The 121,896-nt window shown below is 54.1% G+C and overlaps 1 protein-coding gene across 2 annotated transcripts; it reads left to right on the top strand.

Annotated features, from left to right (window-relative positions):
* The first annotated feature begins 31,699 nt into the window (after positions 1-31,699).
* Positions 31,700-119,164, top strand: SHISAL1 (shisa like 1). 2 transcript variants are annotated; one of them, XM_015150543.3, is made up of 6 exons: positions 51,315-51,414; positions 54,251-54,360; positions 61,341-61,439; positions 65,415-65,628; positions 76,975-77,292; positions 113,068-119,164. In XM_015150543.3, coding segments are annotated over exons 3-6 (600 nt in total). In that variant the 5' UTR covers positions 51,315-51,414; positions 54,251-54,360; positions 61,341-61,372; the 3' UTR covers positions 113,069-119,164. The 2 variants fall into 2 exon arrangements, with proteins under 2 accessions (XP_015006028.1, XP_015006029.1); XM_015150542.3 differs by lacking the exons at positions 51,315-51,414; positions 54,251-54,360 and adding an exon at positions 31,700-32,085.
* The last annotated feature ends 2,732 nt before the right edge of the window (positions 119,165-121,896 follow it).

Here is a 121,896-nt window from a genome sequence, read left to right on the forward strand (position 1 = left end):
GAGCCAAAAGGGTATCGTTGCATTTCTAAAGGGATAAGTAGGAAGTAGGGAATAAGGGGAATCAGAGAAAGAGAAAGATAATAAAAAATCACAACTCATTCTATTTTTCTTAGAAAAATGGGGATACTTGGTTAGACTGTTATTACTCATACCCAGGCCTCCCTCTCCCAGCTCCATGATTTTTCCTTGGCCCTGTGTGACAGGTCTCTGTCTTTGGAACGTGGAGGGGTTTTCTCGGAAAATCTCTCCCACATCTTTCTTGGGATTCTGAAGTTTCAGTGTTCAAGACAAATTCCTTTGAGATCAAAGTTGTCTCCATCTGCAAATGGGGATTCCACCCAATGAATGTCAGGCCTGCAAAGTACTGCGGGGCTCCTAGCAAGCACTCCATCCATGCCTGCGGACTCCTAGCAAGCGCTCCATCCATGCCTGCGGGCTCCTAGCCAGCGCTCCATCCATGCCTGCGGGCTCCTAGCCAGCGCTCCATCCATGCCTGCGGGCTCCTAGCAAGCGCTCCATCCATGCCTGCGGGCTCCTAGCAAGCGCTCCATCCATGCCTGCGGGCTCCTAGCAAGCGCTCCATCCATGCCTGCGGGCTCCTAGCCAGCACTCCATCCATGCCTGTGGGCTCCTAGCAAGCACTCCATCCATGCCGCTGGCATTAGCATCATGGTGGGGTTGGGGGAATCAACAGACATGCAAGTGTGTCTGCCAGGAAGCAGCACCACAGGCCAGGAAGGGGACCCTCTGGGACCAGCCTGCCCCATCCAATTCCAGCTCTGCTGTGTGCCTGCTGTGTGACCCTGGGGCATCCTTTAGTCTCTCTGTGCCTCAGTGGCTACTTCTGGAAAGCGAGCATGATAACAGGCTCCACTCAAAGGGTGCCTGTGACGATTAAACAAGTTTAATATCCATACAGCACTTTATTCATTCTTTCTCAATTCCCTACTTCACTCCTGCCTGGCAGACTCACTCTGCCCCCTTGCAAGGAACTGCAGCTATTTCACGTCATTTTCCAGGCACTTTGGGTAATGCAAAGTGCAGGTGAGTCTTATATTAAATTTGAGACTGTTAGAATTTGGAGCTCCCTCCTCCGCCAGCTCAGCTCAGCTCAGCTCCGTGTAGTCCAGGAGTCAGGGGAGGGGTGCATCCAGTTTCTCCTCTGTCCCCTCCCTCTTGCTGGGTGTTGCTCTTGCCCCTCCAGGGCTGGGCCTGCCGGGGGAAGCAAGGAAGGTTTTATTTTGGCAGGGGAGGTGAGGCGCCGGGTCTCCCTGGATAGACACGGCTGTGAGCTGAGGTTGGGCCTCTTGGGTGGTCCTGGAGACCCTCCCCCATGGGTTCCTGATTGGCGATGCCGCCTCTGCTCCAGCTTCCAGGATCCACCCTTTCTTCTGGGTCCAATTTGGCTGAAAGAACAAGTCCTTTTGTCCCACAGTTCCTAGAATAACCCAGAGCTTGTTCCCAGACCTTAGCATAAACCCCAAGATGTCCCCAGGGGATACTTGTCAAGCTCTTGGTTGGCTTGCTGACACCCCTCATCCTTCTCCTTAAGCAGCAACCAGCTCATGTTGCACCCTTGTACCAATTACAGTCACGCGCCTTCCTCCGGGCTGACCTCCTGGCTTGGCTTGGGGGGACGGCTCCGTCCTCCCCCCATTCACACCCCAGCCAAGGCTCCACTGACAACCCCAGGGGCCGCTGCCTGTGGACGCTTCTGCTTGAACCCCAGCAGCCATGGGCCCTGGGCTGGCTTCTCCAGCTGACTCAGCAGCCTATCCCCAGTGCCTCCATCCCTGTGCTCCGTCCTCCCACTGTGCTCCCCTCATTTCGGCATTTACCACTCTGACCTGGAGGTCACTCTTCCCATGCGTGTCTTCAAAGGCAGAAACCATGTCCTGGGCAGGCTCTGGCACAGAGTGGCGGCTCCATAAATAACCAGATGAAGCCTCTGTCCCCCGGGGATGGGGGTGTGTGACCTGGGACATGGCAGTCCCAGGGCCTCTTCCCTGCGCCTGAGGCCCAGCCCCTCCTTCCTCAGGCCAGGGTGAGCCCCCCCATGGGGAGGTGGGGTCCGGATGATCCCACCACTGCCATCATAAACACCGCAGGATGGGGTGAGCAGGCGCTGAGGGGAGCCGCTCTGATGATTGACAGGGAGTATCCAGGGTGGACAGGATGCCCTGCCTCTGGACCTCGGTGTCCTCATCTGTGAAACGGGGGCAGTGAGCCAGGCCGGTTTAAGTCAGGGGACTCTGGGCTCCCTCACACATCCAGCGCTCCTGTGACGAAGCGCGGCCTGTCTCTTGGCCAGCCCGGAGCGGGCGTCTGGCTCGAGTGCTGACTCAAAGTGCATCAGACAAGGATCCAGAGCGGGATTCCCGGAACGCCCTGGAATAATGCTGGGTACCGTCCAGGCGCCGCCGCCGCCAACCATGTGGAGTCTCTCTCATTCCACAGGGAACCCTTATTACCCTCCGGACTGGTGTTCCTGATCCAGCTGGGCTGGCTCTTCCAGAGGGCTGGGAGCCATCAGGGCTGAGGCTGTGGTGAGGAGAGGGACGTGCCCGGTGGTCATCGTGGCCTCACGTCCTGGCTGTGAGTCTGGGCTGGTCCGAGAGTACCCGGGGCTCGCTCACGCAGGCTGCTGAGCTGGGGGCTCCTCAGCCAGCGACACAGGGCCACAGAGGAAGGAAGGAGCCAGGGTGAGTCACCGTGCCCTGAGGGCCCCAAGTCCTAGGGTCAGGTCCTCCATCAGACACTTGTAGCCAGGCACCAGGGGCTGCACATGGCCCCATGGTCCCCGCCCTCCCTGTCCCCACAAAGCCGGCAGTCCACACAGCTGGAAGCCGAGTCTCTGGAATCAGGTCACATCTCTCTCACAGCAACACAAGGCAGCTCCTGGTGGGGAGGGGAGAAGCCCATTTTACAGATGAGGACACTGGGGCTTAGCAGGTCTAGGGGACTTACTGCAGACCCCTCAGCCGGGAAGTAGCAGGGCCACTCGCTCATTCAGTCCTTCAACTGAATAGCAGGATAGCCAGCGGCTGCACACTTGAGCTAGGAACCCAGCAGTGCCAGGGGTGATTCCTGGCATCCGCACGTTCTAGGCGTTTACTTGGACAAGTCACAGCCCCTCTGGGCTTCAGATTCTTTATCTGTGAAATGGGTCTGACACAGTATTTGCCACGGGCATTGAGCATGGTATAAGCCAGCCCATGTCAAGGATTCAGGGTGTGGCCAGCACACAGCCAGCAGGTGCCCATGTTTACTGCTACGGTCAACTGGATGGAGGCTTATGCTGGGTGCTGGGTGCTGGGAAAGGAAGTGAGGGAGACGCAAGTCCCTGCCTTCGAGATGTTCTTTCACCTTGTGTGTAAAATAGGGACAAAAATATGTAGCTTCTTTAGGAAGAAAAATAAACCAGATCACTTACAGAAAGCATTTCTTGGAGCCAGGCGCTGCTTGGAGGGCCGTTCAATAGGCATCAGTCGCCTTCTGCATTTCCCTGGGTGTAGCTTTCAGACCAACTGGGTGTAAGCTACTTTGGACTCCACTGAATGGACCCACCAGGGCTCACTCAACTGCTTGTTCCTCTAAATGGTTTTTCAACCAGGATGGTAGGGCTGAAAGCATCTTCGGAGCTAGAGTGTCCCTAGGAACGGTCCCTGGAGGCAGATGCTGGGCCCTGGCTGTAACTAACCTCTGGCTGTAACTAACCCCCGGCTTAACTAACCCCCGGCTGTAAATAACCTCCGGCTGTAACTAACCCCCGGCTGTAAATAACCTCCAGCTGTAAATAACCTCCGGCTCTAACTAACCCCCGGCTGTAAATAACCCCCGGCTGTAACTAACCCCCGGCTGTAACTAACCTCTGGCTGTAACTAACCCCCGGCTGTAACTAACCCCCGGCTGTAAATAACCTCCGGCTGTAACTAACCCCAGGCTGTAACTACCCCCCCGGCTGTAACTAACCACCGGCTGTAACTAACCCCCGGCTGTGCTCCATCAGGGATGGTGGGAGGCATTTTCTTTGAGAGAAATGTTTGGGATCCTCTGGGTGGAGAATCGTCTTTGATAGGCTTGGGGCTGGGAGCCCTGCCTCCTCTAGAACTGAACCCCAGCAGAAGTGCCAGCCAGGGGCCCACGGCGGGTACAGTGCAGGGGGACTCCAGCCTGAGAGGGTCTGCAGTGCAGCTTGTGTTTTGCTCGAGTTGCCATATGCCAAGGCAGCACCGACGGGGCGGCTTCAACAACATAGTCATCTTCTCACCGCTCAGGAGGCCAAGGTCCCAGCCGGCTGCTTTCTCCTGAGGCCTCTCTTCCTTGGTGCGTAGATGCCAGCTTCTCCCAGTGTCTTTGGCCACCTGATTGTCCCTCTGTGGGTGTCTGTGTCCTAATCTCCTCTTCTTGTAAGGACACCAGTCCTACTGGATTAGGGCCCGCCCCAGTGACCACGTTCTAACTTGATCACCTCTTTAAAGACCCTGTCTCCAGGTCCAGCCACATGTGGAGGTATGGGAGTTAGGAATTCAACACATGAATGTTGGGGGTCATAACTGAGCCCATAGCATGGGTGATTCATCACAGTTCTAGGATTTAAAGAGCCCGAGTTATTTGAGACTCCAGGATCACTACCCCAGTAACCGCTGTGACAGCACCCTTAGCCCTGCCCTCCTCGGGGGAAGCCAGGTCTGGGGGAGACAGTGACTTGTCCAGGCTCTCGCAGTCAGGGCTGAGGCAGGACTGAACCCAGGCCTGGCTCATTCCAGAGCCTGCTGGTGCCAGCCAGGAGCCCAGTGCTGGAAGGAGCTGGGAGGAGACGGAACTTGAGAGCTATTTACCTTGGCAGCCACAGTGCCCGCTTGGGCTTGGCACACAGCTGCTGTTCGGAAGTTGTTGGATGAATTCGACAATGACACATTTTGGCACAGTCCTTGCCCTGGGGGCACGCACACCCGTGATGAGAAGGCAGGCTCGCCAGCACACACCCGAACACCAAGGTCACCGAGGCCAGAGCCAGGCCACTTTTCCTTTCTGGTTTGGGCCCTGCCAGCCTCCACACTAGACCAGTGTGGAGCTGACCTTTCCACGTCTGCTCTGCAAAGCCAAAGCCAATTCCTAAGCCCTAGGCTGTCCCAGAACTGAGTCATGACGGAAGCTGGTGGGATTCCTCGGGGGACAGATCTGGCCCCCACATGTCCTTGCGTGCCTCCATCCATGCCATCCGGCTCCAGCCCATACCACACCATCCAGAACAATGTAGCCAGCACACGTTTCCACTGGAATGAAGCACTGCCCTGGCCCCGACTCCGAATTCCTCACCACTCACGGTCTCCAGCCGGCCGCCAACTGTAACAGCCTGAGATGGCCCGCAGGGCAGGGAGCTGCAGTAGCAAAGAACGTTTGTCTTTATCCGGTTGGAATTTTCTCTCCAAATTACACAGGCTGCAGTGGGCCTACTGTGCGAAGCTCCATTTACAGAAACCCCAGGCCACAGTCTGGGCATGACCTGCTCTCCCCCGGGGATACCTCTCCCAACTCGGCACTGTGCTGCCCAACATTCACGCGCCCTGGGTTTCCAGGCCCCTTCCTGCCTCTGAGCCTTTGCCTAAGCTGTTCTCAGTCTCAAATCCCTTCCCAGCCCACCCTGCTGCAGTCCCGGCTAGGGCAGGGCAAGGCCCACACGTGAGTCTCCATTGTACTCCTTGCCGGCTGCAAGGCTTAGGTGGGCTGCTGTACCTCTCTGAGCCTCACTTTCTTGGTTTCTTCATCTGTAGAATAGGAATAGGCTTGGGGGAAGCCTGTGTTCTGCGGGCAGTAAGGGGATTGGTAGGAGCCAAGGTGAGAGAGCTTTTGCAAAGCAGGATAGCTTTTTAAATTTTTTATTGTTTTGAGATGGAGTCTCGTTCTGTCGCCAGGCTGGAGTGCAGTGGCACGATCTCGGCTCACTGCAACCTCTGCCTCCTGGATTCAAGAGATTCTCCTGCCTCAGCTTCCCGAGTAGCTGGGACTACAGGCTTGCACCACCACACCCAGCTAATTTTTATATTTTTAGTAGAGACGGGGTTTCACCATGTTGGCCAGGATGGTCTCGATCTCTTGACCTTGTGATCCGCCCACCTCAGCCTCCCAAAGTTCTGGGATTACAGGTGTGAGCCACTGCACCCAGCCAGCAGGATAGCTTTGCAGGTTGCCTCAGCCAGCCTGCCCCTGGCCCTTTGCACACACGCCCTTGCAGCCCCATGGGGAGGATGGCTCCTCTCCGGCCAGCCCTGCAGCATGCCATGGCCAATCCCATGGGATAGAGGTGGGGTCCTAACTCCTCACCATCATCATCATCCTCGCTAACCCCATGGGCTGGGCTTGGGCCCATGAAACCCTCATGACTCTCCCCAGGGAGTAAGTGTCCTCATTACCTGTTTTCAGGATTAGGAAGCTGAGGTGAGCGAGGGCTGAATTCACCCCGCCAGGAAGCAGCTGAACTGGGACTCAGCTCTGCAGCTGGAGACTCCCAAGCACCAACCTCACCAAAGTCTGCTGGATCACAGGTGGGGGCCCAGGCAGCACGCATGTCCCCACATGTGTGGTCTACCCCTCATCCAGGGTGCTCATCTTGGGGTCCCTCTGGGCCCAGGCACATTGCTGCCTAATGAAATCTGTGTTCTGTTGGCAAGAAATTGGAGAGATGGCTCCCATTAAGGTGCACACAGTTACAGCGGAGGGTTGCCACTGTCCCTGATGGACGCCCAGAGGATGCCCTCTGGATACCAAGGGGGCCTGAGCCACCCACCCAGCAACACCCAGCCCTGAGCCCTTTGCTGCCCTCACCCTGCCAACCTAATTCAGCATCTCTTATCTCCCCTACTGACCCCAAACTTCGGCTGAGAAACTCAGGTCTGTCACACACACTGGGGTCCCCAGACCTCTGGGTTCAGTACCTGCTGGATCCTCAGCATGCTCCCGTCACCTCCCCCTGGCTCTGGGCGTTTGTCCCGGCCCCTCACCACCTCCTGGGATACCTCGAAGCTCTGCCACATCCCTGGGGAGACTTGGACATTCACACCATGACCCACAACCTCCTGCTCCTAAGTGTCTCCCCCTCCATGTGACAGAGCGCCCTCCTTGACCAAACTTTAGCCAGGTGCCTCTGAGCCCTCTCTGGCACAGGCCTTGACCTTGGCTGGCAAAGAATCCCACTAAGTCAGTTCAGGGAGAGAATCCCTCACCCTTGATCTCAGACCAAGTTCCTCTCTCCCACTTTTGATAGTTAAGTCTTTGTCCCTTTAGCAAGAATCCCATTGGGCCCATGGAGCAGGAAGTCCTCTACCCTTGATGTCTAATCCAGTTCTTCTGAGTAATTTTCCATCTACTGACCCCCTCACTCTGCTCCTTGGCCATAAATCTCCAGCTGTCCTTCCTGTCTTCAAGGTTGAGTTCAAACTCTGTCCCCTGTTACAAACATCTTTAGTAAAGTCTTCTTTGCCAGTTTTAAACACAGGTCAGGTGCAATTTTTCTCTTTAACACACACCCCTTAGCCCTCCACCAGCTTAACCATCCCCCCGAAACCACTCAGCCCTGAAATCTCAGTCTATGTCCTGGTTTAGAGCAAGCTTGACATTCAAAGTGATAATTTCACCTCCCCAAGGGGGCTCTCTCAGCTCCCTGTCTCTTCGTTTCTTATCCGTAAAATAGGTACAGAGGATTGAAAGGATGTCAGGCGTCGCACAGAGCCTGGCTCAGAACAGGCACACAGCAAAAGTGTGTTTCTCCCTCCTTCTTTGGCTCTTTTTACAAGAGGCCTTAAACCTGCCAGCACAGAAGGATTGCACATTGCTGGGATATTCTGTCTTCCAACGGGGAAAACAAAATCCCAGGTGGTGAGCGAGCAGCAGCTCTCAGAAACGGTGACATCTGCCCAGCTCCAGCCTCCCCATTTATCCCTCGAGTTCAGTGCTCAAAAGGACAGGCAGGTGGCCAACCGCAGAGACTAAATTGAATGAAAAGAACCAGGACGCCATTGGATGGTCCAGGCTCGGCCGCGGCAGGGTGTGGGTCATCAGCGAGCCTGGCTCGGCGTTCTGTTTTCTCTCCAACTGGAACAGCGGGGCAGGGAGCCGTGAAATGTTTCAGATGTTTGTTGGAGTTTCTTTTCTTATCCTCACGCATGTAGCTTTGGGAGCTGGCTGGAATGGAAGCATGACCCGCCTGACTCCCTTGCAGGGGAACCAGTGTCTTTATTTCAGCTGGCTTTGACAGCACAGTCTGGGGACCCTGAGGCTCAACCGATGTGACAACTCTGAGCCTTTCCTGGGGGCAGGCCTCGGTGGCCGGTGAACTCTTACTCCTTGTTTTTCACTTCAGGAGGCTCAGAGAAAGCAAGGGGCTGGCCCGAGGTCACACAGCAAATAAGCTGGGAGCCCAGAAGCTTGGATTCTCTTCCTTTTATGTTTATTTCAAAAGCCACGTGCTCCAGGAAGCCTTCCTGCACGTGCCATCTTATCCCAGGCTGGGCCAGGTGCCCTCTGGACCCCCAAAGTCCCTGAGTTCAGAGCCCTGATCATGCAACATTGCAATTGCTTTAGATGTAGCTGCATCCTTGGGGCAGACATAGCACTGTGTGGGCACAGAGGCAGCAACAAGTGGTAAATGAATGAATGTCTGCACAAGGCATGCATATCTTTCCCTTATCCTCAAGGTGGCCTCCACCCCTGCACATGGTGGTGAGCAGAGCCCCTGACCACGAGGCTCTTTTATCTCCAGGATGGCCAGCTCAGACCTGGAAACTGACAGCTAATTAAAATAACATGATTCATAATAACAACAATAAAAATAACTATCACATTACTGCCACCACCAGTTATTGAGCATCGCTACAAACCAGGTGCATTTTCTGTCATATTTTATTGAAGGAGCGTGACAGCCGTGGGAGGTGGGTATTATTATCCTAATTTTTCAAGTGATCAATTAGAGACTCAGAAGCGACTCCTTATTTGAGGAATGAAGGCTCCACTGGCAAATGAGACAGGTCAGAACAGGGGAGGGCACAGGGTGAAGGCTGGAGACTGGCCAGTTTGAGCTTGGCAATGACATTAGGGCTGTCCTAACAAAGTATTGCAGACTGGGTGGCTTAAGTGATGTAAATGGGCCTGGCACGGTGGCTCACGCCTGGAATCCCAGCACTTTGGGAGGCTGAGGCAGGTGGATCACCTGAGGTCAGGAGCTCGAGACCAATCTGGTCAACATGGTGAAACCCCGTCTCTACTAAAAATACAAAAAAGTAGCCAGGTGTGGTGGTGCATGCCTGTAGTCCCAGCTACTTGGGAGGGTGAGGCAGGAGAATCACTTGAACCTGGGAGGTGGAGGTTGCCGTGAGTCGAGATCATGCCACTGCTGCACTCCAGCCTGGGTGGTGGAATGAGATTCCGTCTCAAAAACAAAAAACAAACAAACAAAAAATCAATGGAAATGTATTCCTTCACAGTTCTGGAGGCTGGAAGTCCAAGACCAAGGTGTCAGCAGGTTAGTTTTTCTGAGGACTCCAAGGGAAAGGTCTGTTCCAGGCCTCTCTCCTGGTTTCTGGGGTTTGGCTGGCAATCTTTGGCATTCTGTGGCTTGTAGATGCATCACCCCAATCTTTGCCTCCCCTTCTTCATGTGGTGTTTTTCTTGTCTTCAAGGTCTGCCCGCCCCACTCTCTTTTCTTTCCTTCCTTCCTTCCTTCCTTCCCTCCTTTCTTTCTTTTTTTTTTTTTTTTTGACAGGGTCTTGCTCTGTTGCCCCAGCTGGAGTGGAGTGCAGTGGCTGGATCAAGGCTCACTGAAGCCTCAACCACCTGGGCTCAAGTGATCCTCCCACCTCAGCCTCCCCAGTAGCTGGAACTACAGGCATGCACCACCATGCCCAGCTAATATTTTTACTCTGACTTTTGTAGAGACAAGGGTCTCACTATATTACCCAGGCTGGTCTCAAACTCCTGGACTCAAGTTATTCTCCTGCCTTGGCCTCACGAAATGCTGAAATTGCAGGCATGATCCATTGTGCCCGGACTCAAATGTCCCCTTTTTATAAGTCATACTGAATTAGGGCACACTCCAGTACGACCTTATCTTAACTAATTATGGCTGCAACAATCCTGTTTCCAAATAAAGTCACATTCTGAGGGACGGGGGTTTAGGACATCAACATATGAAGGGTGGGGGCACAATTCAGCCCCTAATAGTAAGTTCAGGGCAGTATCCAGGGGGCTACAAGTGAGCTGAACCAGCCACGGAGTCAGCGGGGCCCGGCCAAGCACTGCTTGGTACTGGCAATGGGTTCGCTGCTACAGAGGGCGCCAATGCGGGCCACTGTGGGCAGCAATGCAAGTGGGGAGACCAGAAGCTTCTCTGGGAAGTGTTGTCTCAGTGCCCCATTGGAGCAAATGGTTCCACCCCCAGCTAGATCCTCACATCAGAAACCCAGGATGTCCTTGCCCCTCTGCCTTCCTTGGCCCCCAGATTCGAGCCTCCCTCCCCATCTTCTAAAGAACAGAAGCCGTTCACTCCTTGCACATAAGCAAGCACGTGTATAATCTAGCCAATGGCAATGAATGCCTCGAGGAAGAGCCAGAAGGGGAGTGGGAAGTATCAGGAGGTGAGGGGTGCTTGGAAAACGACCTGTCAGCACAGGCATGGAGGAAGGCGAGGCAGCTCCGGGCATCTCTGGGGACAGCAGAACTCTCTGGGAGTGATAGCGGCCAGTGCAAAGGCCCTGAAGCAGGAGTGTGTTTGATGTGGCCCCAGAGCAGCAAGGAGGCCAGCGTCCCTCGGGGGAGGAAGAGGTGGATGGAAAACTCGGGAAAGGAGTTCAGAAGCAGGTGGGTCATCCTGTGCACCTCCTGACCCAGAACTTGGTCTCTGGTCCAGCTTATTTCTCATCACTTCCCCATCTGGTACCAGGAGAAGCCTCCATGTCCAAACTCCAATCCTAGATCACATCCAGGCCCCCAGGCTGGTCCTCCCTGTGCAGTGAGCCTGGCTCCCAAGCCAGCAAGAACAAACAGGCATGATCTTCATTATTGAAATCACTCTGTGTAATGCTATCATAAAACCCGCCTGTAATCCCAGCACTTTGGGAGGCCACGGCGGGTGGATTATTCAGGGGTTCGAGACCAGCCTGGCCAACATAGTGAAACCCTGTCTCTACTAAAAATACAAAAAACTTAGCCAGGCGTGGTGGCACGCACCTGTAATCCCAGCTGCTTGGGAGGCTGAGGAGAATTGCTTGAACCCAGGAGGCGGAAGTTGCAGTGAGCTGAGATCGCACCATTACACTCCAGCCTGGGTGATAGAGCAAGGCTCCGTCTCTCTCTCTCTCTTTCTCTCTCTCTCTCTCTCTCTCTCTCTCTCTCACACACACACACACACACACACACACACACACACGCAAGTACAGCCATGAAGAAAATCCCCAGAAATAATGAAATAAAAAACATAAGCTCACTACCAAAAGAAAGGCAATTCGCAAAAACTGCAAAGGGGAATCACAGTCTTTCTGAATTTTCCCCTGGCTTCGGCTGAATTGTCACAAAGTACTTCCTTCTTCCTTAGGCTTTAATGGGCCCATGCAGACCTGTCACTGCGCTTGGCACAGGCTTGGTTTCTGATGGATGAAACAAAGATATAGGCCACCTGCTCATTGGGAGCAGAACCCAACTCCCTGCCCGGGATCTGCCCAATGTTCCCACAGCGTCCTGGGCAGCTGCTGCTCCCGCAGGTGCTGCCCTAACAGCCCATTCATTCATTCATTCATTCATTCAGCAGATTGGTACTGAGGTTCTGGAGGTGCCCAGCCCTGGGACGTAGCAGAGGGTGAGGCAGATGCAGACCCAGCCCTCGTGTTGCTGAAGCTCCAGATCAAAGGGGCATCGGTGACAATGTGGTTGATAGTAAATTGCCCAGATGTTTGGGAGGTGAGGAGCCGTGGCGGGAACAAAACCAAAAAGACCAGGGAAAGGAGAATCAGGATAGGGAGAAAGTGGGGAGGGCACGTAGAGATCTTGAACAGTGAGGTGGCCAAGGCCTTACAGAAAATTGGCGCTTTAGGAAAGATGTGATGTGGCCGGGCACGGTGGCTCACACCTGTAATCCCAGCACTTTGGAAGTGGGTGGATCACCTGAGGTCAGGAGTTTGAGACCAGCCTGGCCAACATGGTGAAACCCCGTCTCTGCTAAAAATACAAACATTAGCCAGGCATGGTGGTGGGCACCTGTAGTCCCAGCTACTCAGGAGGCTGAGGCAGGAGAATCGCTTCAACCCAGGAGGTGGAGGTTGCAGTGAGCTGAGATCATGCCATTGCACTCCAGCCTGGGCCACAGAGCAAGACTCTGAATCAAAAAAACAAAAAATGTGACGGAAGCAAGCCCATTAGCCCAGTGGGTATCTCAGGGCAAGTGTGTTCCAGCAAAAGGGTGGTGAGTGACTTTGGTGAAGTGGGGACTCCAGAGGGGTTAAGCAGTGAGCAGGGTCGTGGTTTCCCCGCCTTCAGAGGGGTCCCTTGTGCTGCTTGCTAAGAAGAGAGAGGGGGCGGGGGGGTTTTACCCACAGCTCCTCCACACACGTCTTGGCTGTGTGCTTCTGCCATCACCTGATGACCTGAAAGCTTCCCCATGGTTAGGAAGACAGTGCTGGAATAAGGCTTGGAAAGTGTGGGTGCTCTCGCCAGCTCTGCTGCTGACCCACTGGGTGTCCTCGGCCAAGTCCCTCAGCCCTCTGAAGGCTTATACAAATTGTCGGCTGAAATCGCCACCTGGCCAGGCTGTTGTGGGGTCTAGGCGGGAGAGTGCACGGGTGCTTGCTGTAAAATCACAGGTGCTCCCTGAGGTCTAAGGAGCCTTGGGATGAGCCGGCTTGACTCAGAGCGAACTCTCAAAAGGGGACACATATGCACAGAGCACCTGCCACATGCCACCTGTCAGGAGGCGCAGAAAGTGGGGGCGATTGGGGGCCACCCGGGTTCTCCAAACATAGGAATTTACCTGCAAGCAATAGGTCCCTCGAGCAGCTCCTTCTTCGGGGTTCCTGGCTTGAATCCTTCTCCTCGCCCCCCATCCCCTCAATAGCACCCTGGGGCTGGGAAGAGACACTGCCTAGAAACCTCCACACTCAACTCATCCTGCCAGAGGCTGCTAGAACGCAGGGGTCTCCAGGTCCCTGAGCCTCAGAGCCCGGGGCAGGCAGGAGGAAGGCCGTGGGGCCCACACATCTCACCCCGGTGGACCCAGCAGCAAGCCCCACTGGCCTGGCAGAGACAGAGAAAACTGGGAGCCCTGAAGAGTCACAGGGCTGTGTTGTGTTTCTTCTTCTGCAAGAAAGGAGGGGGTGGGCCAGCTGACCATCAAGGGGAAACTGAGGAAGGGGATGAGGACAGTGAGGGGAGCTGTGTCAGTGCAGTGGATGTAGTGGCCAAAGCAGTCCTCTCTTCAGGCTCAAGTACCCAGGCACCCAGGCCACAGTGTGGGGCCATCGTGAGGGGGTGCCAGCCCTGGGCCTACTCCTGAAAACCCCAGGAGAGGGGCAGCGTGGACAGATGTCCCTGACACCTCCCTCACTGCCACCCCAGCCCGCCAGACCTGCTTCCTGAAGGAAACTATGGGAATGGTTCAACTGGAAGCAAATTGGCCACATTGTAAGTCAAGCCAGGCTGTCCAGGGCTTTTCCTGCTTGTAAAATGAACAAGACCTGCAGATCTTGGTCTCTGGGAATCACAAACCTCTCTGAGCTTTGAAAGAACCTAGAATCCCCTCTGCCAAGAGGCACACACACGTGAATGCATGCACATAGTCACACAGAGTGAGCCTTCCTGACCAGGGGGCCTCTGGGGCCCCTTCCGGCTGGGACTCAGTTTCCACTGAGGTTTGTCCTTACCCAATCAGAAACTGAGAACCACAGGGAGGTGAGGGTGAAGTTGAGCAGTCAGGAACACTTGTCACCAAACTTCCCAGAATTCACCCAAAATGCCATGTCAGCGGGTTCCTGTATGCAGGCAACTAACCCATCATTAAATTCCCCAAGTCTCCGTCAGCCACAGGCTCTCAATGGCCCTCAACCAATCCTTCAAATTCTTCCCCCGTGATGCAGGCAAAGCCACATTCGCACTGCGGCCCTGCCATCGGTTTCGCCATCCGGTTCCCCCATCAGGCAGCGACTGCTTCCACCCACCGTGTTCATTGCCTATTTAACGTCAGTGAGGTGACGGGGGGCTGGGGTGTCGACACTGTGCCTGAGACAAGGTTAAACTGATCACATACATTATGGCACCCCCCACCGCAAGATGAGTCATTGTTTCAGGGGGAGGTTCAGGGCATTTGTGGGACCTGGTGTTTTGTTTTTGAGATGGAGTCTCGCTCTTGTCACCCGGGCTGGAATGCAGTGGTGCAATCTCGGCTCACTGCAACCTCCGCCTCCCCGTTTCAAGCGATTCTCCTGTCTCAGCCTCCTGAGTAGCTGGGATTACAGGTGCCCGTCACCACACCTGGCTAATTTTTTTTTTTTTTTTTTTTGAGACGGAGTCTCGCTCTGTCGCCCAGGCTGGAGTGCAGTGGCATGATCTCAGCTCACTGCAAGCTCTGCCTCCCGGGTTCACACTATTCTCCCGCCTCAGCCTCCCGAGTAGCTGGGACTACAGGTGCCCGCCACCGCATCCAGCGTCCCTTGCCTACTGGGGCAATGGGAGCACAGAAGGGTCTGTGGCAGGAGCCTGGCAGGGTCAGACCTGATTTTCACCTAAAGTCTATATAGAGTATTTCTACTGACAAGGATCTAGATAAACAACAGCATCATGAAATCTCAGGGAAAATACTGACCCACGTATATGTGAATCACTGGAATGCAGAGGACCAGATTATATTTGATTACCCCTAGGAATGGGGAGCTCCCTACCTGAATTTAGACTGTTTCTCCCAGCTCCGAGAGTTGGGGCCCTTCCAATCCACCCCGAAGATCTCCCTGCTGGTCCCAGCCTTGACTCTCAGAGATGCAGAGAATGTGGCCATTTTCTCTCCTCCCCAGTTTGGCTCTGCAGAGGGAATCTATTGTACAAGTCACCACAGCAGCCCATCCCATGGGGAAGCATAACAGCAACATCAAACACTTCCTGTGTGCTTCAGAAGCTCTCACTGTGTGCCATTGACATGCATGTCTCACCCCACGGCACCGTGCCCCAAGGATGGGCCATCATCCCCATTTTACACAGGGGGAATCAGGCTGAGAGGCAAAGGACTCGACTGAGGTCATAGGCTGGGAGTGCTCGATGGCATTTGTCCTCAGGCTGGCAGACTTCAGAGCAGTGCTCTGAGCTCTCAGCCACTCCTGCCTCCTCATATGGAAACGGGGTGCCAGGGGGAGAGCATGTGCTTGGCAAAGCTGAAGATGAAGATAGGGGCCTGGGGCAAGGGCTGCCATCCTTGAGTCCCCTGGCGGGGGTCAGGATTAGAGTGAGAATTCTGAAGCAAGAGCCCTGACACTTTCCTCTCTGGGAAACAGAGAAGCAAGGACGAGCAGCTGGCTCAAAGTCACTTGCTAGTAACTGGCAGAGCCAGAGTTCACACGCCTTCCCCTACTCCAGGTGAGACCGCAAGGACGGCAGCCCAGAGTGCTGGCTCAGCACATTTGGAGATGAAAACGCTCCCCGCCTCTGGCTCCCCTACGCTCCCCAACAGCTGCCAGGGCTCAGCCATGTCCCCACAGATGCCACCAGCAGCTGGCTGCACTGTGGGGGGTGGGGTCCGTTCACTATTCTTAGCTCCTCGGGGCCCAGGTTCTGGGAGACACAAGGTCACCCTCCTGTCCCTGAGAGAGAAGTGGCTTAGACTCAGCTATGCAGATGGAGGACCTGGGCAGCCAGTCTGCCCTGCTCCGAAAAGTGAGGACCCCTCGAGGCCCAGGGAGCAGGCCAGCAGGCAGCTGGTGGGAACTCAGCCCCCAAGGTCCTTTGGCTTGTCCTGTTTGCTGTCATTTAGGCAGATACATGATGCCACCATTTGGTCACCACTCTTCTATGTCACCTGGGGCCGAGCCTGGGGGTCCTCTGTGCACTAGCGTGTCCCCGGCACCCAGGACACTGCCCTGCACGGACGAAGGGCCTCCATAAATATCTGTTGAAAGAAATGATTCATCCATGAAGAAGCCCCAGTCTTATCTTTGAGAAATTCACTGCCTGGTGGGGAAGGCAGACACTGTATTAATCACAATCATAGCCGGGTATTTGTGAAGCGCTCTCTACCTGTCAGCTGTGTTGTCAGCACTTTTCACACCTCATTGAGTCCTCACGACAAGACAACCGGGGGGATGAGAACAAGTCTCACCCTCATTTCACAGGTGAGGAGGCTGGGCCGGAGAAGCCAAGGTTTGAACACAGCAGCGGCTCCAGACCTCAGGCTGGAAACCTCCGCGCAGACTCCGGGATGGTGGAGACCTCCGCGCAGACTCCGGGATGCTGGAGACCTCCGCGCAGACTCTGGGATGGTGGCTGTGACAGGGGCTGCAGAGGAGATGAGGTTTCCCTCGACCCGAGGTGAATGGGCCGAGATGGGAGCTGGCATTTGGGAAGAGGCACCTCGTAGTCATGACCTGGAAGCCTGAAAGAACCTGTTGTTTGGGGGAAAACCAGGGCCTCAGGTGTGTCTGCAGCCGCTGGTCATGGGACACACGGCAGACTAGGGCTGGCTGTCCGTGGGGGTTGGGAGCCACAGAAGAGTTTGGGCAGGGAGGTGGCAGGATTAGGTTGCATTTTGGGGCCTGCCACGGTGACTCATGTCTGTAATCCCAGCACTTTGGGAAGCTGAGGCGGGCAGATCACAAGGTCAGGAGATTGAGACCATCCTGGCCAACATGGTGAAACCCTGTCTCTACTGAAAATACAAGAATTAGCCGGGCGTGGTGGTGCGTGCCTGTAGTCCTAGCTACTTGGAAGGCTGCGGCGGGAGAATCGCTTGAACCCGGGAGGCAGAGGTTGCAGTGAGCTCTGCCTGAGTGACAGAGCAAGACTCCATCCCAAAAAAAAAAAAAAAAAAAAAAAAAAAAGATTGCATTTTGGCCAGATCCCTCTGGCTTCCATGTGTTGGGGACAGGGGAGTGGGCTGGGGCAGCTGAGGGGGCCTATGAGGCAAAATCCAGCAGGAGTCAGTGGGATCTGGAATGGACGGTGTTAGATGGCTGGAGCCCTAAGGGGTGGTAGGATGAGGGACCGAGGCAGAGACGGCCATCAAAGGGGACACCAGCTTCCTGGTGTGGGTGTCCAGTGGATGGAAATGTCCCTCCCTGAGGTGCGGACAAATAAAACATACTCAGCTCTTACGTCAGCCTCTCACCTGCCCCTCAGGACCTCTCGTCATCCTGTTCCCCGCACACCTCCCCTCCCAGCCTGCCCAGCTCCCCATCTGTTTCATCAAGCATCTGCCCCCATCACAAAATGCACATCCAGCTGTCTGCCTGACTGCCTGCCCGTCCACAACACAGACGCCCAAGCTGCCCCCTCTCAATCTACCATGCATTCTCTCATGGAAGGGTTACAAGCATTAAATGGGCTAATTAATAATGCAAAAGGCTTGGAACAGTGCCTGGTACCTCAGTAAACATTAGCTAGAGATAAATTATTACTGCCGTTATTGTTATTGTCTATTGAAGACCCACCACCCATCGTTTACCCAGTAACCCCCCAAGCCACGCGCCCCTTGCCCATCCATCTCACACTCACCACCTTACCCATCTACCCATCAACCCAGCCCGTCCTTCAGTTCTCCACGTAGCCCTCCATCTACCCAACCACTCATTTGTGTAATCATCCTGCCATAAATTTGTTCACCCATCATCCACCTGCCCATCATCCACCCGCCTATCATCTACTCACCCATCCAGCAGCCCACCCATTTATTTATCCAACCCTCTATCTACCCATTATCTACCCATCTAGCCATCCCACCCATTGACTCACCCACCCACTCACCCATCCATCCATCCACCAATTACCTACCCATCCATCCATCCTTCCATCCATCCATCCATCCATCCATCCATCCATCCATTTATCCACCCATCCACCCATCTATCCATTCACCTATTCCCTACCCATCTATCCATCCATCCCCCGGCATCTACCGTCTGTTCACTTATGCTGCATCCATCTACCCATCCACACATACCCATCTACTGGATGCAAAGTCCTCTGCTCACCCCCTAGGATACAAAGACATGGAAACTTGAATCTGATGCAGGGACTCCTAGTGTTGTTGGGAAGGCCAAACCAACACCAAGCAATCACCTATTAAAACAGGGGCCTCTGCTCTAAAGGCCAGAGGGAAACAGAAAAGCGAGAGGCCAATCTGAGCAGACTAATCAGAGGAGGCTTCCTGAAGGAGGGAGAGCTTTCTGAAGCTGTGATTTCCCAGGGCCCTCCCCAACCTCAGTTCACTCCCCAGGCTTGCAGAAACCAGGTTCCAGTGTGGCTGCACTCCATTCACTGCTCCTCCACTGCCTCGGTCCTCTCTGCAAAAATTATCCCATTATATTTTCTAAGGACAAGCCGAACTGCTGAGGCAGTGAGCTCATGTGTGGCTTCGTAACAATAATAAACCAGCGCTCCATGCTGAAGCTCTGGAGTCCACCTGTTGGCCCAGGGGAGGGAGGGGGAGAACTGGAAGGGGCCTGGGAGGTGGGAAGAGACGATCCTAATTACACAGCGGAATTAATCACAACACCTTCACCGAAAGGACTTCGCACATCATTATCTGCTGTGGGAAGTGCAGCTTCATTGGGGTGTCGGGAGAATTAATTAAAGTTGGGGATGCGTTCAGAGGGTTGGGGATGAAAGGTGCAAGGCAAGTGCCAAATATGCTTATTAATCAACATCAGTGCCAACTTGCAGACGTGGCCAGACTGCCCCAGCTGTCCCGGGGGAGCGCAAGGGGCACCAGCCGCTGCCTGCCTCCCAGGCTGGCTCTCCACCCAGGCTTGTTGGAACCACGTATGCAACTTCAGGCATGGAGACCCCCTCTGGGCTGGACCCTGTGGTGGTTTACACTGGCAACATTGACCCAAGGCAGACCCAAACCTGACTCTCTGGGAGCTCCTGGCAGTGACAGAGGCACAGACAGACAGTGTCACTCCAGCGGGACCAGGGCTCTGATGGGCAGGAAGCACAAAGGAAGCAGGGACCCAGACTGGGGCTCAGAGAAGGCTTCCACAAAGAGGAGACAAATGTTCTTGGTCCTCAGAGAGAAAAAGGAGCAAGAGAGACGTCCAGGAAAAGAAAACAGAGAGTATAACGGTACCTTCAGAAAAGGTGAGAGGCTATGAAACCTAGGTTGGCCTTTGGCAGAGACGGGGTAAGATGGCAGGTGGAATCCAGACTTTATCCTGAAAGTAGTAAATAGGGAGCCATAGAAGGGTCTTGAGCAGGAGGGTGATGCTGTTGGATGTGGATTTCACACCGATCCTGTGGCTCCATGTGAAGGATGGCTCAGTGGGTCATAGAATGGAGTCAGAGAGATTGTTGGCTACTGCCTAAGCCCAGGCAGGAGACAGTGAGTCTTGGACCAGATGGCACCAGTGGGTACTGAGAGGGGGGTACTAGGAAGAATGACTGAGTATCTAGAGCTAGAGGGCCAAGGGACTCTGCCCAGTGAAGCCAGCTCACCTAGGGACCGTGAGCCCCCATTGTCAAGGGCAGAGTCCCATGCAGACCGGTCCCTATGTCTGTGGCACAGACCCATCCTGCTCTGACCACCATACTCCAGGGTCCAGGGCGGGGCCTTGGCCAAGACAGTTTGTGGGTCCTCAGCCCTGTCGACTCCACCCTGGGAGGCACCTGGCAGCCTGCAGCTTCCCATTTTTGCCCGTCTACACCCACCCCCCTAGCCCACCTTCCTCACTGCTCCCTCCCTCCTCTCCTGACAGGCCAGGCTCTGCCCCAGGGTCCCCATCTGGCTCAGGAGGACGGCACCTCAGCTCTACTGACCAAAGGTGCTAGCCTTTTGTCTTGGGCAAGTCACTTTCCAGCCGAAGTTTCTTTGTTTGTGAGATGGATGTGGTGATGATAGCGCCCACATTACAGCCATTGAGATGTTTCTGAAAGGCACACAATTGCGCCCAGCACGCGGCTCAAAACAGCGGCTGTGGTTACTGTCATGGATGATGACACCAAGTGCCTAGCAGAGTGCCTTGCACACAGCAGGTGCTTAAGATACAGCAGCAGTGATTGTGATAAGTGAAATATCAAACCATAGGTACTGACCGCTAGTGGGGGCAGGCGGTGAGGACTGCAAAGCAGAGGCCCTACTGTGTGCCAGGCTTTGTGGTAAGTCAGTCAGTTACCACTGACCAACCGTCCCAGGTCCCTAAAAGGGAGGAACTGTGGGCCCCATTTCAAAGATGAGGAAATTGAGACTTACAAAAGGAAAGCGTTTTGTCCAAGGGGACGCAGACAGGAGGCAGACCCGAGTCTGACTGCAAATCTGTAATTGTTGCATTGAAATGAAACATGAAGGTGGCAAGGAGGTTCACTGCACAGGGGCCTTGGGTAACTCACCGGACCCTTGGACCCTCCATTTTCTCATCAGTAACTGGGGCTCATGCTGCTGGTCCTAGAAGGTTGCCCTAGCAATCCAGGGTTCTGGGGTTCCATCTTTGCAAATGGTGCTCTCAGATATTCCCATGGTGCCCTGGGGCAGAAGGCAGCCCATCCTCTCTCTTGGCCTGGGCTCCAGTACCCGGCATCACATTCTGGGGGACCTAGAGCAGGATGTCAGCAAACCTGACCGCAGAGGGCCTGGTGCCTCATGGGGCCTGATCCAGGATGGAGAGGCTGAGAGAGGCAGCTCCTGGACACCAAGATGAAACCTTGCTTTCTCCAACTGAGAAACGTGTTGGCATAAATGATTCTGAACCTGGAAATCCAATCCAGCACAGGCAACATCTTCCACTGACCAGCTGTGTAGCCCTGGACGGGGTACTTAACCTCTCTGATCCTTCCTATCCTCAGCTGTAACAGTGCAAAAATAATCGTGCCTTGCTCATGGTGGGCTGGTGGCGCTCATGAGGAAATGTTTGTAAAGGCCCAGGCCTGGCAGGAGGTTTATGAATCCAGGCTCTGGAAGCTGGAGTTTCCTTTCCTTTCTCCTCTTCCAAAGGAATCAGGGTTTGGCTGGTCCCGATTTGCCTGGGAGCCCTTGGACAGGGTCTGTGGAGTGTCCCAGGCCTGTGACCATAGGAACATCTCCCCTGGCTTCCTCACCCCAGTCTCACCCTGTCTGGCCCTTGGGCATCTCTGTGGATGGTTCTGGTTCATCTCGGATGTTGACTAGTGACCAGACTGTGGCTGGCAGGTGCCCACACAGGCTTGGGCCACCTGGCCAGGGCCACGGCCCCCACCCTGCCGCTCAGCCCCAGGCTGGCCTCCCCACAGCTGGGAGCCTCACAAGAACAGAATTCAGACAGGCGCTGGAACCTGCCGCCAAAGCCTCTTCTTTCCCTGGGCTTTACGGAAACAATGAGATTTTGCAATAACAAAGGTTGCTCCGTGAGGCCAAGCCAAACAATTTACAAGATTGGGAGAGGCTGCTCGGCGAAATCAAAGAGGCCTGGAATTCCAGCCTGGGCCATGGGGGCCTGAGCTGTTGAATCCCAGATAACCTGCCTCTTGGCGCCTGGACTAAACCAGCCAGAAGCCAGTGCTGTACGGAGCCTACCAGAGCCTCCCACTGCGAGCTGGAGGGACCGGACCAGCAATGAGCACAGAGCAGGGGACGAACCAAGGCCTAGAGAGGCAGGCCCAGGATAAGCTCCCACCCCAGAGCTCTCGACTCTGTTCTTTGTTGCAATGAGGTCAAGAGTAGAGGCTTAGGGCAGGGGCTAGGGAGGAAGAGATCCAAGTTCAAATCTTGGCTGTGCCACTGCTAGCTGTGTGCCCCTGGGCAAGTCCCCTAACCTCTCTGGGCCTGTTTGATTTTGTAATCTGTTAATAGGAAATGCATAGAAGTGACTCCTAGGATGGTTGTGAAGATTCAGGCAAACCATCCGAGTGACAGTGTGAGGCACAGAACCCCTGGTAAGTGGGGGCCCTCGTTCGGCTTCAGTTAAACAGTGTTCTGCCAATACTCTGTGCCTAGCCCAGGAAGAGTGACGAGAGAAGGTGCACTCCCTGTCCTCAAGGAGCTGGTAACCTGGTCAGAGAAAAAAGGTAGCTCTTAATCTCAGAGGGGCCATGTGACTCGTGCAGGGCACACAGCTACAAAGTTGAGGCTCCTGTCCAGCCTGGGCCACCTTGCTCCACCTCGGGGATGTAAAATGACTGGTCTACAGAGCAGAGCCCTCACCCTAGTGTCCCAAGACACAGGCTCTGAGAAGGAGTTTCCCAGCAGTAGCACGAGCATCTGCATCAGCCTCCTCAGATTTCTGCCCAGCTCTACCTCTCGTGAGCTGTGTGACCTCCGGCCCATGACACAACCTCTCTGAGAAGAGGGTAGCACCTGCCTGTACTCCCTGCATGGATGCAAGGCATGAGCAGGTGTGGAGGGTGCTCGGGAACTCCCGCACACACCAAAGATCCTGCCTGTCGTCGTTGTTGTTATTACTGTATTATTCCGGGGCCTGCTGCAGGGTAGGTGGGGCTCTGTGCAAGTGAGGCTCATCGCTGGGTGCTCAGCTCCACCTGCCAATTGGCACCATCTAAATTCTCACCGTCCCAGGCTGGGTTTCAGATGCTTGGCGGTAGGATGCAGCGAGCTGTGACAGCCGCCAGCTGCACAGATGCCAAGCCCAGGTTAGACGCACAGCGCCGGGGAACAGGAGTGGATTCTGCCATTCCCCCTGATGAACCTGATGCCACAGAGCTGGGGGGCAGGGCTGAGCATCTGAGCTATGGTGGGGACCTCTCACTTCCCCCTGGACAGAACCTCTGCCTCCTGTGAGCCAGCCTGGGCTGAGGCCAGCCATCACTGTCCCCGATTTTCAGAGGAGGACACAGGGCGGCAGGAGGTAGCCAGTCCACCTGGTCCAGGTCCCCAGCTGCTATGTGGGGTGCCAGGAGGCAAGCCCAGGACACAGCCACAAAGCCAGAGCCAGGGCCCTCATTCACCGGCCCCTCCCTCTGCTCGAGAGCCACTGTTCTAGCCTCACCTCTATCCGCAGCTCCTTGCCTGGGAAACTGTTGACAGCACTGACAAATAGCACCTACCCCATCTTACGATGTAATGCGCATCACGCGCTGAGAACAGCCCGGTGCTACCCGAGCGGGGCTTATCATCAGTGATCGTCTACAGATAAGGAAACTGAGGCCAGGTACAGCCTGCATCCCTGGGGTCTCTTGTGTTTCAGCTTCAGGAAATGAAGTTGGTGCTCCCCAATCCCCCAGCCCTTCTGGCTCCGCGTCACCCCCTCGCAGCCAATGTCTTCCCGGTGTGCCTGGGCTGCCCGGTGTTCCCTGACCCAGGGGCATCTCCGTGCTCCCTGAGCCCTAGGACTCTGGGCGGCAGACAGGTCTGCCCAGCTGCCTCTGGAGTCCAGGCATTTCCCTGGGAGCTTGGTCCATTGTGAGACTCAGCTGCCCCCAGCACATAGCAGGGCCCCCGCAGCCAACCTTCTCCAAAATGATGGGGACGATGTCTTTTCTTTCCCACGTTGAATGCCAAACCACGGGGAGCCCAGACTTCATCCTGAAGGCTACCCATGGAGGGTCTGTAAGCAGAGGAGTGGCAATGTCAGGGGCTGCCCCCTGGGGGAACAGTGGAGGATGGGTTGTAAGACTGCACCCCGTTAAAAAGGCGTTAGCACAAGTGGTTGCTGAGGACGTGGGTTTTTCTATTGCTGCAAAACATAACAAACTGCCACAAACTTGGCCTCTTAAAACACCACCCACCTGCTGTTTCATAGTCCTGGAGGCCAGAAGTCTGCGCAGGCTCAGTGGGTTCTCCACTTAGGGTCTCACGAGGCTGACCTCAAGGTATCAGCCAGGCCGGGCCCTCACCTGGAGGCTCCTGGGCTCATCCGGAGGTGTCGGCAGAATCCAGCTCCTTGTGGCTGTAGGACTGAGGTCCTGTGTCCTTGCTGGTGTTGGCTGGGGGCTCTCAGCTCCTCACCGCCTTGTCCCGAGACCCCTGCACCCCACTGCCTCATGCCCACGCCTTTCACCCCAGGTCTCTTGGGCCCCAGCTGCTGTCACCAGTGAGAGAAAATGCTCTGCTTTTAAAGGACTCATGTGATGAGGTCAGCCGAGCCAGATCATCTCTTAAGGTCTGATTAGTCACCTTCATGACACCTGCAAAGTTCCTTTCTCAGTGCAGTGTAATCACAGGGGAACACTAGGGAGGAGGGTGTGGCTTAGAGCCGGGCCTGCTGCATGCACTTTGTTTGCAGACAGAAGCCCCCTCTTGCCTCCTGCCAGGCCTGGAAGAGAAACTTGTGTTTACACGTGTGACCAACAGGGAGGTGGGCAGGCCAGAGAGGAGGAGCTGGCAGACTGTTTAACCCCCAGGGATGAGATGATGGCCTTTGGCAAACCCCACTGCTGGCATCTGTATAGTGCATCTGACCTGCGAGCTTCCCAGACCCTGGCACCCAGCTCACCACTCCTTCCAAATCTGTGGGACCACAGTCAGCTATGGCAGTGATGCCTGCACACAGAGCAACTACTATGTGCTCAGCCCCAAGCAGTCAAGACTCACAATACAGCAGCCACCAAGATTCAGACTCAGCTCTCACCCCACAGCCAGCACCCTAACCAGTGGGCAGCCCTGCCTCCCTGTGACCTGTTCCTATAGCCACAGGGAAGCCATGGCTTTGCTGTGACACGAGGCTCCTGTGGTCATCCTGTGGTCAGTTAGGAGAGCAGGGAGCAGGGACAGGCAGCCAGCCAGCCCCACCCACTGGCAAAGGCACAAGGGCAGCAGTGACAGAGCCAGCCTCACATTTCAGAGGAGGCCAGGGCTGGGAGGCAGAGGCCTGGCTGTTGGCCAGCTCCTCTTTCCCTCCCAGGGTCCTGGGCCGAGTCTCCCCACCTCACGGCCTCCACCTCCTCCCAGGTAAACAGGTGGAGTGAACACAATGCCCTCCAGGACCCACCAAAGTGCTTCCTCCTGCCTGGAATTGATCGATAAATAAGGAAACAGAAGCTCAAAGAGGCAACAATTTGCCGCTGCCTTGTCTACCCTACCCAAGGATCAGAGCAACCACCCAGTCCAGGGCACTGCCCAGCCTGGCCACACCCTTGCTGGAGGACTTTGAGGGGGTAGGGTGCCTCTAAATCTCTCTGAGCCCTCGATTTTGAATTTAGGAAATGGGGGCTGGGGGACTGGAACCCCTTGGAGGAGGAAGGGGCTGGGGGTGGTCCTTGGGAGGGTGGGGGGCTGCTCCCCAAGGAAGTGGGGGAAGGTGAGGGAACATGTTGAGACCAGGGACCGGCTGGTTCTGCCACACCGGAGCCCCCTCCCCCTGCCCGCCGCAGGGTCTTGGCCTCCAAGCACCACCCTCTCAGAAAGGAAAGGGCGCGATGCCTCGTGTCCCCGACTCCCGATTAAATGGCTGCAATTTTGATGTGGCAGGTGATCTTCTCGGGAAGCCTGGCTTTAAATTTAGCTCCCTCCCCAGCCAGCCCTTTGAAAAGGCTGCTCTCCACCGAGGGAGAGAGCATGACTCATCGCCAGGCCGCCCGTGAGCAGTCGAGTTTGCGGGGGAGCAGGCCTCCCGAAGGCAGAGAAATAGTAAATAGGGATGGAGGATGAAGCCACGACAGATGTGGGGCGTCGGGCGCGGCCCGGCACGCAGTAGGTGCCCAGAAATGGGGCAGGGGAATGTCTCCCAGGGCAGTCTGCATAGTCACCTGCCCGTGCCTCCTCCAGTGCAGCCGGGCGCAGAGACGCAGCAGTATTTGTTGAATGGTCGCTGGATGACAGCTTACATGCTTACATGCTCCGTCTCACTGGACTCACACAATAGCCCCGAGCCTATGCCCTCACCTGCCTCGGCAGACGCCCAGAGGGCGGAAGGCTGAAGAGTGCTCCCCTGCCCCCAAAGATATCCGCATCCTAATCCCTGGAACCTGCCAGTGCTACCGTATAAACGGCAAGCAGGAAATAAAGGACTTTGCAGATGGGGTTGAGCGGAGGATTTTGAGATGAGGGGATTATCTGGGATGATCTGGGTGGGCCCTAATGCAATCACAGGCATCCTTATAAGAGGGAGGCAGAGGGAGCATCCGCCCCGAGGCTGTCGGAAGAGGAGTGCAGGGAGATCTGAAGATGCTGCCCTCCAAGACCAGGTGATATCGCCGCAAGCTGAGGGTGCCACCAGAGGCTGGAAGGGGCCAGGAGGGTCCTCCCCTGGAGCCTCCAGGAAGTGCGGCCCCGCCCACCCCAGGATTGTGGCCCAGGGATACCCATTTGGTTTCAGACTCTGGAAATGTAAAGTTGGTGGTCATCTGACGGGGGCAGCACAGGACACGAGAGAAATGGATAACATTAGTCATGGTCATACAGCTGGTGAGTGGCCAAGCAGAGATCCAAACCCAAATCCATTCAGTTCCAAAGTCCACACTTCCCTGCTCACCCCTCGGACTCCTGGAAAAGCAGAAGAGACGTTGATGAGACCAAGAACCCAAGAAGTGCCAAGCATTGATTGATTTTGGGTTAATCGACAGGACCATTGCCTGTTATGATCTTGTCTCTCGTCTAATCCTCACATTGACCCTTTGAGGTCATTCCCATTATGCAGATGAGGAAACTGAGGCTCAGGGAGGCAAAGTAGTTTTGTCCAAGGTAGGGGAGCCTGTGCTAGAGAGAGAAGGTGAAGGTGCAGGGCTCTGGAAGTACTGCGGAGGGCAGCCCAGCCCAGCACATAGTGGGCCTGTCGTGGGGTTTTGAGGAGGCCATGGAGTGACCACCCAGGACAGCCACCGTGGCTTGCAGGTTTCACATGGCTGGAGCTCCGGCACCTGACTGCAGAGGAGGCTGGGCAGGTGCGCTGGGCCACAGGCACAGGAAGAAGGGATGGAGTTTCATCCTGTAGGAGATGGAGTGATGGAGCCTTAACATTTGTGCTGTCACCAACCCGACTTTAAGCTTTAGGGCAGGGACCTTTTCTGGTCTCTGGGTGTCCAGCACTGACCTGGGACAGGCACAGAGCCCCGCCCACTGGCAGGTGAAGGGCGGTAGGGAGGGACAATGAGGGGGAGGGGCTCCACTAAATGGTGACGCTTTCCACATGCCCTGAACACACCACACACATACATACACAGACACACACAGCACACATACACCACACACAAACACTACACACACACCACACATATACACAGAAACATTACACACCACACAGACATACACCACACATACACACACACACCACACACATAGACACACACACCATACACACACACACCATACACACCACACATACACACACACCATGCATACACACAGAAACACACACCAAACATACCACACACAGATATACCACACATACACACAGATACACAGACACCACACTTACCATACATACACACACACCACAAATACACATATACACAATCACACACGCACACACACACCACCACCACACATACACGTGGAAAACATGCACGAACACACTCACCATATGGAGATTCCAGACATGCGCACCCAAAAAAGGGAGATGCCTCATTCCACCACCCCCGCATGCCAACAGCCATCGCACACCCCAGCACACACACCACTCATTCACACCATCCACTCACACACACACACACCATTCACTCACACCCTTACACACACACACCCTCACCACTCACATCTCACACACACCCTTACCACTCACATCACACACACCACTCACATCCTTACACATACATAGATACCACACAACCCATACACCACACACTACTCACCCCCCACACCACTCACACGCTTACACACCCACTCATATACACACCTACACACATGCCACATCCCCACACTGCTTACATCCTCACAGACACACCACAAACCCCACACACAGCACACACAGCCCTCACACCCTCACACACACCAACTCATACACACACACACCACATCCCCACACTGCTTACACCCTCACAGACACACCACAGACCCCACACACAGCACACACAGCACTCACACCCTCACACACACCAACTCATACACACACACACCACATCCCCACACTGCTTACACCCTCACAGACACACCACAGACCCCACACACAGCACTCACACCCTCACACACACCAACTCATATACACACACCACACCCCCACACTGCTTACACCCTCACACACCAACTCATATACACACACACCACATCTCCACACTGCTTACACCCTCACAGACACACCACAGACCCCACACACAGCACACACACAGCACTCACACCCTCACAAACACCAACTCATATATACACACACCACATCCCCACACTGCTTACACCCTCACAGACACACCACAGACCCCACACACAGCACACACACCCTCACACACCCTACACACACCACCACACACTATTTACTCGCACCTTCACACACACACCTCACACACACCACGAACCACCACAAACACCACTCACACCTTCACATACACAGACACCACACACACACACCACTCACATACACACACACCACACACACCCTGAGACACACACATTGATGCACATCACTCACATATATATATCATACTCACATATCTTCACACATACACACAACACACCCCACTCACACTCTCATACACATACACATACATACACATTCACAAACACACCACACACACCACAGACCACAGACTAACCATACCACATACACACAATGCACACATACAACACACACAACACAGTTTATACTCACATACCACATGACACACAACACATATAACACAACACTCATACACACACACACATAGAACACACACATAGCACACACTCTCAACAGTCCTATGTATACTCATAGACATACACATCTCACACATACCACACACACCACACACTATGAACACACATCACACACCTCATATACAGTACCACACAGACACACAACACACACAAGACACATACACCACTCATACACTCATATGCACACACATACACACAAAACACCACTCACACATATACACACAGCACACACACAAAACACCACTCAGATTCTCTCATACACACATACATACTCACACATGTACCATACACATACCCCACTCATTTAATATGCATTCACAGAGCACACATAGTACATGCACACACCAAACACCACGTACAAATCACACATACAACACACACACCACTCACACAACAAACACAACACACAACACACACATACACTACACACCACACACACAGACACCACACACACAACACACCCCATCCCAGCAACACAGGCGGCCTGCTGTGACGCCCTGACACCTCCTCCCCTCGCTCAGCCCGCATCCCTCAAAGCTGAGTGTCCCTGGCGTTGAGAGCCTAAGACACAGTCCCTGCTAGGGCACAGATGACAGGCACCTCTCCAGCATGACAGCCAAAATCAGATGGGACAGTCTGGTAGGCACCTCCCAGCCCCACCACCACCAGCACCCGGCACTTCCACCTGTTCCATGGCCTCTCTGGGCCTCAGTTTCCTCTGTCCCCCTCTTGGGATATTTGCCAGGTGCCAGGAGAAGTACCTCATGGGCCTAGTCTCATTTAGTCCTTGAGACACCCCGTGCAGGAGGTAGTGCTGGGATCTCTTCAGGAAAGAGAACTGGCGTTCAGGGAGCTTCTGTGCTATGCCTAAGGCCACCTGGCCAATTAGGGACAAAGTGCCGCCTTGCTACAAATCCCATGAGCCTTCCCACTGGGCAACAGTGCCTGCCCCTGTGGCCAAGCAGGTGCTGCCTCCCTGAGCCCTCGCTGTGGCCCTGACCTCGCCCTGCTGGGGCATTCATGGGGGCCCCCTGCCCCTCCCATGAGCAGGGCCCACATCAGCTCCCTTGGGGGAGATTCAGTGTCCTGCCTGGGCAGCTGCTCAAGCCAGGTCCACTGAGGAAAGGAAGGCATGGACACCTGTGAGACAGGTGGGGAAATCGAGGCACTCCAACAGTGCAGGCTTCCTAGCGTGGGCGCCCCGGCACCATTCCCACTGTCCTGCTGGGTGCCTCGGGCACGAGGCTGAGCCTCCCTCTTATCCTTGAAAGGGGCCCAGGATGTGGCATCAGAAATGCCATCGGGACTCCCAGCTCCATCAATGGGTCATGTACAAGCTGTTGCCAGGCACCTGCCGCTGTCTCTGGTTCCTCCTCAGTAAGGAGAGGGTGCAGTGCTTGCCTTCGGTGCCTTCTCTTGATGTTCACCCAGGTACCTGTGAGGGGCCAAGGCTGAGGGACTGGGCCTGCAGGGTCAGGCAGACCTGGGCTTGAGCCCCGATTCTGCCCCGAGCTGACTGTGTGGCTCAGAGCAGGTGTCCTAACCTCTCTGAGTCCCAGTGCCTCTGCTGTGAAGTGGGGAGGACGCTGCTCAGCACTGTGGCGAGGAACAAATAAAGAATAAAGAAGACACCAAGTATAAAGGGCTCAGCCCAGTTTCTGGTGCGGTTCCATCAATGTTTAGAAAAGTGAAATGAGGGCCACCATCTCAGGAGACCCAGGTGGGAGAATCTTGGGGCCAGTCCTCCAGAGGCTCCCTTCTTCCTCCTAAAATCAAGAATTGATAAAAGATCTTTGTCTCCATTCTCTCTTGGGGCCCTTGACGAGGCTGCAACCTTCTCCCCACAAGACCTCTTTACAACCGCAGGTTTCCGGCCAGGGACAGAGGAAGGTGGGGAAACGGGGGCTTACTGGCTTTGAGGCCACAGAAGGGCAAGTACAGCCTTGTCCCACAGGTGAGGGGTGAAATGGGGGGCAGACTGGAGCTGCGGGGCTGCTGGGTGGAGCGGGGAGCAGGAGCCGAGGAGGGGACCCCATGCAGTGGCCCAGGAGGGTCGGGAAGTGGGGCCTTTCCCACAGGAAACCCTGGCAGAGGAGCCTGTCTCAGGCGAAGGGTTCTTGGCCCAAGCTGACCGTGACCCTGATCCCCCTGGCCAGGGTGTGGCTGGCGGGAATAACGTGGCCCCAAGACAAAGCAGGTGTGTGTTAGAAGGAGATGGGAGGACTGAAGAGTAGGAAACTGGGGTGGGAAGAGGAGAGGAAAAGGGAGTGGGAAGGAAGGAGGGAAGGAGGAGGAAGGAACAAAGAGGAGAGGAAGAACGGAGAGGAAGGAAGGAAGGAGGAAGGGAGGTAGGGAGGGAGGAAGGAAACCGGGCAGGAAAGCGGGAAGAGGAAAGGGAAAAGTAGAAGGAAGGAAAAGGAGGAGGAAGGCGTGAAAGAACGACGGAAAGGAAGTAAAAAGAGAGAAAGTGAGAAGCCACCGCAAACAGCAGGAGGGGAGAAAGAAAGAGCCAGAGGGGGAGAAAAGAGACTGCGAAAGAAAAAAAATGAGAGGAGGACGCAGAGAGAGGGAGAGAGAGAGGGAGAGAGAGAGAGAGGAAGGGAGGAGAGAGGAAGGGAGAGAGAGGAGAGCGCAGGACGCGGCGGGTAGGGCGGCGGGAGCTCGGCGAGCCCGGGCGAGGGGGCAGCAGAGGGCGCGGCGCGGAGCGAGCGCCAAAGAGTGAAGTGGGCAGCGGCGGCGGCGGCGGCGAGCGCGGGGCCCGGCGAGCATGAGCGCGGCGGCGGCGGCGGCGGCGGGCGCGGCGCGGGGCTCGGGGCCGGCGGGCGGCCGGGCGGCGCGGGCCGCCGAGTAGCCGCGGGCGGCGACGGGGCATGCGGCCGGCCGCCGGACCCCGAGCCGTACGCGGAGCCGGAGCTCCAGCCCCGACACCAGCCCCGGCCCCGGCCCCGGCCCCAGCCCCAGCCCCAGCCCCGGCCCCAGCCCCAGCTCCGCGCCGCGCCCGGCGCGCCTAGAAGCGGGCGCCTTCCGAGCGCCGATCCAGGAGCCCGGAGTCCCCGCGTCCCCGCAGCCCCCAGAAGCCGGACAACTGTTGCGGCGGCGGCGGGGGCATCGCGGGGGCGTGGGCAGCCCCCGCACCCCAGCAGGCGGCTCCCGCGGGCGCCGGCTCCCGGCTACGGAGGGAGGAACGAGCGGGCGGCGGGCACGAGGTGAGCTGCGCCCCGGGGCGGGCAGGGCGGGGGCCGCGCGGGGGAGGGGCGCGCCCGGGCCGGGGTCCGAGCGCGGCGTGGAAAGGGGCCGGGGCGGAGCTCTTGGCGGAGGAGAGAGTCTGGGCGAGTGGGGGGCGGGGTCTGCGGCGCGGGGCTCCGGAGAAGGGGTGAAGGGTGGGCGCACTGGGAGAGGCGGGTAAGGGTCATATGACTGGGGTCCGGGGCTCTTTAGAAAGGGGCTGGGGAGGACCGGGGAAGGGTCTGGGGGCAGGAGCCCTGCGGGACAGCCGGTGTTCGGCACTGGGGTCCGCGCCGGCGCTCACCAAGGTCGGGGTCGCTGAACCTTGGAGAAGAAGGGGCCGGGTTGCGAAGAGCAGTCCGGGGCGCACCGTGCCGGGACGCGGCGGCCGGGACCAGAATCCGCGTCCGAGGTGGGGACTGGCTTCCGAGAACCGAGTCGGGGAGCGCAGTGAGCTGGGAGCCCCGTGCGGGCTGCACAGGGACTGAGGGCCACGCTGCGGACCCAGAGGGACCTGGGGGTCCCAGCTGGGCAGCTCAGGGGACGGGGAGAAGGACCCCTCCCAAGTGCCTGCTCCTCGGTCCTGGTCCGCCGCGTGGCCCCCGAGGAACCGCTGTTGCCTCCAGGGGCCGAATCAACATTGATCCCGCGCCCGGGTCTGGGGTGGCCCCGGGGCGGCCTCAGAAGCTCATTAGAGCCCGCGGTTGCCATGGCAACGAGACCCCAAGCGTCTCGAGGTTATATTTATTCTAATTATTATTATCATTATTAGTATTAGTATTTGTTACTCAGCCAGAGGGAAAAAGAAAGGAAAAAGCCAGCGCGTCCTGGCACCTACAACTGTTACCTCTTTGGAAAGAGTCAAGAGTATATGGGCGAACAAGGCCGGGTCCATTTCCCCACTGGGTGCCACCCACTCTTGCTAGCTGCCCCAGCCTCCCCCCTGGGGCCATCGGACAGGGAAGGGGAGTTATGTAATCTGCGGGGGAGCACCTCTGGGGATGCCTCTTTGCAGCTCCCCTACCTCTCTGGGCCTCCTGAGGCTGTTTTAAGTGACTGCACCTGTCACTTACAGGAATCCCAGCCTAGGATGGGAAGAACACAAAGTGCCCCACACAGGGACTCTCTGGGGGTGGCCTCCAGTCCCCTCTCCAGGGCTGTATGACCTTGACCAAGGCTCCTGATGCCTCCCAGCCCATTTCCTCATCTGGAAGACAGAATGGCAGCCATACCCACCACCAAAGGCTATTGTGAGCTCACTGTGAGAAACCCTTGTCGGTTCCCGCTGAGTGTTGGTGGCTGTGTGACCCCAGGCAGCTGTCCACATGTCTCTGGACCTCAGCTTCCTAGACTATAAAATGAGGGCCCTGCTGTAGGCATTGTCTAAGGTGTTTTCGGTCAGTAATGTCCTGTGCATCTCGCTGCTGGATGGCTGTGCCTGAAATACCATCAAGTTCAGCTCTGTTCAGACCCAGACTGATGAGAATTCCCTCCCTGCATCACCCTTTGTTTCCTCGCCTGAGTCTGATTGTCCAAATCTCTCTGGGAATCAGATGGTCCAGGGGTAATCGTTGGGACTTTTCACCTACCGGTATCCTTCAGCTTCAGTGAGAAATGTCATTCGAAAGCAGAATTCAAATAACCTTCAGGTCCCAGCATCAACCAGGACAATCCCCATGCCGGTCATGGTTGCCTAGAACTGGGGGGTCGCTCCCCATCCCCTCAATCTGTGACTGCTCAGCGCAGAACGCCTGTCTGCATTCACCCCGTCTCTACAGAGAGGCTGTCTGCTGTGCCTGTTCTGGCAAGAGATGACCAGGAAGTTCTGCAACCAGGCAGCCCTGGCCCCTCTTGTGGCTGAAGCTGAGAGCCCCAGGCAAGGGTTTCTGACAGTTTCTTTCTTTAATGTCATCTCCACGCTGCGTTCCTGGCTCTGTCTCAGGCATCTGGGAGGTATGGACTGATGAAGAGGAGTGAGGGGAGCAGTTTGGCTTGGAGCCGTGTGCACGCGCACACGTGCACGTGTGTGTGTGTGTGTCCCATTCTCGCTCTCCTGAGCCACCCAGCCTGGAGCTTATCAGGGCAGGTGGACCAGATGAGAAGGGTAGGGGGCAGGGCCAGTGCTGCTCAGTCAGACCTTTGTAAGTGACAACGAAAGCAAGTGGGACCTGCCCAGAGTGAGACCAGCTGATGGCCACTCCCAGTTACCAGTCATCCATCCATCCATCCCTTCCCTCCCCTTCTAAACCAGCTCCCCTAGCCCCCATGCCTGTGCTGAAGGGCCTCGGCTCACCCTTGGCAGCTCTCGAGGAAGCAGAGGAGGAAGTGACCCTGGACAAGCCAGCAGAGCTGGAGGCATGCCTAGGTCAGGTCATGAGGCAGTGGGGAGCTCCCGGGGATCGGGAAGTGCACGTGAGGGAGGCACTTGTCCTTTGGAACCTGGGAGGGGTTGGGGCCAGGGGAGCTTGGTCCAGAATGACAGGCATGAATCAGCCAGAGGAAGGGGGAGGAGATGTTCTGGGCAGGGACCCTCTGTGGGCAGAGCTGCAGACACAACAGGGTGGCTGAAGCCTTCTGGACCTGCGGGGCTGGGAGGTGGCTGCAGGCCTGGAGGGCTGGGGGATGGAGCTCCCCTGGAGCAGGGCCAGGGCAGGAGACACCACCACCCCCAGCTTGAGTGAGAGTTTGAATAGCAGAGTGGGGCAGGGAGGAGGGAGGGAGGCCAGGTTTGGAGCTTAGACAGCTTCTGGGTGGGCTGCCCATGGTTGAGTTGGGCAGAGGGAGAGGCAGTTTTGGCCAAGAAGGTGAATCTGATTTCCAGTTTCCTAGGACAATTGGCCAAGCCCTCTCCAGCCCCACCCCGAAGGCCACACTGCAGGAGGGTTGCCTCATGCCCAGGCCCTTGGCTTCTGGGGTGGGTGGGGGGCAGTGGCATGTGGACACCAGGTCTGGCCACTTCAGCTGTCTGTGTCCACAATACAGGACTTCACCGAACAGGCTCACAGTTGCACCCCGCACAGCACTAGGATTGCACTTGGCAGTGACAGCCCAAAGGCCTGCTCCACGCCAGGTACCATGCTGAGTGCACTCGGAACCCAGCTTCCCACTTAATCCTCATGCCAAACTTGTCAACGGCAACTGTAGATTCTGTTGTATGATGAGGAAACTGACCCAGAGAGGCTAATAATACATAACCCCACCAGGACCAGGCTCCCAACCACTACACTACATTGCCTAGTGCGGGGTGGGGATGTAGAGGCTCCTAAGACACAGCACCAGGAGCCATGACGGGGTTGGGGCCCCATAGTCTCACTTCCTACTCATTATCCTGTTTACTTTCCAGTATTACTGACCCAGAGCCTGGCCCGCCTTATGATTAGATGAAAGCTATCACCTCCCTTCTTAGGGATGCTCTGCCTCTATTAACCCAGTCTCGGCTGCTTTAGCTTCTCCCCAGTTGACTCATACAACAGATTCACAGGATCTTAGAGCGAACTGAGAGCCCCTTCCCCTGCTCCCCCAAGAGGGGCTTCTCTCAGCCCAGCTGCTCTTTCAGAAGTTACTGAAACAATCGTCAACACCTAAGAATAGTGGGACCTCATTTCCTAAACACTAAACAGGCAGAGTTCTGAACATCAGAGCCAGGATGAGTGAGGAGTGTGACCCGAGGCCCTGTCCATGCTGGTTATGCCCTCCTGGGGACAGTAGGGGACACCCACTCTGTAGACGCTGGTCTCACTCTGCACAGGGCCTGGCAGGGGGGTGGCCCCATCTTTTCCTCCCTCCCTTTTTGTACCCCTTCCCTCCTTCTTGCCTTCCTCCAGGGTACACATTCCTTGACCCCTAAGCATGAACCCCCTGGGGAGGTGGAGGAGACCCCAAGGTCGTTGAGACCCACCTCCGGGCAGCTTCCAGCCAACCTGTTTAATGAATGACTCTATGAATAAATCATTCTCTAGCCGGGGCTGTGGATGTCCTGCTGGTCCTACTGATGTGCCTTCTGTCCCCCCACTCCAGTTATCATGAGCCCCTCCCTCCTTTTCTTCTTAGCTGTGGCCAGGTCAGAAACATTCATCCTGACTTCCCCAGTCACTGGCCGTCCCCCCTCCCCACAAGCCCAGGATTTCTTGTTCAGCACCTCAGGACACAGTACCTCTGAAAGTGCCAGACCAGGCCCAGGCAGGGTCTCTGGCGTATGCGCGCGCGCGTGTGTGTGTGTGTGTGTGTGTGTGTGTGTGTGCGCGCGCGTACCCCACTCTCCACAGCCCTCAAGGGGGTGGGCAGGGCGGTAGACAAAGACAGTGCCAGCAGCAGGCCTGAGCCTCGTGTGCTGTGCTGTGATGGGGAGAGGCCCCAGGAGCTGCTGGTGGAGGGGGTTGAAGCCGATCTGCTTCCCCGTATTCAGATGGGGACACTGAGGCTGAGAGAGGGCTGGGACTGCATTCAAGGTCACACAGTGAACTGGAGGTTCTTGAGGGCCAAGGATGTTCAAGCCTGTATTATAGACACGGTGGACATTGTCCAGAGGCCTCGAGGAGCTTTGGGGAGTCGGGGCGGTGTGGGGTAGTACAAACATTTCCTAGATGATGAAATTTGCCCTGAAACCCCCCGAGGCACTCCTTTTAGGAAAACGCTTCAGAATCTCTCCCTGCCTGGCCATCCACAGAAGCAGAAGCTGAGATGAAATGTAAATGCCTCTAGTCCTGTATTTTCCGACGTCAACCTGCATGGGGCATTTATATCGACAGCCCATGCCCCCCAGCCTGCTCTCCCTCCCCTCGCATCTGGGACACATGCTCCAGTCACCACCCATCTGCCCGCACGCACACCTACCCCAACAGATGTGTGCAAACGCTCCTTCCAGAAATTAAGAAATAATGCATGAGTTTCCCAAATTACACCCATTTAACACTGAATTAAGTTCTGGAAGCTCTTAACAGAGCCCTGGGAGGGAAAAAATTTTTTGTTCACACTTCCCTGGAAAATGAGACAAACCGTGATCTTTGAAAACCCAGCTACATAATCTGATTATTCCTCCCTGGCAAGCCTCAGAGAGGTGCCCAGCAGAGGGAGGGGACGGCCGGCTCTGCCGCGGCGGAGAGATTTGCATTGGGAAATTGGGCTGGGAAAGTTTGTCTCCTGTGCCAGATCCCAAAGCTCCTCGTTGTTGCCTGATGGGCTCAAAATAAAGTGCCGTTTTCTTAGATATTGGCACAAATTAAAAATAAAGGCAAATTCCTTCCATAATCCAGCATGAGAATTTCCTCTGAGGCTCCCGGAGCTTGTCACGGAAACGATGGTGATTTGCTTTCACTTTGGGTTCCTTTCCTTTGTCGGGAGAATTGTACGTGAGCAGCTGGATTTACAGACCAAAAGAGATGCATTTAGCGTTCATTCATTCCACATTTCTGGAGCGCCTACCGAGTTCTGGACAGGGTGCCAGGCCCAGGGGGCGAGGAGGGGCGATTTGAAACAGGGTCCTTCCCTGGTGAGTTTTGCAGTGTGTCTGTCGCGGGGAGGGGCAGGAGAACTAAAGAAAAACGAGCCTCTGAGAGGGGTCAGGCAGGGCTTCCTGGTAGAAGTAACTTTCAGCTTGGGTCTTGAAAGGTGCGTAGGAGAAGGCAGAGGGGCATTTCAGGAGGAGGAGCGGCTTGAGGAAGGTCTCGGGGTGGGTCTCACACGGATGTGGCTTCTCGTTATGAAGGTTCCTTTGTGACAACCTGGCTGGACATGTGGCTTTTTACAAAGCCCTTTCATATCCATTATTTTCCACTGCCCTCGGGTAGCCCAAGGCAGGCCAAGTTTCCCTAAAGGAGAGAGCTGAGCCCAGAGACGGGAAGCAAGGTGGCCAGAGTCACAGCCAGGCGGGGCTCTGAAACCCAAGGCCCTGGATCTCATGGGCTGTGTGTGGGTGGAGAGCAAATAGAGTAAGTTATCCTATAGAAATTCTAAAACTTAAAGAAGCACATACATGAATTCCAAAGTCTAGAAAGGCCCCTTTCTCCCTCCACGGGAGCCGAACTCCCTGGCTGCAAGAGGGGCTGGGCTTCAGGACCTGGGTCCCGGCGATGCCCAGGCTGGGGCTGCCGGCTCTGAGCCTCGGTCTCTGCGTCCAGAAGATGTGCTGATGGAGCTTCTCTCTGCCCATTTGCAGGAAGTCTGGCATCGTCCCAAGCCCCAGAAGGCCCAGGTTCAGCCTTCAGCTCAGGGAGGGTCCAACAGGGTCTTCTTTTCTTTGGAAAACAGAAAAAGAAAACAGAAAAAAAAAAAGAGACAGAGTCTCTCCCTGTCACCCAGGCTGGAGTGCCGTTGCTCCATCTCGGCTCACTGCAACCTCCACCTCCTGGGTTCAAGTGTTTCTCTTGCTTCAGCCTCCCCAGTAGTAGCTGGGATTACAGCCTCGCACCACCACGCCCAGCTAATTTTTGTCTTTTTAGTAGAGATGGGGTTTCGCCATCTTGGCCAGGCTGATCTCGAACTCCTGACCTCAGATGACCCACCAACCTTGGCCTCCGAAATTGCTGGGATTACAGACATGAGCCACTGTGCCCAGCCCTCCAGCAGGGCCTTTGCTGTTTAAATTGTTTAGGCTTCTGGGAGCCAGGCTGGGGTGTGGCAGGGTAGCACCAGCTGGGTGCAACTGCTTGGAATCTGATCCCTAGGACAGAAAGTCCTTTGGGGAATGAGCCATGCAGCTGAGATGAGCCCCATCGTCAGGACAACGGGCCACAGGGAGGCTCCGGGTGCTGATCCCTGGCAGGCTGCCTGCTTCCCCAAGAGCAGCCTGGAATTCCCGAGGCTATGCTGGGGTTCTGCCCAGACAAGTCTCCTCGCTGCTTGCTCCTCACTTTGTGACCCTGGGCAAGTTATATAACCCCTGGAGCCTCAGTTCCTTTACCTGCAAAATGGGTTATTGTGAGACGAGAGAAGATAAATTCATACAAAAGGCTTAGTTAGCACAGTGTAGATTCAATACCTTGCCCGCCTCTGTATTCTCACTTTGATACTGTTACCAACTTTGTGTTAATGTGTTAACATTGTTGCAGCCCTTCCACTAAGCAGGCAGGCAGGAACCAAGTCTGCTCATCCCCAGACCCCTAGAGTAGGGACTGCCATGCCTGTGGTTGTTGAATGAATGAGGAAATGAATCAGGTGAGCAGTTAGACCAGTGGCGGTGTTTCCTACCCAGCACCATGGCAACCGCAGACCACGCAGGTGGGAGCCAGCTTTGGAGCCTGGGTTCCGATCTAGCCCCCATCCCTTACTAGTGACCAGTGGGGGCTGCATATTTCCCTCTGAGCCTCAGCATCCTCATTTTCAACATAGAGCTAATAATGATGATAATAACGTGAGTGACTTGAGAGGATTTGAGGCAGAGATTGTAACATTTGGGACAGCTGGGTTAGTTACAGCGATAACCGTTATGTTTTATCCCTAAACTCTGGAGGGACAGTAAGAGTTCAAATCCCAGCCTCCACTCCTCCTGTCTGTGTGGCCTTGGACAGATTACATCACCGCTCTGAGCCTGTTTTCTCATCTAAAAATTGAGATGATATCCACCTCTTCAGGATTTAAACGAGTTACTGCAAGGAATGTGTTTGGTGCAGATGGGCATATAGTAAGTGCTCAGTAAATATAACTGGTATTATTGTCACCACTGCTACATTTAAAAACAGAAACACCCAGGAGGCACAGAAGCGGTGAAGGGTCAGAGAACCTCTCTCTGGAAGGGTGGAGGCCGCCTTGTTCCTAGTTTAGCTTGATAGTATCAAGCCCAGGTTTGGCATGCTTTGGACAGGTTTTTGGGAGTGAAGTGATGATGGATGGATGGATGGATGGATGGATGGATGGATGGATGGATGGTGGGTAGATGAATGCATAGATGGATGAATGGGTGGATAGATGGATGAATGGGTGGGTGAGGTGGGTGGATGGATGGATGGATGGATGGTGGGTTGATGGATGCATGGATGAATGAATGGGTGGATGGATGGATGAATGGGTGGGTGAGGTGGGTGGGTGGTTGGATGGATGGATGGATGGATGAATGGGTGGGTGAGGTGGATGGATGGATGGGTGGATGGATGCATGGATGGGTAGATGGACGGATGGACAAATAAATGAATTAGTGAATGAATAAAACTAAGATCAGGGCAGCCAAGGAAGAGGCTGAAGTTTGGGGGCAGAGGCTTCCCTTTGAGGATGCGAGCAACAAAGTGGGACATGATCTCTCTCTCTTTGCTGCATGAATCTTTGTTGACTAGGGATGGTGGCCTGAGTCTGGGAGCCCAGGTTGCTTGGTATCCCTCACAATTTGGTTCTGAAGCTGGACAGAGCTGAGTTCAGGCTGTGACTCCCTCAGCTTCAGCACAGGCAAGCTCCTGCCGCTCTGAACCTCTGTTTCCCCCTCTATAATGCGGGGAGAGGACTGGCTTGCAAAGATAACACACTTGAAGGTGGTTTGCAACCTGTAAAGTCAAACTGAAAGTCAAGGGAGGTGTTGGCTCCACGCAGTGGGTGACAGGGAGCAGAGGGTGGATTTGGAGCTGGCGGAGCTCATGAAACATCAGCCTGGGCACTCTCTCGTCCCCTCCTGAGGAGACCTGAGGTACAGGGTCGGGGAAGGGGTAGAGGAGGCACTTGGGGCAGTGAGGCAGCACCTCCAACTCATGGACAGAAGCAGGCCCAGGGATGGGAGTGCTCTGCCCAAGGCCCTTGGAGCCCCAACCTGATGGAGAGACCCTAACCTGCTCACCACAACCCTATCCTGGGCACTTTGCCAACATCACCTTGTTTAATTCTCGTAACTTTCCGTGAGCAGGGACAGGTTGTTATACTCACTAGGGGCTCAGAAGGCAAAGTGAATTCCCCAAGGGCACAGAGCCACTACGTTGCAAAGCCAGGATTTGGACCTGGTGGCTTCTGTTCTTTCTACTGGGGAGGCTGAATTCACTTTGTGGTCAGGAGGGGTGCTGGTGTGGGAGCTCAGGGTCACCACACTCCGGTGCCCACCCCTCAATACAGTGTGGCTTTGCCCAGCCTCCTGCCTCCTGTCTGCCTTGGTTTCCTTCTCTGTAAAATGTGTTCACAGCAGGCCCTCCTGCAGGAGTCTGAACCCAGGAGGGACCGTGCAGAGTGCTCCGATGGGCCCACCCTCTCCACTCGTTGGCTGTTCTTTGACTCCTCTTTGGGGGGGAGAGACACCCCGGGAAGGTGTGGGGCCTGCAGGAGCCACAGAGGAGCCGCACTGGGGTTGTTCCTGCTTCCCTGCATCTTAACAACCAGGGGCTGGTTTCTGCTGCCTGCTGCCTCCTCAGAAGGGGGTGGGTGCAGGCAGGCATGGGCAGGCCACTTGTCCGGTGCATGTCATGGGTTTATTCACTCCTGAGATAGTACACAGGGCCTGTCCTCACAGGCTCACAGTCTGCAGGGACTCGTGGACATAGTCACCTGTTCTGGCTCCAGACTCAAGCCCTTTGTAAAATAATGCACAGGTGTGAGTGATGACAGAGGATGGGGAGCAATTCTGCTGGTAGGAAAGGGGCTGAGCATCAAGGGGGCCTTCCCAGAGGAGGCGGCATCCAAGGAGATGGAGTCTAAGATGACCAGGTTGACAAGCAAGGGGAACAGGGACATTTGAGGCAGAGGGAACCATGCATCTAGAGCCTAGGAAATGAGTCTGGGAGACTTCTGGGAGCTCTGAGTGGCTGTTCCGTGGCACTTGTGGAAAGCTGAGCAGAAGCCAAGGCTGGAGGACTCTGGTCGCACGGGGGTGGGTGGCTGGTGGACGGATGGATGCATGGATGGATGAATGGGTGGAGGGATGGATGAATGGGTGGGTGAGGTGTGTGGATGGATGGGTGGGTGGATGGATGGATGAATGGGTGGGTGGGTGGGTGGGTGGATGGATGGATGGATGGATGGATGGATGAATGGGTGGGTGAGGTGGGTGGGTGGATGGATGGGTGGATGGATGGATGGATGGATGGATGGATGAATGGGTGGGTGAGGTGGGTGGATGGATGAATGGGTGGATGGATGGATGGGTGGGTGGGTGGATGGATGGGTGGGTGGATGGATGGATGGATGGATGGATGGATGGATGGATGAATGGGTGGGTGAGGTGGGTGGATGGATGAATGGGTGGATGGATGGATGGATGAATGGGTGGGTGAGGTGTGTGGATGGATGAATGGGTGGATGGATGGGTGGGTGGGTGGGTAGATGGGTGGATGGATGGGTGGGTGGGTGGGTAGATGAATGGATGGATGGATGGATGGATGGGTGGGTGGGTGAGGTGGGTGGATGGATGAATGGGTGGATGGACGGGTGGATGGGTGGGTGGATGTATGGATGGGTGGATGGATGAATGGGTAGGTGAGGTGGATGGATGGATGAATGGGTGGATGGATAGGTGGGTGGATGAATGGGTAGATGGATGGATGAATGGGTGGGTGAGGTGGGTGGATGGGTGAATGGGTGGATGGATGGATGGATGGATGGATGGATGGATGGATGGATGGAGGAATGGGTGGGTGAGGTGGGTGGATGGATGAATGGGTGGATGGATGGGTGGATGGGTGAATGGGTGGATGGATGGGTGGATGGGTGGGTGGGTGGATGGATGGATGGATGGATGGATGGATGGATGGATGGATGAAAGGGTAGGTGAGGTGGGTGGATGGATGAATGGGTGGATGAATGGATGGATGAATGGGTGGATGAATGGGTGGGTGAGGTGGGTGGATGGATGAATGGGTGGATGGATGGGTGGATGGATGGATGGATGGCTGAATGAGTAGGTGAGGTGGGTGGATGGATGAATGGGTGGATGGATGGGTGGGTGAGGTGGGTGGATGGATGGATGGATGGATGGATGGCTGGGTGAGTGGGTAGGTGGCAGGGGCATTAGTTACTGGATTGCTGGCTAGTTACTGGGTTTGGACATTACCCTGTGGACCTGGATGGCAACTGTGTGGTTGGAGCACTGCCACTCTCACTGCTGTGCCTGGGGCAGACATTGCTACCATTAGACATTGCTAATCCACCATCGTGGCAGGACCCTGGATGCCTGCAGTCCCCCGGCAGCCCCGGGCCCATCAGTGCCCGAGACGACGCCTGTTTGTCTTGCTGCTGGGAATCAAGGGGACGATGATACCCCTTCCCAGTTGCTTGTGTCTTGACTAAGCCCCAAACCCAAAGCACTTTCCCTGTGGGAGAAGAGGGTGGGCTGTGGCCAGCCTCTGGTGGGACTCCACTGCCCCACAGTGCTGGCTAGTTCAGCTCTTCCTGCAAAAGCAAAGCCTTCCCCTCCAGGGACGAGCTCTACCAGGGCCTCCCTGGGCATGAGCACCACCCGGGAGTGCAGCCCTTCCTCCATCGCCTATAGGTCCACAGGCCAGGGGTCGAGCCCCAGACAGCCTGGACATCAGCTGGAGCCGGGCCAAAGAGGGGGTCACGGGGGGTTCGGGGTCCTGGCAGAATCTTAGGCAGGACTAGGAAAAGATCAGGAGACGTCTCTCCTGAAATTCAAACAATTGGACAATCTGTTCTGGATCGATTTAGAAGCACTGGAGTGGAAAAAAATTAGAAAATATAGTGTGAAAGCTATTTTCTCTCCCTCTAAGCTCACTTGGGCAGAGGAATGAGCTGGAGTTTATTTGTGGACTGTCCAAGGCCCTGACCAGGGCCTCGCACCTCCTCCCTGCCCCCTGCTCCACTGCCTGGCCCACTTATCCCCAATGCCTGCTGCCTCCTCCTCCATGCCCAGTTCTGGGCTGACAATAGGGGGTCTCAGAGGGGCAGCATCCCTGTTGGTTCCAGGAACCAACAGCATATAGGAACTCAGACATGGACATGGCTAAGATCGAATGTTTGTGTTCAACAGGCACCCTGAGGGAGGTCCTTCTGTCCCCCTCTCCCACACTGCCAGACAAGGCCTCTCTATGCCAAGGTTGAGGTGTCTCTGCCTAGTTCATTCCTATACCCCCAGAGTCCAGGCCATGGAATCAGGGCTGGTACATAGTAGGTGCTCAGTAAAAGTTTCTTGCCTAAATGATGGAAGGAAGGAAGGGAGGGGGGAAGGAAGGAAGAAAGGAAACTGAGGCTTTAAATGAAGTCACATAGTCTGTTAGAGATGGAGGTGGGATTGGAATCAGATCCATCACCCTCGAGACCTGATTTCCCCCCACCCCCGCCGCCCATCACTGGGGCCAGGAGCTAGGTCTGAGACATTTAGGGGCCTCCCACACCGACGACCCCTTTCTTTCCCCGGCACAGTGCATCTCACTCCTCCTAACACAACTCCTACATTTAATCTTTCACGACTTGAGCCAAATGCTGATTGTTTTAAAATAAGCATGTTCAGTGTGAGGCCAGACCGGAGTGGTGGGAAGGGCAGGAGAGCCGAAAGCCAGAGCCTTCCTTCCACATGGTCTGAATTGTCCCCGAAGGGAGCAGCTCCCTCTCCACTGTGGTGTGGGGAGTTTCTGAGGCTGGAGGAGTTCGCCCAGGGGTAGGGTCTGCCAGGACATTGTGAGTGTGGGGACATCTGGCACTGGTGGGAAATGGGACCAGTGGATCCCAGAATGATCTCTTCTGTTTTTCCCCTATCACTGGGAGAGGGGGCTGTTCCCAGTAATGAGGAAGTGGTTTCATTTTAGGGACTTGCAGCTCCCTCCTCTTTCCCCTTCATTCCCAAGGGCCAAGGCCAAGAGCCCGAGTCCTACAAAGAACTTGGGCTTGAAAACTCAACCAGCTCAGGTCCAAGTCCCAGAATCTTAGCAGCTGTGTGATCTTCAGCAGGTAACGCAACCCTCTGAGGCTTAGTTTTCTCATCTGCCGGCTTGGGCAGTAGCCCCTCCTTTTCTGAACATTGGAGGAGACGATACTTGTGAAACACCCAGGATAGTGCTGAACACATTGGAGGTGCTCAAGGAATGGCCTTTTCCTTCTGTCTCCACCTCATGGGAGGCCAGGGCTTATACACGGTTTCACTCTTACTTTGGTTCTGCCTCTGTGGCCTGGAGTCTTCATGGGCTACTGCCCTGGGCAGGTTCCCTGGCTGACAATGAGAGGTGAAGCCACAGTACGAGGGGACCCTTTCAGCCCCAAGTGTCTGAGCTTCCATCCTTAGCCACGCTGGGGACTTGTGGGTGGTGCCAGGTATGGCCAGCGCTGCAGCCTGGAGGGAGCCCCGTGTTGGGAAGTCAGAGATCTGGGTGCCAGTTCCAAGTCTGCCACCTATGAGCTGTGTGACCCTCTGTGTGTCCTCACCTGAGTCATGAACAGCCCTTACCTGCTTCTCAGGGTCACCGTGCTGCTCACCTAAAAGAACCTATGTGACAGCATTGAGCAGGCCCTGAGCCTGAGGAGAGGATGGGGGGAAAAGGGCAGCCCTGGTGACTGACCCCTCCTAACCACCTAGCGTGGGCTCCGAGTTTCACATATGTCATCTCATTTAATCCTCACATCACCCAAGTAAAGGGGGTTAGCACCCTACTTCACAGGTAAAGAGAGAGCCTGAGTCATATGTCCAGGATCACAGGGCCAGCTGGGTTCCCTCCCCGAGGCCAGCCTGCATGTTCTGTCTTCTCTCTGGCCATGGCTTTGGCCACCGTCCGCCAGGCCTGAGCCCAGCACCCGCCTGCCCCTGGAATTCTGCACTTGCCATCCCGGTCCTGATTGCTTTCCTGCTGACGAAGCGCTGTCATAAATACTTTTTGATGTTACCTCTCCATTCCCCAGAAATTTTTGAGCCAACACTCCCCCAAAGCAGCAGCACACTAATTAGACTTCCATGATACCGTTTACCCAGATGTCGACCGATGCTACGTAATGTAGCAGTTTTCTCCCCGTTATAAGGGACGTTCCTTTTTGGAAAGCAGGAGGCCTTCTCTTGAAGGCTGGGGCATGGCATCGGGCCTGCAGCGAGGACTTTTCCGGTAGAGGCTTGTCTGCCCTGGACTTCCCCGCCCCCCACGGTGAGCTCCTGGAAGGGCTGGCCTGGGTCAGGGGGCAGCCAGCCTGAGTGTGGGGCCTTCTCCTGGAGGGGCTTTGCTCTGCCCCTCAGTCCCTGCTACCTGTCAAGCCCCTTGGTGTCAGGAGGCTGCAGTGGCAGAGCCCAGCTAGGGGAGGTCAGAGGGCCCCGTGCTCAGCAGACAGGGCGGACACGTTCATTAGCCATCCTGTTGTTTCCAAAGTGCGAACTCAGTATCAGGACGGATCTCTAGTTTGGGGACGACTAAGCAGAGAAGGATTCAACTGAGGAAGTGGAGCCTGGTGCTTGCTCTGCTGTGGGGGGTGACGGAGAGGACTTGGGGAGTCTGTGTCTGAAGCGGGTACAGTTCTGGGTTCTAAGTCTGGTGTCTGGGGGTCTGCCCTCCTTGCCTCCCCCAGCAATGCACCATTCAGTGGTTTATTCTTCCTGGGGATTCGGCCCCCGTGGGAACAGCCCACAGAGCAGGACAGCAAACCTGAGACCAGAGACCACAGGGCCAGGGCAGCTGAGAAGTCCAACTGGCGGCACAGCAGGTTTGGGGTGTCAGGGGCCACAGGTGTGGAGGCAGATGAGGTGGGAGGAGACTGTTGTCTGTTCACATCTGGGCCTAGGAAAGCTGGAGGGGCCAGCAAGGGTTTGCAAAGGCTCGGCAAGGCGAATGAGAGCCGCTTCCTACCACCTTTGAAAGCACCTGTTTCCCTCGCTGTCCAGCCATTGCCACCAGGGAGTTCTCCTGGGTGTGGACTGCCCCGAGTAAGGACAGGCCTGGCTTGCTGTGGGTCGGTGTGGCTGACCGGGCCCTGCCTGTCAGTGTAGCAGCTGATCTATTCGAGAGGTACATCCTTCCATCCTGGCCCGGCTCTCGGAGCTGGATCGCACCCACCCAGCAGCTTCCATGCCAATTACACAGAGTGTGGGTGGGAGGCTCATTAACCTCCAGTAGTGGAACTGGTCCAGGGAGTGGTGAGGATGGACAGGGGCCCTCCAGCCGACGATGGGGGGGTTAAGTGTGCCAGGTCAGGGGTGGGGGAGCTGGCTCAGCACCATCCCTGTGGTCTCCGCTGCAGCTCTATTTGCATAATTTTGAAGTTGATTGGCCTAAAGGCAACTTTGCTTAATCACAGCTGACAAGTCTCTGGTTGAAACAGCAGCTGCTGCCAATTAGCCGCGTTGGTGCCTTGGTTTGTTATAACTCTCTAGGCAGCAACCCCCAGCTCCCCCTCCTGCCCGCCCCCTAGTCTGCTTCAGAAGGAACTGGCAGGACCAGGTAGCTGCCCAGAGAACCTGCTATAGGCTCCAGCCCAGGTCGTCTCAGACTTGCAGGTGCTGGGGAATGGGTTAGCACACAGCCTCTGATTCAGCCGGAAGGGTGGCGCGAGAGCCTGCATTTCCAACAGCTCCCAGGAGATGCCAGGGTTGCTGGTTTGTGGGCTGTGCTTGGGGTAGCAATGATCTCACCCAGAAGTTTGCAAACTGGGGCTGCCTGTTTGTGTGAATAAAGTTTTATTGGAACACACCATCACTGATTCATGTAGGATTCTCTACAGCTGTTTTTTGTCTACAACTGCAGAGTGGACAAAGACTGGGAGGCTTGCAAAGCTGGCCCAGCAGCTCTTCCTTCAGTGGGCATCAGAACGCCCTGGAAAGCTGGGACTGATGCAGATCCCTCGGCCCCCACCCTGGTTCTGATCCTACAGGTCTGTGCAGCCCTGGTGCAGCCACTTCCGGGGATCTCTTAGTTCATCTTGGCCTACCCTGGGTACCATCCCCATTAGATAGCTGGGGAAACTGAGGCTCAGAGTGGTCTCTCACTTCTCTGAGGTCCCAAGCTAGTAAGCTCTGGCCGAGTCCCACCGCATCCTGCGTCGTTGACCGAGGTCCCTCTCCCCAGGGTGCACCACGTCCCAGCTGGGTTCCCTGGCTTGGTCTGCTCCAAATCTGGATTCCACGCTGGGGCCTGCTGTTTGTAACCTTGGGCAAGTCACAGAACGACATGTCCTGTTGCAGGAGCATGATGTGTGGGAGACCAGGTCTGTCAAGGGCCCTGCAGAGAGCACTTGGCCCCTGGGGGTTATTATCGCCCTACTCCACATCGATATGGGTGGTTTATACTGTGTGATGTCTGTCCCTCCCTGCCCCAGACTGCGAATCCTTTGAGGGCCAAGATAGAGACCCATCCTGCCATTGTGGAATCACCTGAGGTCAGGGAACTGCTGCCTGTGAGCCTGTGAAGGAGGCAGCAATTCCCCAGCAGTGGCTCAGGCAGGGCCCTACGTGTTCTTCGTCTCAAGTCATCCTCCCCATGACCTGGAGGGGCCAGGATGGAGGCATGGCACCATCCACAAAGGAAGAAACCAAGCCTCCTCGAGGCAGGTGACCCGCCAGGCAGGTAATGACAGCATAAGAAGCAGCATTGTGATTCTGTGGCCCAGGTGATGTGGGGCCACCAGCTCAGTTCAAAACACGGAAATACAGGAGGATGTTATATGGCCCGGTATCCTCAGTTTACAGATGGGGAAACTGAAGCACAGAGCATGTATGATTGGTAGGGTCTCAAAGGGACAAGGTGTCTATGGGCTTAATAGGAGGAGGCTGGGAATTCATGCTGATTCCCTACTGGAATTAGACAATCCTGGCACCACGCCCAGCAACCTGGGACTGTGAACTGGAAAAAAACGCTGCTGTCTCAGGGACCCCCAGCCAGGACGAAGCAGCTTCTGCAGTCTCCACCCAGGCCCCCGTGTGAGTCTCAGCTGCCCAGAGAGGTGGGCCTGCGTGCAGTGGACGGGGCTGGGGGATACTGTAATCATTGTTTTCCTTTACATAGATTTTGAACCTTGATTTTCTATTTTATTTTCTGGACTCCGGGCCGTGGACTCAGGCTCATCTCTCTCCCTGCTTCCTGGTATTCTCCCTCAGTGGTCCTTGCCAAGACTTCTTTATTTACTTGTTTGTTTGTTAATAGTATAAGAAACATCCTTGACCCATCCCCCAGCATGAGGGCAGGAGTGTCAGCCTGTGCACCCCCCAGCAGGGCCCACTTCACCCCACATCCCCCTGTATGCCTCGCTATCGCCAGATGTGCCCTCAAAAAGTACATTTTATTTACAGTTCTTTTTAGCTTTCTAGAAAGGGTACTATGCTGAACTTCCTCTTTGGAGACTTTACTTTCTCTCTAGCCTCATAGCGCTGAGATGCCCTGTGACGTTCTGTGCGGCCGCAGTGCATTTGGGTAGCTGAAGAGTGTTCTGGTGTTTGGCCATAATATCATGCATTTTCCTATTCATCCACTGGGCCGTCTCCAGGGCTGTCTCCAGGGTTTTCCATAGCGCTGCTGTGAGCTTTCTAGAAGCTGGTCCCCTTGGCCGAGAGGGAATGTTGGTGCTGTTCCTCCCCCACAGTCGCTGAGGCAAGGACCCACCGTGCAAGAGGATGTGGTCACAGTGGCCTCCCTGAGCCTGCACTGGGATTACCCTCCCTCCAAGTGGCCCTCGGCCCAGTCTGCCAGGCAGGCTGGTCTTTGTGCTTCTAACCTCTGTCAAAGGTGAACTTTTAAAATTCCTGCCTCGTAGGGTGATTGCAAGGAGTAAGTGTCATTGGCGGACCCATACTTTGCTATGTCATAGGTGCTCCAGATCTGGTGCACAGGAGGTCTGCTTTGAACCATAACAAAATCCACAGGGAAGCCCAGGCTCAGAGAGACAGAGAAATGTGCCCAGGATCACACAGCTGAGAAGTGGCAAGGCCGGGACTTGAACCCATGTTCAGACCCCAAGCTCAGAGCCCTTTTGTTTCTCTGCTGCTGTGCTGAGCCCCAGACAAGAGGCAGGAGGGACTTTGTGTGCCTTGTCCCCTTCTGACAGGAACACTCCCCCCCCCACTCCCGCCCCGCTGCCCGACTCATCCTTCAGGTGTCCATGCCAGACCCCCTGGTCTGACTCCCTAGCCAGGCGGCCCAGGGCGAGTTACTGAAACTCTGCACCTCAGTTTCCGCATCTGTAAATTGGGGATAATCAGAGTACCTCCTAATCATGAAGATTAAATAAATACCACCCCCACCCCCAGCCCCCTACCCCATCAGGCTGCATCGGGCACTCTGGGCGCCCACAGACCCCTGGTTTCCCATCGTGGCACCCATCGCTCTGGGCTGCCATTGTCGGGACTGTGGCTAGATAAGGGACACCCAGACCAGTCTGAACTCGCTCTCTGTCCACCAAAAGGAATGGAAAAAGGAGGTTTATTTCTGGCCTGTCTCAGGATGGGCAGGCTTCCAGGGATGGGTGGGAGGCAGAGGAGGGCTGGCCTCCTTTATGGCTGTGTTTAAATGCCACCCAGAAGCCAGCCAAGGGCGCCGCTGAGGTACCACGATGCATGAAGGCCCGGGGGTGGGAGACGGCCATGGGCTAGGGGAGTGCCTGGCAGCCAGGAAATGTGGCTGCAGAGGCCAGCCAGGCCCCTGTGCTGAGTCCAGACGGTCATGGAAGCCACTGATGTGTTTCAAACAGTGGCAGGTGTGGGCACCCCCCGCCCCATTCCTGCCCCATTCCCACCCCATTCCTACTGGCAGGGAGGACCCTCTGCTGCTGGGTGGGGACAGGCCAGGGGTAGGGGGGGCAACAGCAGGAAGGTCAGCCCAGTTTGGAGTCAGGCGGGTGCCACACACCCTCTGTGGGCTGGGGTGGGGACCGTTTATTTTACCCACACCCCTCGCCGGGCAGTGCTGGCCAGAGGGGCTTGTGCAGTGGTGTCACTAACCTCCGTTGCCCAACAGAGACTGAGGGCCACGGGAAGGAACCCACATGTAGTGTGCCAAGCATCTGCCGAGGTGTGCACCTGGAGCCCCGTGGCCTCGGTGTGAGCCCCAGCTCTGCTGCTTCTAGCTGTGGGATCTCACAGGGAGTGTCTCCAGTTTACTCACCTGTAAAATGGGGCTCTTGCTGGTGCTCTGAGGATGCACAAGGCAGTGAGACCAGAGCCTGGAGTGCGTGGGGACTGCGGGAGCAGCCGCTGCCATCCTGGGCCTGGGAGGTGGCGGCCCTAGGCCAAGGCGGGAGCTGGACTCCTGCAGGGCTGACTCAGCGCCCTGACCCCACTCCCCGCCCCGAGGAGCACGCTGAATTCTTGTCAGCACACACAAGCCAGCCTGTGCTGGAAAACAGTCTTTTGCCTATACAAGGCCCGACCAAGTTGCTCTCCTTTTATTGGGGTTTAGGGTTGGTGGCAACCAGGAGCCAGGGAAGAGGCCAGCAGCTGCAGGGAGACCGCAGCCAGCGGGGAAGGCTTCTGGTCCCTCAGTCACAGGGCTCGGCAGGTAAGGAGCAGCCTGTGGAGGTTTCCAGGTCCTCACTGTGCAGGGGCACCTCTGTTCCTTCACGCTGGGCCTGGGGTCCCTGCCCTGGCTAAGCACTCCATGTAAGGGAGAAGCCAGGCAAGGCTGCTAAGTGACTCCCAGTCACTGAAGAATGGGCGGGGCCAGGGTGACAGCTGTGCCAGTGGGGTAAGAGGGGGAGCAGGCTCTGATCGAGAGGGGCGGGAGCCCTGCGGGGGTACACAGATGCTGGCGCTACTACCTACCTGCTGTGTGACTTTGAGCAAGTTGCTGGCCGACTCTGCACCTCGGTGTCCTTGTGTCAAGAGCCTTGCACAGAGAGGGGTTGGAGAGAAGGCCAAAGGCTCGGGGCAGGGTCCGGCATGGCTTGAGAGCTGCAGAAGGCCTAGGGAGTGCTCTCAGGACGCCCTAGTCATGGCCTGGAGGGTGTTTCGTTGGCTTCATGGGGGTGAGGTGGGTCTGTTCAGCCCACTTCAGAGTCTGCAGTCCCAGTCCAGCATCACACTGGTATGAAATAAGCGAATAGATGAATGAATGAATGAATGAATGAATGAATGAATGCACTGGCCCCTCCCAATACCCCTTCAAGGTGGGTATGTTGTCCCCATTTACAGATTGGGAAACTGAGGCTCAGGGCTTTGGCTTTTCTTCACTCCAGTGAGGAAGGGGTTCTAGGGACCAGGGAGGCGGAGGGAGCTGAAGAGAAACCCAGGGCCACCCCGCCCCCGCCCACCGAGGCAAGTGCCGTGCCTGTCTTTCCTCTTCCTGCCCCGACACTTTAAGTGATTCATTCTTCATGTGATATTTTTGTGTTTCTCCAGTGGGAAAAAAAATGCCTCTGGGATTTCCAGGGGTTGTTTTATCTCCATGGTGCAACCAAATAATTCAGGAGGACGGAGAGAAACAAAGGGTTGTTGAGTTGCAGAAGGCCCACGATTGTCTCAGCCAAGCTGTCCCCTTAATAGGGGAGGAAACTGAGTCTGGCCTGGAGCCCATTGCCCTGTGACCCAGTGTGGCCCCGAGGAGGACAGTGGGGCATCTAGGGCCTCCAGCAGGGTTGGGGTTTCCAGCTAAGCCCCTTTCAGCTGTGTGTTCTTGCTCAAGTCCCCTCTTCGCCAGGCCTCCGCTTCCCTATCTGTAAAATGGGATCACAGCAGTGCCTACTTCCAACATTCAAGAGAGTAGCACACCCAGAGAACTTGATGGGTGCAGAACTGGTCCAGGCCAGGGGCTCAAAAGGGGAAAACATTGGAACAGCTGAGTCTGTAACTTGGACCCAGAGCCCGGCTGGCTGGGGCATGGTGGAGTCAGCGGGGAAAGGTGTCAGTGAGGGACAAGAGCCTTATTGGGGATACACTGTAATGTTTATCCACTGACGGAGGGATCTGGGGAGATAGGAGAGGTTTCCAGGTTGGTGGTCACCTTTATGCCTTCCCGATTCCAGCACCCAGGCCAGCACCCTTCATGGCAGTGTGCTTCTCCTTGTGGCCCTGACCCTGAGAGTAGCCCCATGGAGCAAGTCGTTTACCCGCCTGGTAGGGGCACAGTGGGGGCCCGGGGGGTGTGAGCTGGCCCACCTCGGCTGCCTCGGACTCAGGGCAGCCTGTCCCACCAGAGCCCTGGAGTTGAGTTCTAGGCTAAAGTAAGGGGCTTCCACCCAGGGCTGATGGCCCACGGTCACTCCTGGTGGTGGCCATAAAAGTGGAGGCCCTGTCTCAGCTGAAGGAGATCTCCTGCCTGGATCTCTGCTGTTCCCATCTGGAAGTTTGCTCTTTGCAATAAAACAAATCAGGCCAATGAGTGCTAATGGAGTTCCTACTCTATGGCCAGCAGACATTTATTCAGCACTTACTGTGTGCAAAGCATGGTGGGGCAATGCAGAGGCACAAAATTTCCCACCCTTGAAGAACTCGTACCAGGCAGGGAAGCAGTAAACCAACAGATAAGGCAGAGGGAAATCAGGGCCAAGTAAAGGAACAGGCAAAGCATGGAAAGAGGAACTGGGGAAATCAGACGTAGACATGGAGTTCAAACACACTTTCATTTGCCAAGGGGCACAGGACACTCTCTGGTACCTAAACCATCAGCTTTGGGAATAGTGGAGTGGGTAACAGCAGGTAAGAACCCTTTATGGATCAACCGCTAATGTTCTGGGTGCCCTGCTAGCTTCTGGTCCTTTCTATCTTTGGTATACCTGCAAGGTGTGGAGCACGGCTCCCGTTTCACAGATGAGAAAACGGAAATCAGTGAAGTAACTTGCCCTAGATCACCCAGCTAGTTAGTGATAAAACTCTGACCCAAGGCCAGGGAGACTCGCTGCAAAGCCTATGTGGTCGCCCCCAGCACCCTGTTTGGAGTTGAGCAGACCTGGGTTCAGATTGCAACCCTGCCACCCTCCAGCTCTGCGCAATCACTTAGTTTCTCTGATCTGTGGTTTGTTTATCTCAGAAATGGAGATGATCATTGCCTATGTCCATTCAACTAATTAACATGTGTTTATAAAGGGCCTACTACGTGCCAGGCCTGTGCTGCCCACAGAGATGAGCAAAAACGAAATGGTCTCAGCAGGGCTGGGTTCGGGGATGTGACCGCTGCAGGGTTAGGCGTTGGGTCGGCAGGGTTCAGGTCACATTGGCCGTTACTGGGGTGTGAGGTGCTGGCCCTTCTCGCTCGCTGTCAGCTGTGGAGCCCAGCACCCCAGCTGCAGGTGAACGGCTGCCTGTCTGTCCTTCTCCAGCCATATACTCCGGCTGCCTCAGTCCTGGCCGGCACAGCGAGGAAAGATGTCCTAGTTCCCTCCTGCCGCTTCCTCCCGCAGGTACGAAGGGGTCACGAAGACGCGCTTTGATCTCACTTCATACACAGGCATGGAGCCTCGCGAAGTGTTTATTCCTGGACTTCGCGTTTCGGAGTGAGATTTCATAACCTGTAAGTGGATGTCCTGAAAACAGAAGTTCACAAAGTCAGGATCAGGTCTGCACTACCGAGGAAAGACCCTGGAGACTGGGAAACCTGCGGAGGTGAAACATCCCTGATGACACATGTGTGCACACGTGTGTGTGTGCTGTGTGTGCTGTGTGGAGAGAGGCATGCACACAAGTGCTGCCTGCGGGGTAAACACTCTTATGAGTCGTAGAGACAGGACACAGGAGCAGACCCCGGGGTTTGAGTCCCCTCTCTGAGGCCCGCATTCTCCATCTGTGTAACAGGGAGACTGAGGGTGCGGCATAGGGCTGGGTGGGAAGGGAACGGGTGAGGAACGGGGAGCATTGTGCGCCGTGCTCCGCCCGGGGCTTGGGTGCTCTGCAGCTGCTAGCCCCGTCTCCTTGTCTGTACTTGCTGCCCTTCTGCTAGGCCGCTGCCTACCCGCAGGACTGTTGGTGAGGCTCCAGAGAGCCGTGCCCTGTTGAATTGCTAATCCGTGCTAATGCTACCACTGCTAATCATCGTGCCTACGTAGAATTACGGATCATTACGTAATCTGTTGTCTGTGACCGCCTCCCCCCAGGCTGTAAGGCTCATGGCAGCAGGAATGCCCCATGCCCAACACTGCTGGTCCACAGTAGAGACTCGTTAGGTGATCCCTGAGTGGCGACCAGGAGAGAAACCGCTCCCTGAACAGTGGGGTCAGGAGGGCGGCTAACCGGGGCTGCTTGTGTACGAGGTGGCACTTGAGCCAGGTCCCGTGGGCAGGTTCAATTTGGACATACAACGTGGGGAAAGGGATGTCCAGGGGCAGGATCAGCTGGGCAAAGGCCTGGACTCCTGAGTGCCGCCACCAGCCGCTTCATGCCCAGAATGCTGGGCATGACCCATCCTCACCCCAAGGTCAGCCTCCCGCCCCGCACGACAGTAGAGTAGGTGGGACACGTTTAGGGAACAGGCCATGTGTCCTTTGTTCTCCATCCTGTGGGGTTCAGGCCCGAGCGTCATCCTTGTTTAAAGAGGGCCGATCCCGGGGCAGAGGTCCCGGTTCTGCCACCCTCAGCTGCCCATGCTCCGTTCTCCCAGCTCTCTCTCAAGTTAGGACACAAACCGGGCAGGCTTCACAGAGTGCTGCTGCCCATGCTGGCCCCGGGTGAACCCCACCCAGCCCCTGCCCTAGCCTCAAGACAGGCCGAGACCACCCTGGGGAGGGGGGAAGTCAGAGTGTCAGAAGCTCACCTGGGGAGTGGGAGAATCACAGCGGGAGAGCTGCCCTGAGAGACGACCACCCCAGATGAGCCTCCAGGCTGCGGATTTGGAGAGGGAAGGGTGGTCCTAGCATAGCGGAATGGCATGAGTAAAGGCCCAGTGGCACCACAGACCCAGAGGGCTGAAGCTCCAGGAACAGGGAGGGCAACAGGGCCACAGGGCCAGGCCACAAGGGGCCTCAGGTAAAAGCACAGCCTTGAACCCAAGAAGTCAGGTAGGTGATTAGGTGGGTACTTGGGAAAGCTGACTCTAGGGGCCATAGGGCTTGGGTTGGTGAAAGAGGCAGAGTCAGAGACCAGACCGCAGCAGCAAGAAGCACATGGCCAGGGCTGTCCAAGGCTTCGATGCCTCTCTTCCTTTAGTTGGTGAATTAGTTGCCGATGTTCATCCCCATTCTAGGGCTGAGGACACTGAGGCTCAGGTGTCACCCCAGGTCACATGGGATGTGGATACAGAAGGTGGAGCCAGGACTTGGCCCCAGGCAGAGAGCTCGACCCCCAAGCCCTGCTGCCATAGACCCAGTCCTGCAATGGGCTGGAGGTGTGCTTGCTCGTGCCCAAAAGTGGGGCGTGGTGGGCTGAGGAGGGGCTGGCGGGAAGCCCCCAATGCTGTGGGGGGTCTCCAGGCATCAGGCCAGCGTCCAGGCCTGTGGGAGCCTGAGGTCCTAGCCCCGCCCTTCAGGCCCTCTTGCATCCCGCCCTGCCGAGCTTGGCTGACACAAAAACAGATCCGTTGCTGTTCCTGGTGGGGTTTAATTCATCTTCCCAGCTCTGTTTCTCTTCACGTGCCCTCCTTCCTTTCCTTCCCCAGCCTCACCAAGTTCAGTGTTTAAAAATAATCCTTAAATCTCCGAACAGCAGTCCCAGGCTGACCCAAGGGGTGGCCAGCAGAGATGCATGCCTGACTTGTGATTCTGGCCGTGGTCAAATGAGCGTTCAGGAACATCCCACTCTGCCAGAATGTTCTTCCAATTGTTTCAGTTTTGTTGTTGGCCACGGACTACCATCTTAGGCAGTTTACCAATTTTCAGAGAAATAGAACCCGGGAGGATAAGTCTAATCTCTGTGGTAAATGTGCTTTCTGGGGGTCCTTGGGAGGCGTCAGAAGCTTTTTCAGTGCCATGAGGTAGAGTGAACTTTGCTACTGAGTGGCTGTGTGACCTTGGGCAAGTCACTTCACCTCTCTGAGTCTCAGCTTCCCCCTTCTGAGATGGGAGCTTGGTGATCCACCTCCTCAGGCTGACGTGGGGGTCACCTGAGACAGTGCGGTAAATACCAGGGTTCAGCCTGGCACACCATGAACTCTGCCAGTGTGAGCCAGCCCAGGTTAGCAGCCCCAGGTTACAGGCAGTGCAGGGCCCCACAGGAGGTTGGAGGATGGCGGACGCCCTTCCAGGCCTGTTCTTGGGCTGCCGGAGTGATGTCCCACAGACCTCATTTGTGGGGCCTCTCAGGTGATGGTGCCCAGTGGTGTAACATGCCATCATCATCAGAGCTCACTGAGCCCAGGTCCCCTCCGCACACGCCATCATCATCAGAGCTCCCAGATCCTAGTTCCCTCCACACACGCCTTCGTCATCACAGCTCTCCGAGCCCTGGTCCCCTCCACACACCCATCGTCATCACAGCTCTCCGAGCCCAGGTCCCCTCCACACACCCATCGTCATCACAGCTCTCCGAGCCCAGGTCCCCTCCGCACACCCATCATCATCACAGCTCCCTGAGCCCAGGTCCCCTCCACACACCCATCAACATCACAGCTCTCAAACCCTAGGTCCCCCCCACACACCCATCATCATCACAGCTACCAGATCTTAGGTCCCCTCCACACACCCATCGTCATCACAGCTCTCCGAGCCCAGGTCCCCTCCGCATACCCATCGTCATCACAGCTCCCAAACCCTAGGTCGCCTCCACACACCCGTCACCATCACAGCTCTCTGAGCCCAGGTCTCCTCCACACACCCATTGTCATCACAGCTCTCCGAGCCCTGGTCCTCTCCGCACATGACATCATCATCGGAGCTCCCTGAGCCCAGGTCCCCTCCACACACCCATCGTCATCACAGCTCCCAAACCCTAGGTCCCCTCCGCACACCCATCGTCATCACAGCTCTCCGAGCCCAGGTGCCCTCTGCACACCCATCGTCATCACAGCTCCCCGAGCTCAGTTCCCCCTCTGCACACCCCACGGAGGGACCCAAGGTGATGGCTTTGGCCTTGTGAACATCGGTGCTATTGAACTCGTGGCCCTGAGGCTGGCTGCCTCGTGGAAGCCTGACTGGGATCATAGCAGCTGGCTGGTCCCCAAGGCCCGGAGAGGTTTCCAAAGTAGCTTTCTGACCTAGCTTGGAATGGGGAGGTTGGCTTCTAAGCTTTGCTGTCTCAGATCATTAGAAATGGAATTTTTACTTAGGTAACTTCTCGTGACACACAGTGGGTTGTTCTTTCTACTGAGGATTCAGCTTTCAGCTCTGGCCCTGAGCTGCCTTGGGGGCCTGGGGAGTAAGGGCAGCCCCTACCTCCTCATGCAGAAGCCCCCTAACCCCTTCATCCAGAGATCCCCACACGCCCCTAGGGCTTTTGTCTAGCATACAGGCTGCAGCTTTGATTGTACATTGACCCATCTCAGGCCAGACAGGGGGGTTGGGGGCACAGCCAGGCCATGGATGCTGAACAGACCCCCAAGGAAAGCCCAGGCTGGACGTGGGACCAGTGCAACCACAGTGTGCTGTGGCAGGGACACCTGCAGTGTGCAAACCCACATGACCACGGGGTGTGCCTCAGCGCCCAAGGCTGGTGTCCCGCAGGGCTGGAATTCCCACCCCGTCCATGGAACTCCTAAGTCCCAGCCCCCGGCTTCAGGCTGCACACCGTCCTTTCCTAGAACCACATTGTCTCACAGCACATCTGTGTAGTGTGCGTTCATCTCTGGAACCATCCCCCAGGAGCATAAAGGCCTCTCCAGCTGTGGACCCTGGGTCTGGGAAGGCAGAGGTGGGGGTCTGCTCAGCAGATCGGGGGCTGAGGGCCAACCCTGGCCAGGACCCTCATGACCTAGTAGAAGAGGTTCTGGGAAGAATCGCATAACAGGAAACTGCTGGGCATCCTTGTCTGTGCTCCCTGAGGGCAGGGACTCACCTTTGCTGTGTTCCTAGAGCCCATCCCAGGGTCTGGCCCCAAGTGCAGGTCAGCAAGTGGATGTTGAGAGAATAAGTGAATGAATAAATGAATTAACACATGAATGAAGGAAGAGGTGGAAAACTCTAGGCCTCAGCGGAAGGGCAAACTTTTTCCAGCTGATAGAATCATGGCAGGCTTCCTGGAGGAGGTCATACTGGAGCAGCTTCTAAAGTGGTACAGGATTTGGACTCCTAGGTGTGAAGGGAGGGCACCCCCCAGGGGTGAGCAGCAGCCCCCCAACATCAGCCAGTACACTCAGGGCTTTGTAGGGAGTTGGAGCAGCAGGAGCAGGGGCCAGGCCTGTGGCTGAGGCAGATCCTCCTCATTCACTCAACAAACCTACCAGCTCTTGGAGCTGAGCCCCAGCCACAGAAGTGGGGCAGCCCCATCCTACGGGGGCCAGAGGAGCTGGAGTCTGGGGACCTGTTTCAACTCTCACTGGGCCTTGGCGTCCCCATCTGTAGAATGGAGCATGGGGGAGGCATCTCAGAGGTCCCAACACTCTCCATTCCCGTGGCTCATTTTCCAGGGCTGATCCATAGGACTCCGCAGGAGAAATCCATTCCTGAGTACTCCCGGATGCTTGACCTGGGCTCATCCTCCCAGGGGGGCCTGAAGGAGGCTGGGAGGAGGCCCAGGCTCAGAGCCATTAAGCAGCTTACAGCCCCCAGGGATGAGTAGGGCAGCGGTGGGAGCAGAGAGACCTGCGGGTAGATGGGAGGGGCCCCTCCCCAGAGGAAGAGATGAGTAAGCTTGAGTAAGTTTAGTGTTAGGGGCCTGCGTTCTAGTGGCATTTTACAATCCTGACAGTCCCTTCCCTTGTTCTGGCAAACCAGACTTCACAAGGTCAGCACCTGACGTCCAGCTCCCGCCACGATGCCCATGCTACAGGGGAGGAGACCAAGGCTGCAGCAGCAGGGCCTAGGCCAGGGCCAGGCCATGAGCGCTATGCGTTTGGCCTCGAGTTTTGCCCTGTCTCCTCACTCCGAAGTCTCCAACCTCTGGGAGGCCTGAGTGGCTTTCCCTTCTGCCTGCCCTGAGCCCTAACTCTGCTCCAAGTAAAGCAGCATTCGGAGCTGCCCTGGGACCCAGGTTGGTGTCCCCTCTGCTCTCCCTGACCAGGCTATGAGCTCTGGAGGGCAAGGCAGCCGCTGGCTGGCTCCTGGGGCCCAGAGCAGGTGCCAGGACAGTCTAGGCAAGCAGAGGGGCTTGTTTCTTTGGGCTGCGCATTGTCTTCCACCATCTTTTCTTTCAGAAATGTGTGGTCTGGTAACAGATCCCTGCACTGTGTATTCAACTCTGAAACCATCCTCCCGGGGGGTGGAGGGCCTCACCTGGCGTGGACAGAATGGAGCGGGCAGGGAGTCTGCTCTGCAGATGGCGGAGGTGGGGCTGGGGGATGGGAAGGTGGCTCAGCCAGGCCAGGAGGTCCTCAGGGTCTCCCACCTGGGTGGGATTCAGGGCTCTCCAGGCCCCACCATCCTCACATCAGACCCCGCCCCCAGGTATGCAGGTGAGCTTCCTCGTGTGGACCCAACCCAGCCTTTCCTGGGAGCAGGCTGCACGTGAGAGGCTGTACCCATGAAACACTCACTCCTCATCCCCCTCCCCTGAGCCCCTGGCACCCTCCATTCTGCTTGTGACCCGATGACAAATCCCCTGTGAGTGGGACTCCTCTAGGGACCCTGTGTAGGTGGAATCTCGTGGTCTGTGTTCTTCGGTGCCTCGCCAGTTCATGAGCATAATTCCCTCTGGGATGCCCCTGCTGTAGCATGTATCATAGTTTCCCTCCTTTTTTGGGAAGTAATGTGCATTGTGTGACGGGCCACCCATCCATCCCCCGATGGGCACATGCGTTGCCTCCACCTTTTGACTAAGGATGCTGCTGGGAACACGGGTGTGTGTATGTATCTGTTCGAGTCCCTGTTTTCTGCGCCTTAGGGTATGTACTCAGAAGCTCAGAGCGTTTTAAACATTCATTTGTTTGCGTGTTGTCAGCCTTCCTGAGTAGAACACAGGGGCTCCAGGGAGGAACCGTTTCTATTTCATGCACTGCTGTGTGCCTCGTGCCTGGGAAGCTGCCTGGCTCCGTGCATACTTGTTATGGTGCATAGGGGTTAATGGTGACTTCCATGAACCCCTCCACCTTAGCGACACAGTGGGGGACCTGGGTCCTGTAAGCTCCTCGAGGTGGCCAAGCCAGGCCGGGCATCCTCAGTCCTGCAACTCTGGCGCCTGCCCACCAGCATCTGCCTGCCGGTCATTTCCACCACCTGAGCCATCCGTCCTCCTTTGATTAAGTCTCATTTTGCCATGAAAAGAAAAGGAGGTGACAGTTGGCTTGTGGGGGAAGGTCATTCATTCCAGAAAGGAAATTGGATAGCGGCGTCTCCATCGTCCACACGCGGCCTCTACTCCCGACAAACTCGCTCTCCTGCCCACTGCCCGCCTGCCCGTCCCCCGCCGTGGGCAGCAAAGCTGGTGTCAGGCGAGACAGCCTACACCCAGCCTCTCCTGGCTCTCATTAAACAGGCAGCTCTGGACGGATCAATGCAAGCCAAACGATGACCAGTTGTGGCCAGCAGTCCTTGAACGTGCTCGCCGTCCTCTTCTCGTTGCTGTTTTCTGCAGGTAAAACCTCCATGGATGCTGGGGGTGGGGGCGGCATGAGGGGGTGTGGTCTTTTCCTGAGGTTCGTGCTGGCCCATCTGGGGTTCTGGGGACACACAGGGGCTTGCCGTTTGTCCTTCACCTTACTGGCACCCCTCTGGCGAGCAGCTAATGTTGGTTGCTGTGTGGCTGGTCTCTGTCTGTCTCTGCTGTACACCGCAGCCCTGGGACTTCCCATGGGAGCTCAGCTGGCTGCCAGCACCCCTGGGAGAAGCCCTGACTCGCATTCTGTCCTTCGCCCCTGCAAGACAAAGTTAGGCAGTGTCCCAGCCATCCCATCTTACAGATGAGGAAACTGAGGCCTGGAGAGGGACCTGACTCACCTGGGACAAGGCAGTTAGCAGATTCCAGCCCAACCAGCCTCCTGGGCTGTCCCTGGGAGCCCAGCCTAGGTCACAGGTGGCCTCCTGCTCTCCCAGGTACAAGGATGGGCACAAACTAAGTCCTCTGCTCCTCCCAGCTAGAGCTGAGAGCCCCAGTTCAAGGGCAGCCCTGCTCCCCAGCCCAGGCCTGCTCCCAGCAAGGAGCCCCGCTCCGGCTCTCCGGCTTCCTCTCCCTCGGTCTTTCTATGTCTCTGGGTCTCTGTCTCTCAGTGTCTCTTTGTCTATCTCTCTGTCTGTCTCCGTCTCTCTGTGTCTGTGTCTATCTCTGTCTCTGTCTCTATCTCTCTGTCTCTGTCTCTATCTCTCTGTCTCTGTGTGTCTGTGTCTGTCTCTGAATCTCTGTATCTCTCTCTGTTTCTGTCTCTCTGTCTTTGTCTCTGTCTGTCTCTGTCTTTCTGTGTCTGTGACTGTGTCTGTCTCTATCTCTCTCTTTGTCTCTGTGTCTCTGTGTCTGTGTCTGTCTCTGTCTGCCTCTGTCTCTTTCTGTCTCCGTCTTTGTGTCTCTGTCCGTCTCTGTCTCTCTGTCTCTATCTGTGTCTCTCTACCTCCTCAAGCCCGCATGCTCAACAGGGTCACTGACATTGGCCTGGTGGTTTTCAGCCCCTGCCCCTTTGCGGGGGGCAGCTCAGAGGGAGGCTATGAAGGTGTCTGGGGGTGCTTGGCAGGGCTCCCCGAACAGCAAAGCCAAAGCCACACTCAGGCCAGGGGTCTGGGGGCCACCCAGCTACTCTCGCCACCCTAGATGCTTTCCATGCTTTGGCTCACCTGGTCCTCACCGCCCCTGGAGGACGGGCCTACTCTGCCCATTTTACAAATGAGGAAGGTGAGACGCTCAGAAGGAAGGTGGCCTCCCTGAGGTCACTGCTTCAGGGGAGGGGCCAGCCGGTGAGTGAGGGCGAAGGGGAGGGGCCAGCCAGTGAACGAGGGCGAAGGGGAGGGGCCAGCCGGTGAGTGAGGGCGAAGGGGAGGGGCCAGCCGGTGAGTGAGGGCGAAGGGGAGGGGCCAGCCGGTGAGTGAGGGCGAAGGGGAGGGGCCAGCCGGTGAGTGAGGGCGAAGGGGAGGGGCCAGCCGGTGAGTGAGGGCGAAGGGGAGGGGCCAGCCAATGAACGAGGGCCATCCAGATGCAGGAGTTGCGTAGAGCGGTGCACACAGGGGTGCATTCATGGTTGAGGCTTGGGGGCCCAAAATGCAGCTCTCTCCACGTTCGCTCATGGTTGAGGCTTGGAGGTCCGAAATGCGGCTCTCTCCTTCGCATCCCTGCTCTGCTGGGGCCTCCTAACAGAGTGTCCTTCGGCCTGCAGTCACACCGTGCCCCAGAGCAGAAGCCCAAGGATGCTGCCCTTTACTGCCCCTAGTGCCCCTAGAGCACGCACAGCCTCTTTCTCTAGGCGGGGGCTGCGCCTTGCTGTTTACGCTCCCAGGAGCCCCCAACCCCCCTTGGAGACCATGAGTCTTTCATCAGTGAGGGGAGGAGGTGAGAGAGTTCACGATGGCCCAGGCAGCCTCATGCCAGGACTCCCACCCGGTTGTCCTGGCTCCCAGCCCAGGGCTCTGTTGGCTCTGGGGAGGCCTCATCATTACCAAATAACCAAAGCCTGTGGCACTGACTGCCCAGCGGTGGCCGGGTGAGCTGGGTGCTGGTAATGGGCAGGACCCTTCCACATCCCCTAACCTCACTGAGCCCACACTCCCCAGCCCCCCATCTCTGCATATCAGGCTCCTCCCAGTCCCTAGAGGCCCAGCTCAAAGGCCACCTCCTCCATGCTGCCGTACCACTCTCTCCCTTCCCTCCCTGAGTCCTGTGGTAGCCTCACAGGCTGGTCCCACCTGAGCTAGACTTTCTGACCAGCAGCATGAGTGTTCTGGTCCCTCCCCAGCCGCCCACACACTGAGCGTGAGCAGGGCCTCCTCACTGACCTGGGCAGTGACCCAGACAGTGGCCGGAACTGGCCAGCTGCCTCTGCCCCTTGCTTCTAGGCCAGTGGGTCCCAAACCCAAGGCCATCAGCATCCCCTAGAGGGCTTGCCAGGACAGATGGCGGGGCCTACCCCAGAGCTTCTGATGCAGAAGCCCAGGGGCCTGAGAATCTGCATTTCTGACAGTCCCTCCAGGGATGCCCTCGAGGCCAATCAGGGGCCACACTTTGGGAACTGCTGCTCTGAGGCACAGTTTTCTCCTCTGTACGATGGAAATAAATGAGATGGAGTGAAACAGTTGTCTAGTTGGAGCTCCCTTAATAACCTCCACATCCCAGAGGGGGTCTTGTTCTTTCTTAAGGTTGAGGATGAGAAGGCGGCCTGGAGAGCTCCCCTGGCTCCCAAAAAGCTGAGACCTTTCTCTCACAGTGGTCTTGCCCATCTCCACAGAAGAGGGTGCTGTCTTTGGGGGAAGGGGCATGGAATTTCATGCCCCCCACCCCCAGGCAGCCTCAGCACCCCGGTGCATGAAGGCCGCCTGCCCACCTGCCAGCCCAGCCCAGCTGGGACTCCCCTGCGGCAGCCCCGGGTGGGCAGGCCGGGAGCTGTGTGGGCTGCAGTCTAATAACCTCTCAGCAGACACAGAGCTTTCAATGAGCTGGAGGAGCTCCTGCAAAACCACTGCCTTTGTGGTTGAAGGAATGTATTCAGTCAGCAAAGCCCCTTTTCAGTGATACAAATTAGATACAACGATCTCTTTTATGAAGATACTAATTAAGCCTGAGACAGTGGGCTCTAGGTTTTTTCCATTGTTATATTTGTTCAGACTTTCAATCCTGTTTATCACCATCGGCAAGACTCGTAAATACCATCCTGGGTTTGCAGTAGCATTGGTGGCTGAGCAGAGGGGTGGGAGGGTTCCAGGCCAGGGCGAAGCTACCACCATGAGGTGGGGGTGACTGAGGCAGGCCCTTGGGGACCTTGGGACCTAGGGTACTAGTTTAGTAGAAATCAAGGAACAGAGGGCCTGCTGTTTTTGACACAAGAGGCACCCAAGAGGTCCTTGCACCTATGCCAGCCACCACCCAGGCCAGCCTGGGCTTAGCAACAGGTCCACCATGGCCTACCTGGGAACAAAGAGCTAGCGATACAAGACTGGAGAGGGCCCCAGACTTTGAATCCAGGTCTGAGTTCCATTCCTGCCCCTCCAACACTTTTCAGCTCGGGCAAGTCACCTATGGTCTCTGAGCCTCAGTTTCTCCATCTGTAAAGTGGGATCTCAAACTGGCTTGGCTGTGTGAGTTAAACGAGATGGGTCTGTGAAGCACACAGTAGGTGCTCAGTTAAGGCTGATTTTCTAATTGAGTGGCTGCTGCATGTCAAGCATGTTCACCAAGGCAGGAGAGCCAGCCCTGCCTTCCAGGACCCCCCCAGTCTGGGTGACACAGAGAGTGTAACCAGGGCTGGGAGGCTGGGGGTAATGGGGACCCGTAGGTGAGGTTCACAGTGGACCACAAAGGCGTCCAGGGAAGGGAAGAAGCAAGCAGGACCCGAGGAGAGGCCAGCCAGTTCCCCTACCTCTTGGCACCCATGGACTGGCAAGGGACCCCTCTGAGCCTGGTGACTCTGTCTTCCAGTCTTGTCTGCACATTTCCGGGTCTGTGAACCGTACACAGACCACAAAGGCCGCTACCACTTCGGCTTCCACTGCCCCCGGCTCTCGGACAACAAGACCTTCATCCTCTGTTGTCACCATAACAACACGGTCTTCAAATACTGCTGCAACGAGACGGAGTTCCAGGCGGTGATGCAGGCAAACCTCACGGCCAGCTCCGAGGGTTACATGCACAAGTGAGTACCACACTGGGGGTGCAACCCCACTGCCTCAGGCCCCAGGCAAGGCAACCTGCCTCCCAAAATCCTGTCCCCTGGGGAGGCGGTTGGGTAACCACTATAAGATTGGGTGAGCCTGGAAGGAGTCTGGGAGAGTCTTTGGATGACCAGGGCTTTTGGCCCATTGTGCCTTCTAAGCTTCAGCCTTCTCATCTGAGAAATGGACACAGAGGCTGGGCGCAGTGGCTCACACCTATAATCCCAGCATTTTGGGAGAATGAGGTGGGTGGATCACCTGAGGTCAGGAGTCTGAGACCAGCCTGGCCAACATAGTGAAACCCCATCTCTACTAAAAATACAAAAATTAGCTGGGTGTGGTAGCAGGTGCCTGCAATCCCAGCTACTCAGGAGGCTGAGGCAGGAGAATCACTTGAATCCAGGAGGTGGAGGTCGCAGTGAGCAGAGATGGTGCCATTGTACTCCAGCCTGGGTGACAAGAAAAAGAAAAGAAAAGAAAGAGGGAGGGAAGGGAGGAGGGAGGGAGGAAGGGACACAGAATACTCACTTTGCAGGGTTATCACATAAGCTAAGTGAGGTTGAGGATGTGGAAAGCTTTCAGGTGTAGAAGGCTCCTGGGCCTGTAATCCACTGGGTTCCTTCCTTCATTTTTCATTAATTTAACAAATACTGATTGACACCATTGACCCAGAGATTAATCCCATGCAGTTCTTTTCCTTAAGGTGATTAAAATATATTTGGATCAGGGATCTGATGGAGGGGGGCACAGGAGTGGAGAAAGAGAGAGTTTGCTGGTAGAAAAGCAATGAGAACATGCTAAGTAGAGTCATGTAGTTTCAAAACAGCATACATTTCTCTATTTTGAGTGAAGCTGGCCATCTTTTCACATGCCTGAGAGACATTTGTATTTCTCTTACTGTGAGCTAGCCGTTTATGTCTTTTGTCATTCTTCTATTGAATTTTTGGTATTTTTCTTATTTATGGGTGCTTTTCACATATGAAAGAAATATGAGTTGCAAACATCTTCCCATCTTCTCTTTGTTGAATGTTTCCATACAAATGTTTCTTCAGTGTGACTTTGACTTTTTAATGCTTTTCCCCATGCTTAGTTTTTGTTATGTAATCATATTTTATCATTCTTTTTTCTTTTATGGCTTCTGGCTTTTGCATCATGCTAAGAAAGACTTTTCCTGCTCTGAGGTCATTAAAAATACCACCATGTTTTCTCCTAATTATTTTACATTTTAATATTTTGTCTTTAAGTAGTTGAACTATCTGGAATTTACTCTGATGAAAGTTTTAAAGTAGAAATTAAACTTTATTATTCTTTTTTCAAAATGGGTAGCTGGTTATTCCAACACCATTTATTAAATTGGCCATCTCTTTTCCCCCGATATGAAATGCAAACTTACTAAATACCTTCATATACTAAATTTGAGTATTGAGGTAGGGTGTGATATGCACTGGGCTTCTGTTGTTGTGGTTATACACTAGTACCTCACTGTGTTAACCACTGTGACTTTTAATATATTTTAATGTCTTAGTGGGCTCCTCTGGAACTTCTGTCATACAAACTTTAGAATTAGCTGTGTAGTAACCTTACCTCCCCCCAAAAAAATCCAGTTAGTTTTTTTTACTGAGATTGTATTGAATTCATAGGTTAATCCAAGGATTGACTTTTTATGATGTTGAACATTTCCATACAAATGTCTTTTCATTTGTTCAAATTTTCTTGCATAGCATTTTAGAGTTTTCTTCATATAGATATTAGACATATATTTTGCATTTATTTTGAGTTATTTCTTTTTATGTTGCTATTGGGTCTTTCCTTCCAGTATATCCTCTGAGTATTGTTAAAAGCAATGATTTTGAGATACGAATTTTGATAAAAGCAATGATTTTGAGATAGGAATTTTGCATTCAGCCACGTTACTGAAATTTCTTATTTTTTTTTCAGTTGATTCTCTTAGGTTTCCAATTATTCCACTTGTAAACAATGATAATTTTATCGCCCTACCTTGCCATTTTTGTGCCTCACTTTTTTTTCTTGTCCAATTGTGTTGGCTAATGCCTCTAAAAGAGTCTTTAGAATTGTCAGGCTTCTTATCTTCTTCTGATTTTAATGTGATCCTTCAAATTATTTTCCCAATAAGCATGAGGCTGAGTTTGGGGGCAGATGTCTTTTTTCATGATAAGGGGAAAAATCTTTTTGAAAGGGGCGTTTGTTGAAGGGAGAGGGTGGGTTGCAAGTGTGAGCCTCGATCTCTGTCTGATGTTGGGGCTGAAGGACTTTGCCACCATGCTGCATTCACTCAGGGGGAAGCCGCCTGTTCCAAATCTCCCCACCTCCCACCTAGGCCAGCTCCCCAGCCTTTTCCTTCCTCAAACGCACGGGTGCTTCCCCTGAATCTCTCGCCATCTGCTCAGCCCTTAGAATAATTCTGTGTGTGAAGTCACTCAGCAAGCCCTGTCCATCATATCAGGGCTGGAATCAGGTCTGGGATTTGACCCAAGCCTTGTATAAGACAAGGAACGGATTCCCTGAGAGAGGAGGGTAGTGCCAGGACTGGGGTGAGGACCCTGTCATGCTGCAAGTTCTGGCTGAACGCCAGACGAGGCTTGGCAACACATCCAGACTTCTCCAAGGTCTGGTGACTGGTGTCTGGGATCCTCATTTTGAAGCCCACAAGTTTCTATAATCTGCATATTTGCACAGGATTTCACACGGAACACTCCACTCCAGCAGCGCAGGGGGTCCTGGCGGCTGCTGACGAAGAGTTGGGCTGCAGAATGAAGGCCTTCCCCTGGGGAGAATGGGAGTATTGAGGCTCAGAATTTTACGTTTTTAATTAAATGTAATTTAAAAATTACGTTTTTAATCTTTAGCCCTAGAAAGTGTTTATGGAGCACATAATGTAGCTGAGTCTCTGCGCTCAACCTCATGCCACTGCAGCTACCTGGCAGCCCATCCTCAGCCCATTTTACAGATCAGGAAGGGGAGGCACAGAGTAGTTGAGTCACTTGCCTAATGAAGGCAGTGGTTAGTGGTGGAGCCAGCAGCCAACCCAGATGGTCTGGAATCACGTTAGTCATTCTGGAGCTTCTACCCACAGAGGCAGATCCTACTGAGGAGAGACCACCTGAGCAGGGATCCCACCCCAGCACCACTGGCATTTGGGGCCAGGTCATCCTCCATAGGTGGCCCACTCTGTGCACTGTGGGATGTTTAGTAGCATCCCAATGGCCTCCACTGACCCAGTGCACCTCCTCCCCACCACCCCAGTGATAACCGGCAGTGACTCCTGATAGTGCCAAATGTGGGGGCACAGAATCATCTCCAGTTAAGCTGCTGCCCTGGGGAGATCCCAGCCCTTGTCATTCTCCAGCGATCTTCTCGTCACCTTCCCTCTCCATAGCTGTGAGTATGGAGCCCACACAGAGGAGGATGCAGCTCCTGCTCCTCCCCCAGGCCTCTCCTGTCATAGATGTTCCTGCAGAGGGAGGCGTGGTACTTGATTCTTGAGATCTGACAGTGTTTAAGAAGGTGGGAGCCCCACAGCCTGGAGGAAAGAGCACTTTTGGGCAGAATTCTCTGTAGCCCAGTGGAAGAGCAAGGGGAACCAGGGGAGAAACAGCTGGTGAGGGCAGAGGGTCCTGTCTAGCCTGGGGGGTACAGTACATAGACTTTCTTCTGAGGCCATCAAGGGTCCCTGGAGGGTTTTATCTGGCTTTGTGCTGCATGGGCCATGCCTGAGATAAGGCCCCAGAGGATCTAGGGTGTCTGCAGGAGCAGGACCCATGAGGGGGGCCTAGGCCAGACCTGGACCCCACTGAGGGGAGATCAAGAACTCGGGTGGGCCATGGAAGCCTCTTCCCAGCTGCCCAGTTTCAAGAACCTTGGGGAGAGGACCCAAGCCCAGGGAGCTGAAGTAGGGCCTGGTGTCCAGGTGGGGCTGGACTGGTGGCAGAGGATGACTTGAGGATGAGCGTTGGGGAGCAAGATGCAGGGCTGAAGTCCCGGGTCATTGAATGGGTAGGAGAGGGCCTGTGTGTGCAAGAGGACCCAGGTAGAGTCCACCTCTGTGCCTATCCTGTGCTTTGGGGCTCTGGCCACACGATATCACAGGCTCCTCTAGGCAAGACACATATGGTGCCCATTAATCCTCACCATGGGAGGAAGAAGGGGCTGGGGCCCAGGCTGGGGAAGTCACCTGTCCCAGACCACATGGGTGATAACAACTGGTGTCAAGATCTGAGGGGCTCTAGAGCCCTGGTTCTGCCACCGCTTGGTGCATCTAGAAGGCCAGGATTTGTGTGTCATTGGGGACTGCACCAGATCCCAGCTAAGAGGCTGTATGTTCCAGTATCCTAGACAGATTAGCACTCCCCAGCAGCCAGTCTAGATGGACCAGGCCAATGTGACTCCCGGGAGGGGCTTTGTGCAGATGTGAGAGCTCCTGGCCCTCCCCCATCGCCCCTCCTCCCCCACCCCCGCCCCTCCACAGCCCTCCCTGCTGGCGAATCAGCCAGAAGGCGGGGCTGGTGACAGGGAAAAGGAGAGCGCTTCTGATGACTTATTTATTTGTATTTTTCTGGAGGAACAGAATGGTTTGTTTTGGTTCTGGCTGCCTGGCAGGAAGGCAGAGCGAGAGGAAGCGGCTTAGCCAAGCCCACCACCACGGCGAGATGCCCGCTTCCAGCCACGTGGGCCATAGAGAGACTGCAGAGAGAGGGGTGGGGCAGAGGCCTGGACGTGGTGAGAAGTGTACTGCACTCCTTCCCGTGCCAGGGCACCGCCAGACACCAGCAGTGGCGACTCAGGCCCAGGTCCCTGAACGATCTGTGGAAGCCTCTGTGTGGGGGTCGTGGTGAGCCCGGGCATGCAGGGGATGTGGTCAGTTCTCTCTGGGGACAGGGAAAGTCTCTCTGAAGGAGGTGGCTGGGAGTGGCATCTCCCACAATGCATGGGCGTTCCTTCACCAGGCAGATGGGCCGCAGCGGGTGGGAGGTGGGGAGGGACTCTAGGAAGATAGAACAGTGCACCCAAAGGCCTCAGCATGTACAGGCATGGACTGTTGTCCCTCCCTTGTCCATGTGTGAAATCTCTGACCCCCAAAGCTTCGCCCTTCCCCAGGGGAAGGAAGTGAATGAACACTTACGAGGACTTCCTCCAACACAAGGGGCCTGACTCATGCTGACACCCTCCATCTGTTATCTGTGAAGGACCTTCCATGAGCCCCGTTCACTAGAGCTGAGGCTCAGAGAGGGTGAAGCTCTGCCTGCAGCCACACAGCACACAGGGGACACAGCAGGGTTTGAGTCAGCCGTATCAGTCATCCTGGGCTTAGTTATGCCAAGGGGAGGAGCACCCTCAAAGGCCCCGGGAGCTTGAGAAGCAAAGGCTTCCTTTTGACTCATACTCTGGGTCCTTCTTGGGCTCTCGTGGTTCTCTGCGTAAAGCATTCTGTGACAAGGCCAGAGAAGCAGCCCCCATTCCAGGCAGGATGGCCCTGCCGTCGAGGGAGAAGGCAGTGGTGAAGCCACACACGTCGTGTCTCTAAGCTTCTGTTCAGAAGTGGCCATAGCATTTTTGCTCATGTTTCATTGGCCAAAGCACGTCAGTCGTCCAAGCCTGTTACCAGTGGGGTGAGGAGAGACAGAGGGATTGATCCTATTGGGAACACCCTCAGCCAGGTGCAGTGGTATTTAGATAGTAACAGACTCTGCTTCACCAGGTATATCCAGGCCCAAAGCCCACACACCGCCACTGCACTAGACAACCTCGATCCTGCTGTGTGACCTTGGGCAAGGCACTTTGCCTCTCTAGACCTAGACCTATTAAGCACTCTCTCTGTGCCTTAATCACACAAGCCAGCATTCCTGGGTCTGTCTCTCTCCAGGCCCTCGTGTTATCTCAGAGCCTCACAGTGAAGTAGGGGGTCTAGGTATCCCCATTTCACAGACATTTCAAACTGAGCTTCGGTTTCCCAAAATAACAGAGAGAGAATTTTGCCGAGTTGGGATGTGAATTCACACAGCCCTGACTTCTTGCGCCCACACCTTAGTCGCCAGAGTCATCCACCTTGTCTCATGGACCTGAGGCCACTCCTGCCAATGGGCTCCATATTCCCTTTTTTTTTTTTTTTTTTTGAGATGGAGTTTCCCTCTTGTTCCCCAGGCTGGAGTGCAATGGCACAATCTCGGCTCACTGCAACCTCCACCTCCCGGGTTCAAGCAAGTGCCCTGCCTCAGCCTCCCAAGTAGCTGGGATTACAGGCATGCGCCACCATGCCTGGCTAATTTTGTGTTTTTAGTAGAGATGGGGTTTCTCCATATTAGTCAGGCTGGTCTCGAACTCCTGACCTCAGGTGATCCACCCGCCTCGGCCTCCCAAAGTGCTGAGATTACAGGCGTGAGCCACTGCACCCAGCAGACCACACTCCCATTTTTTAGATGAGGCTGGCAGAGAGGCCATCGGCCATCTTCCAGCTGTGCCGACGTCTCGTTCTGGCCTGCTGGCCTCAGGAACTCTCCTCCTCCACCCTCAAGTGTGACTGCCTGGTGGGGTGGTGACGGGGACTTCCATCCGCACACTGGCTGCAGCTGCTCTTCCTGCTGACGGATCTGCTCCTGTGCCCCGGGAAGACGTTCAGTGAGATTCCTCCATCAGAGAAGGTTTTGTTTACTGCTTGGGAAACACCAAAAGAATTTGAATCAGTAAATATCCCAAAATACACTGAAAAAATTGCGATCTGCGGCTTTGGCTGCCTTCACATCTTGCTCCATAAAACAGCCTTTGGTTTTTTATCTTCTGCCATTTACAAAACACACACCCACATAACAAAGACCCCTGCATCTGGATGGAATTAATTTCCAGGTCACATATTTTTCATTACATTTATGAAAGTTTTGTAAAGACCTGAATCTTCCCAGCTGGCTGACCATGGGGAGGGCCAGCCATGGCAGGCCAGGGGAGCGGTTTCAGCATGATGACCATGGCCCGGGTGTCCCCGCCTGCCACCTCCAGGGTAGTCACCTCACAAGGGAGGGCGAGTCAGCAAAGGCAGTACCTCCTGCAGGCAGTCCCCTCCCTTCCCTGACAGCGAGGATGAGCTGGGAGGGCCGGAGGTCATGTCATGTGTCAATTCCAGCGAGCTGGCTGCAGAGTCCGGGAGCCCGGCAGTACACACACACACCACACACACGATGACAATGACACACTGATCTGCAGGATGCCCCGAGGAGGGAGGACGGACACTCGCTCTCAGTTCCTGGTAGAGGGTGGGCCAGGACAAGCGGGCACACCACACAGGTGCAGGAGACCCCTCTCTGGACATCTGTCCTAGATTTGACCGTGGAATTCCCCCAAGATCAGCTTACTTGAAGTCAGAGGACCCTGGGTCCAGCTCCCAGCGCTGCCACGCACCAGCTGTGTGGCCTTTGGCAGTGACTTTCCCTCTCTGGGTCTCATTTACTCATGTGTGACATGGGGATACTAGCTCCTCCCTCATGGCACCATTGCACGGATTCAGAAGCAAAGGGCACTGGTGCATAACAATGGCCAGTGTTTCTATTAGCTGCTGGCGCACAGACATGCAGCCTATAAACTCCAGGGAAGTTAGTATCAAAGCGGCCACTGTCACCAGCCCATCCTCAGCTCTCAATATGTGTTGGTGTCAGTATTCACAGCCTAAGGCTGAGTGCTGGGCTCATAAAGACGATTTGAACCCCAACCCCGCCCTCAGGGCCTTCCCAATCTCCAGGGGCAGACAGTCCTACAAAACAACAAAGACAACAGTGTGTTCTGGGAAATCCAGTGGCTTTGAGAATGCAGGGTAGGGGTTGGACAGACACAGGGCATCAAGGAAGGCTTCCTGGAGGAGGTGATATCTGGGCTAAGACACAGTGCCAGGGCCAGCTGGGTGTGCAGGAAGTAGGCAGAGGTTCTGGACAGAGGTGCAGCATGGACAAAGGCCTCCAGGCAGGAGTGCTGTTGGGTTGGAGCAGCTTTTCTTTCTTTTTTTTTTTGAGATGGAGTCTCGCTCTGTCACCCAGGCTGGGGTGCAGTGGCGCAATCTCAGCTCACTGCAGGCTCTGCCTCCGGGATTCATGACATTCTCCTGCCTCAGCCTCCCAAGTAGCTGGGATTACAGGTGCCCGCCACCATGCCTGGCTACTTTTTTTTTTGTATTTTTAGTAGAGATGGGGTTTCACCATGTTAGCCAGGATGGTCTCGATCGCCTGACCTTGTGATCCGCCCGCCTCGGCGGTGGGGGAGGACCACCGTTTTAAACGGAAGATTCTCAACTATCAAAAAGCTTGGCTCTTAAAGACATTTTCCAGTGCCTCCCGAGCTGTGGTGTCTACAAGCATCACTCTCAGAGAGGCCTGGTCAGTAGGCTCTGGGTCTTCAGTTTGGCAAACCCTCAAGATATGTCTGTTGCAAGGGGTCATATTTCAGAACAGCCCACTGTTGGGTCCTGCCAACAGACATTTTATTGTCTGTAGCTCTCTGGAGCCCCCACTGCTCAAGGGTGGAGGCTGGCTGAGTGCAAGCTGTCCTGAGTGCAAGCTGTCCTGAGTGCAAGCTGTCCTGAGTGCAAGCTGTCCTGAGTGCAAGCTGAGGAAAGTGTTCTCATCACCAAATCCCAAAGTGCTGGGATTACAGGTGTGAGCCACCGTGCCCGGCCCCTGGAGCAGCTTTTGTACCTGAGAACCTGGGTGGCCGAAGTCAAGGCAGTGCGTTGTAGTGGTTAGGAGCACAACTCTAGAGCTCAGCTGCTGAGTTCAAATTCTGGTTCTGCCCCTTAATGGCTGTGAGCTGTTAGGCAAGTCTCTTAATTCCACCGAGCCTCAGTTTTCCATCTGTAAAGCAGGGATGACAACGATGAAAAAAACTCCTTCCTCCCGTGGTTGCGTGAGCATTAAAAGGGCTAACGTGGGAAGCAGGTGGGGGAACAAGTGTCCACTGCCACTTCTGGTACTATTATTTCTTGGCCCGGTGGTTCGAGGCCCAGCCTATGGCCCAGCCACACCCCCAGCTGGCATCCTGGACCCCTTCTGTGGACAGCATCTGCACACAGCTGCCCTGCCTCCCTTTTCCCCGTCTCCTCCCTCAGCCCCCGTGGCTGCTGCCATGGGAACCACTGAAGAAAAAGCTGGCAGTTAGAGCAGTTCTGTGGGGGCTGCAGGAGGGAGGCTGCTGGGGAAAGCAGGAGGGCCTAGGGACTGGAACCAGGCCTGCCTCCTCACACCGCGGTCTGCAGGGACATCTACCCCGGGGATGCCTGCCCCAGCATGCTGGATGGGGCCGCAGGCCTCTTTTTCCTGGAATTCCTGGAAGGAATTCCATATCCAGAGGCCTCCAGGAAAAGCTAGACTCTCTTTAACAGACTCTCTTTAACATAAGGCTGCTGGGGCCTGGCTGTCAGTCATTTACACCTTAGCATGACCGAGCCCATCAGTCTGATGCAGGTTTCATGGTGGTGGGGGCTGGGAGGTGGGGGCAGGGAGGCAGCAAGGACCCACAGTGACTGGGAGCTGTGGGATTACAATGACAAAGCCCAAGCACCAGCCTGCGGTTGCTCATGGGAAGTGCTCAGGACAGGCAGAGGTCCCCCATCCAGAGGCTCCCAGGCACCCGAGCAGCATCTTCAGGCCAAGAGCTTGGCCAAGTGAGGGGAGAGAAGGATTCCAGGCAGAGAGTGAGAGCGAGTTCCCCGGCCCTGGACTCGGCCCTGGACTCATCCCTGGTCGGAGCCAGAGGAGTCCAAGGGAAGCAGCCCCCATCTTCCTACAGAGGCCGCTGCTGGCACCCGGGGCTGACCTAAGCCTGGGGAGATCTGGAGCCTGGAAGGTGAGACTGGGAGAGGCCTAATGCTCATCTCCTCCAGGCCCAGAGACAGGCAAGGGTTTTCCCAGGCCACACAGCAAACCAGGCAGAGGAAGAATTAGAAGCAGACCTCCAGGCTCCGGGTTGGCCCATTCCCCCAGCCTCAAACAGGATCTTAAAGGATCTGCTGCCCCCAGGACCCCCATCTGGGTGGGAGCCAGGTGAGTCTCTCCCTGGGGATGTGCAGCGGCGGCGTGTGCAGGCCGGACACTGGCTCCGTTCATACCTCCTCGACACCAGAAGCGCACACCCACCCAAACACATGCCTGCAGCAGGGAGCAGACGGAGGCGGCACCGGAGTGATTAATGGATCGGTGACTTCAGGCAGCCACAGCCCCTGGCACACACTGTTAGGGCTCAGCAGCCCCAGCTGTAGCAGCAAGCCCAGGACACCATCCACCCTGGGCACACAGTGGGGGAAACTCGGACCCTGGCCCTGGGGAAGGGTGTGGAAGACAGATGTGGCTCTGGGTGACAGGAGCTGGGTTTGAGGGGAGCTCAGGGCTGTGGACCAGAAGACAGGCTTGACCCAGCCGTGTAGGAGGGTCAGAGTGTACGGAAGACTCCCTGGAGGAAGTGATCTTCGACAAAGGGCCGGTGGGGAGTAGGCAGGGGAGGAAGGGGGCAGGGAAAGAAGGCACAGACTGTACAAAGGTCGGTTGCTGGGAGTGCAGACCGTCTCTACGGTGGAGTCGGTGGATGCTGGGAGAGCTAGGCTTCACAGCGGGCTTCCAAACCCAACGGTAACATTGGCCACCTCTGCCTGAGGAAGGCAGAGCAGCCCTCGGTGGGGAAATGTTGGGCAAATGAATAAGAGAAGTGAGGTCATGGGGCCTGGACACCCCCAGCCATGTACAGCCTGGTCGTGTGGAGTGAAGGGGACCCCTGGGGGAGGCTGGGACCCTGGGGGAGGCTGGGAGAGGGTCTGGAGGGCAGAACCTGATGCCTCTGCCCTTGGTCCAGCAGGATGGGGAGGACCTCCATCCTCACATCAGGGGTGAGGCAGTGAGAGCATCCCGGGTGTCAGGAACAACGTAGACAAAGGTGGGGCGGGGGGTGGTGAGCAGGGGCACCTGCAGGAAGGAGGGAGAGGGCAGGCCAAAACCGCACCAGGTAAAGGAAGAGGCTATCATGTCCTGGGAGCCCCAGATGCCAGCTCAGAATTCCCTCCAAAGTACCTGATTCCGTGGGACCCACAGGGATCCCAGCCCAAGGGTTAGGGGTCCTGGAGGATGCTCAGGTGGGGACCAGCAGTGGATTCCAGGGAAGGAGGCGAACAGGGCAGGCAGAGGAGAGGGAGCCAAGGCCTTGCTCTCCAGAGGGGCTCAGTACCCTCCTCCCTGGGACCACCACATAGCCCCCAGGCCACGTTCTCTAATCAGCCCCACTGATGAAGCCGGACCGAGCTGGGCTGCTCCCCTCTCCTCACTCACTCCCTCTCTGTTTGTTCATAGCAATTACACCGCCTTGTTGGGAGTGTGGATCTATGGCTTTTTCGTGTTGATGCTGCTGGTTCTGGACCTTTTGTATTACTCGGCAATGAACTACGACATCTGCAAGGTCTACCTGGCACGGTGGGGCATCCAGGGACGATGGATGAAACAGGACCCCCGGCGGTGGGGGAACCCTGCTCGGGCCCCTCGGCCAGGGCAGCGGGCCCCACAGCCGCAGCCTCCCCCAGGCCCACTGCCGCAAGCCCCCCAGGCCGTGCACACGCTGCGGGGAGATGCTCACAGCCCACCGCTGATGACCTTCCAGAGTTCGTCTGCCTGGTGAGTGGCTGCAATACAGACCCAGACTGATTTGGGTGATTGTCTTTGGAGCGCTTGGAGAATATGCCATCATTCTCGCCATAGTGTTTGGCTCATTAGGTACCTGATTGTTTGCTTATCTTGCTGTTTGCCAAGAAAAATTTCAAACTGTCATGGGTAGCCTACAACACATGCCTGGACAGGAGAGTCAAAATGAGAGGTGGAAACAGAGCTTAGAAGCAAAGCTTGCAAGCTCGTTGCGCTTAGAGCCCAGTGTGAGAGATGGAAACACTAAACATTGAGTGGAGTTTTGCGTTTCCTAGTTGTCAAGGCAAAGGGGAAAACCGGATGCCTTTCTGAGTTGTAAATCTGGCCAAAGGAAGCAAATCCGTCTGTCCAGGCAGATTTTTCAGCATGAGGTTAGAAAATACAAATGTTACTTGGTTCCTTATACGTACATGCCTTGTGTGGCATGAGGGGTACTAGCGCTGACTCAGGCAGGCTGTTCAGGAAGGAAGGAAGGAAGGAAGCCAGACAGGGAGGTGGCATCTCCAGGGCTGGTCTTGTGGGGTGGCTGCTCCAGGGTTGTGTTCAGATCTAAGCTTGTCTACAGCAATTCCCATTTCTGCCCAGTTCCAGTATAGTGGGAATGGGCCTGACCTAACCCCAGGCGGCCCTGGGTAGTGCAGCATCTAGAGTTGGAAGGGGAGAGGCAGAGTCTATGCGTTTGGAGCAGGAACTCCCTGGGAGGCTGGCTAGCACCAAGGACAGGAGCCAGACGGAGGGTCGATTCCCAGGTCAAGGGGTAGAGTGAGAGGTTCAGATGCTCTGTGAGGGCTGAGCTGCAGCCATGGGCACACAGGGCTCAGGGCACATCATCCAGGGACATCATGATACCAAACCCGGGTTGTAAGATCTATCCCAGAATCCCCCTGCTGGAGGGGTGCAGGAGTTTGCCACACAGTGACCCCTGGGTTCATGTCCAGGAGCTCTGCAGGCAATCTGACCTGGGTCTGAGTCCTGGCTCCGCCATTTACCTGCTCCTTGACTTCAGGCATGAGATTTCACCCTCTTAACCTTCCAATTCTCGTGAAGGAGGAGTGGGTAAGACTGCCCCCTCCCAAGGGTTAACTGTGCCCTTACCTGGCACATAGTAGGTCCTCAGTTAACCCTTGCTGCCTCCTCTTTGGAGGCAGCAACCGAGCGAGTTAGTGATCGTTCACATAGCTAGCAGGTAGTGACCTTTTCAATAATGAGTGCCTTAAATAATTAATAAGATATGCATAAATCAGCTTGTGCTTATCGATCGAATAATGACGCCATCCATCACACAGGAGACAAAGACACAGCCCTGTGTGGCTCCATTTGACAAATGCTGGCTGAGTGGGTGCTGGGGCAGGGGTCTGTGCCAGGCTCTGAGGAATGTGGAGGTGATGGGTAGAGAAACAGCCAGCCTCCACCCTTGAGTAGTGGGGACTCCAGGCAGGACCCAACAGTGGGGTGTTCTGAAATGTGAACCCCTTGCAACAGACACATCTCGAGGGTTTGCCAAACTGAAGACCCAGACCCTACTGACCAGGCCTCTCTGAGGGTGATGCTTGTAGACACCACAGCTTGGGAGGCACTGGAAAGTGTCTATAAGAGCCAAGCTTTTTGATAGCTGAGAATCTTCCGTTTAAAACGGTGGTCCTCCCCCACTCCCACACCTTTTGCGTGCACGTGCATTTGGAATAAATAGCTCACACCTCCCTGAACACTTGCCAAGAGGATAGTGGATGTTGTGAGCGCCCTGCACTCAGCACCTGGGGGCTGTTTTCCTGCCTCGGCCTCAGGGTCCTCCATTTCCTGTGTCACCGTGCTTGCTGCTAACAGCTCCCCCATCTCATACTGCCCAGAACACTTTTGCCTGTCTCAGCAGTGGTTCCCACCCTACCCCTGTTCCATATTGCTTGTCACCAACAAGCGCACATTGTGCACCTGCCGTGTGCCAGGCACTGTGCTATGCCATCAGGATGCAGAGAGCTTGCCAAGCCTGCAGGGATTGCACAGAGCCTGAGTGGGCGGCTGAGCTCCAAGTCCAGGTGGGACACATTTCCTTTGGGAGCTCAGAGGCTCTTCGTCTTTCCTGACTGTCCTGAGTGCAAGCTCAGGCAGGTGTTCCCATCACCTTGTGAGTGTGAAAAAGGGTTGTCAGAACCCACAGGGGTGTGGTGCAGGACAAGGGAATAACCAGTCCCTGGCTGGCTTCACGGGCGCCGTCCCACTCCTGCTGTGCTCTTTGACCCGCAGCGTGACTCTGCGTGAGGAGCTTCCTTTTTGGGCTTCAGTTTTACCAATTGAGGAACCAAAGTGAGAGGGGATTTGATCTGGAGATCAGGGAGGAGCCTCCTTTTCTGCCACTCCAGGGTCCTCCCGGCTGTGTGACCCAGGACATCTCCAGCATTATAGCTCTGACTGTAACCGGACTAGGTCCCTGGCCCCAGGCGGCCCAGCCTCCATGTGGTGTCCCAGTCAATGGAACACTGCTTGGCACCCAAACAGGCATTACAAGCGCTCTCTGCGGCTCTTCTCAGTCACGTTGGAGAATGTCCAGGCAAGGAGTGTGGGCCAGGGAGGTTCTTGAATGCTCATCAGCCCCTGGAAAGGCTTCTCTTCCCCTCACAGCCCTCTCAGGAGCCTCCTGCTGAGTGCCGCTGCTCCCCAAATCTCTCTTCACTTCTGCTTTCACCTCCAGAAGTCTGTGAGCCCAGCCTCTGTGGCTTCTCTCTCTTTCTCCCCTGCCCACCCCAGCTCTTTCTCCTGCGAATGACTCCAGCTTCTCCAGCTCCTCAGGGGCGGCAGGAGGAAGACAGCTGCAGACACACCCTCATCCCCTGAGCTCCTGGAGTCTCCTAATGAGGCTCAGCCACTTCTGGGGAGGCTTAGTGGGACCCAAGCAGTGGGTAAAGGACCACCTCAGTGGGGACAGAGGCAGGAGGCCAAGGCAATGCCAGGACAGGGCAGGCAGGCGATGCCAGGGGAGGTGGAGGCAAGGGGCAGCTGTGCTGGGAGGCAGGACTGCCTCAGTGCCCAGGAGTTCCCTGTCCCTGGCTCCCACCCTGACTGCCGCAGCGGTTCTGATGGGTGCTCTGCAGCGGGAGGGCCCATGGTGGGCGGGGAGCAGATCCCAGAGCTGGGGCAGAGGAGTAAGCTGGGCGACTGCTGGGTCCAGCCTAAAGGCCCTCGGCTCCCCAGATGAGGCCAGCGCAGCCTCCCCTCTCAGAAACCCCTTGGGTTTGGTGGGTGAGGGGCCCGAGGCAGCCCCCAGGCCACCGCACAGCAGTATTGAAGGGTCTGGCGGCAGTGGCTCGGCCCCACGCAGTCCCCGCATCTTGGTCCCTGCATCTTGGTCCCCGCAGACACGCACTCCATCAATCGCTAGAAATGTGATTTTCCTGCCAGCTGGCCGAGCAAACGCCAGGTGCTGCCGAATCGCACGGCCAGGCAGGTGGGGCGTTGTGCCGTTCCCCGCCTGTGGGATTTATAACTGAGTTAGGAGCCAGCAGGGACGTCGAGAGGGGTGCAATGGTCACAAAGCTCAGCCGCCGTCATTTAATTTCACGGAGAAGCGGGGCTTTCCCTCCACTTAGTAGATAATGAACTCAGACTGTGAAGTTTCTTGCTCAGATTCTCTGGACTGTCTTCTCCGGTGACCCCAAGACTCTGCCCGTTATTTCCTCCTGAAAGTAGTCAGGACAACCGCTGAGGGCCCAGAGCCCAGTATGACCCAGCAGGCACCCCAGGGACACAGCACCTGCGACAAGGTGCCTTCTTCATCTAACAGTGTCTCCTTCGCACCGCAGAGGTCCTGGGTTTTCCTCCCAGGCGTAGAGAGCCTCTCTAAGCACCTTGGCCCTCCTTGCACAGTTGCACACTCAGTTCACAGTGCGGCAGGAGGCAGCACTACCCCCTACACACACACACACACACACACACACACACACACTCTCACACATTCACACACTCACACACTCCCGCCTGTATTCAGCCCAGCCAGGCCCTCCCACCAATCCCTGACCTGACCTCACTCCCTGGACTTTCGTCCACCTGCCAGACTCCCCGCCCTTGTCAGTTGTGCAGTGGTGTGCAGCTCCCACGGCCAGAACTGCAGCCCGACTCAGGGCCCCAGCACATATTAGCTGCTCAGCAAATCCCATGCAAGGGATGCAGCAGGAGCATCAGCACTGGGGGTCTGGGACAGGGTCTGGGCTGAGCCCTCTCTCTCCTCAGGTGGTGGGCGCTGGTCCCCTCACACTGACAGCGCAGGTCTCACTTCTGCACCACCAGGACCCACCTCAGGCTAAAGGAGCAAGCAGTGGAGGGGCCAACGAGAGGAGCTGCTATGCCCCCGGGGTTAAGCCGGGCCCGAGAACGTCGCCACGTTCCTGCCACATGCTGTACTGTCTTCATCACTGCAGCTGTGGCCGGGGTCCTGGGAGGTGCCGCTCTCATGGTTGTGATGGTCATTATTGTTGCTGTCTCAAATCCGGGGCACAGGCAGCAGCTCCCAGTTAGACACACCCACCTGGCCCCACCAGCGCCACACCTGCCTGCCCCAAGCCTCCTCAGCCAGAGCCTCAGTGTCCCCATCTGTAAATTGGGCAAGCCTGGCCTCGCAGTGTAGTTGTGAGGACCTGATGAGGGGCCGACCCTCCTAGGACCCCCAGCTCCACTCCCCATTGCCCTCACCTCCCTCCCTCCCCCATCCATCCACATTCCCATCTCTGAGAGAGGGCCTCGGCTGCCTCTGAGCCTGCTCCCCAGCCCTTGGTGGCCTGACCCTGCCTCCTGACCTGAGCGGCCCCCTCCTGAAGCCTCAGGCTGCTGTTCACCACCCTGTAAGACCCGCAGAGCCCAGCAGAGAGTGCTGCGAACCATGCTTAGTGCTTGACTTTAGACACTGCCCCCCTTGGTATTTCCATGGACTCTTGTAACTCCCACCCTGAGGATTGGGCTCAGCAGGACACATCATCACCTTGTATAGATGAGTGAACTTGAGCCCAGGGAGGGTCAGTGACTTGCCCAAGGCCACACAGTAGATCCATGGGTTTCAGCCAAGGTTTCCCCAGCCCATGTCAGATCCTGAGCCAACTGCCACCTGGCCCCTGCCTATCTCAGAGCCTGCCCCCACCTCACTGCCCATGCCTTCCACCCCAGCCTTGACCCCTCAAATCCCTCGCTGATTCATACCTCCTTGCTTTTGACTCAATTCTCTTCACAGTGTGCTCTGTCCCACACCTCCCTGGGGAACTTCTATTCATCCTTCAAAACCCACCCTGAGGTCTAGGGGCTTAGGTGGAGACGGGGGATGGGGAGTGACCTGAGGAGAGGAGGCTGCCCAGCCCCAGCCCTCCCAGCCCCGAAGCCCTTCCAGGCTGTCAGAGTTCAGGGAAAAATTCCCAGCTTGGCTCGAGGGGATCATGTGTGCATCTCAGATCTTAAGGGGCATCCAAATCCGCTAGGTCTTGTTGGGTTTGCAAAATCTGATGCCTAATGATGGGGTAGGCCTGGGATTCTGTATTTATAGCAAGTTCCTGGGAGATGCTGATGCTGCCTGTGGGGCATGCAGGGACAGGGCAGAGTGGTCATTAGAGCCTGAGTGCCTCTACAGCGCTGGCTCCATCACCCTGGGCCCTGGGGACCTCAGGCCACCTGGAGAGAAGGGAGCCCAGCAGGGATGGGGAGATGTCCAGAGTTCCTCTCCATCCAATGGCCTCTGCCTACCAGCAAAGCCCCAGTACCACCTTTTCTCACCTCACTCTGCCTGCTCCTAGAACCCCTCCAGCTCTTTGCAAAACTCATTCATCCTCCCCTGTGAGGTCCTAGAGTTCACCCAACCCCAGAACCTTCTCCTGCTGAAACTCAAGCATCGTGTTCTTCCCAGCTCTGCAGCCGGAGTCCTTGGTGTGTGGTTTCTGCAGGGAGGGTGCCAGCCAACAGCAAGAAATTCCAGAAAATGAGGAGACTGAAAAGGGAGATGACCAAATATCTTCTTTCCTTGGTGTAACGTCAAATACCAAGGAGGCTTCCGTGATTGGAATTCAGAAGACAGTTGATGTCCTGAGTGGGGATGGAGTTGCAGCTCCTTGGGGGTTCCAGCTGGATCAGGAAACTGAGCTGTTCCCTCCAGTTCCTGTCTTTTCCCAACTGAGGCTCGATAGGGCACGTGTTCCCTCCTTTACTGGCTCTCTAGGCTGCTTTCCATTTGTTTGGACAGCTTGGCTGAAACCCTGGAGGATGTCCATTCATCAGTGTCACTCTGCGGTGGTGGGTACCATGGGCGGCAGGCAGGGGGTGACAGAAAGGCTCAAAACCAGTGACGCCACCTGCTGTGTGTCCTCGGACAAGTTGCCGGCCCTCCCTGAGTCTCAGTGCCTGCCCTGGATGGTGATGGTGATGAGAGCTCCTGAGGGTACACAGTGGGACTGCAGGGAATCTCCTCCTCCTGCCCACGCCCTGGTGCCCAACTGTGCAGACTCCCCGGAGTGCAGGCTACAGTCCCAGACTCTAGGAACCCTCTTTAAGCAGAGGCCTATGCTGCTCCTCCCGCCGCATCCTAGACATGGCTGACTGTGGCCCAGCTGGGATCCACATCACCACGACCCATGGAGGCCCCTGAGGTGCACCGGGACCCCTGTGGCAGCTGCAGTTTCTCCTCACCTCTTCTCCTGGGGAACACAACTCCTTGACCCCTTTCTGCACCCCCAAAGGTTCAGGGGGGGCATTAAAATCCATGGAGAGGCCCGGCCACCCTGAGCCAGTGCACAGGCTGTCCCTGGGGCCTGCGGTCCTGTTGCTTTTCTTTATTTCCCTGCCTTATTACCTACCTCCTCCTCCTCAGCACTCCCCCAAGGGACAGTCACAGTTTCCTCTGTTTTTCTGCTTCATTTTCCACCATAAAGGTGCCCCTGCTTGCTGGAGGACTGTATTAATCAGGGTTCTCTAGAGGCACCGAACTAATAGGGGCTATGGAAAGGGGAGTTTATTAAGTAGTAGTAACTCACACGATCACAAAGTCCCACAGTAGGCTGTCTGCGGGCTGAGCAGCAAGGAAGCCAGTCTGAGTCCTAAAGCTGAAGAACTCGGTTGGAGTCTGATGTTCGAGGGCAGGAAGCATCCAGCACAGGAGAAAGATGGAGGCTGGGAGGCTAGGCCAGTCTCACCTTCTCACATTTTTCTGCCTGCTTTATATTCAGGCCACGCTGGCAGCTGATTAGATGGTGTCCACCCAGATGAAGGGTGGGTCTGCCTTCCCCAGCCCACTGACTCAGATGTGAACCCCATTTGGCAACACCTCACAGACACACCCAGGATCAATACTTTGCATCCTTCAATCCAATCAAGTTGACACTCAGTATTAACCATCGCAAGGACACTGCCAGTGTGGGAACCAAGTGACCTCACCACCCTCCGCAGGGCTCCGCGTCCTCCAGCCTGGCCGGTCATCAGGGCAGTGTTGTCATCCTGCACATAAAATGATGTGTCTTGGGTTTTTAATTCAACATTATGTCCCGTCAAGCCTCCTGTGTGATGGAAAAGTGTTCATAACCACCACTGCAATGGCTGTGCTAATTGTCCAAGGAGACAATGGCCCATAATTCAGTGACTCACTTCTGCCTGAGGCCATGGGGATTGCTGATGTTCTACCCTGAAATGGTTCTCTTTTAGCCTCTGTGAGCACGCCTCTGTCTCATGCCCAGGGTCCTTCAGCCTCCAGGAAGAGACGGTTTCCAGCTCTCCAGCACTCCCTGGAACCTGCCATAGGGATTCGCTCCACATCCCTGCCTAGGAGGTGTGGCCCAACGATCCGCACTCACTCACCCTCCAGGAGGCTGGCCTCTGAATAGCCCCACCTGCCGTGAAGCTGTTTTGATTTGTTTTGTTTGGAGGCAGAGTAGTTGAGTTAGGAGCAAAAGCTCTTGGAGGCAAACAGAACTGGGTTCAAATCCCAGCTCCCCTGTTTTGAGGTACCTGGAGGGCCTCCAGCAGGTAGCTTACGCCTCCTTACCAGGACAGTGGGTGACAGCACTGGCCTCTCAGGTTTTGTCTCCTTAAATGCGAGGAAACCCGGAAAGGCCCTGGCATGGAGCAGCTGCTCTGCAAATGCTCAGATCCTTTCCCAGGAGCCTTCACCCTGCTGCTGTCGGGGACAAAGGCTGGTATCAGGGAGACATGCGGTGGCAGCTGCCTCCATCCTGGCCAGAGAAGACAGACAAGGAGGGCTGATCTCAGTGGAGGGGTGGGTGACATCCCCTGGGGACCCCACCCGGACCCACAGCTCCAATCCTGTCCACCTTCCAGTCTTTCTCCCTGGTCTGTCTCCCCTGAATCCAGATCTGCTGTCATTGCAGAGCCTGAGTCCTCAAGGGCAGCTCTTGGATGTTCACGGCTGTGTCCAAGACAGTGCTCAGATGTCCCAGGACTCGTGGTCCACCAGACTAAGCTCTGGTCAGCCAGGGGGAGAGCAGCTAACACAAAGAAAGGGTTTCAGTGGATGAATAGGAGTTCGCCAAAGTGGGGAAAGGGGAATCCCAGCAGAGAGAGCAGCATAAGCATAGCCTCGGAGGAGGGAGAGACTGAGGGGAACCGGGGAGCCCCACGTCCTCTGCACCACAGGGTCCTGGATCCTGGCCCCTCATGGCTGCCCTTCTTGCTCCTCTTTGCAGCTCCAACCTTATCTCCCCGATCTTAGATACAAGGGCTCCTCCCTTTAACTTCTCTCTCATCTCCACCCATCCCCTGGGGACCCCACCCAGACCCACAGCTCCAATCCTGTCCACCTTCCAGTCTTTCTCCCTGGTCTCTCTCCCCTGAATCCAGATCTGCTGTCATTGCAGAGCCTGAGTCCTCAAGGGCAGCTCTTGGATGTCCCATAGACGTTGGGGGGGACCAGCACATCCATGTCCCCGCTGCCTCCCAGCATCTCCTTGGCTCCTCCCTTTCTTTCCCACTTCACGTGTTCCATCAGCAATACCTTGAAAATGAAGCCAGAATCCGCCCCACACCCACCCCTCCACTGAGATCAGCCCTCCTTGTCTGTCTTCTCTGGCCAGGATGGAGGCAGCCGCCACCACATGTCTCCCTGATACCAGCCTTTGGCCCCAACAGCAGCAGGGTGATCTTTTAAAAACATTAAGTCAAGACCCACCGATGGCCTCCTTCACATTTAGGAATCAAAATGCTTTCCTTGGCCAACAACGTGATATGACCCCACCCCACCCCACTGTCCCTCTGTCCTCATCTCCCCACCCTGGCACTTGCTGTAGCCACACCTGCTGTTCCCTCCACCCAGACCTCTCCCCTCCCAGACACCAGCAGGGCTCACTCCTCCCTTCCACAGCTGCTGCTCAGAGTCACCCGATCAGAGGGGCCTTCCCTGGCCAAGGTTTACAAAATAGAAGCAGCCACCTCCGCCAATCACTCTGTCCCTTTGTCCTCCTTTACTGTCTCATCATGTACATTGCCGCCTGACATCACGTTTTGTGGCTTTGTGCCACATCAAGCTTTGTGGCTTTGTGCCTGTCTCCTCTGCTGGATGGAAAACCCAGGAGAGTTGGGACTGGTGTTTCTTGTGCTCAGCTGTGACCCCAGCACATAGAACAAGGCCTGGCACATAGTAGGTGCTCAATACATCCATGTTGCATGAATGAATCTTCCTGCTCCGTGCCTTGTGCACAGAAGGCACCTAGACAGTGTCAAATCAGTGTCAAATCAGTGAACTGCTTTATTACTGTTAGTAACCGTGGCTCCCATGTATTGAGGACTTACTGAGCTAAGCAGCTGCAACCAATTGTGCCATTTAGCCTCCCCAGCTGCACTGCAGCTTGGCCATCCCGAGCCTCATTTTATGAAGGAGACACCAAGGCTCGGAAAGAGATTCCTGGGAACTGCACGGCAGCTGAGCCAGAATTGGAACCCAGGTCTGGTGGACTCCAAAGCCCACATCCTTGTACTGGGAAGAGCAACGTCTCTGCCTTTACTTCGCTCCCTGTGAGAGCTAACACTGAGATGATGCCACCCCATGCTGGCTGCATAGCTGCCCTGTGGTTGTGGGTTCTCTGTGCAAGGCAGGTCTCACCCATCCCCGGGGCAGGACCTCAGGGATCCCCCAAAGCACCTGAGATCTGGCCTGCAGGTGTCAGTGAAACAAATCCTGTCTGATGTGGGCCCAGGAGCCTCCCGAAACTCAGCCTGGCTTCTGATCCGCCGTCGGCCCCTTCGCGGGCTGCCAGGCAGGGGTTTAAACGAGGCTATGGTGCCAGCTTGGTGTGTGCTCGGTTGGGGTGCGTGGTTGGTTTTGTTTGCTTTCGGGGTTCGTCTTTTCCCCTGCACCATTTGTGAAGGTCTTTCCCAGCCCTGGGAATCTTTCCGGAGGCGGCAGGTGTGCTCATCTCTTCCACCTGGCAGCTCCCCACCCTCCTCTGCAAACCACTCCCCACCAGAGGAGGGCCTGGCAGAACAGAAGGTAAAGACGCAACACCCACGCTTAGTTCTAATACAGGTTTACTTCGAAAACCTCCTAGCTGTACTCTAGCAAACCCGCAGAGGGGTGAACTGCGTAGTCTTCGAATCAGAGCTGAGTTCAGATCCTGTCTACAGGCCAGTGGGCAACTGCAGGTAAGCCACTAGCTCCCCTGAGCCTCAGTGTTCCCATCAGTACAATGGACACAAGTGGCCTTAGGTTGTGAGATGATTGTTAGGACTGGAACAGAGCCTGGTCTGTGGCATGTGCCTCAGGAAATGCTAACTGTGATTAATGTTGCAACTATTATTTGAAGAGTAAAAAAATAAGGGAAAAAAAAGCCGCTCGGGTTCCCACTCACTCACAGCTATAACTGCTTTGCATTTTCCTCCCTTCTAATGCACACCTGCATTTGCGCGTCTCTAATAATGGTGTGCCTTCTGATTTTATTCTTCTACTGAATCAGCAATGACCCTGTGATTTTACCTGACCTTTCTAAATACCATTTCAGTGGCCACACAGTTGTTCGGATTCCACATGTGGGATTCATGCAGTCATTTGCCTACCGTGGGGCGTTTATACAGCGTGTAATGTTTTTATTAATACGATGACAAATAACACCAATCCCAGCTCTCCTGGGGGCAGGAGGAGGAGACATACTCCAGAAAACAGCAGACACCTTTGTGAGTTTGTGGCTTTTCCCTTTCTGGAATGATTTCCTCCAGATAGATGCCAGGCAGGGAGATTCCTGAGTCCAGGGGGTGACAGTTTTATGGGTCTCGATTCCAGCGCCAGCCTCATTCCCAAAGGGCTGGTGCAGCGAGGCAGCTTTTGAGGTTATTGGATTCGGGGCTCCCTCTCCAGCATGGGGTGCCCTCATTTTTATACAGTTTGCATTTCTTGAGATGGAGTCTCATTCTATCGCCCAGGCTGGAGTGCAGTGGCGCGATCTTGGCTCACTGCAGCCTCCTTCCGCCTCCCAGGTTCAAGTGATTCTCCTGCCTTGGCTTCCCGAGTAGCTGGGATTACAGACACCCACCACCACGCCCGGCTAATTTTTGTGTTTTTAGTGGAGACAGGGTGGGTGGCGGTGGCGGAGGGGAGGTTCACTGTGTCAGCCAGGCTGGTCTCAAACTCCTGACCTCAAGCAATCCATCTGCCTCAGCCTCCCGAAGTGCTAGAACTACAGGTATAAACCACGCGCCCAGCCTGTTTGCATTTCTTTGGTGGTTTTTGAGATAAAACACCTTTCCTTTCATTTGTTAATTAATTGTATTTCCTCTCTTGTGAGTTGCCCATTTGTTTTACTGCACCCCCAAGACAGTTGAGGTTTGAAACCATTTTCATAAAGCAACATTTATCCCCCACGTTTCAGTTCCTTGGTGTTCCTGGTCTGTGTACATCCCTCATTCTGTTTACTTAATACATTTTTAATTGACTTGAAATCAAGTCGTATTTGTAGAAAAGTCAGATTTGCTCTAAGCAATACCGTCGCTGGTTTAAGAGTTGTATTTTTCCTAATTCTCATTAAAACAAGCAAGTAAACATATCCAGTATGAGATGGGGCTACATCACACTGGCTCAAGAGAGTTCAAGTTGTAGGAATTATGGTAGCCTGTTGTTAAACACAACCACTATTGCAAATTATATAAACATGCAATTAAATACATTGTGTTAAACACACAGGTAATACATACTCAAAATGTATCACTTCCTAGTTCTTTTGCTACATTTACAGTCATCTGTGCTGGCGAGGTTATTTGCATCTGTTGTGTCTGTATGGTGGAAATCTATCAAGTGGTGGCTACTTGTATCTCTTCCTGTCTTTGATTCAGTGACAGGACTGGTATTTACACTCGGGAAATTGACAGCATGTGTTACAAATCAGGGTTTTTCTTTCTCTGGAGAATAGGTTGTTAAATGTTTACCAGCTTGCCCCTGCGCATAGCGGTTCAAATGCTGGTATATTTACCTCCTCACATAATCTCGCTTGCTCCAGTGGTCTGTGAACATTGCTGTGGGAAGCCAATGTCTTTTTTTTTTTTTTTTTTTTTTTTTTTGGAGACAGTCTTGCTCTGTTGCCCAGGCTGGAGTGCAGTGGTGCTATCTCAGCTCACTGCAACCTCAGCCTCCAGGGTTCAAGCAATTCTCCTGAATTAGCCTCCTGAGTAGCTGGGACTGCGGGCATGTGCCACCACGCCCAGCTAACTTTCTGTATTTTAGTAGAGACAGAGTTTTGCCACATTGTTCAGGCTGGTCTTGAACTCCTAAGCCCAGGCAATCCGCCTGCCTCGGCCTCCCAAAGTTCTGGGATTACAGCCAATGTGTTTCTTAAGTGCACATGAAAACAGTGACCTAGTGTTTCCAGGGACACTCACAGACAGGCACCCAGGGCAATGATAGCCAGGGCAAGAGGCAAGGTGGTTCTGGGAGGCCAATTCATCGGCCCTTTGCAGCTCCTGACCCTTCCCCAGGAAAAGGAAGCAGGGCAGATGAGGAGGCAGAAAGACTGGTCTGACCTCTGTGCCACACATCTGGGTCTTTAGTGCCACCAAGGAAATGTCTTGGGCATCCTCTTTGCAAAGCCTGCAACCCTGTCCTTCCCTTTCTCTGGAACAATCCGTGTTCGTTGTATGGATACAGCCCAGACGAGATTAATTTACTCATGTATTCAGCAAGCATTTATTGAGGGCTGGCCGCAGGCCATGCCCCGTGTTAAGTGCTGGGAACAGAAAGACAAAAAAGGCCGGGCCCTTGCCCTTAAGGAACTCTGTCCAGTGATGTGTGGAAAATCCATTCTGACCCTGCCCTGGCTTTGCTTGGAAAAAATCAATGTCTTCAGCCAAAGGGTGAATATTCCTTAGGGAAGGTTTTTGGAAAAGTCATTTTGAAGACACACTTCTAGAATGCACTAGACCTAACACAGCTATTTGGAGTTCAGATGGAGATTTTGTGTCTCTGGGCCCAGGGTGCAGCTGTTGGGAGAAAGGAAACTGCTCCCATTAAGAGCTTGGCAACATGGCACACCTGTTTCTGGGGATGTGCTGCCTGCAGCGGGCATCTTACAAGCCCCCTCCTCGGAGGTGGCTCCTATAATCCTGCCCCGGGAGAGACCCGCACGGCTCTAGCCAGCCAGTTTGGAATCTTTAGTTTGGAAGCTTAATTAAAATGCCCTAACGCAGTAACTGCTGTGCAAACAAAGATGCCAGCTTGCGTGAGTAATTAACAAAAAGACACTTCCACAAAGGCCCAGGCAGATCTGGGGGCTCGTGAATACGCCTCCAGCTCGGAGGATACTCCTTTATGTTGATTTGACAGGAATTCCACATAATCACCCTCTCGGCTGCAGCAAGAGTAATATGGAAGGAGCGAGATCACCCTGCAGAGAGACGTGTGGTTGGGCCAGTGGCAGTAATGTTCCCAAAAAAGCAGTTTAGTTCAGGGGCCTTTAATAGGGCTGGCTCCCAGATCAGGCGCTGCAGGGCAGGGCGAGTGCAGAAGGAATTTATCTCCATTGGCCTGGGTCAGGGAGGACCATGGATTCTACTTTATTTCCCCTGCTATTAAAACCCTGGTCTTAACTGCTAAAATATTTCCTTCCAAGGATAGATGCTTGTTGGCACTGCAAATGTCTCCCAACATGGGCATTTCGGCTCCTGTCAAAATGATGGAAACCAAGGCTCGCCCCTGGGCTGGAGGACGCTTGCTCCCTGCTCTTCTTAAGCACCCTCCAGCTTGGACTTCCCATAGCTTCTAAGGTGCCCCAGAGGGTGCTGGGGGAGAGGGGGACTTGTCACCTGATCGCTTCAGCTGTGAGCTCTGGGAGCGAGTCTATTACACCCTGTGTGGTGGGGCCTATGGCTTCAGGAATAGCTGGGTGCTGCAGGTGAGGGCAGGTGGGAACAATGGGCTTCTGGGGCTGCCTGGGCTGAGCTTGGACCAGACTCTGTGCTGCCCAGCTGTGTGTCCTTGGGCAAGTTGCATCACCTCTCTGGGCTGCCACGTGGATGTAGGCACAGGGAGTAAATGAGTTCCACCTGGCGAGGGGATCATAGGGATGAAATCAGAGGGGATGTGGGGAGGGCCTAACTCAGCACCCCGCTCATAGGCAGAACCCCCAAAGTCTATCCTCTTTTCTTTATCTACTCTGAGTGGGGAAAGAGGTCCCTGCTAAGTGTGCCTCCTTTGCCTACCCCTCGTTTGAGGTTGCTCAGGGCTTATTCACAGCTTCTGTAGCCAGACAAGAAAAAGGAGATGCTGTGGTAGGTTCTGTTGCCAGCCTGGTTGCTCTGGGGTCTTTGTGTCCCCGGGTCTGCTTCCCGGTGGGCTGGCTTGAGCTGTCTGAGACTTGGGAGGTGGAAGCTGCAGTCACTGGTGCTGGTGGTCTCACTGGGCAGAGCCGGGGAAGCACAGCTGCGGGGCTGCCCCGGGGCCCCCAGTGTCCTCGGGTTTCCCGTCTGTGTCTGGCTCTCCTTCCCGACCACCCACCCTAGGCTGGCAGACCCTGTGACCCTCCTTGTGGTCTCAAGGAGGCAGGATGGGCCCGGCTTCAGCGTCCCTGCGAGCTGACCCCGTTCTCTCCCTGCCCAGCACTGCTGAGTGTCCCTTCTCTAAGCCTCCAAGGTCCCTCCTGGACCTTCACTGCCCAGCTCCTCCCGCAAGTATGGAAACTCAAGTCCCTATCATAAATGCCCTATTCCATGACAGCCACAGCTGCTGTGTCCCTCCCTGGACTCTGACTGATACTGTTGTCACTTATGTTTCTAAGGGACATGTCCTTGTCACCCTGTAGGGCCTCAAGCCCAGATGTGTCCCCCGATCAATGTATACACTTACTGGAGTGTCACTTACCTCCTTCCCAAAGCCATGATTCAATCCATGGGACATCTCACCACTGATGGCATCCAAGAGGGAGGGAGATTTGGGACTCAAGTCTGCAGGGTGGTTAAGATGGGAGACAGTGTTTCCATTTGTTTAAGGGAAACATGGAGCCAGCGAAGTGCGAGGACTTGGTCTGGTGGGGGTTTTGGCGAGAGGCCACTGCCACACAGCTGACAGCAGCCAACCAGCAGGAATGGAGGCGGGGAGGCCTGGGGGGAGGCCGTCACTGTGCCCCAGGCAGTGGTTGGGGGGACACACGACAGTATTTTGGAGGTAGTGCAGGCAGGACCCACAAAGGAATTGGATGTTGGAGGGGCACACTGAGGATGAGGACAACTCAAGGGTCTGATCCAAGAGACGTGTGGTGTTGCTGCTGACCAGGAAGGACAGCACTGGAGGGGCGGGGCTGGGCACAGGGGCGTGCATTGTTACCACTATGGGACGCCAGCACCAGGGGAGAGGCGGAGAGGGCAGAGGTGGGTCCTGAGGGGCTAGGACAGGTCACAGGTGAGTAGGAGTCTGTGTGGCATGGTGTGTGGTATGTGCATTGTGTGATGTCTTTGTGGCATGGGGTGTGTGTGCGTTGTGTCTCTGTGGCTTAGTGTGTGTATATATATTGTTTGTGTCTATGTGACGTGTGTGGTATCTGTGGCATGGTGTGTATATATTGTGTGGGTCTGTGTGGCATGGTGGTATATTGTGTGGGTCTGTGTGGCATTGTGTGTGTGTGTGGTGTGGTATCTGTGCCATGGTAGTGTGTGTAGTGTTGTGTCTGGCATGGCGTGTGTGTATATTGTGTGGGTCTGTGTGGCATGGTGTGTGTGTATGTGTACATTGCATCTGTGTGACATGGTATATGTATGTGTATATTGTGGATGTGCAGCATTGTGTGTGGCATGGGGTGTGTGTTTATGTGTATTGTGGGTGGCTGTGTGGTGTGGTGTGTATATGTTGTGAGGGTCTGTGTGGCATGGTGTGTATGTGATATTGTGTGGGTCTGTGTGGCATGATGTGTTTATGTATTGTGGGTGTCTGTGTGGCATCGTGTGTGGCATGGGGTGTATGTGTATTGTGGGTGTGTGGCGTGGTATGTGTGTATATATTGTGAGGGTCTGTGTGGCATGGTGTGCATGGAGCTGACTGGGGCGTGGAGCTGACTGGGGTGTGTTTACTGTCCTGGGCAGTAGAAAGGATGTCAGGGAAGCAGCCCCAGCACCAGGGACGGGCCAGGAGTGCAGAATGCATGGAAGCTGGTCAGGTCAGAGCCCGGGCTGAAGGAAGCACGGAGACGCAAGGGCACCAGGGCCTGTGGGACCAGGAGCCGATGATCAAGGCCACAGTGCACACAGCCCTGGAGGCAAAGGCCACATTCATTTCACAAGGATTAAAACGTATGGGCCAAGTCTGGGCCCCAGTCCAGGACTGGGGATACAGAGTGGATCAGTCCCCATCCCTGCCCCCAGGTGCTTACCCGCACCCATTCACCTCACCGGTTTCCCCACCCCAGCCCCTTGGCGAGCTCCTACTCATTCCTCAAAACCTCGCTGAGGTCACGCTCCTTCCCGAGGCCTCTCACCATCCTCTAAAAGACCACTCTCCCTGCCGCCCACTTGCAGCACAGAGAGCCCTGTGGCCTGTTTCCACTGGACTGGGTGAGGGCAGGACTGGTCTGAGTCTTCTGGGGGGTGCCAGTGCCAGAGCAGAGCCCTGGGCTGGGAGTCCCGGCATCTCGTTCCACTCCCTCACCCACAGACTTGCTGTTTAGCCTCGGGCCGGCCATGTCCCTCCTTGGCCTCGCTTTCCCCTTGTGTAAGATGAGGGAAGGGACTGAGGCTTCTAAGCCATCTTTCAGTTGAGAACCTCTTTGACCTTCTATCTGGCTAATGGAAGCGCTGATCGGGGCAAGAATGGATTTGAAAAATGCTTTGAAAAACTCATAGCGGGAGGCAAAGAAGAAAGTCTTTATTTTCATAGAACGGGAGGCAGGAGGAGCTACGGACAGAGGTTGCCGATGAAAAGGGCAGCATCTCAGAGCACTTTGTGGCATTTAATGTCTAATGCATCCTCCCATTAAAGCAGTGGCATCAAATATTTACCAAAGCAGCATTAAAAATTAACCTTTACCATGGGGATGTATAAAGGCCCTAAGTTCCCCGAGAAGTGTCTGAACGTCGGGAGGGTAAACAGAATGGAAGGCTACAAGCGGGGTGTGAATAATGGAAGCCCCCAAAACTGACACAGCTGCCTGTTGACCCCACTCCCAAAGCCAGGGCAGCCTCCGGTCCTGTCTCTGCAGAGGCTCCCAGCCCTTTGGAGACTCCCACAGGGTCCTGCAGGATAAGGACAGTCCCTCAGCTGGGCATCCACAGCCTTCTATGGCCTGGCCCTGCCTCTCTGGGCAGCTGGGATCTGTAGGATGGAAAGGAATGAGCCTGTCAGAGTTGGAAGAGACTAGGGGACAAAGTGGGGAGTGGTCCGGGCACTGGAAATAGCATGTGCAGAGGCACTGAGACAGTCATGCATCCATCTATCAGAAGGGCAGTCAGGTGGCACGAGTGTGGGGGGGGAAAGAATGCAGGAGGGGATGGGTGGGAGAAGCAAGGAGGTCTGACTGTGCAGGGCCATGGTGAGGTGTGGGCTTCTCGGTCCGGGGACGGGTTGCCCTCAAGGAGAGTGGCAGACTGCATTTGCCTTTGGGAAGGGAGCTGGGAGTCCGCCAGAGAGGCTGCCACTGTCCCACGAACTGCAGCCATGTCTGTGGCTTGGCTGAGGGTCATGGTGGGGAGGGGCCAGCACCAGGGAGTGGAGTCCGTGGGATTGGCCAGGGTCTGCGGTGGGGGGCTGAGAAGGAGGTGGGGGTCCAAGGAAGATGTCTGGGACCCTGGGCTGAGCAGCCTGGGAGATTTTCCAAGACGGGGACCTTGGGGCAGACATGGCTTTGGGCTCAGCAGCATGGAGTGTCTTGAGTTTGAGATGCCCCGAGAGACCACTGCAATGGGCCTGGGGAGGAGCAGCCCCCACGCATGGCAGGAGGAACCCCAGGGCGAATGGGGTCTGGAAGCTGCAAGAGGATCAGGGCAGGTGAGGGGCGTGGGACCTGGCCTCGGATGTGGGCTGCGTGCCCTGCCCTCTGCCTGTCGCTCCCGCGATATCCCCTGCCTGCCATGCCCACATCCCCATCCCAGGTACAATCCGTGGGCTCTAACAACACACCGGGCACCGTCCTGTCTGCCAGGAGCCACTGGGCATAGCTGGCATCAAATAGCTTTGTCATCCCCACCCCACCGCCTGCCTTTTACATAGCTGGGATGCCCGCCAGCTTCTTCCTGAAGGAAAGAAGGTTTCCATGTTTCATTATTTAGATTATGTGGCGCCCTATAAAGCACAAAATAATTCTCATTGTCTTCAAGCAGGATCTTTATTTTGGTTTTTCCTGGAGACCAGGGGAGCTGACTGGGTTGCGAGGGAGTTTGCAGAGGACGGCCATTTCCCCCGTGCCGCCACCTCGCCAGTGGCATTTTTCTTGCCATTTTGCCGGAAACCCCGGGCTCAGAGAGGCCATAGCACCTGTCCAAAGTCAAACAGCCAGGCAGAGGGTCTCCCAGAGCACCTACAACGTGCCCTGGCCTCCCAACACACACACACACACACACACCAGAGCCCCCAACAACAGCCCCCCAGCACACACAAGCCCTCCAACACACACAAACACACCCCACTGCCTCATCCACTCCGCATCCCCATCCATCTGGATGGCCCATCAAGATATTTTGCTGAAGACAAAAATTCCCTCAAGCATCCCCGCGGCCCCACTTTGAATATGTTTTCTCCCGATTCAACAGAACATATATTTCTTGAGTGCTTTCTGTGTGTCAAGCGTTGTTACATGCACTATCTCATGTCCTCACAGAAATCTCCATGTAGCAGACGAATAAACTGAGGCAGGTGGAGATGGTGACTTCGAGCTAAGGCTGAGTGAAGACTGGTGCATCCTGGGGTCCTCTGCCAGGTGCACACTGAATGGCAAGGCCAGGCCTGAGCCCTCACTTGCCTCCCAATAACTCTCCCCTGAAGCAGAGAAGGGAATGAAGCTGTGATGCAGAGAAGCCTGATCCAGACACCAGCTCACTCTGGGGGAACCCACACATCCCTGAAGGATGGGGCTGGTGCCAGGGAACCCCCAGAGCCACGCTGGCACCAGTAGGAAGAGGAAGCAGGAGGCAGAGGGACGACCTTCCCAGGCAGCCTGGCTCTACAGCAGATTTGCTGGCCTCGGTAAGCAGGGAGCTCCCCGTCTTTGGGGTGTGCAAGCAGAGGTCAGAGGCTCCTTCCCTGAGGATAGAGTAGAGGGATGTCCAGATGCACAATCTCCAAGATCCTCCCTCTCCCCGAATCTCTAGCTCTGCCCTGAGGCCTTGTATTAGCCAGCTGGTGCTGTGTAACAAGTTACCCCGCAAGCCAGCAGCATAAAACAGCAAGCATTTAGCCCTTTCTGTGAGTCAGAAAGGTGTAAGTCAAGGTGTGGATTCGCTGGGTCTCCTGGCTTGGGGTCTCTCAGGAGGCTGCAGTCAAAGCATGGGCTGAGACTGTGGTCATCTCAAGGCTCTGCTGGAGAGGATACACCTCCTAGCTCACTCAGGTGGCTGGTAGCGGGGTCAGGTGTTGGCTGGGGATGTCAGTTGCTCACCAGGTGGGCCTCTCCACAGGATAGCTCGTGGCATGACAGCTGACTGCCCAAAAAGAGGGCTCTGGGAGAGAGACTTCAAGGTGCAGAGCCTGGTGGAACCCACAGTCTTTTTGGAGCCTAACCTTGGAAGGGACATCCCATCCCTGTCACTTCTACTCTATCTATTTGTTACAAGCAAGCCACTTGGCTCCGCCCCCATCCTTTGGTCTCCCTTGGTACCAAAGGAGGGTGTGAGTAGCTGGAGGTGGATTATTTGGAGGCCGTCTTGGGGCTGCGTAGCACAGGGCTCAATGTAGAATCAGAGCAGGGGGCTGTGAGCAGCAGCATTTTACAGACGGGACTGAGGGCAGACGGGAAAAGTTAACACTGGTGTGTGTGTGTGTTAAGGTCTCTGGTGTGTGTGTTGGGGTTTCTGGTGTGTGTGTGTGTTGGCTCTGGTGTGTGTGAGTTAAGGTCTCTGGTGTGTGTGTGGGGATTTCTGGTGTGTGTGTGTGTGTTAAGGTCTCTGGTGTGTGTGTGCATGTTGGGGTCTCTGGTGTGTGTGTGTGTTGGCTCTGGTGTGTGTGTTGGGGATTCTGGTGTGTGTTTTGGGGGATCTGGTGTTTTGGGGGCTCTGGTGTGTGTGTTAAGATCTCTGGTGTGTGTGTGTTGGGGGCTCTGGTGTGTGTGTTGGGGACCTCATCCAAGGTCACACAACTTGTGAATTTCTGGGTCCAGTTCAGGTTGGGGCCTGTAGGACTCTGGTTAAACATCTTGGGCCACATTAGAGGCCTCCCATCCCTTGCCCAAGGTGCCCCATCCTGGCAGAGAGCATCCCTCAGAGTGCGGAGGGTAAGCAGGGAGGCAGGCAGGGCTCCAGGGACTTTGCTGCATCTGCATCCACGGACTGACATCCCCTGAGAGTGACCACATCCGTCAGGACACCCCAACTCTGCCCCAAATCCCTGCACATTGGACCCAGCCAGGAAGACAGGTCTGCAGGGGACGGGAAGGTGTGTCCAGCCACCAGAGCTCACACCACACCTGCTCTCTGTCATTTGCTCAGCAAACTCCCACAAAGCTCTCCCATGTGCCAGGCTCTGCCCTGGGCTTGGAGAGAGGCTGCTAAAAGGAACCACCATTGAGAAGATCTGGTCCCCAGCAGGCCTCGGGTCTCTTCAGCTCCTCCCTGGGCAGCATGGCCCTGAGCCTCACTTTACCCAACTGTAAAATGGAGTCATCGTCTCTGTTTTCCTCTCAGTGAAGATGCAAGAACTGGGCAATCCCACGGGTCCACCAGGGTATTGACAAGGCAGGTGCTAGGGCAGAGCACTCCGCCCAGGAAGCAGAAGATGAAGGTTCCTGTCTTGTCCCCAGCCTGGATCTGTGCCCATTGCATTGTGTGGACGCACCACGCTGTGTTTCTCCATCACCTTTCCAGGAAACTTGGGCTGTTTCCACCTTCCAGCCATTATCAGTAAAGCTGCGTGAACCTTCGCATCCACGTCTCCTGGTGAACACACACATCTCTCTTGGGTATTGTGTGAATGTCCCGTAGCTGCTGTGATAAACTATCACAAATGCAGTGACTTAAAACAACGCAGATTTAGTCTTGTACAGATCCGGAGGACAGCAGTTGGAAAGGAGACTCATGAACACCGCATGGCAAGGCATCAGCAGCACAGGGCCCTGCTGGAGGCTGCAGGGGTGGGTCCATTTCCTTGCCTGCTCCAGTTCCCAGAGGCGCCCACATTCCTTGGCTTGTGGCCCCTTCCAGATGCAAGGACATCTCTCCTACCTCTGCTCCCGTGGCCACATCCCTTCCGCTGACTGAGCCTCCTGCCTTCCTCACTTTGGACCCTGTGATGGCATCAAGCCCAGCCAGTTAATCCAGGCTCATCTCCCTCTCCCAAAACCCTCAACTCTGTCGTGTCAGCAGAGTCTCTTTCTCCATGTTGAGGCAGCGTTCCTTGGGATGGCCATCTTGCCTCGAATAAGCTCCTCGATGTCCCTGTACTGTCTGCAGGGACACATTTACAAAGTAGAGTTAATAGCATCTCCCCGTTTCAGGTCCTTGTGAGACTCCCTTAAAAAATATGTGAAGGCGGCCAGGTGCAGTGGCTCACGCCTGTAATCCCAGTACTTTGGGAGGCCTAGGTGGGTGGATCACCTGAGGTCAGGAGTTTGAGACTAGCTTGACCAACATGGTGAAACCCCATCTCTACTAAAAATACAAAAATTAGCCGGGTATCTTGGTGGGCACCTGTAATCCCAACTACTCCGGAGGCTGAGGCAGGAGAATTGTTTGAACTTGGGAGGCGGAGGTTACAGTGAGCCGAGATCACGCCATTGACTGGAAGACAGAGACTCTGTCTCAAAAAAAAAGGAAAAGCAAAATACGTGAAGGCTCCCAGCCCCACACCCCACGTGCATACAGTCAGCGCCAACTAACAGAAGCTGTTGCCACTGCTGGAGAACACATTGTCTCCAGTTCACCTGCAGTGAGGCGTGTTGTGCCTCATGACTCCTCTGCTTTTGTCGGCAGGAAGGGTTATTGTCACAGACGTTTGCATTCTGGAAGCTTTCATTGTTATTCAAATTGCCAGGTGCTCTGTTATCTTCCCACTTAGGTTGCAGGCACCAGCCCGCCAGCTGCAGACGCTTCTCACCCCGTGGGCCCTGCTCCCAGTTCCAGGCTCAGCTCCTCTCTCAGCAGGGCTGCTAGGGTCAGCAGGGCAGTCTGCTGCTCCTCAGCCTGTCCAGGCCACTGCCCTGGATGAGAGGGACTGGCTTTGTGGCCTGTGGTCAGCAGCACAGGCCAAGCTCCACTGCTAGCTAGATATGCAGTCCTGGGCTAGTGACTTTGTCTCTCTGAGCCTCAGTGTCCTCATCAGCAAGTTGCAGGGACTAGTGGTCCCCACCCCTGAGGCTGCCGAGAGAACTGAGGCTACACATGCATGGGAAGTGCTTGGCACGCTGCCTGGCGCAGAGGAGATAACAGTGCCCTGCAGCCCTGATCTTGCCGCTATGAGAATTAGGAATGATCTTCCATGTCGACTCCCTACAGCCTCAGGATCAGGTCCAGACACCTTCCCCTGGCAGATGAAGGCCTTGTGGCTGCCGCCTCTCCAGACTCAACCCTGCCAGAAGCATCTTGTGCTGTGACAGCCGTGCTCCTTGTGATCCCCTGAATGGCCTTGGCTGAGGCTGTTCCCTCCGCCCGGAGTGCCCTCATTGTTGTCCCAACAAACCTTGTCCAGGGCCCAGCTCTGTGGCTGCTCCCAAGAACGTTTCCCCCAATCCCCACCCTGGCCAGGGCCCCAAGACTGCCAGACACTCGCCCCTGACACAGCATGGGTCTGCTGCTCTTATTTCGGGGTGCTGGTGTGGCTCCCCCACCAGCTTGGAGCTCTCAAGGGCAGGGCCCACACCTGACTCAGTTCTGAGCCCCCAGCACCCAGCCCAGGCCTGGCCAAAGGTGCCACAGTCCCGGCTTATGGAAGGCCTAGTGCGAGGGACCACAAGTTGACAGTGAGTGAGGGGAGTGCTGGTGGGCGTGGGCCTGGGCCTGGGGTCCACGGGACTGGCAGTGAGGGGCGCGGCGGCCTGCAGAGTGCCTAGGAGGACACGTAACCCCCGCATCAGGGCAGGCGAGTCCTTCGTGGCAGGAGTCAGTGGCCCCACAGGAACAGCTTCCTGCACGCACAGGCTACAGCCCCGCATGTGACCAAGGCGAGCTTGCCGTGAAAGCAGAACAAGAGTTGACATTTGCCAAAGATTCCTTCCAGAAGGCTGTGCAATGAGGAAGCGTTCCTGGGGCTACTGTGGGCTGATGGGCTGGGCTGTGTCCACAGGAGTGAGAGCCCCACCGGGCGGCAGTGAGGGTGGCCTAGAGGAGTATTAGGTGGGTGCCTAAGGCCCAGAGAGGTTAATAACTTGCCCAGGGTCACACAGCTTGTGAGGGGCAGAGCTGGGACCTGAACCCAGGCTTGTCTGATGTTGAGGCCAGGGTCATCTCTGCCATGGGACTCGACAGTACCGTGTGGGTACAGGGTGTTACAAAGGCCTGCGGGAGTCAGACAAGCTGCACAGAAGGTGTGCCCAGTGAGTGAGGTCTTGAAGGATGTATAGGAGTTTTCGAGGTGGAGATAGGGGAGGGTGTTCCCAGTAGTGTAAAGAGCACACTGGGGCTTTCTGGGAAGAGTACTTTGGAGTGGAGACCACAAAACTGAAAGCTGTAACAGTTCTGTTGGTAAGAGGCCCTGAGGCCCAGCTAAGGCATCAAAGCTTTACCCTCTAAGAAACTATAAGTAGAATTTTTTTTAAGTCATTGATTTTGAAATATTTCATTTTCTGCAAGAGAATCCATATAGTGTGTGTGTGTATATATATTTTTTATACCTCATATATATATACATATATATACACACATATATATGAGGTATAAAAAGGAATGAAGCAAACACCACGTCCTCACCAATGGCATGAGAAATAGAGCCGCGTCAGTGCCATAGCAGCCCTCAGCATGCCCCGGTGGCAGCCCTTCCCTCCCGGGTCCACCAGCCTGAGTTTTGTGCTTGTCATCCCCAAACAGAGATGTGTCCCCGGGGAGTGACCGAAGCCACTTTGCCCTCCAGGGAAACCGCTCTGGGGAATGCAAAGACTGCCATGCAGGGGGGTAACCATCAGGAGGCCTTGGCCAAAGTCAGGGGTGATGCTGCCCGCACCCCAGAATGGACAACCTCTTTTCCATGTCAGCCTGAGCAGCAAAAAGGAGTGAGGAGGGGCATGGCTGCTGCCACCCTTATCCCAGAAGGGCCACCACGGGCCAGGAAGGCCAGACTGTGGCCCACAGCAAGCGTTTGGCTCTGCGTTGTAAAAGTTTTCCAGGTAACTGAGCGGCTTAAAAGGGAATGGCCTGTAAAGGAGTGAGCTTACCGTTCCTGCAGAAACCAAGCAAAGGCCTCGACCATCACCTGGACCTCCTCTCCAAGCCGCCTCTGACTTTCTGTCTCTCTTCCCTCAGTCCCTGGGCTCCCTCTGTCCCAACCTTTACCAGCCTAATGGCACTGTCTGCACCTGCAGACAGGGTCTCCAAGGCCAGAGGCTGAATTGTCACCAGGTCCCGGGCTGAGAATGAGTCCGTGTCACATTCTTTCCTTCCTGTGCAGCATGGAGGTTGGAGGTGGGCTCTCAAGTCAGGCCATAACCAAACACATGTCCAGCCTCTTGCAGAATCCGAATGAACAGAGAGGGGTCTGGTAGGAAGAAAGTGACTTTATTGCAGAGCTTGGTGAAGGGGAAACAGTACAGGCTCCTGATTTAAGGGAATCGCTTCAGCTTTCGGGGAGGAAAGTGGGATCTTTAAAGGGGAACTTGGTGTGAAAGGCATGCAGGGGAGGGGGGGTGAGGAGGTGCAGGGTCCACCTGACTTGCTTGTATGTCTTCTCCGTCGGGTAGTCTGGAGGGCGCCATGGTGGACAGAGCTAGGCTGTAAACTGACCGTCGTCTTGAGGCAATCTCCTGGTGGGGGAGGATCCCAGAGGGTGCCTGGTTTGGTTCAACATTTTGTCCTGAGAATTTCTAAGCAAATCGAACTGTAGTTAGATACGCTTGCAGTGCAGGGAGCGCCTGGTGGAGGAGAGGTAAACGTTATAATTGCATTCCTGAAGAGCTAAGAGGTGAACACACAGGGAAAAAGAAAAGTAAACAATTCTAGGAAAATTGGACACTAGGTTTCAAGCCCCCCCTACACTGAAATTCTGACTTTGTGGTCCAGCCATCACAAAGATCGGCAGAACCTTGGGTCATCTCCCCTATTTTGGCACATATACTTCTATTAATGCAACCCAAAGTCCTTTTCCATCTCAGCTCCCCTTGGCACGTGAGAGTGTCTGCCTGTCCTCACACACAGCCATGCCATGCACAAGCCCAGGGGCAGGAAGTGCTTCTTGGAACTCTTGTACAACCGAGGGCTCCACCCAGGAAGCAGCCCCTGTCCTGCTATTTCCCAGCTCCCCTGGGCCTCGGGCTGTTTTTCTTTTTCAATAATTTTTATTTTTTAAATTTATTATTTTTCTGAGACGGAGTCTTGCTCTGTTGCCCATGCTGGAGTGCAGTGGCACAATCTCAGCTCATTGCAACCTCCTCCTCCCGGGTTCAAGTGATTCTCCTGCCTCAGCCTCCTGAGTAGCTGGGATTATAGGTTGCGTGCCACTGCATCCGGCTAATTTTTTGTATTTTTAGTAGAGATGGGGTTTCACCATGTTCAAGCTGGTCTCGAACTCTTGTGACCCGCCCGCCTCGGCCTCCCAAAGTGCTGGGGTTACAGGCGTGAGTCACCGCACCTGGCCTGCTTTTGGCCGTTTCTACCATGTGGCCACCCTGTTGCAAGTTTCCACCTAAGAACGTAGCCGGGCGGGTGAGGACATACTTCCCTTTTTCATGAGCCTTGTGTGATGTTCTCAGCTTTTCAGCCTCATAGTGGAGTCAGCCAGGCTTCATCCTGGTTTCCAAACCTTGGGTCCAGAATGTTGAGCTGGTCACACCTCCTGGTCCCTAGCTCCCACATCAGTGGCTGTGATGGGCCCCTTACTGTACCTACCCCCCGTCCCCCCACCCTCTATGCCTACTCCATCCACCCCACTCTTTTGTCTTAATTGAGCGTGATGCCCAAATTATGCAAATGCTGGGAACATGTGTGTTCACTTTTCATGTATAGTATTTCTTACCTTTGACCCAACATTTTGTGTGCAAGACCTATGCATTCTGTCACAGGGGCTCTTGCATCCTCACTTCTGAGAACTGTATGGAAGACTGCGTAGACACCATGGGATACTATGCAGCCATAAAAAAAAGAACAAGATCATGTCCTTTGCAGGGACATGTATGGAGCTGGAAGCCATTACTCTTGGCAAACTAACCCAGGAAAAGAAAATCCAATACCACATGCTCTCACTTATAAGTGGGAGCTAAATGATGAGAACACATGGATAGATAGAGGGGAACGACACACACGAGGGCCCACTGGAGGGCATGAGGTGGGAAGAGGGAGAGGACCAGGAAAAATAACTAATGGGTACTAGGTTTCATGTCTGGGTGATGAAATAATCTGTACAACAAACCCCCATGACACACATTTAGATGTGTCACAAACCTGCACGTCCTTGCACGTATACCCCTGAACTTAAAAGATTTTTGTTTTTGAGATGGTCTCGCTCTGCCACCCAGACTGGAGTGCAGTGGCACGATCTCAGCTCATTGCAACCTCTACCCCCAGGATTCGAGTGATTCTCCTGCCTCAGCCTCCCAAGTAGCTGGGACTACAGGTGCCCATCACCATGCCTGGCTAAGTTTTGTATTTATTTAGAGACAGAGTTTCATTCTTGTGGCCCAGGCTGGAGTGCAGTGGCACGATCTCAGCTCACCGCAACCTCCACCTCCTGGGTTCGAGCAATTCTCCTGCCTCAGCCTCCCGAGTAGCTGGGATTACAGGTGCGTGCCACCACGCCTGGCTTATTTTTGTGTTTTTGGTAGAGATGGGGGTTTCACCATGTTGGTCAGGTTGGTTTCGAACTCCTGACCTGTTGATCCGCCTGCCTCGGCCTCCCAAAATGCTGGGATTATAGGTGTGAGCCACTGTGCCCGGCCTTAAACGTGTTTTAAGAAGCAGCTCATGCCGATGCAGTTCCCTAGGAAGGTGACGGGTTGACCCTGAAGACCAGCTCCAGAACTTCTTGGGGAAGTACACGCAGAGAGAGGTTGCCGGATCGTCTGCAGAGCACGGTGGCGAGTCCCCTTCGCGGGCGTTCACTTACCTTTCAAATCATCTGATCTCCTAAGTTTGGCTCATTTGGTGGATTTAAAGTGACATCTCACTGTCTTACGAATTTTGTTATCTAGGTAATGAATATTTTTTTTTAAAGCAGTTTTAGGTTTACGGAAAAATTGAGTGGAAAGTACAGAAATTGCCCAGGGGAGGAAGGTGGGAATTTGAGACTAAAGTTCAGGGCAGAGGGCTCAGCGTGTAAGTGGCATTAATGCCACAAATCATGAATCTCGATGACCAACGCCCAGGGAAGCAGAGCAGACCATGGGAGGTGGCTGAGGACAGCTGTCCCAGCCTTCCTGGTCTCTGCGTGACTCTCCGTTGTGCGGGAGCTCTTGTTTTTGACCTGGCATCCTGCTGATGGACACTTCACTGATCATAATCTTCTGCTGTGACCCACCTTTCTGTGATGAATGTGCTTGTACCTATGTTGCCCTTGTGAGCACATCTGTAGGATAATCGTTACATGAGACTGCTGGCCCAGAGGACGTGGGCATCTGTACTACAGGCATGTGTCAAATTGCCTTCCACAGAAATGACCCCAGCGTCCCCCCGACCAGCAGTGAAGCAGAAACTCAAACCAACACACGCACCGGGTGCTCAGCACTTTTGATCTGTGTCAGGGTGGCAAGTGAAGGAATGTGGATGTTCCCTTTTGTCTGCACTCTGAAATCCTCTCTCATTATGGCTTTAATTTGCATTTCTCTTATTTTAGACTTTGGATTTGCTATTTGACAGTTTCTGTCTTTCTTCTTGGCAATTGGTCTGTTTAGATTCTCCCTTCCCGGATCCTTTGGGTAATTTCTCTTTTCTTGGAAATTGATCCATTTCTTGGAGGCGTCCTGATTTCTGTCGAGTTGAGCAGGCAGTCGCCTTTGTTCTTCTGTTTGTTCAGTTCATCTTAATTGAGTGCCGACCCTGTGCCAGGCATCGTTATTGGCCCGGGGGGATACAGTCATGGCCAAAAGCAGCAAAAAGCCTGCTTTTATGGAGACTGCAGACAATTTTTAAAATGTGTATGTGAAATATATGGACTTTTAGACAGTGATAATGCGTTTGAGATAGAGGATAATTTTAAACAGGTGGCCAAGGGGCTCACTAAAAAGGTGACTTAAAGGAGATCAGGGATTCAGCCTTGGGTTTATCTGGGAGAAGAGACAGGAGCATGCTGGTACAGATGGTGTATTAGTCAGTGTGCTCCAGAGAAACAGAACTAATCACATATAGACACATGTGAAGACACATACTGTAGGGAATTGGCTCCTGCAGCTATGCAGGTTGTGGAATCCAAAGGTCTGCAATTAGCAAGCTGGAGACCCAGAAGAACCGATGGTGTGAGTTCCAGTGAGTTGAGGGTCTGAGACCCAGGAGAGCCGATGGTGTGAGTTCCAGTGTGAGTTGAGGATCTGAGACCCAGGAGAGTCGATGGTGTGAGTTCCGGTGTGAGTTGAGGATCTGAGACCCAGGAGAGTCGATGGTGTGAGTTCCAGTGTGAGTTGAGGATCTGAGACCCAGGAGAGCCGATGGTGTGAGTTCCAGTGTGAGTTGAGGGTCTGAGACCCAGGAGAGTCGATGGTGTGAGTTCCAGTGTGAGTTGAGGATCTGAGACCCAGGAGAGCTGATGGTGTGAGTTCCAGTGTGAGTTGAGGGTCTGAGACCCAGGAGAGCCGATGGTGTGAGTTCCACTTTGAGTTGAGAGCCTGAGACCCAGGAGAGCTGATGGTGTGAGTCGAGGGCCTGAGACCCAGGAGAGCCAATGGTGTGAATTTCAGTCCCAGCCTGAGTCTAAAGGGAGGAGAATGATGTCCCCACTTAAAGGCAGGCAGAGATAGCATGAATTCCCCCTTACTTGTTGGTTCTGTTAGGCCTCCAGTGGGTTGAATGAGGCCACCTGCACAGAGAAGGACACTGTTTTCCTTCATCTTCCAGGTCACATGTTCATCTCATCATGAAACACCTTCACGACACACCCAGAAAAATGTCTCACCAAATATCAGGGCATCCTGTGGCCCAGTCAAATTGACACAAAACAAACCATTACCATTGGAATGGAGAGAGTGCAAAGGAAAAGAGTGAGGAATAGGACAGGGAGGTGATGAAGTGGCAAGGGCTTTAGCTTCTGCTCTGAGTGAATCTGGGGAACCACTGAGGGTTTTGAGGAAAGGGGTGGGGTAATTGGACTTAGGTTTTCACAGGGCTCCTCTGGCTGCTGTGTTGAGAGCAGAGGGAAGGCGCTGACCAGTGCAGAGACCACTGCAAGAATCCTGCCAGCGTGGACCACAGTAGGAGTGGTGGAGGCAGCAGGAAGTGAAAGGAAGGGCCGACGGGATTTGCTCCTGGGTTAGATATGGAATGAGAGAGGAAGAGAGGGGTCAAAGATGACTCCAGGCCTCTGATGAGAGCAACTGGCAGGATGGAGGTGTATTTCCTGAGGTCAGGAAAATTGTGGGAAAAGCCGGATGGGGGAGGAAGGTTGGGATTTTAGTTTGGGGAATATTAAGTTTGAGGTGTCTATTAAATATCCATTTGGTGACATCGAGTAGACACGTTGGCCATCAGAATGGAGTTTAGGTGAGAGTTTGAGGCTCAAAAGTCATCGTATTTCCAGGCTGGGTTATAGTGTAAGACTCTGACTCTGTCTCAGAAAAAAAAGAAAAAATAGGCATCAACATATAGTGTTTAAATCCTTGAGAGGTGGTGAGATCCATCAGTGAGTAGAAAGAGTGGAGAAGAGGAGGTTGGGAAGATGTGGGCAGACCAGCAGTGGGAGGAGGAGGACCAGGAGAAGAAGACTGCAGTGTCCTGGAAGCAGGTGGATTGATCACTTGAGTCAGTACTGCTGGGAGGATTAGTGAAAGGGGGACTGATAATTGACCACTGGGTTTATTAACATGGAGGTCTTTGGTAACCTTGACAAGGGCAAATTCTGCAGAGAAGTTGGAAGAAAAGCCAGTTGGGAGGGGTTAAGGGATGGTGAGAAGTGAAGCTGGAGAGCAAAAGTGCAGAGAATCCTTCCAAGCAGTCACCTCCACCTTCTGTGTATTATATCTCCTGCTTCATTAGATTCCCCAGCAGTGAACATGTCTCGCTGTTTTTTCAAAAAACAAGTAGTTGGGGCCAGAGATGGTCACTCATGCCTGTAATTCCAGCATTTTGGGAGGCCAAGGCAGGAGGATTGCTTGAGGCCAGGAGATCAAGATCAGCCTGGGCAACACAGCAAGATGCCATCCCTAAAAAAAATTTTTTTTTAATTAGCTGGGTGTAGTGGTGCACACCTGTAGTCTTAGCTACACAGGAGGCTGGTGCAGGGGGATCGCTTGAGCCAGGAGTTTGAGGTTGCAGTGAACTATGATTGCATCATTATACTCCAGCTAGGGTGAAAGAGCAAGAGCCTGTCTCTAAATTTTTTTTTTTTTAATTTTAAAAAAACGTGGAGTTATTTATGAGTTCCTTTCTTTTGCTGTTAACTCCATTTCTGTTTTCATTTATTTATTGTATGTCTTTCTTAGGTTTATTTTGTCTTTTCTAACTTTTTGAGTTGGGCAATTCATGCTTTCTCATTTATTAGTAAGATCAGTGTTTTAAGGCTATATATGTTCCTCTTAACATTGGCTTTGGCTGCATCCCACAGGTCCATAAATATATTTTTTGTTATTGTCTAGATATTCTGCAGTTTTTGTTTTTTGTTCTTTTTAACTCAAGATTACTTTTAAGTGTTTATAGACCTCTTGGTGGCAAAGTTTGGTTTGGTCTGTGGTTTCGTTATTAGTATTTTCAAATTCTAGTATATTGTTATCAGAGAACATTGTCTTCTATTTTTTGGAATTTACTTTCTTTGTGGCCTGATAGTCACTTTTTGTGTATGCACTTTCAAGAGCATTTGAATAGAATGAAGGTAGACTGTGTTTTACACACACACACACAGTTGTTAGATTATTTGGCTCCCTCTCTCCTTTTGTTTTTGCCAACTGCATATGGAATGGTTTGAGACAGGTGAATTAAAATGCACTAGGCCAGGCGTCGTGGCTCATGCCTGTAATCGCAGCACTTTGGGGGGCCAAAGTGGGTGGATCACCCAAGGTCAGGAGTTCGAGACCAGACTGGCCAACATGGTGAAATCCCATTTCTACTAAAAATACAAAAAATAAAATAAAATTAGCCCAGCATAGTGGTGAGCACCTGTTATCCCAGCTACTCAGGAGGCTGAGGCAGGAGAATTGCTTGAACCCAAGAGGCGGAGGTTGTAGTGAGCAGAGATCATACTATTGCACTCCAGCCTGGGCAACAGAGTGAGACTCTGTCTCAACAAAAAAAAGGTGCTAATGCTAGCATACTCTGCTTTTTCTCCCTAAATTTCCAGTTTTGCTCTGTGAATATTGAGGCTATGCTATTTGGTACATGAACAATTCATTACTATTAGATCTTCATGATGACTGTCATCCTTCACCCTCACACAGTGCCCTTCTTTTTTCTTTTTTTTTGCCCTGACTTCAGCTTTGTCTGATATTATGACCCCTGATTTATCTTCATTTGCATTTGTGTGTTATGCTTCTACTCATCCTTTTTTTAAAATTATGGTAAAATGCACGTAACATTTATCATTTTAACCTTTTTTAAAGTATACATTTCAGGGGTATTAAGTACTTCTCACTGTAGTACAACCATCACCATCATCCATCTGCAGAACTTTGTAAAAATCATCTGCCCATCTTTTTTTTTTTTTTTTTTAAGACGGAATCTGTCTGTCACCCAGGCTGGAGTGCAATGGCATAATCTTGGCTCACTGCAACATCCGCCTCCCGGGTTCAAGCGATGCCTCCTGAGTAGCTGGGACTGCAGGCACCCACCACCACACCTGGGTAATTTTTTTGTATTTTTAGTAGAGACGGGATTTCATCATGTTGGCCAGGCTGGTCTTGAACTCCTGACCTCATGATCTATCTGCCTCGGCCTCCCAAAGTGCTGAGATTACAGATGTAAGCCACTGTGCCCCGTCCTGCCCATCCTTTTTGATGAAACCTTGCTGAATCATTCTACCTTCAGTGCCCTTGTTTGTGATCCAGTCTTTTTTATTTTTTAGCAAGTGTGTATGGCTCATTAACATTTACTGATATGGCAGAGGCATTTGGTCTTAGTTCTGTCATCATTGTTTGATAGGCTTTCTGCTTTTATAGTTTTGTGGAGGTTGTCAATTTTCCCCATATGGCCTCTGTTGTCTGTGTTTTATTTTCTGTGTGTATGTCTTCTGATAATATGGAAAGCTGTGTTTTTGATCCCATGGTTATCTTCATAATTATAATGACTTGATATACTTAATCCTTTTATTTCTCTAGACAACATTTATTTTCTCCCTACTGTGAACAATATAAAAATTAGAATATTTCTACTTTCCTTCCTCGATTTTAGTTGATTATATTTTTTCTGTTTACCTCGATGCCTCTAATTTTAAACTTCTAAGCAATTCTTCAGACTCCCAACTATATATGAATATGACATAGTTTACTTATATTACCTCCATCCCTCCTACTTTTTATTATTTATTTCTCTGTTTTGTTTCATTCTTCTCTGTGATGGTCATAATCTTTAGATTGGCTGCAATAGTCCTGCAGTTACACAAATACTATGCTCATTGCTGACCCTCTTGGCAGTGCTCCATTTATACCTTGACCCTGATTTCTCTTCATTTGCATTTGTTATGCTTCTGCTCATCCTTTTTATGAATTCTGGTAAAATACACATAACATTTACCATTTTAATGGTCTACAGTTCAGGGGCATTAAGTACCTTCTCACTGTAGGGCAACTGATATAGTTTGGCTGTGTCCCCACCCAAATCTCATCTTGAATTGTAAATCCCACAATTCCCATGTGTCGTGGGAGGAACCCAGTGGGAGGTAATTGAATCATGGGGGCAGGTCTTTCCCGTGCTGTTCTCATGATAGTGAATAAATCTCATGAGATTTGATGGCTTTACACATGGGAATTTTCCTGCACAAGCTCGCTCTCTCTCCCTTTGCCTGCCACCATCCACGTAAGGTGTAACTTGCTCCTCCTTGCCTTTTGCCATGATTGTGAGGCCTCCCCAGCCATATGGAACTATAAGTCCAGTTAAACCTCTTTCTTTTGTAAATTGCGCAATCTCGGGTATATCTTTATCAGCAGCATGAAAATGGATTAATACAGCAGCCCTCACCGCCATCCATCCACAGGACTTTTAAAAAATCATTTGCCCATCCTTTTATATTAAACCTTTCTGAATCATTCTTGATTTGCCTAAGGGTGTCCTTAACTTTTTAAAGAAAGGGTCATGGGAACTATAATTCAAAAATATGTCCAACACGTTTTTCTGTTGACTTTATACTTGAAAGATGGTTCATTGGGCTTTAAATTCTTGGTTCATTCATCTATATGTAAAACACACAATCACCTTAACCCTCTTGTAGCTAACTTTCTATTTGGGGAAGACAAACAATAAGCTATTCAAGTAAGTACAATAGGTGTTATGTTGGATAGAGGTGTGTGCTATAGAGAAAAACAAAGTGGGTGATGGAGAGTACCTGGCTTTGTTCTGTGAAGCAGAGGAGATGACCCCACGGAATATCTCACCCTTAACCCCTGTACACATTGCCACTGATGTGTAAAGAGTGGAGAGTAGGTTCTGCCTCTTGGCGTATCACTCACTCTGGGGAAGTGGGCTTTCCTGGCTTTGTCAGAGTCACTCCCTTGACTTCTCTATTTGCCCAAAAACCATGTACTTAAGAACTGTCACCAGATGCAATTTATGCAAGTAAAGGAAATTCAACTGCAGTGGTGTGGAGGGAGCAGTCCAGGGCTTCCACCAGAACCAAGTTTCTCCCTGCTTTCTACTCCACCTGTGTTAGTGAGCATCCTTCATTCTCATGCATGCAAGATAGTTCATCTTCCCCTGAATTCATGTCCCCTTCCCAATAGACTCCCACTTACACAGCATTGGCCAGACTGGGTCATGTGACCACCCCTGCTTGCAAGGGAGTCTGGAAAGGTAAGTATCTGTGGCTGGGAAATTAGTCTTACAACAGACGCAGGGCAGTGGGGTTCATGCTGCCTGCCACAGATGGAGTTTGCATTTCTTTTCCTCATTGTCTAGTTTGCAACTTGACTCTGCCAATCAAAGCTATAAGTGCCCTGCAGACCTGTTTCCACACTGTAGATCTTGTTCCACTGGTCTCCTGGCTCTTCCCTATTCCAGGAGCACCTTGGTCTCTTCTCTATAGCTTTGTATGACATGGTCATATATTAGTGTCATTCTAAAATACATAATGGTTTTTGTCAATATGAATGGAATCTGTATCTGTGTTTAATATTTAGTTTGTTATAGCAAGGGTGACCATATGATTTATCATCCAAATCAGAATACTTTTGAGGGTAAAAGGGGAACAACATTAAAAATTATGTCAGAACAAGTGTTAACTGAGACTGTCCCAAGCCATGACATATAATTACCCTAGTAATTGCTGAGGTCAATGCACATTGTTGCATTTTATAAATTGATTTGATGTCTTATAGGTTGATTTGATGTCTTATCTATGTCTGCACTCTCCATTCTACTGATTAACCTGTTGATTCTGTTACATTTTCTAGTAAGTTATCCACAGTTAACTGTAATTTTGGTTCTTCTATTCCAGTCCTATTCTATGCTTATTTTTCTTGTCTTATTGCATGGGCCAGAGCTCTAGTACTATATGGAGCTATAATGATAGCAGATTTTTTTTTTCTTGCTTCCAATCTTAAAGTCACATGGTTCACAATGTTCAGAAGACAAAACCCACGTGCTCAAAAGAAACCTGGCTTCTTCTGGCACTGAGACCATAGAGAAATGTCCCCAGTGAGTCCCCATGGAGGAGACACCATGTGATACTTTTTTTCCTTGTATTTCTTCCAGAAAACCCTTTTGCTGTGCCTCAGGATGGGGGAGATGAGATCTGAAGCACCCAGTGCAGCCTCCGAGAAGAACAACTTCTACAGAGATGCCAGGGACAGCCGAGGTAGCGGCGGTGGCAGAGGAAGAAATGCTGCCTGTGCCCAAAACCCTCTTCCGTGGACTTCTAAGATTAGGAGCAAACTCAGGGGTAGGGGCTGGGGGTGCCGGGGAAGGGATTCTGAGCCACCTGTCCGCAAGCAATAGTCCCATTTTGGGCTGGTGGCTTCTGAGAGGTGACTCGTTGTGGACTCAGGATGACCAAGACAAAGCAACTCTGGCTGATTCCAGCCAGGAGGATTGAGGTCTATGAGTTATACTCGTGGTTGAAAACCGAAGCTTCCCTTGCCCCTGCTCCCTCCAATAGTGGCCCCTTGGGGCTATTTGTGTCAGAATATTGGATGTACGCGTGTGTGTGTGCGCGTGTGTGATTTGGGGTGTTCTTTTTGTTTGCTTGGTTGGTTGGTTTTTATCGGGGCTTCCCCCTCAAGTTCTCTGATGGGCATGGGTCACCCTCTAGCTGGGGGTTCGGATCAGTGTCAATGTCCAGGCTGCAAGCTTCTTGCTAAAGCACAGGGTACAGCCCCTCTGTGTCTCGGGGGGCACTGGGGATTTGAAAATGCCAGTAGGGTTGGTTCTTACAGAATTCATTCCTGTAACAATAGTAATACTAAGGGACGCATCTCAGGCTAACCACAGGTCAGGTACCAAGTTGAGTGTTTTCATGCACTCTTTTTCTCACCACCTGGGAGGCAGGTATGATTAACCCCTTGCAGAAAAAGCTCACAGTGGAGAAGGGGTGCCCAGGGGCATGTGGCCAGGAGGAGACCAACCCCTCGTTTGATCTCAGGGGTGCAGGAACCCAAAGTCCAGGCTCCAACTCCCTGGACATGACGTGCTCCCCAGCCAGGGCACGCCCTGCACAATGCCAGGAGCATCTCCTTGATGACTCCACAGGCGATCTCCCTGAGTTCTCCGCCATCACCGCCTGGAGCGCTGATCCACTCAGCACATTCTGGCTAAGCACCTGCTGCATGCCAGGCCCCGTGCTGGGCAGTGATGGGGACGAAAGATGAGTCAGACCTTATCTCTGCCCCTGGGGAGCCTCTCATCTGGTGGGAGACACAGACACAGGGATCTTTGCTGGACAGGGTAACGAGGCTACAGAAACCCAAAGAGGAGGGTTCTAGAAATCCATCCACTTTCAAGTGGGACTTCCATATAAACCTAGATGCCCATAACATCCACCCACAGAGCTAATCACCTCCACTCCTGCCCCATTGCACCTATGAGATGGCATCACCTAAATGATCACAAACATCTCCAAAGGCCACGCTGCCAGTGTAGATACACACATTCCATGAGCGTTAGTGATACCAGACCTCCCTCAGCTCTTAGCTCGGGAGGCCTTGCTCAATAAACATGTGTGTCCTCTGATCCAGTTTCCTCATTTCATCAGACCTAGTGTTCTCACACTGACCACCCCTCCATTCACCAGACACGACAGTGAACAAGGCAGGTCCCTGCTCACTGTGCTGGCTTTCTAGCTGGGGCAAGACGGTGAAGAAGGAAGGTGGCAAGGGCAGTGAGTGCTCTGCTGGGAACTCAGTTCGAGGGACACGTGAGTGAGACACTTGTGGACCTGGGGTGGTCTGGAAAGGCCTTCTTGAGCAGATGATTGAAGCCCGGATTTGAATGACACACAGGAGCCAGTAATGGGCATTAAAGATAGATAGGAAAAGAGCATTTCAGACAGAAGGAATGGCTAGTTCAAAGGCCCTGAAGCAGCCATAGTCTTGGCGGTTTCAAGGAAGCATAAGAAAGCCAAGTGGCTGGGACCCAGAGGAGATGAGGGCGGGCGAGCATGCCCAGCTCTGGGCTCCGCTGTGAGTCAAGCTGTGCAAACAATGCCCTGCCTTTGGAAAAGCAGAACAAACCTGCTAGGGCATAAAGCATCCCCATTCTGCCTGGCTCTCCATCCTCTCAACAGCCCCGTGAAGAAGGGGCTCTCCCCATTTTATGGATGAGAAGACAGACTCAGCCGGGTCAAGTGGCTTGCCCAGGGTCACACAGGTTGGCTGTGGAAGACCCAGGCCCCTGGCTTCAGTCTTTGGGTTCACCTGTCCCCTCCAGGCAGTGCTGGCAGCGGTATGCCAGGCCTACAGCTTGGCAGAGGCAAAGTGCGAGAACCTCTGCTTGGGGTCTCAATTGGAGAAAGGCATGGCTTCCTCTCCCCTGATGTGAGCCATCCCAGGGCCATGGTGCCATAAGGGGGTGCACAGCCTGTCCCATGTGCAGTGCCTCGGAAGGCAGAGGAAGCTTTGGGGTGAGGGGCCCAAGACCCAGATTCTGACATCAGCTCTGCCACTGAGAACAAACAGTGTGACCTCAGGCAAGGTCTGTTACCTCAGTTTCCCCATCAGTAAGAGGAAGGAGTCAGATGGGTATTTAAGGGGTTTGCAGCCCTCGTGTCCTGCTGTCCTGGATGATGCTCTACAGGTGCTTCCTCCGCCAAAAAGGAACTGGTGACCTTGCCTCCCTCTCCTGCACACCTGGGGTCAGAGGTCACTGCCAAATAGACAACAGCTAGAGCTGGGGTTCACCTAAGCATCCCTTGAGATTTACAACCTTCTAGGAGGACGTTCCTCCTGAAAAAGGTCTTTTCAGGAATAACTGAAAAACCCATGGGGTTTGCGGTCCTACTGCTCTGCCAAGTCCCTCTTGGGCAGCTGGGCTGAGGACTGGAACATTCTGTGGCAAGCAGGAGGTCTCAGCAGAGATCACCAAGACCCAGCACACCTGGTATAGATAGCCTGCGGCAAAGGCAGGTACAGACAGCCACAGCACCCTCCTTCCCACAGGTCACCCCCACGAGTCACTTAACCTCTCAGAGCCTCTGCTTCTTACCTGTCAAGTATGTGAGGTGGGGTGCCAGGGGGTCACGGTACTTGCTGTCTCACGGAGGAGGTGAGAACGGTGTGCACGTGGGTATAAACACTCGGTGTAGAAAGCAGGTGTGGGTATTCAATCCCCCAGTGGTGTCAAGGGCTCCTCAAAACGCCATGGGTCCCCAGGTCATTGTGAGAAACACTGTCCCCATCCTGCTGTGGTTGTGGCGGGCAGGTCCTTTAATGAGTAGAGTGTCCCTGAGAACAAGATGGATGCAGGGTAGTGACAAGTTCAAGCATAGATTTCTCGAGTTATCGTTTTGTAGCAACTCCTCAACCTGATTTTTTAAGCTGCCTACTTTTGCTTTTTACTGTGAGCTTCTGTCCATAACCATGTAATTTGTAATAATAATACATAAAGAAAAACACGAGAGAAAGGAGGACAAGATGTCCACAGAGGAATCTGCATTCGAGGCTGCTTTGCAGAACTACCGCATTTGTAAGGACTGTTTCCCACTGGGAACTGTGTGATTCATGAGCAGTTTTATGCTTTCCCCCTCATCTGTGTACGGTGTGATTGTTGTGTGTTTCAGAATCTCTATTCAGAACCAATAGCTGGTAGTGCCTGCTGGCTCGCTGCCCTCACGTTAGCCTCTGAACATGCCCTGCACCTAGAGAAGCAGCCTGCTCACCTGCCTCGCCTGGCCCCTCCAGCTGCCAGGCCAGCACCTGACCATGACCATTGCTGATGTGCAACGGGCCTTAATTGAAAACACACAAGTACACAATGCACACACACATACATGCACATGAATACATGTGTGCACAACCAGCTGTGCATGCACACACATGCATGGACACGTGCACATGCACACACACAGGTGATTTCACAGGTAGATCTGGTCCCTCTTGCTGTCTCCAATGTTCTAGAAAGCAGCAAGTAGGCAGCTGACAGTGTTCCCAGGGTGGGTGGCATCTCCCCTCATCATCAGAAAGATTCAGTCAAATTTGGCCCAGAGCTGAAGAGAAGGACTTGGGACTGTCAGAGAAAACACAACCAGGAATGGGGGTTAACAGGATTCTTTGGCCAGGAGATGGTTCCCAGTTCACCGTCAACCCAAAAGCTCTCTTCAGGTCATGTCAAACAGACCAGGGCTGTGGGTGTGGCTGAGCCTGGCACTGACTCGCCCACAGGCCACTGTCCAGGTGAGGTCAGGATTCCAGCCTGGTGTGGCCACACCCTTTACATCCCTCCAGCCTCTGTCCCCACCCAGGCCCCTCCGATGGCTTGGCTGCCTTCACAATCACCATGTCTATTAGAGACTGTGCCATTATTTTAATTTTTCAACTTGGCTGAACTGGTCCCCATCAACAGGAAGAGCCTTCAGAAGTGAATTTACAGATTTCCCACATGTTTGAAATTAACATAACAGGAACTCAGGAGGCAGAGCTTGCAGAGAGTTGAGATCACACCAGTCCACTCCAGCCTGGGCATGAGTGAGACTGTCTAGGTAGGTAGGTAAGAAGGAAGGAAGGAATAACAGACCTGGATGGAGTTATTGCGAACATGTCTTATCAATGTTGAAGGGCCACCCATCCCTATAGGGACACATCCACGTGGGTGGTTTTGTCTGCTGTGAAAATCTAGGGTTAGAGTCATGGAAGCAAACTGCAGGGATTCTTAATCATCCTGCTCACGTGGTGGGCATCAGAGGGTGTCTGCCTGGCCCCCATAGCATCAGGACAGTCGGACAGGCCATGAGTGGATGGCACTCTGATCACCGCCCTTTGCAGTCCAGGAATATATCACTGGGCTGGGGCCATGCCCTGTGCCCTCCGGAAGACAAGCCTGTACACTTTCTATGTGCCAGATGCCATGCACAGTGCCCTAGTTCCTGTAGCACCAACACATCCCACACTGGTGCTTAAGTGCATGCAAACAACTTTGGGGGTTGTGGCCCGAAAAGCTCAAATGTTAAAGTTAAGCAGTCAGGCGAGCTAGAAGAGGTCAGGACCCTCCTAGAAAACCCATTCGATGACACGCATTTCCCTCACCTATTCAGCAGATACTTGCCGAGCGCCTGCCGCTTGCCTGGCCCCAGACCCAGGGCCCATCTGGGAGCCATTCCTGCTATAGCTGGGACCACCTGTGAAATGACTAGTTGTACCTAACAGACATGCTTAGATTCACAAAATGAAATCAGAACACTTACCTGTCCTACCCATGAAAGTGACCTTGGAGGTATCATTGCCCCCACCACCCCAGTTTCTAGTCTAAGCTCCCGGCCAACAGCTGGTGCTAGATAGATGCTTGATGAATGAGCAGGTTTGACTATTAGTTACTCTGTACCTAAAACTCCTATCTTCACCTCAAAGCCCTGACAGATTTGCCCTTGACAGACTGAAATCCAGGGCTGCTGCAGGGTTCACCTCCAGGAGGCACCATTCATGATACCATCCCATAAATGGTAATGGGCTCCCAGGGATGCTGTTTATATAGACTGCACTGAGAATGGTGACCCTTGGGTTTGTACAATGAGGCATCCTGTTGAATGACCCTAAACCAGCCTCCAAAATGTGCAGGATCCCACATTGGTCAGTGCCAACCCTGAGCACAAGATCAAAAACCGTAGATGACATGGCCACCCTGGCCACAACTGGAACCAAGCTGGTGGCCCGAGACAGAGCCTCTTTTTGGAATTGCACGTCAGTTTCTCATACCCAGTTTCTTCCTATTTTTCCCCATTTCCCGTTTTAAAGCTAGTGGCATACATCACGTCAAATAACCAAGTGGTCAGTGTCTGGACGATGTGCAGTAATGAGGTGGGGGCTGCAAAGGTGAGGGGCTCAGTCACCTTAACAAGGCAAGAAACCTCCCACAAAAGGCGGATGTGTCCTCCCCAGGGCCAGCTGGACAAGGGCACGCAGCGGCAGGGGTGGGGGATAGAAATATTTTCTCTCCTGTAAACTGACTTCATGTGAGCAGGCATGGGGTCTCTCTGAGAGCTGATAACTGGGAAAACCAAAAACCAATAATATTCCTAATAATACTAGAATGTAACAATAATAATGTGTTTTTCACTGACCGCTGTTGCTCTGCTTTTGTCTTTATATACAGTAGTTTTTATAACAATGTCCCTAGGTTTTAATAAAGGAGTGTCATGTCAACTGTTCCCTAGATTGACGTTTCTTTCGGTGTTTCAAAATGTGCTCAAGGGAACCTGTGCCCACATAATTTGTCACTCTGTTAGGGAGGGTGGAGGACCAGGGGCTGGGGTGCCAGCCAAGGTGGTGGTAGGGGGAGCTGGGCACGCGAGTCCATCCTGAACACTCAATGCCAATGGCAGGTGGACACCACCTCCAAAGGGGCAAGGGCAAGGTCAGAGAGGAGTGAAAGGGCCCTGAATCTGGCACTAGCACCCAATAAGACAGAGCTGAAAGCACATGGGGGATCAAGGGGCAAGGCTGATCACTGCAGACGGCATGCCATCAGTGGCCCCTGGTGTGACATGCCAGGTGCCTCTTGTTTGTCATCTCATTGGCGAAGGGACAGAGTAACCTCCTTTAATGAACACCGTGCCCTGAAAAGCCACCATCCCTCATGCTGGGACTGTGTGTCCCTCATGCTGGACACGGAGTCGATTCTGGCCCCACTCGCCAGCAGGAGGAGTGAGGACGCAGGAGAAGGGACAGGCTGCACCATGGAGAAAAGCAGCACCAGGCCTTGCAGCCCAGCCCTACTTCACCTGGGGCCCAGAGGCCCCCAACACCTGAAATCCGATGATGAGGATGCCAGACTGCTGGTACCCCCAGGCAATGGAGGGTGGCAAATACTATTTTCCTCCAGAGAGGTCTCATCAGATGCTTCAAAATACTTCTGCCAACAGTTTATCAAATATATCTTTCCTGGCATACAATCAGAGGTGACCAGGTACACAAGGCAGCAACGTAAAGAAGCAATGGAGGCACAGGGATTAGGAGCCAGGCAGAGAGGCTACAAGCCCAGGAGCAGTCAGACACATGTCTTCACACAGCCATACTTACTGTGCTCCAAATACATAAAATCACATCTGAAACCCATAAAAAAAAGATACAGGAAATTTTTCAAAGAGCCGATTAGAAACTGTAGAAATTTTTTTTTAAAGTACATAATAACCCAAATTAAGGTCTCAGTAAATGAGTTGAAAAGCAGATTACGTAAGACAGTGTGGTATTGGCAAAAGAACAGACAATGAACAGAATAGACAGCCCAGAAATAGACCCACATAAAATAGTCAACTGATCTTTGACAAAGGCACAAAAGCAATAGAATGGAGGAAAAAAATAGTCTTTTCAAGAAATGGTGCTGGAACAACTGGACATTCACGTGGAAAAGTACAAATCTGGACACAGACTTTACACTCCACAAAATTAACTCAAAATGGAGCATAGACCTAAGTGAAACAAACAAAAACAAACAAACAAAAAACAACTGTAGAACTCCTAGAAGATAATGTAGGAGAAAATCTAGATGACCTTGGTTTGGCAATGACTTTTTCGATACAACACCAAAGACACGATCTATGAAAGAATTGATAAGTTGGACTTCATTAAAATTAAACCTGTCTGCTCTGTGAAATATTATCAAGAGAATGAAAAGCCAAGCCAAAGAACGAGAGAAGAATATTTGCAAAAAGACACATCCGATAAAGGATCATTAGCCAAAATATACAAAGAATTCTTAAAACGCAACCGTAAGAAAACACAGCCAGGCACAGTGGCTTGCACCTGTCATTCCAGCTATTTGGGAGGCTGAGGCGGGAGGGTCACTTCAGCCCAGAGGTTCAAGACCAGCCTGGTAGCTACAGTGAGACCCTGTCTCAAAAAAGAAAAAGAAAACAAGCCGGGCACGGTGGCTCACGCCTGTAATCCCAGTACTTTGGGAAGCTGAGGCGGGTGGATCACCTGAGGCCAGGAGTTCGAGACCAGTCTGACCAATATGGTGAAACCCCATCTCTACTAAAAAAAAAAAAAAAAAAAAAAAAAAAAAAAAAAATTAGCCAGGCATGGTGGTGCATGCCTGCAATACCAGCTGCTTGGGAGGCTAAGGCAGGAGAATCGCCTGAACCCAGGAGACAGAGGTTGCAGTGAGCCGAGATTGTGCCATTGCACTCCAGCCTGGGTGACAGAGCGAGACTCTGTCTCAAAAAAAAAAGAAAAAGAAAAAAGAAAAAGAAAGAGGAAAGGAAAGGAGAGGAAAGGAAAGGAAAGGAAAAAGGAAAGAGGAAAGGAAAGGAAAACAACATGATTAAGAAATGAGCCAAAGACCTTAAGAGGTGCCTCACCAAAGAAGATACACAGGCAGAAAATAAGCATCTGAAAAGATACTCCACCTCATACGTCATCAGAAATGCAAATTAAAACAATGAGATACTATGACACACCTATTAGAATGGCCAAACTCTGGCACACCAACACCACCAAATGCTGATGAGAACGTGGAGAAACAGGAGCTCTCATTCACTGCTGTGAATGCTTTGGAAGACGGTTTGGCAGTTTCTCACAAAACAAAACATATTTTTACCATCCGACCCGGCATTCACACTTCTTGGTATTTACCCAAAGGAGTTGACAACTTATGTCCACACAAAACCTGCACACGGGTGTTTATAGCTTTATTCATAATTGCCGAAACTTGGAAGAAACCAAGATGTCCGTCCGTGGGTGGATAAATATAAACTGTGGTACATCCAGACAATACAAGATTATGCAATGAAGAAATGAGGGATCAAGCCATTAAAAGACATGGAGGAAACACAGATGCATATTACTAAGTGAAAGAAGCCAATCTGAAATTGTGATTTTCCCACAAGGAAATTCCTTGTAGACGAAGGACAGACAGAACTCAAAGTCCTCCTTCTGCTCA

This window comes from Macaca mulatta, chromosome 10, assembly GCF_049350105.2.
Source record: "Macaca mulatta isolate MMU2019108-1 chromosome 10, T2T-MMU8v2.0, whole genome shotgun sequence".
Lineage (NCBI taxonomy): Eukaryota > Metazoa > Chordata > Mammalia > Primates > Cercopithecidae > Macaca > Macaca mulatta.

Excerpts from the sequence above, each read along its gene's own strand:
- SHISAL1 (XM_015150542.3), top strand. The coding sequence starts at position 61,373 with ATGACCAGTTGTGGCCAGCAGTCCTTGAACGTGCTCGCCGTCCTCTTC. Across the intron at positions 61,440-65,414 it reads CTCGTTGCTGTTTTCTGCAG|TCTTGTCTGCACATTTCCGG; the intron begins GTAAAACCTCCA and ends TCTGTCTTCCAG. Across the intron at positions 65,629-76,974 it reads TCCGAGGGTTACATGCACAA|CAATTACACCGCCTTGTTGG; the intron begins GTGAGTACCACA and ends GTTTGTTCATAG.